The sequence below is a fragment of the Cricetulus griseus genome, chromosome 3, assembly GCF_003668045.3.
Source record: "Cricetulus griseus strain 17A/GY chromosome 3, alternate assembly CriGri-PICRH-1.0, whole genome shotgun sequence".
In the NCBI taxonomy this organism is placed as follows: Eukaryota; Metazoa; Chordata; class Mammalia; order Rodentia; family Cricetidae; genus Cricetulus; species Cricetulus griseus.
Window position 1 is genome coordinate 25,300,364 of NC_048596.1, and position 144,179 is coordinate 25,444,542.

The 144,179-nt window shown below is 41.8% G+C and overlaps 1 protein-coding gene and 2 non-coding genes across 8 annotated transcripts; 2 read left to right on the plus strand and 1 right to left on the minus strand.

Annotated features, from left to right (window-relative positions):
* Positions 1 to 4,461: 4,461 nt before the first annotated feature.
* Pcgf5 (polycomb group ring finger 5) lies at positions 4,462 to 119,102 on the minus strand. Of its 6 annotated transcripts, none has more exons than XM_027406347.2 (10): positions 53,748 to 53,925; positions 51,518 to 51,804; positions 32,571 to 32,667; positions 30,198 to 30,253; positions 30,032 to 30,088; positions 26,534 to 26,682; positions 23,355 to 23,453; positions 20,133 to 20,222; positions 14,245 to 14,304; positions 4,462 to 9,872 (listed from the first exon to the last, which is right to left on the minus strand). In XM_027406347.2, exons 2-10 carry the CDS (start codon positions 51,627 to 51,629, stop codon positions 9,825 to 9,827), a joined length of 768 nt encoding a protein of 255 aa, XP_027262148.1. In that variant the 5' UTR covers positions 51,630 to 51,804; positions 53,748 to 53,925; the 3' UTR covers positions 4,462 to 9,824. The 6 variants fall into 6 exon arrangements, with proteins under 6 accessions (XP_027262148.1, XP_027262144.1, XP_027262146.1 ...); XM_027406343.2 differs by having other exon boundaries at positions 30,032 to 30,091; positions 53,748 to 53,921; XM_027406345.2 differs by lacking the exon at positions 53,748 to 53,925 and adding an exon at positions 53,309 to 53,332 and having other exon boundaries at positions 30,032 to 30,091.
* LOC113834795 lies at positions 82,646 to 82,750 on the plus strand. The gene has a single exon (XR_003483598.1). It is a non-coding gene; the product is annotated as a U6 spliceosomal RNA (small nuclear RNA).
* LOC113834792 lies at positions 99,678 to 99,782 on the plus strand. Its single transcript, XR_003483597.1, has one exon. It is a non-coding gene; the product is annotated as a U6 spliceosomal RNA (small nuclear RNA).
* Positions 119,103 to 144,179: the final 25,077 nt, after the last annotated feature.

The following is a 144,179-nucleotide window of genomic DNA, read 5'->3' on the forward strand; positions in this document are numbered from 1 at the left end:
CTCCTCTAATTGACGCTCATGCAACTATTTGTGGTGTTCCTGTGTGTGTGTGTGTGTGTGTGTGTGTGTGTGTGTGTGTGTGTGTGTGTAACACAAAGGTTTAAAATATGTCTTCCTTGGTCACTTGGCATCTTATTTTTTTGAGACAGAGTCTTTCATTGAACCTGGAACTCACCTATTAGGCCAGATTGCCTCGTCAGAGAGCCCACCTGTCTCTGCCCCCTGTCCCTGAGTGCTGGGCTTATAGATGTACATCACCATGATGGAATTTATTTTACAAGGGTGCTGGGGATTTGAACTCAGGTCTTGATGCTTGTATGGTAAATACTTTATCAACTGAGCCATCTCTCCAGTCCTTACAAAAATGTCTTGGAAGAACAGGAGAAGACATGCCCTGTGTTGAGGTGCTTGCGAGGGCGGTGATAGGGGTTGGCGGGTGGTGGTAGTGTTGGCAGCGATCTGATGGTGGTAGTTTCGATGATTGTGGTTTTGGAAGTTATTGTGAGCTATCAAAGAATTCCCCTTCCTCCATCCATACTTCTTTTCATCTTAGATCTTACTGACATTTCCCTGGGGGCCCTTTTGCGTCTTCTAGTCTGGAGTTCTGCATTAGGGAGTGCGCACCATGGTATATTTGGTGCCGGTGGGGTCAGAAGAGAGCATTGGATCACCTGTAACTGGAGTTATGGGTGGTTGTGAGCCACCACGTGTGTACTGGAAATCAAACCTGGGTCTTCTGCAAGATCAACACATATTCTTCAGTGCTGAGCAATCTCTCCTACCCATTTCCTGCTTTTACATAACGCTGGTGGAACAATGGGAGCAGGAAGGTAGGTCCTGCCTCCACCACTCTCATTACAGGAGTCTTATCCCAAGTGGGCAATGCATTTATGAACTGAAGGGATGCTCACTGGCATCTCTCATTCTTACCACATAGATATTCTCAAGTAGAGATGGAGCCCATGTCAATCAATGGACAGTGCTGAAAGGCTCCTGCAGTCTCAGTCACTGTGAAATCAGCTTCATTCACTACTGTTTACTTCTGGTTGTGGTGCAAGTTAGATTTGTCACATGGACAATACCCTGCAGTGGTTTTGAGGAAAGTGCTATGGGAGTAAGACAAAGTGTGGCCAAATGTGCTTAACAGGACACAAGTTGTGCAGCAGGGGAAACAGGGTACTCTAAGTAGGTGCAGGGGTTTGTTTGAAAAGCAGGGACTTCTAGAGACAAGAGGGGCTTTTGTTGGGCACAGGTAATTTCAGGGTTTTTCTTTGAGGCAGGGTTTGTTCATGGTGTCTAGGCTCGTCTCAAACTACTGGGCTCAATCGTTCCTCCTGTCTCAATCTCCTAAGTGGCTGAGACTTCAGACACACATCACTTCTCCAGGCCAGGGCATTTCAACAGCATCAGGGGCTTGTAGAGAAAAGCAGGGCTTCGCAGGGAGGTGTTAAGACACCAGAGAGAGGCATGGCTTTGAAGGAGAAGTGGATCTCGTGAGAAGCAGCACTCCTGGAAAGCAGAACTTCTAGAAAGCACAGGAGTTTGGAGCAGGGGACAGCTTGCTAGGAGGAACCAAGGCTTCCTAAGGAGCAGGCAAGGTTTGGAGAAACGAGCAGAGCTTTAAGGATAGGCCTAGGCCGTGTTAGTGAACACGGCTTCCTTGGAGGATCCAGGCCAAGGGTGTGATTAGGGTTTCCTAGGAGGAACCAGGCCACACAGGAGGTCTGGGACTTTGTAGGCTATGTGCAAAGTCAGCTGGCGATTAGGAGAAAGAGATATACAAGAAGGATTGGAGCCATATGGAGCAAAGCTTTTCATATAAGCTTTGAAAAAGGAACAGCAGCTTCATTAAGGGAGTGGGGACCTGTGAGTAGATACAGTATAACCTTGCAATGGACAGTCTTATAAAATGCAATCTAAAACTCCAGGAAACCCCACAGGTGAGGCCAGCTTGCAGCCTGGGCACCTGTTGGACCCCCCCCCCCCCCGCCCCCAATAGACTTCTCACAATCCCGGTTGTATTTGCATACACGATTAAATAAGTGCACATGCACTTACTTTCTGGCTTTTATCTTTTCTCTAAGTTGCAACACGACTGCAGGAAACACAAATAAGAAAGCTTCTCTTCCCAGGTCTGGCCTCCAAATGATGAACAAGCTCACCTCCACTTACCATCGTCTCCTGGTTTTCTCCTGAAGAGGCAGCAGTGGACTTCAGATCCCAGTAAGTTAAGCTCCACCAGGAGCAGGGCTTCTCAGGAGGGGCAGTGTGAGGAGCAGGGCTCAGTGTTGAGGACTGTGCTTGCTATGGAGGAGCTACTTCCAGAGGAGGAGTAGGGCTTCATGAAAGCAAAGTCTGGGGGGTCGGGGATGGAGGCAGCAGGGACTCCACTTCTCCAGGAGCAGGGTTGCCAATGACAGGGTTTCCTGGGTGGCACAGAGCTTCCTGAGGAGGAACAGAGTTCAGAGAGAAAAGCAGGGCTTTGTAGGAGGGCTATGCGGTTTTGTGAGCAGACAGGGCATCAGAAAGAAGAGCCTATCTTGTAGGGCACAGGCTTGTAGCATCAGCAGTTTGTTCCACAGGGGTGCAGGCTAAGAGGGCTGGCATCTCCAAGGAGGGACTGGCTTTGGAGAAGCAGGGTACTGATGATTCAAGCTTTGAGGGAAGGTTGGGGCTTGTTAAGGAGGGTAGGGGGTTCACATAGTGAGCAGGTAAGGAGTGGGGTTGTGTTACATGGAACATGCCTCCACGGGAAGCTCTTGTGGCTTCAGAGGAGCAAGGCCAAACGGTTATCACCGGGCTTTGAGGGTAGACGGGAGCAGTGAGAGGGATGCTGTACTGGCTAGGGCTTGGAAGAGGCCTTGTTAAAGAGGTACAGGGAACTTACTGAAGACAGCTCTAGAAGGTGAGGACCTGGGAGCGGGTAGCTTAAATGAGTAGGGCTGTGTAGGAGCAACAGGTTCATAAGGAGATCTTGAGGTTGGAAGAAACAGGACTTTAAGAGGAGGAAGCCTGAGTTGCCTGTAAGAGCAGAGCCTTATAGAGAGAGTGGGTCTTCACAATGAGGGTAGTTTGAAAGGACAGGATAGTTTCTTTCATTGTGTCACAGCCTACTTAGCCTTGTTGGGCATGATTCCCCATCTGGTCTCTAGGATAGCTACTCTGGCACCAAACTCCACAGCAGGAGTTTGAATGCTAAGGATTCTTTGACTTGACTTCCAGAAAAATATCATCTGCAAATTCCCAGATACATAAGAAACGAACTCCCCAGGTTCAGCCCAATCACACGACCCTCCATATCCTTCTACACTACAGACAATAGCTAAGCCTGTGTTGACAAAACCACATAGATGTCCCAAGCAAACTGTGACCCCCTCTGTCAAATGCAAGTGCAGAAAGTAATCATTGGTTTATGTTAAATGTGTTTTCCTGCTTGGGGCATGGCTTTACCAGGTTCTCCCAGCAGGCTAACTTCTGGTCAATGACATGTAAGGAGGGTGAAGTGTGACATAGTCCATGTATTCCCTCCCTGTGCAGGGTCCTTCTTGTTCTTCTCCATCTTGAGCATCCCTGGTCAAAGTGGAGAGGTTGAATCCAATCACATTGCATCTTATTGAGGGCCTGGGCTTTATTGCTACCTTCATGATTCACTAACGTACCACTGGAGCATAGGGAAGAGCCTTCCCTCCTTTCTCTAAAGCAAGTGGCATGCAGGGTGCAATGAAACACAGCAAAAGGTTGACCTCAAAGCCTCTGGGGCCAAGATGGCATAGACCTAAATCTTCTTGCTTCTTGAACTCTGGCAAGTGAGCACAAATCCCATGTGCCCGAGTTTCTTTCCTTGGATAGTGAGGCTACTAACAGAACTTATCTTAGAGGGCTGCTATCAGAGCTAAATGATCTAATACACCTAAGAGACTTAAGAGTGTCTTAATGTCCATTGTCATTGCTGTCATCCTTATTGTACATTTTTGTAAACCTTGCTGTCTCCAGACATAGAAGGGTTGAAATTAGGTATAATCCCTAAATACAAGTCAAGCTTGTGTCAAAAGTTAAGACTTTGATCTATAATTACTTTTTCTCAAGACTCCCTGGGTTTGAATAATTTGGTTTGTGTGTGTGTAGACACCAGAAGTATTAGTTAAGGGACAGACACATCTTTGGAAAAGCTCCTTAACACTCTTATTTATAATCTCAAGTACTCAATAAATCTCAAAAAAATTGCTATGGAAGCCAGGTGTTGGTGGCGCACACCTTTAGTCCCAGCACTCAGGAGGCAGAGGCAGGTGGATCTCTGTGAGTTTGAGACCAGCCTGGTCTACAAGAGCTAGTTCCAGGACAGCCTCCAAAGCCACAGAGAAACCTTGTCTCAAAAAACCAAAAAAAAAAAATGTTATGGAACTACTTAAAGGAACATTTTTTAACAGTCTATACCAAGTAACACTAAACAGGCAAACAATAAATATGCAATCAAAAATTTAATAACAAAGATACTATTTTCAACATGGTCAAATATACATGGCTAAGCCCCGAATTAAAAAAGGAAACATATCCAGCTCAATAGTACAGTCATACAGTTTTATACAGAACATTCCATAGATCAACAGAAAATACATGAGCACAAAAATAAAAAATATTTAAAGACAATCTCTAAGCAGCATTTTCTTTCTGCAAAACATAGACCTTGTACTGATTAAATATCTACAAGTGCTTTTTCCTTTACAAAAATACATAGATTCTTAATAGATTAAGTCATTAACAATGACTTGGTCATTCTTTCACTTCAATTTGAATGATTCATAAGCTAAATCTTACAACCACAAAAAGGTTTTTATTTGTATTAAGATGTTACCACTTTTGACAAAAAAGCTTAAAATAGTTACTATTTCAAAATAAAATTAGCAACATAACTTTACAATATATTCTGTGCTAGATTTACTGTGAGGGCTAGTCTAAGAAATGATCGCTGTTGAGTTACCAGACACAGCAAAGTGAAGGTACACATACCCCTCCCGCCCCCTGACGCTCTTGTCCTGGACCACAGCTTCATAAGGACACTTAGGCCCCACACTCATTCTGAAAAAGACTGCAAAAGAAAACTGGCCGTCAACAGTGCCAGGGTGACCTCCAAACATGCACATGTGTAGAAAGAGCCACTCCTGGTCCCTTGTCAATACACTAGACTGTGTAGAGATGCTCCCAGAATGGTTAATCTTCATTTGTGCTGCAGTTGGTTTTCTATTAAGTGTTACAAGACCAAAGAAAACTAGGCCTAGTATTTAACATATGATACATCTGATTCTAGATTCAAAGACAATTAAGATGAAAACACATTTCTGTAAAGCTTCCATCTTGCATCATGGGAAAGTGGCCTGAGGATAAACACATCAGCATGAGAATTTAAAGCAAGTAGTTTGAAAAGTTTAATTCTTACCATTTTCTGAAGGCCCAAACATTTTAATTCTACTAGAAAATATGATGGTGTAAATTACTTGTGAAAATCATATTCCAGGAAGAGAAGCACTTTCAAATGACCCAAGAAATACTACAGCTTAACACAATGAAATCCCCCACTGTCTAAGGACTTCTGATGTATTTTATTTTAATCTCAAGATTTTGATCAGAACACACCGAGCCAAGTCTAACAAGTAAATCCAAACTAGTGGTGATTCCAAGAGCTTCTAAGTCTTTAGTGAATCTGACACTGTTCAGTTTCTCACGAAGCAGACCTAGCAGACACGCTGTGCCCCTTATTTCTCTCCAGAGGGTGTACCTACTGAAAACAATGAAGCAGACCTAGCAGACATGCTGTGTCCCTTACTGGTTACATACATTCAGGATTTACATAGTAAAAACAATGCTAACAGCATTTCAAATTTTTATGGTTATAATCCAAAAAGAAATTTTGGCAAATTCATATCGATATTTTGATATAAATTATCTATTTCTAGAGAATTCCTCATCCAATCAGAGGAATGGATGAGGGATCCGGCTCAGTTGCACAGTGCTTGTAGAGTAAACTACACGGGACTATGGGCCTTTTCATCCGCTCTGCGGATGGTTTACATCTGGCAGATTTTACCCTAGAGGTGGTACAGGGAAAGAGTGGCAGAGTAGGGCATTTTTCTGAGCTCCATTTTGTCAAAATTTGGCCACAATAAAGTGGCTGCTGAGAAAGGGTCACTTTTAAAGAAAAAAAGTCACAGGTTCTTGTGGAATTTTGCTTTTGAAAATAGCAAAAGCATTTCTGTAAATCCAGTAGAATGTGCTGTGTTGTACACAAGCAGGCCTGCCACACCTTTACTGAAGCCCATCTTCAATGAAACTTCCTATTTTACTAAGAACCCAGGAGCTAATATGGACAACTTCCTTCATACCACCTCCATGGAATGAAAGGTTTCTTAAAATGTAAGATCTCAACTTTCTTTTATAAGTTTGTATTTATCCAACTTTTTATGGGGAAGATATTTGTTTTACTTCTTTCTCATATTTGAGGATTTTCTAAGATCTACCAGATGGTGCTGGAAGAAAAAGTGAACATATTTGAAGGGAAATATGCTGACTGCAGCAATAAAGACTTCTGACTCACCCCATCAAGAAATCTCACTGTGGTGACTTCATTGGCAATGTTTTAGTAAGCAATCAAGGTTGCTACCTATTTACAGTCACATCACAGTGTAACAGTTTCCATCCTCTGAACTGCACAAACTGTCTCTAACATTGTTATTAACAATATATTGTCTTTGGTGATACCTCTATTCTTACAACTCCTTTAAAAGACTACTGTAGTTTGTTAATTGCCCATTTAGAAATGAATCCACTTATGAGACGGGTACAGATAACTGGAGACTTATGCAGGAAACCTAAAACAGAAATGCACTTTAGCAATGAGGCACTTTCTTTTAAATAGTCAGTAAAGCTTAACAGTTCACAATATTATATAACTCACTGGTTTTCTTAAGGACTCGTTCAAATGAACCTCAGTGGTCACTGTTTGTACAATGTGACAGATGAGTATGAGGCAGAAGCTTAGCAAGTAAAGAATATTTAAAAGTTTTCAAAGAACATTATTGTAGTTAATCAAACCTCAGACTTAATATAATCTCCCCAATGAGCCTTTTAGTTTATTTTTTAAGCTTGAGAAAAGGGCATTTTCATTTCTCTATTAGCTGATGTGATCACTGTAATTTCAAGTGACTCTTACAGACCACAGGCATTCTTTATTATCCAAGATTCCTTGGTCCCTTTATGTCTGATTTCTAAGGCAGGTAAAACAGGTAATAAAATCTTTTCTGTAGTAAAGTTCCTTAGTTTATTGCTTAAGGAACAACAGGTTGAAGAATAACGTTCATTTGTTCTTGATAGTATGGACTCAGAGAGTTATTCCTGAAGATTATTTAGACACAGGGGGGCTTTGTTAAGCAACCCTGTTCATGTAAAGCTGGCCACAAACAGTGTCTACTCACATTTCCTACATCGGGTTCCTCACAAGGGCAACTCAGTGGGAATTTGGAACATGTAACACCAGACAAGAAAGTGGTCCACCTGGCTGATATAGCAGAGGGGGCTGCTGAAAAGGCCTGCTTCCACTGGCAACATATCACTCGTGTTCCCAAAGGGCATCAGCCATCCTTAATGGTATGTTTTGGCACACAGAATATTGCATCGCAGTGAAAATGTCAATGCATAACATTAAGTAAAGGACTTTTTATAAAACTTCTTTCTGTTTCATAACCATTTCCTATGTATCCCTTGGAAAACAGTCATATGAACAGGCAACAAGCAAAATTTAAGGAGACCTTGTATATATAGAATTCACCTCTGGCCCTAAGTCTTGGTTGGGGAGCCAAATAGCCACGTCTCAGTGTGTGGCTTTCTGAACTCATTTTTTACTTGTTAATTAAAATTAACCTTCATATTTAAAATACACTTACCTAAATATGACATTGTAGTATCTTTAAAATTTTCTTAGGGATAACTAGGAACTAGGTTTTACAAAACATCAAAATAATTTCTGTAGTTAGTAAATTTAGTTTTTGGTCAAGTATAATGGTCTTCTTCTAAGCTTCCGAGTAAATCAACTGCCTTGTAAATCCTACTCATGAGTTCTTCCAGAAACAACCAATCTAATAAGGTAAGTTAAAGCATTGCTGTGGCCGTCTAATACAGCAAACTTTAATACACTTTTTACTTGAAAACTACCCATAAACTTTCAGCCATTTATATGATGAACTATACCGAGACTGAGCTGTACTTGGTCTATTTCTTAGAGCTGTATTTTTTTTTATCTCTATGAAGCACTCTGGACTTCAGGAAGCATTAGCCTGTGAAGCATTTTACTAGAAAACGTAGAGCACATGTGTTCAGAGTCTAAAAACCAAGTGTGGAACACACTCGGTACTCTTACCAGATTTCTTAAACAAGTAATTTTTCCTAATTTTCCCTACTTCTCAGAAGTTAGCTTGTTTGTTTCAAAGCAACCAATAGATGTACTCCACACTTTTCTTTTTCAACTATTTTACAAGACCCAAGATGTTTTTCATATGATAAGCTAACAGAGGACCCTGATTTACAGGCTAATTTCAAAATGAATGGAAGACTTAACCAAACTGTTAACATGAAGGACATCACCAATGTTTTGACTTCTGATACACTCACCTTTAACTCACAGTTAAAACAATAATCACACTTCCCTGTTTACTAAAGTATCTAAAATAAAATATCCCCAAACCACTAATTTGTTAGAATATTTATCTACTACTTGGCATTTCTTTCATTTTGTGCGTATGGTTTGGATATGTGATATGCAACTAACAATCTGGATCAGTAACTTGGGATTTTGGAAGTCCATGAACGAGTGAATGTTATCTAAGATCTTCTACTTAAAACCATCATACATAACCTCTGCATGCCACAACACATGACTAAGGCCTGTTCAAGAAACAGTGCTTTCATAAAATGGCATTAACAGTGCCATGATGCACACACAACATGGGCTAGACAATGGAGATTTGTAAAGCAACACCCACTTGCCCTAAGACAGTAACAAACGTTAACATACTCAAACATTAATTTTATTAGAAGTCAGTGTGATCAGCTGCCAACATTATGAACTTCAGTTGTTCAAGTCATGTATGTTTTCTAAGTGAAGGGCTAACACACCTTCCTGTGCAATGGTGGAGACGACCCAGACGTTCAGGATATCGCCAATTGTAATGTGCTCTGGTCAAAAGATAACTGGAATTCTTCACAAAAGGACTTGCACACTCAAGAATGAGCTGGCATATTGGGGTTTTTTTTGGCTGTTTATTCTTTTTTACATAAAAGTTTACCAAGAATAGAACAGTGGCTCAGAAACCACTTTTCTAAATATACTCTTATACAAAATAATTTCAAGATATAATTATACTAGGTTCTTGTACAGTACTCTATTTTAACAAGAATAAAAGTATTAAGTATGTGAAAACCGCAACACCACAAGGATTGAGCCATTTTACTAGTGTAATTAACATTAGAACAATCTTGCAACAGGCAAGCAAAATATTGAGAAAGCAGAGTCACGGCTGCACACCTAAGTGACTTCAGCCGTGCTTTGCACACTGTGAGACGAAACGAGTATCTTATGTAGATGGTCAGTAGCAGAAGGGCACTTGGATTGCTCCTAGTAGAAACAACATGGAGAAAACTGACAATTTAGAGACAGACGATGGCCTTATGTGCATGCTGAAAATCAGATTGTGTCTCTCCTGTCCACACACTGTGCAATCTGCCGAGGAGTAAACAAACAGTGCAGAGTTCGTTCAGTGCAGTCTGGGCCCCTTGTCCTACCCAAAATCAATTCTTGGTCGATACTGCAATACCATGGGGTACGACTATAAAAGAGAAAAGTATGAGTAAGACTGTTATTTACATAAAAGCAATCGTTTATACAGAAAAGCTTTGAAGAATTGGGGATTACAGTTTATATTTCCTGATAACAGTGATTACAAAAGTTAAAATTTCAGTTGTCATTTAAGATTCAAGTTACTATCAGTACCTCTCCCTCTCCTCCCCTCTCTATAGAGGGCTCGTGGAGGACCACAAGCTGCATCCCACCAGCAACTCTATGGGTTGAGCATTTCAGCCCTGGGTTCTCCCAGGGCTGCTGCTGGTGAAAACTCACCGAACCACACAAGAATAAGAGACCCTATTCTGTGAATGGGTGAAACTGGAATTTCCACAGTACTGTTCATACATTTGATATCCCTTTCTTTAGTATTTTTAAATTAATTTTTATTTAAATTAAAAATCTTATTTTACATACCAATCCCAGTTCCCTCTCCCACTTCCCATGCCCTCCACCATCTCCCATCCCACTCTCTATCCACTCCTCAGGGAGGGTGAGACCTACCATGGGGGATCATCAAAGTCTATCCCATCATTTGGGGCAGGACCTAGACCTGTATCTAGGCTGAGAGTATCCCTCCACAGGGAACAGGCTCCCAAAGCCCATTCGTGCACTAGGGAGTAATACTGGTTCCACTGCCAGTGGCCCCATAGACTGCCCAAGCCCCACAACTGACATCCAGGTTCAGGGGGCCTGGTTCGGTCTTGTGCTGGTTCTCCAGTTGTCAGTCTAGAGTCCATGAGTTCCCACTTGCTCAGGTCAGCTGTTTCTGTGGGTTTCCACAGCATGGTCTTGACCCTTTTGCTCATCACTCTGCCCTCTCTACACCTGGATTCCAGAAGTTTTGCTCAGTGCTTAGCTGTGAATCTCTGCTTCTGCTTCCATCAGCTACTGGGTGAAGGCTCCATGATGGCATTTAAGGCAGTCATCAATCTCATTATAGGGGAAGGGCATTTAAGGTAGCCTCTCCACTACTGCTTCGGTTCCTAGTTGGGATCATCCTTATGGATTCCTCAGTACCAGATTTCTCGTTAAGCCCATAATGGCTCCCTCTATTAAGGTATCTCTTTCCTTGCTCTCTTTCTCTGTCCTTCCCCCTTGCAGGCAAATGGATAGAACTAGAAGAAACCATGTTGAGTGAGGTAACCCAGTCACAGAAAAGTAAAACATGGTATGTACTCACTCATAAGTGGATATTAGACACAGAGTAAAGGATAACCAGCCTACAATCCATAAACCCAGAGAAGCCAGGAAACAAGGAGACCCTAAGAGAGACATACATGGATTCCCTGAGAAGGGGAAAGGGACAAGATCTCCTGAGTAAACCGGGAACATGGGGGACGGGAGAGGGGAAGGGGAAGGGAGGTAGGAGAAAAAAGAGGGGAGAAGGGGAGGGGGAGGAGGACATGAGCGATCAGGAAGGTTGAGTTGGGGGAAGAACAGAGGAGAGTAAGGAAAGAGGTACCTTTAGTATTTAAGATTTATTTTAAAATGGTCTTTAGAAGTATTGAAAAACATGTTCCTGTTACAAATAATGGTGAAAGTCTCCTTTCAATATGATTTAGTGTTCACAGCTACTGCACAGCATAAGTAAAGTAAAAGCTTTCACTGTCCTTGGTGTTGTTCTCTGTGGAAAGTCTCTGGCAGCCAGGTACCTTCCATACAGTTCTAGAGAGGAAGGGGCTTCCTGCAGATGGGGCAGAAGCCACACTCCCTTTCCATCTGCTTCACCTTCGCCCACCACAGAGAACCAAATCATAAGAAGCAGTCGGAGAGTCAATGATTTTCCTGTTCTAAATGCTGCAGGTTCCCACTTTAAGTGAGATTCAATGAGCTAACTACCAGAGAATCAAGGAAAGGCTGAGATGGTCACAACCAATGTTTTGCTATCTTAGGGTAGGTGGGTGCAAGGCCTTCAGTACAGAGAACTCTGTATTCTTTAATATAGCAAAGAGGCAGCTAGAGATTCCACAGTCCTGAGATGCCCTCTTAGCACTTACATGCTTGTCACAAACTTTGAGACTTGATGCTACTATGTCCTAACAACAGCCAGGAGAGGAGAGTGGGGAAGATACCAGAAGCCTGTTCTCAGCTGAAGGATAAAGTAGGTGCTACTTCTAATCTAATGGGCTAGCACAGAAGTCTCCGACTTGCAAGGTTCCAATGGTCTTAGCCTTATTCTTCTTTTTAATTTTGTTTACTTGTACTCTCTTTTAAGTTTCACTCTGGTCTTATAGAACCAGCTGACAACTAGGTTAGTTGAGCACAAAGTTCTCTATTTCCAAAGCCCCGTCAGATATTTGAGGCTACTGACACCGCCACTTTATCTGATTTTACTAAGCCTATACCCCAGGGCTGGAAGAATACCCCATGCATACTTACAATGCTCAACAGCTATTTGTTAAAGAGCCTTTCTGTCTCAGTCTGTGGAACCAATGCACTGGGTGACTCCTGTACTAGAGCTTATTCTGGAGCTCTATTCTCTCCTCATCCATGTGTAGGTCACTTGATTTGATGTCTAGCTTAATAATGCACTGTTGCATGCAGGCAGCAGTGATCATGATCATGTCACATTCATTACTTACCTGAAAATGTGACTGACCAGAAATACCCATTTCCTGATTCACATTAGTTTAACTTTGTTCAGTTAAATACAATCTTGTAAGGTATGCAGAGTTACATTTAACTTCATAATTTAACTTTGTGCAGAATCTGACATCTAAGATGCTATTTAAAGTCTTTGTGTGTGAAACAGAATTCTGGATATGTACTAGTAGGTCTTTGTTTTAAGGAAATATATAAAGATTGGAAAATTTTGTGATCATCTGTCCTTATATTTGGCTTATTTTTAACAGCTTTATTTTTTTTTAAACTAAGATGCATACAAGGAGACAAAGAGAAGACGGAAACTATGAAATATTAATTGATGCTCCCTTTAGGAAATGATTTTGGGAAAATTTAAATGTGAAATTTAATCTTTTTATAAGAGTGTTATCCACAATGAAGTGTTGAAGAAAAGGAGTGAGTGTGTGGGTACAGATTTGTCTTATTCCAATGTTCTTCAAGACTTAGCATCAGAGCTAAAGAGCAACTTTATCTCCCAGGAAACAGACATCAACATGAAGAGAGAAAAGCGGCAGTCTATGGATCACGGGTTATAGCTACAGGCAAGGTTATCGCTACGATTCATCACCCAACCATTTGGATTTTACAGGTTTCACTACATCAACTGAACTGCTCTGCTCACTCAGCCCTCTCCCCTTCTGCACAATGAGGACAGTTTCCTTCCTGGGTGGCTTTTGCCTTGCCTGTCTAGATGGTAAGTTAGGTTACTCCATTTCTAAAGAACTAGGACTTAAACAATATATATCAAAAAGATCATATTTCAGATTGCCATATCAGAGCACTAACAAAAGCCTGGGTCAAACTCTACATACCCTGCTCATGAAAACTTTTGATTAGTGATTTTACAAATATTCCTTTGAGACACAATGTAAACTAATTTGTCTTAACCCTGGAGCTGCAACACTGGAGTTTGGGAAAAGGGCAATGGGTTATTTTAAAGTAATACTATGACTCACCCATGAGATTAAGACTGAGCATGTTATCGCTGCACTTAATAATATAGTATTTATGCCTTATTATACTGCAAGACTCTTCTGTTTTCCATTTAAAAATATTTATTTTTAAACATAAATATCATATGTATGTGTGGGCATGTGCATATTAGTGAAGGTGTCTATGGAGCCTAGTGTGAGCCACCTGATGATCCAGGTGCATTCTGGAGCCACCTGATCCAGGTGGATTCTGGAGCCACCTATTCCAGGTAGGTTCTGGGAGCCACCTGATCCAGGTGGGTTCTGGAAGGCGGTTCCTGTTTTGAACCACTGATCCTCCGCAGCCCATCTCCAAATCTCTAAAATGTGTTTTTATTAGACGAGTCTTCCTTAGACACAAGTTTAGCTCCTTGTGTGTTATGAAGTGACCTCACACTCATTCCTCCCTGGTAGCCCAGAGCAGCAGTTAGGGCCCTGCAGCCAGGCCATAATTAGAGTTAGCCCTAGCTCCTATTTAGTCACTCAATAGGACAGATTAGAGATTTTTCAAGGGCTGAAATAAATATTATTAAAAATTCTTGATTCATAAGTATAGTTATCACACATAATTTCATTTTAAGTTCAGTAAAATGGTTAACTTGGGAGAACTAAAATAAATGGAAACTTGTTATTTAAGTTTGAAAAGACTTTAAAAATTGGTTTTACAAAGTGACATATGTGACTGAGAACTTGAGTTTGGGATGGGAGTGGTAAGCACAGGGCACTGGGATGGTCATATGTACCGTCATGAGTGCCTCTTACCTGATACAAAGTGCCATCCTGAGAGCAGACTTGCGAGGCTGAGCAGTTCAGACAGCGAAACTGCGGAGGAGATGAACTCATCAGATAAGAGGCATCCACAACGGGACACATTTAAAACGTGCTATTTAAAGTAGTTTACTGTCAAACATAAGTACCAACATGAGAAATTTAAATAAACACTGAGGGATGGTGTGGGGTTTTGGGAGAGGAAATATTTAATAACTTGGTGATTGGTAAATTTTAGTGTTAAGTAATTTTAGCATTTATCTATGAAGGGTTTTTGTTTGTTTGTTTTTAATACTCTAAACCTACCAAGATGGCATCCTATCCTTTTCATTTCATTTTCAAATGTTAGTTTCTGGGGAATCCTTATCTCCTAGCACAGAGAGTACCACCATCTTTCTCCTCTGAGTACACAGTGGGTACCATCTTTTTCCCACCTGCTCCTGAGATTAATCTCTCCTACGCCTCCTCTGCAGCTACTCTCATATCTCTGAGGGGACACAGAATTCCATTCAACCTCCGAGGGACCGATTCATTGACCTTTTCCTTTCATGCCACTCAGGTTAGATTCTTAACCCCCATGCCTGTTTTAACAGCATTGATGAGCTCCTCGAGTCCGATACTCATGTGTGCAGTCTTAATAGTTATGTAACTTATACTTTTAAGTTACGCACATATTTAACACTGTATACTCTTCCAAATGGAAAGAAATAAAATGTATAAATATCTGAAAAATTAAACAGAAAAATATATGTTTAAATTAATCAGGAAAAATTTAACTTCCCAATGTAGACTTCTAAAGGCTATACTTTAGAAGATTTTAAATGTCACCAAGATCTCTCTGGACGTTCGTCCTTTATTATGCACAGTGATCACCATCACGCTCTACACATAGCCTGAACTTCTGTCCTTTGATGACTTGGATGGGTCTGCAAGCTCTAACCTACCACATTTTGTCTGACTGTGCAAATTGCAAAAATCATTTAGTAAGAATACTAAGATACAAAGAAGTGATTTCATTATTTTTTCCCTATTAATCTCTTTAGTATCAGTTATGTTTTTTCCCCTAAACCTGCCAGAGATTGTAAGTCAAGCAATCAGAGACGGGCATGGCTGCTGGACTGACTGAGGCTGCAGAAGAGGTGGAAACTGCAAGAAGCATCTTGGAAAAAGCAGCTAGACTGAGGGAATGCAACCTACCCACAAGACAGTGAGCAAGAACATGGGTCTGATGGGGGATGTCCTTTTTTTTGTATGCTGTGAATATAGTTTCTCTTATTGGTTGATGAATATAAAAGCTGTTTTGGTCAATGTACAGTCAGCATGTAGCCAGGGAGGAAGTACAGGCAGGGCTACCAGACTAGGAGAATTCTGGGAAAAGGAACACAGAGTGAGTTGCTAGAGAGACGCCATGTAGAACACCTGGGAATTCTCTGGTAAGTCACGGCCACATGGAGATACAGATTATAGAAATGGGTTAACAATTAAGAGAGAGCTAGCCAATAAGTCATAGGTCAAACAGTTTATAGTTAGTATAAACCTCTGTGTTTTTATTTGGGACTAAATGGCTGCGGGACCAGGTGGGGCAGAAACTCTGTCAACACAGTCTGTGATGGAAGCTGGGGGTGAACAGACAGATGCTGACAGTAGCTCTCACGGAGTGGATGAGGATCATAATGCCGTTTGACAGAGACACTGGTAGTTTTCTACATTTGTTAGATTAGCCATTCTGCTAAATACTTTAGTGCATAATTCTTGCTAAGTTTTCCTCATGCAAGTACTGTCACAGGATCCCAAAAACTGAAGAAAAATTGGGATAAAAAGCTATTAGCATATATAGCAAAAAGTTGTGTTCAAAACATACAAGCAGTTCCTAGAAGTCAACAAGATGACAAACTACAAGGGCAATGAACTTGAATACCCACAAAGGTGTTACATTACTAACATGAGTGTCAATAAGTCAGAAAATGGGCCCTCTTGTATATTATGGGTATGACTATAACTTGTGAAAATTAGTCCATTGTAAACCTAGCAATATAGGCAATGGATATACTTGTTCATTTGCAAAAATACATGCCTTGGACTATATACAGCACTTTTTGCAATGTTAAAATGAAAATAAAACCCCAATGACCACCAAAATAGTTAATTAAATTATGCTAGTCACACAAACTGAATTGCACCAATATATTAAAAAGTAACTTGAAAATGTAATCACTTTCCTTAAGACATTTCAAATGAGAATAAAGTTGATAGCAATATATGTGATTCCATTTATGTCTCAGAAAACTGATAACCACTGGCATTGTGAAGAGAAATACTAGATCGATGGTAACATCAGGTTGCTGCATAACCCCCAACTGAGACATTAATCTCTAATTCCACACCCTCAATTTGTAGAAGCCACAGATGAAAAGAAACCTGGTCACAGATCATGACTCCCAAATGTTGCTCTAAAGATCAGAGATGTTCATACACTGAGTAGAGCTTTCTAGAAATGAGTCTCAGGCCTACCCCAAGCCTAGGGAGTAGAACTTTACTTTGTCATCATCCCTAGATAATTTGTATTTGCACTAAGTCTATTTATCCTACTAGTCAACAACACATCAAAACATCATTCGGCATAACAATCGTCAAGCAAAAATCCTGTTATGAATTATAAAATTTATAGCAGTTGTTTGACCACATCTTTGTTTAAATTTATAGGGAAAAGATATTTAAAAATAATCCATCATGATGGAGGCAAGGTCTAGAAGGGTCATCTTTTCTACAAGAGACTAAGCTTGAAGGGGACTTAAGCTGGGAAAAGGGGAGTCCTGCCACAGAAGCTGGTGCTCCGTTACTGCACAACTGGAAGGGAAACTCAGTCCCTGACACTTTTCCTGGAGGCACAGAAACAGGAGGGAGAGTGGTTGCAAATATGGAGTACCTTTGCCTGAGGCTAATGACTCAGATAGAGACTCAGTACTCCAGTGTGACAGGAATGGAAGCTACACACTGAGTCACTGACTGGGTGTAGAATCACAAGCAGACATACCACAACAATGACAAGAACGAAAAACTGAAAAGATGCCAAATACAGCTAAAGCAATCCAGAAACACAGCCCAGTGCCAATCACAAAACCATTCAAAAGCTCATCTGAGAGAATAGGTAAAACAATGCAACATGATTTTAAGGATTGAATTTTTGTCTCAACAGGTACAAATATATATCATAAAGCAATATTGAAAGCATAACTATTGGCCTTATATAAGACATGTTAGGGCTTTAAAGAAGATAGGCAACTGAAAGGTTTAGACAGGAGTTTTATAAAAGCTGCCTTAGACACAGTGCTGGTTCAGAATAATACTTTTCTTTTTTTTTTTTTTTAAAAAGAATGTCCAGAGCATACACAGATGTGTGTGTACGCATGTGCAGATAAAAGCAACATCTTCAAACAAGGATGGGCAGTTTGGATTGTTCAGTAAACTATATTTTTGGCTTAAAAATCTTCAGAATAAACTAGATTCTTAACCCTGTTGTGTGTAAATGAATCAATCTTAAGTGGACTAGAATGCTAATACAACGAAGTCCTAGAAGCAAGTAAGAAATGTAACAGAGCCGGGCATTGGTGGCATATGCCTTTAATCCCAGCACTCGGGAGGCAGAGGCAGGTGGATCTCTGTGAGTTCGAGGACAGCCTGGTCTACAAGAGCTAGTTCCAGGACAGCTCCAACCAAAGCCACAGAGAAAACCAGAGAAAACCTGTCTCAGAGAGAGAGAGAGAGAGAGAGAGAGAGAGAGAGAGAGAGAGAGAGAGAGAGAGAGAGAGAGGTAACAGTAACTATCAGAGCAGGAACAAGCTGATCTTGCCCAGGGCCATGCTAGTTAGCAATGTCAGTAGTAGTACTCAACTGGCAGACATCCTACTCTCCTGCTGTAAGGATGGGATGACCAATCTCAGAACTACAGACAAGGAATACTGGCAACAACCAGGGTCAGAAAAGAACAAGCCATCTCTCCAGGACCAATTTAAAAAACTTGAATAAAAATGTATCTAACTAAAAACCTGAAACCTCAGAAATGTGTGATGAGAAATGTAATTACACTGAGACTGATTTAGTTGGCAATGTTAGTAAAAAGCTTATACGAGTTAACCCTTTCATGCTCTGACATTAAAATAACTAACAATGCTGACTGAGCTTGACGGCCCAGGCTTCTAATGAGGTGGAGGCAGGAGAATATTAGTCTGAGGCCAGCCTGTGCTACGGTGAGCTCCAGGCCAGCTTGGACTAAATAGTAAAAATCTTCCTTCCTCCACCCCAGACACATACAAACGGACACCACAGGCAACTTTCAGGACAGCACTTGTGACAGACAGGTGAACTCTAGGAGAGGTGACCTTTGACCTGTAGGCTGGTCTGTTTACAATGATGAGTTCCAGCACTCACATGCTGAAATGCCCACTGAACTAGCAAAGAAAGACAAAATTACATTTACTGTAGTACTATTACTGTAGAATTAGAGTATCTGCTTCTAACAGTGCAGACTTACACTCTGCAGTGAACACCTCGAATCTGAAACACTTCAGGCTTAAAGATTACATGAAAGCAATGCGCTTGTAACCCTTAAAGCCCACACACAAGGCATATTTTATTTATGCAATACAAGTATTTTTTAAAAAAAATGAACCCTAAAGTAGTCTGATGAGTTCTTCAAGGACACACAACTAGCAAGTGACTGATACTAGAATGTAAGTTTTCCTTCCGGGTCTTGAGATATTTTTTGCCAGTAACTAGAGTACCGAGTCTCCAAGAGATTGTTATCCATGTGAAAGCCAGATAGAAAAACAGCAAAAATCCTGGTTTAAGAACTTAGGTGTTTCGGTATTATCGTATCACCCATTTTCTTCTGAAAAAGTAAACAAATATCTTAACCACCATATAGCACAAGGATTTTTTGAGGGGCTCTAACATCTCAACAGATGTCGCTTAAATGTGATGTCAGCATACCTGTGAAACACGGCAACCACCATTATTTGTAGATACTACATTTCCTGCTGTAGTTCGTAATTAACATTTTCATAAGGAAATGTAGTTAGGCCTGGTAGAGACACTATAATGCATGATATACTGTCCTATAGACTGTATCAGACTCTTGATGTCTTATGGGTATTAACTGCTGCAGCTTTCTAATCTATCTTAGGCACATCAGGAGAGTCTGGTAGCACTGCAATCATGCTCTGAATTCCCCCAGAAGGGCTTGGAACATAGTACAGAGTGGGTGCCTCACACTTCCCCAACATTCCTGGCTTAGGTACACTCACAGTTAACCTCAGCAAAAATACTTAAAACACAGAAAAAAAAATTTTTGGGGGGGTGGGGGGGGATTGATCTTAGGTTTTCTCCTGTGAACAATTTCTCCCTCATCACTGGGGCCCAGGGCACAATAATCTACTCCTGGCATCAGAACCCTGCACTAATTCACTTATCCATAAGCCTGACTTTATACTTCTAGTGACTATCTAATCCTATCTGTTCTCTCTATCACAGCCAACAATTCCCCTTTCTGACTGTTAGTGCTCTCAGGGCAGAACTGAGTCTATCTGACCCCACTTCACACACTCACATTTCTAGGAGACATCAAGATTTAAAAAGCATATGCTGCCTCTGCTCTCAGGCTAGCAAAATCCTGGATGCATTTATTACTGGACTTAAAAACTCACCTTCAAAAGATTTAACACAGACATTGATCTTGTGCTTGGGCCAATATTTAGGTGCTGGAGAATGAAGAGGAACTAGTTTCTTCTCTTTCCCAAACTAATTTCTTAAAGTTCCTAAATAATACTGTTGGATTTAAATTACATAACTACATATACACATAGGTAAATAGAAAAGCAATTTACATTTTCTCCTCTTAGTCGCCATCTTGTCATATAGATGAATTCCATAGTATGATCCTTCCCCATAATTTCACCATTGCACAGCACATCCAACTTTAAAAAGAATAATTAAAATATATCAGTCCAAAGAAAATGTGAATTTATACATTTTTATACATTTTCAAATTGTAAAAGATCTGACTAGTTATACCAACATAGAAGTACTAGTTTCAAAAGAACACTCAACTTTCATTCTCACAGAACGTCAATAGTTCAGATGTAACATGATTTATCATTTATCATATGATGTAAAACCGTATCTCAAGTTGATACACAGTTTATGAATGCAACACCAACCTCCTCCGGTTGTATTCTTTAACCCTGGGACCACTCTTACTCAATGAGAAAAGTGCAGCGTTTAATAAGAGAGCGGAAGATCGCACAAGTGTAGCAAGCTCATTCTAAATCCTCTGGAGTTGCCAGGAGGGGAAGCAGTTTTTTTTTTTTTTTTTTTTTTTTTTTTGGTTTTTCGAGACAGGGTTTCTCTGTATAGCTTTGGAGCCTATCCTGGCACTCGCTCTGGAGACCAGGCTGGCCTCGAACTCACAGAGATCCATCTGCCTCTGTCTCCTGAGTGCTGGGTTTAAAGGTGTGTGCTACCAATGCCCGGCGGGGAAGCAGTTTTATACCTTTCCTTAGTCTGGGGTTAGAGACAGGGCATTACAACGCTGGCACAATCTTCGTTCAGGGCTTTCGCCTCTGGTGTACTTGTGGGTCCTCTGCTCACCTTGTATGAAATGTCAAAGCGAACTGTACTTACAAGCTCCCCCACACCTTGTCTGAGGCTATAGGAAAACTCCCCTAAAAGCTTCGAAATGGCACAAGAACTTTGTGTGTGGTTCATTAATTCATCAAAGAATATATAATGAATGTTTATCAAAGATCCCTATAAATGTCTGTCCTCTAGTTTCCAGTAAAAGAAACAGGCTATAAGATTTTATTTCAGGTGTGGAGGGGGAAAATGAGTTTTAAATAAATGTCTATCTATCTATCTATACAAAGACTGAAATTTTGAGCTTGAAGCCTAACACAAAATATATTCCCAATGATACATGAACTAAGTAATTGATATTTTAATGATTTATGGTGATATATAAACTTTGGAATTTTTCACTTATGAACTCTTACAAGAACAAAGTAGAAACTCTTTATCTTGCCTGTAAAACAAATCCCTAAGCAAAGATATAAAGGTGCAATTACTAATCAGTACTAATCAGACAGGCTGCACCTAGTCATTAGCAACTTGAAGTACCCTGTCCCAATTAGCAATGCTGCCATGGAAAATTTAGACATTTCATTAAATCAAAGCCCTATATGCAGGGCAGCAAAATAATAGGAGACCAATCGATATCTTAAAAAAAGCCAAGGACAAGTTCTTTGATTAGGATAGATAAGGAATTGTTAAAAAAGAAAGATCATGGTCCATGGCAGAAGACAGAGAACAGTTTTCTTAACTCTAGTAACTTTCTGATGATAATTAACTCAGCAAACCAGACTTTAAAAAAATAAAACTATATACAATATTTTGCATGAAGAAAACAAAACAAACAATACAGTAAAAAATTCATTGTATATTTTTTCACTATAGATGCTATCTATAAAGTTGTTATCTTTTATGTTTACCAATGATTTATTCTTATTTTATGTGCATTGGTGTTTTACCTGCATGTATGTCTATTGAGTGTGTCAAATCACTTGGAGCTGGATTACAGACAGTTGTGAGCTGCCAAGTGGGTGCTGGGAATTGAACCTGGGTCCTCTGGAAGAGCAGCCAGTGCTCTTAACTGTTGGGTAATCTCTCCAGCCCCATATAGGGATTTTTTTTTTAAACCACACAATCAAACTAATAAAAAAATTAACCCAGAGCTACGAGAATGAGAAGGGAAGAAGAGGAAGGATGCAGAGGTCATGAGGGAGCAGAAAGGTTGAGTCAGGTGTAGATTAGAAGAAAGGACATGTGATAGGTAGGGTTTTAGTTGGGGGGGTGGTAGGGGAGGAAGGGAGGGAGAAGGGAACTGGGATTGTCATGTAAATCAATCTTGTTTTCAACATTTTTCAAAAATTTATTTTGTAACTTGAATGCCAATAAATATAATTTTCCTACTGTCAAAAAAACAAAAACAAAAACAAAAAACAGACTAGTCATCAGTCACGTGAAACATTGCCATCAGCTTCCATGTCAGAAGCTTCCTCAGATAAGACTCCTTCCTTTCAAGGACTGTGCTTAAATCCCTTGACACTTCAGTTCTCCTTTCAGAAAAGACTATCAGTCTCAGGAAATGCCACACATCTCAACAGTGTGCCTGTCCTTTGGCTGCTGTTCCGCTCACAACTGGACGATAGGGAACCTGCCCATACTTCACATCCATCTCCTGTTTGCTATGTGAGGTTTGTGCTTTGTTCTCCCTCTAGACTCAGGGGATATCACAGAAAAGGAGACAGGATGGAGAGATGGGGCATGACTTAGCCTCTGCACTAGCTATGGACTTCCTGCAGCTGTAGTGATCTACATAAGACCTGCACAGCTGGGCAGAGCATCACTTCATCAGAGATGGGAGAGGAGTCCATGAGGCCCATCCTACGCTGGGGAAAAACTGGCAATTAATGGCTGCCTGGGGAAGGGGTCATTTTCTTTGGTGGTGTGTCCAGTGTAAGTTGTCCTTGTTCCAGTAATAACCACTTACTCAGGCTCAGGCAAGAAACTCTTACTAACCTCAATGGACCACAAACAAAGAGAAGGCACAAAAGTAGGAGTAGAATGTACTGAAAAGGTTTCCAACCAGAGGAGGGGCTGAGGAGAGAGGGGAGTAGGTAAGGAAGCAAGTCAGAGTCACTATATAAATGCATAAAGCTGTTAAACAGTAAGACAAAAAAATTTAAAAAGTGACACATCTTAAAGCATGTTGACATTATAAAAAAGAAAACATTTAGCCAGGGAGTATCTGGAGTATCTTATGTAAGTTTTACAAATACCTTCTTTAGTCACAAATGCATTGATGTGATGTTCTTGGGATATATTGTTATAAAATATTACATAAATATTATAGTCTAAAAATTAATTTTTATATGGTATATATAATGAAAATAACCAGTTCCTACAAAAAATTTGGATATATTCTGATTTTACTTCTTTTCCTACAGATCAGAATCATCAAAACAGTCACAATTAGGTATTATTTTACTTACCTCATAAGAACTTGGAAGTTTTAGTTTTAAACTTAGAAACTTTTTAATAGTTCCTACAGTAACTCGTGTAGAACATCGAATGAATTTCTTCATGAGACCCTAAAGGAAACAAATGACAAATTAAACACTCTAATTTGTTTTTACTAAAACCTTAGGCATTCTCGGGCATATACTTAGGCATACATACACTTGTAATTCCAGCATTCAGAGGATTTTAAGGTGGGATTTGAGTTTGACTTCCACCTGGGCTGCAAGGGGAGAGTGTCTCATAAGACCACCCCACACCAAACTGTACCATACCAAAACCAAAGGCATGGTTTTCACTATATGCTTTAGTATTTTTAAAACGTAAAACAAAAAACCAAAAATTTTTAATTCTTTTAAGTAAAATGTTCCTAAACATTGCTTATTTACATGGCATTCTTTAACAATGTATCAGTGTGTGAATTAGCAAAATCTTGTCAAGTAGACAATCTGTTTTTCTCTAAGATTTTTTTAAATAAAGAAAATAGTTTAATAAAGAGGCTACAAAATGTCAACATTTTATTAAACGATGTTACTTAGTGACACTTGTTCAGCACAGTGCAGAATCTGGAAATAACTGCAGAGAGCAGACTTGGGAGGAGCTTCAAGAGTTAAGTCCACTGCATGCCTCAGCACCTGCCAGCTGTGCAGCGTGGGCTCTGGGTGGAGGAAGAGCATTCCCCAGGGAGGGGTTACTGCAGGTTACTATACATCACTAAGGTCTGTATGCCTTCATGCGTTTCTTGTTTTACATGGAGACAGCGGTTCTGACTCACTCTTTAAGCTTGAGCAGAGCCCCACCCTCCCACTGCTCCTAGTCATTAATAATTCAGAGATGTCAGAACAGTTAAAGGAACATTTTTAAGACAAGGCAAAAGAATGTTTCTATAATTCATAATTCAATAAAGCCCGACACAGATCTAATAAAATTCTAATCTGGAGTCTGTGAAAGTTGACTTGGAAATACTTAGAAAATAAGTAATAAGCACCTTCTCTAGAAATACTTTATAATGAAACCAAACTAAACGTGCTTTGTTCCCTGGTTTTCTACACCTGAGAACTACTGTATCTATGTCTAGAAAGTGCTGACACCGTAAGAGGCAATGACTGACAGGTGCTGGGCAGAAGTCAGGATGGTGCACAGGAGCTAGGAGTGGGGTTTCTTCTCACCATCTCCTTCCTGACATATGGAGAAGGGGAGCACTGTGCTACACCCCAGGGCTCACAGGAAACTGCAGGGGGTGGGGGAGGAGGTCCATGTCTAACCCTACCCTGCTCAGCTGTCTAGAAAGGATCAGTATCTTTGGAACATCTGCATATTTGAAGTAATACCACATGGAAGAACACTGTTTTGTTTCAAGAATATCATCTTCCCTCCCTATGGCACCAACACCCTTACTCTGTCCTGCTGTCCATCTCGAGTCATGAAGTGCAGAATTCAGAAATGTCCCTTCCGTCTAAGCTGTTTTCCCTGAGACCACAGTGTGAGTGTAGCGTCTGAAGTGCCCCAACTCAGCTCCTTCAGAAGCAGAAGTGGCTCAGCAGCTGTCAGAGGCTGATAAAATACAGATCCTGTCTTTCTTTGCTTTGGAAGAGTTAAAAGACTAAACACAAAATCTGCAGCAGTCCCTCCTGTGGGCTCCGAGGGGTCTGCAGTTCTACGACACAGCTTGACAATCCTTCAGTTTTGTGGAGCTTTACAAAAACAAAAGTTAGCTTTTTGTTTAAGCCCAAATTCTTTATCATGTTTTCTTCTTATTTTTTTTTAGTATTATGATTTACATCTCTACCAAGCAGAGTAATTAACAAGTGTGACTTTAACTTCTTAAATTGAAATGTAACACCATAAAGACATTATTTAAAATGAACAATTTAGTAGTTTTTATAGTTGTTCAACCATTACAATATCTAATTCAAATTTTTCCTTGTCCTCCAAAGAAATCCTTTACATATGCTCAGCTAGGAGTTACTTCCTAGTCCTGCTCCCACCCCACCTGACACCTAACTCAACTGTCTCAAGTGACAGGCCTTTCTTTTTAAACCACTTATATCATTATCACATCAGTGACTAAATAATCATTTGCTTACTATGCTTTGATATATCCTTTCCTGAAAGATGCTGATAGTTAAAAATGATTTTTTAAAATTTCCCAATACAAAGTACTGTTATTAGTAATACAACAGTAAATAAATTCAACTGAAAGATCTACTGATTTACAGAGATGAAGCAAAAGAAAATTATAAGCAGAAAACATGAACTTGTACATAAAACAAAATGCAGAAAAAAACCCTTAGTGACTGGTATGTGCTTGGACAAAGTGACAAAAATCTATGTAAGAACTAAAGTAGTGAACATTTATAATGAGAATGAAAGCTGCTCCCAATTAAAAAAAAAAAAAAAACAGGAAAAACTAAATAATGAAGACAGCGGTGAGTTTTAGTATCCCTTAGGAGGCGGTTGAATGGTCAGACACAGGGAAACATGATGAGAAATGAGGACCATGTAGTAGATAATAACTAAATTCTTCAAGAAGTTTATTAGTTCATAGGGGCCTTATAACACAACTTTACTTCAAAACCTATAATTGTATTAATAAAATATATTAGCCATGCATTGGAGGCTTACAGAATCTTAAATAAAAGTAGAAGATTGAGGAATATAATTTAGGGCTCAGCAGTAAGAGCACCAGCACTCTTCCAGAGGACCCAGGCTCAATTCCCAGCACCCACATGGCAGCTCACAACCACCTGTACTCCAGAGGACACCCTTTGATAGCTTTTGCTGGCACCAGGCATGCACAAGATGCAAGGCATACACAGAGGTAAAACATCTACAGATATAAAATACAACTAAATTTAAAAAAGAACATATAAAGATAATTAATAAAAAGGTCGGAGACACTGCTTGAATGAAATAACCACTCTTGAGTTGGCTGTTGCAATTTAAAAATTAGCCACTAGATGGTGGCATTGGCCCGGGATGGTTGGGGGTGGGATGCTAGGTGCCTGGAAAGCAATGTCTGGGTCATATTCCCAGTGTGGGACTGCAGAGAATGGCATTCAAGTGCATTACATTAACAAAAAACCTTGAAAGAAATCATTTTGAGGAGTTGGAAAAATCCATCAAAAATTAACAGAGAAATCTGTCCACTCACCTTTACTACATTGTCCCCTGACTGCCCATTATTTCGTAAACAATCTAGACAGATAGCAATTTGTGGGTCACTTCTATGGTAGTCCTTATCATCTTGGTTTTCATCACCTTCTTCATCTGCTTTACATTTGTCAACCTTTGAAATGTCATCTGTATAATTGAAGCAAAGCCCACGTAACCCAACGTTGAAAGTCAATCAACAATCCGGTACTCATGAAAGCAATAAACACCCTAAAATATTTCCTAACTGGTCTGAAGAAATGCTAATTGAAAATGTGAGTACTTTTTAAGATCTTCTAACATACTCAGCAATGGAATATTCCCCAAAGGCCATCAGAAACTTTACAGTGTAAGATTTCCAGGCATACTGGAAAAATCCAAATCAAAGATTTTGGATTCACTGTATTTTTGGTCATAAAAGACTGAAATTAGTGATTAGGCTACTTTAGAAGGCAAATAGGATAACAAATACTTCCAAATTCAGTAACAGATGTCCTCAAAATAAAAACCAAGTGATAACTTTCAAATTATATTCTAAATTCTTCAAATTACAAATTATTTATAAAATCAGCTATAGAAAAAATGAGATTTTTAAAATCATGCTTTGTAGCCACTTAACATGTTAAAATTCCACTAAGAAAATATGAATACTATACATAACATAAAGTATGCTTAAAATGTTACATGCATACAACTGCATTTATTGATGCATTATGGAATGCCTTGAACAGTGTTTCAGACACACATTGTGCTAGGCCTGAGGTACCAATAACACAATTAAAGGGCATGATGTCTGAACTGTCTCATGTGCTTGAGTGGTGGTGCTGTCTGAAAGGCTATGAACCCTTTAGGAGGGAGCCTTGCTGGAGAAGAGTGGGTCCTGAGGTCTAACCACTCAGCCGCACTTCCTAGTCTCTTCTTTATGAAAATGGGTTTAATGTGACTGGGAGCCTCCTGCTCTTGCTCCCACGCCTTGCTTGCCATGATGTACTTAACTCTCAGTCACAGACTAACCAACCTTTTCTTCTCTCCCCATCCCCTCCTGGTTGCTTCTTGTCAAGTATTTTGTCAAGGAAATGAGGAAGTAACAAATACCAGGAGTTACCATCTTCAGCATTATGGTGCCAGGGTACAGGAAAAGGCAAAAAACAAAACAAAACAAAAGGTGTGGGGGGGTGCCAAATATAAGATGGGGAAGTATGAAATATGAAATATGTGACCATGTAAGATTCAGGAAACCTTTTCAGATGAATTATATCTACCCAAGCTAAATATGAAAAATCAGCTAGCCCTACCAATGAGAGAATAGTCTTTGTTCAATATAGTAAAAGCCTTACACTGTACTTACGAAAGTGGGAAGATGGCTCTTTCTTTTTCCCATCCTTATTTACACAGAACCCATGTACAGACGCTGTGTTTCATGAACCAAACACCCAGCTCAATGAAAAGCCCCCCCCATTAAAGACCAAATCCAAAAGTATTTTGAAAAGGAGAAAATAGGAAAAGGGAGATGAAAATCATAAACCAGGATATAAAATAGGTCTATTTTGTGTATGACCCTCAAACACAAAAAAATCCTAGCTTAAACCTATTCTGTAATTCTGACAGCAATTCCATGTGCTTTTGTGTTAGTAGAAACTGGAATATTTAATTAATTTTGTATGATCTACTTTTTTAACATTAAGCTGTCTAAGTACATTGCACACAGGTAAAATAAGCTTTTGGTTAAGCCATTTCAGCATCTTCATTTTGTTGTTAGGTATAAAAACAGCCTCTTGCTGCCTTATTCTACTCATCAAAACTATTATCAAAGCTCCCCTGCTGAGGGATTAGTTCTACAGTTAACTATTAAAGCCATTATCCCCATTATAAATGAGAAAAAGAGAACATGCATTTCCTCGTCCATCTGAAATGGCACTGAATTTATGAAAGTTGATGAGAATTCAATGGCTTTATGAGGAAATCAAGGCCAGGACTACATTCACAAATGCACAGAGGCTACTGTGATGGTATTTAGGACATTCTGAATGAAGTCTTGTGTTGAAAAACACGAAGAATCATATTGCTCTGTAATTTAGATATCCCTTTGTATGGATACCATATACATACAAACAGCTCATTCTCAGTACAATAACATCTGTGTTGTGGAATATTATTTGAAGATGTGCTACATTTGGAACATTTGTTTAATGATGCAAAGATGTGTTGTATTCTTTTTTGTTGCATTTGTTTAACTCTGCAAAGCTGTGCTACTTTGCCTGTCTAAAACATCTGATTGGTCAATAGTGAGGCAGGAGAAAGGATAGGTGGGGCTGGCAGGCAGAGAGCAGAACAGAAGGAGAAAAAGAGCAAAGAGGAAGAAGGAACAAGAGAAGGGGAGGACATCAGGGGTCATCCACCCAGCTACACAGCAAGCCCAGCTTAGTAAGTACTGAAAGGTAGACAGAAATAGAGAAAGATAAAAGCCCAGAGGCAACAGGTAGACGGGGAATAATTTAAGAAAAGCTGGCTAGAAACAAGCCAAGCTAAGGGCAGGTAATAATTAAGTCTCCATGTGTGATTATTTGGGAGCTAGGTGGTGGGTCCCCAAAGAGTAAAGAGTTAAAAAGCTACAATTTGCCACTTTGTTGAAATTATTGCTGTTACTGTGTATAAATGTGTGTGTGAGTGTGTGTGTTCACAGAGGACAAGACTCAATCTTGGATGCTCTTCCTCAAGTGCTATCTACCTTGGTTTTTTGAGATGGGGTTGCTCACTGGCCTTGAACTCACTGACTAGGATGGACTGGCTGGCCTAAGAGACTGGCCTAACTCTGCCTTCCCTGTGATGACTTTTAAACACTGTGTGTACAGGTGCATGTGTGAATGTCAGAGGATAGAGCTCCAAGTCAGTTCTCTGTTGTCACCTTGAGGGACCAAGGGACTGAATTGAGTTATCATGTCTGTGTGTAGGTTTCTCCAGGCCCTGCTGAAACGGTTAGTTATCACCTGGGTCCCAGAGAAGAACCTGGACACTTGGTCTGGTGATGGGAACACCCTGATGAACACACAAAACACCTGCTGACAGATGCAAGCCCTAAGCCTGACCATGAGAGTCCCACCTGCATTCCTTTCAGAGCCGCAGAGCACAGCAAATCCCAACTTGGCTCTTAGCCACATTCATTTCCGTCTCCCATTAAAGTGCTTTTATAAGTGAAGTAAAATTAAAATACCCTCACGTTTGAGGTGCACACTAAGATTATTTCTTGTAACAGATTTTTCTGTCCTGAAACTAGGTATTACCACCTACTCAGTTTCCTCTTTCACTTCTTTTCTTTTTCCTCCCAAAGTCCAATTTCACTCTTCAACTACCTTCACCTGAAGTCATGCAGACCCTCACTGATTCAGATACTATCTCATGAAGGGCTGCATGAGTCTTGCACAGGAGAACTGTGAGTGTAGAAAGACAGTACTCCACCAACTTAACAACGAGAGGCACCAGAAACACAAATAAGAGTTACCTTGTCCATTTTCTTGAGGTTTATTTTTCTTCCAAAATTCCAATTCACGCTGAAGTTCTTCTAATTTGAAGGAAAAAAAATGAAAAGCATAGGAAGATGAAATCTTTAATAGAAATAGTGATCTCACAAAACACGAAAAGTCTGTAGAACCCAAAGGGCAACTTACGTTCTCGTAGTCCAGGTACCAGCTTAAATATAATCTCCTCCAGTGTATTATCCAACCTTCAGGGGTTGGGAGGATAAACAATGAAGATATCAAAATCCAATATGCAAACAGTTGAGATTTCTTACAAGTAAGTAGTAGTCCCAAAGCCCCCAGCCTTCTCTACATGTACACCCTCTGAACATGCCTTTGCTTGATCAAGAGGTAGAGCCCAGATGTCTGAAATTCACAATCCCAAGAATAGGGACTACACTGGAAAATTGCTTAGACCAAAAAGAATGTGGGACAAGTAACGCTGAGCTTGGACCTTGCCTAGGTCTTAAGAGGCCCTGCATTTCTTCTCCATGTTCAGCAAGTAGGGGAGTGCTCCACTGCCCTGCGGAGGCAGCCCTAGACCACCATGGTGGCAGATCCCAATACATGGCAGAACACAGTAGTTAACTGAATAAGCAGCAATGAGTAAAGCCAAGATTGCTCACTAACCCATTCCAATGGTAAAAAAGAAAGGAATGCTTGCCATCTGAAACATTAATTTAGAGGTGGTTTGTCATACAGCAATAGCTAACGTTCCCACTCTTCAAATCCCTACAGCACAGGTTCTTTTCTAAAAATGACTGTGCTCCATTTCATCTTCTGAAAAATGTGGACAGTTTGACTATTCTAGCTCCCTAGACACAAACTTATTTATCTCGGCATTTTTCTAGTTTTCTTTTCCTGATGATACATAACTGGCTCCATTTCTTCAGCCTATTCTGCTGCTTCTACAATACCTACTCCATTTTATTCTGCTTAACAGCGTTACTCTTCTCAGACATCAAACATCTAAAGAAGCAAAATCTTTTCCTTAACTTAAGCGTCTGTGAAAGCTATTTCTGGAGCAGCAGAGATGGCCCAGCAGTGTAGAGAACTTGATGCTCTTGCAGTGGACTGGAGGCCAGTTCCCAGCACCCACAATGGACGGCTCACAGCTGCCCCAACTCTAGCTCCAGATCTAATGCCTTCTTCTGGACTCTGCACATATCTGCTGTAGACACACCACAGACAGACAGACAGGCAGACAGACACACACACCTTTTTAAATCTTTCAACCTGAAAAACTTTGAAGCGTATAGCCTGTTATTTCTGTTACATACTCTTACTTGCTGCTTTTATCTTCCTGAACTCCCTGTCATTGATCCCTATGACCAGTATAGTGTCACAGCAATCTGGGTTCACACAAACTCCATGAAATTCCCTTTCCCTGTTTTAATTTGTTCCCCTGTCTGTTCTATGTGCCTAAATATTTTTCTTTATCCAACTAAAGTTATCCCCCAATGTTAAGGAGCAGGTTCCAGGACTCTTCAGACACCAAATCTGGATGGTCAAGTCCTTTATATAAAACACTTTAGGATGTCATATCTAATACACATCTTTCTATAGCTTCAAACCAGCTGGAGTCTGCATATAGTAATACAATGTGAATGCACTAGCTAATTTTTTCTTTGGGGATAATGACAATTGAATGCGCAGTACAGAAGCAATTTTTCTTGCAAATATATCTGATGGGAGCTTGGCCAAATCCACTGGAGACAGAACCCAGAGACACCGAGGGCTGAATATTCTGTGTTGCTCTCTGTATGTCATCTTCCTTCTTTCAGTTTTTTCCATGGGCCATGTTTCCAGGGTCCTCATCTATTTTTGTAGCTTGAAACTAACATGTGGGCAGTTGTTTGTCTCAAACCTTGGGTCTAGTCTGTATTTCCAACAGATGCTGAACAATTAATTCAGCCACCTCCTTTCACCCACGTATGTCAGGACTGTCTCATGAAACCTCTCCAGAGCAACACAGACTTCCCTTGGTTACCTCACTATTAAAGTCTGACATGATACTACAACACTCCCAAACAGGCTCAAAGTGAAAAGGACTGACTCTATTTTCTTCCACTTGATTGACACACTTTTCTCTGAGCCTTACTCTCAGCTACTTCTCGGTCTGTCTCCCACAAATTCTTTCTTAACCACCTTGCATCATCCTTCCATTCTTAGGGACCATCACCTGTCAGTTTCTTTTCTCCCAGAATGCATTTCTTTCCTACTATTGCCTTCCGATTATTTTATTACCAATACATTTATCCAATCTAGTTCACCTGCATCTGAAAATGACTCAATAGAAGTCAAGCTGAAAAGCCCAAGAGAATGTTATCATTTTAACTGAAGATATATTTCCTAACTATTACATAATCTTATTTCAAATTTTCATTAAAAGATGTAAAAATGAAGTAAAATGCATTAAAAAAACTGTAAAAGCCTGACTTATGTTCAAGTAGTGTAATAATTGATAAAGATTATAAATGTATACAGTTAAAATCAGACAAATTATGAAATATATATCTTTACCTCAACATTTCTAATGGATTTGTTTCATGAACTTGGTTGCCACACCTTGGACAATCATTGCTGTCTTCAAAGTGCTGGACAATACAGGTCTTACAGACTAAGAAGAGATAAGACAGTAGGTTAAAATTAAACTCTACAAACTGTGGGGATGTTTTATGATATAATAAATAAAGCTTGCCAGAAGATCAGACTGCAAAGCTAGCCACACTAGCTAGCCAAAGAGGCCAGGCAGTGGTGGTACACACCTTTAATCCGAGCACTTAGGAGACAGAGACAGACAGGTATCTGTGAGTTCAAGGCCACCATGAGCTACATAAAACTGATCAGTCTAAAAGATAAACAAAGCTCACACAATGATCTCAGCACTTGGGATCTCATACCTTTAATCCCAGCACTAGGGTGGAATATAAGGCAAGAGGAAATAGTAGCTCAAGGGGTCTGAGGAGTAGTATAGTCTGGAGATGCAATCTGAGGTTCACTGGATCACCCCTTTGGTCTAAAAATCATTGGTAGAGGTGAGAAACTTTAGTGGCTGGCTGCTTTACTTCTCTGATCTTTAGTTTTCACCCCAATATCTGTTTTTGGATTTTTATTATTCATGCTACAACAAACTTCTAAAATTATACCATCCAAATAAAGTATAACTAAAACCAAATCCCACTGTCACAATATCAAAAGAAAATTCCAATTTACTTATTGTTTCTATTAATATAAACTAAAGACACTCTACTCATAGCCCATTAAAAACTGGTCCATTTTAAATAAAAGTGTCTCATTTAAAGTATGACAGAGAAAGGTAAAAATTGCTGATTTTGCTTTTATTTCTTTTACTAAAAGTTTATCTGATTGCAATATAAACAGTTCTCAATAAAACTTGAAAGGCTGGACATGTAGCTCAGTGGTAAAGCATACCATGTCTGTGAGACCCTGGGTTTAATCCACAGTAATGGGAAATCAAAACTCTGGAGAGTTTTCAACATGTTTGGATTACTTATACCGCCAGGGTGGTTCCTGGGACAAAGCAGCGGTTATGACATAATTTCTGGGCCTTACAGAACATGATGAATTTGTGCACATAGGTGCCACAGTGTCACAAAGCATACTGCATAGGATATGGGTGTCATGGTGGCACAAAGGCACAAAAGGTGAAACTGGAAGAATGGCTGAGAAATGGACAAGGGAATTAGAAGATTCTAAATGAAGAATACAAGTTTGGAGCCATATGGCAACACAGCTCACATTTCCTCTGAACAGTACTGATCTCTGTGTCATGACTTCTTCCTATCTTTTACCTATGCTTATGTTATCCAGTAAGCAACTGCAAATTTTAGCAACTGAACTTTAAAACTGCAATCCAATTCCTACCCCAATAATTCCCTTTCTGATATAATTTCTCTATATCATCTCAAATTTTCTCTGGGTATAGACCTGCTACCCTTCCTTCATTTTACAACTGCTCCCATGCTACTCCTTTTCCTCTCCTTATATCCCACATGCTTTGACAGAAGTGAAGTTTATCTAAATGACTGGTCAGGAGCAAACATTAAGAGTCCTACCACTGAGATCAGGTCTGCAAACTCAGGCATATCACACACATTGCCTAGAGCAACAATAGGGAGAATTCTGCCAGTCATTTAATTTTAAAGTTACTTCGTATATATTGGAAATAAAATCACTTATTTAATTTCATTTTTCATTTATTTAAAGAACTGAATGCCAGGTATTATACTAGAAGCTGGCAATGCAGGAATGAACGACATAAACTCCCCTTCTTTAAAGAATGTATGTTATGCTTAGAACGGCATGTAAAATTTAATGGTAAGTGGTAGTCTTATCTTCCCTGCCCATAAGAAGGTAGAAGCAGAACCCTGGTGTCTGGCAGTTGTTCAGATGCAATGATCAGGGTGGGTCTCCTAAGAAGGTGCCATCTCAACACATCTGTGTGTGTGTGTGTGTGTTGCTTAATAAGGACACTTAAGTCCCATTCTATCTTTCTCTTTATTCTAACGGTCAAGGATAGTAATCTCTTCACTATAATTCTCCTGAAATCTAGATGAAAGACATCAGAAAACATGCTTAAAAACTAAGATGATAAAAGCAGTGCAATGTATAATATAGAAGTAAGTGTCTGTCTTGTTCTTCAAGATATCCTGATACCTAAAGAGTGCATACAATTTTTTGTTTATTTGGTACAGGGCCTCGTGTAGCCCAGGCTACAAATTTATTAATCTTGATCCTCCTGTTTCTAGCCCTCCAGTACTGGGATTACACATAAGCACTGCTGCACCTAGATTTCAAAAGTGTTCTCAAATGTTCGTTCAAAAGTCAAAATAATCTCTCACAGGGTCACCTTGTTAAAACAGAATTCCTTTAGAAAATTCCTGGTATGTATGTGCTCATTCCCCAGAGCCACTAGATAACTAAAATTTAAGGGGAAAAAAAGAGACAGATAAAAACAGGAATAAATGATTTTTGACAAAGCCTAATACGGCTAATACTGACCTGGAGCTCTGATTCTGGTGGTTCAAAAGTTTTATCACACTTAATGAATTCAGCAATCCATCGTTGTCTACCAACCTTGACCAAACACAGGTACATGCCATGCCCAGAGCAAATCCTCATTAGACTAGTCAAGACACTAAGTATAAGACCCTATCCTCCCAGGGACACCAATGTTAATCTAAATTATCTGATCAAAGAGACATAAGGCTGAAGCATCCAAAGGTACACAGAGTTCTAAAAATAAGGTGTGTGAGCTGCTTGTGGCCAAAGCAGCACCAGTACCAGAACACTGATGAGGAATACTTATCTAAATACTAGATCTGGATTATTCAATATGGTAGTCATTGGTCACATGCTGTTACAAGCACCTGAAATGTGGTTAATTTGAGATGTACTGCAATTATAAATACATTTAGATTTAAAATATTTAATATACAAATAATCTTAGTAATTTTTGTTATTACAAATGGGAATAACAATAACCTTGGATATATTGGGTTAAATATTAAAATTGTTTCTTTAAATGTGGCTATGAGATACTCTAATTTATACTATTTTGTGCAGATGGATGTTTTGTCTGCATGTATGTCTGTGTACATGTGTGCAGTGCTCTTGGAGGCCAGAGAAGGCCTTAGATCCCCTGGAACTGGAGTTATATATAGATGATTGTGAGCCAACATGTAGGTGCTGTCAACAAAACCTAGATCCCCTGGAAGAGCAGTCAGTGATCTTAAGCACTAAGCCGGCTCTTCAGCCCTGTATTAATACTAGATAATTTTAATTATATGTGTGAGCTACTTTTGGGGGGGGTGGTTAAGGACTAAATCCAGGGACTTGCTCATGGCAGGCAGGTGTTCCAATGTCCCCAACCTTGTTTAAAATTTGAGTTTGAGACCGAGTCTCAGTAGCTCAGAGAGGTCTTGAAGTTACTGTATGGTTGAGGCACATTATGAAACTCTCCTCACCTGCCTCAGCCACGGAGGAGCTGGGGCCACAGGCAGGAACCTCCAAGCCGATTGTGGATCACAGCTATTTCTACTGAGGACTATGGCTCTAAATGGGTAGAAACTCCCATAAGAAGTGGGTTTATTTTCCATAGGGACATTTGAGAATACTGTATTTTATTCATGTCGTCAAGTGAAAAACAAGAAGCTCCTGTGGGTCTTTTTCTATGAATGGCAGCACTAACACCTGAATGCAGGCTTCATGACATAGACTGACACATTTCTAGAGGTTAAGGCTCAAAACTAACCTTAAAAATAATTAAAATTTTAAAATAAGTTTAAAAAGAAAAATTTAAGATGTAGAACAACACACTGTTTTTATCCTAGTGTTCCTCAGTGTTCAAATTACTTGCTGGTGGCTGGATGGCTGTAATCATCAATTATGAAAGGAATTACATACTAGCCATCATCCTAAATATGTATGTATTTTCCAACTTCTATGTATAAATGTGAGTATCCAAATTGATAATCAATTCACTGGTTCTCAACCTTCCTAATGCTGCAAGCCTTTAATATGCAGTTCCTCGTGTTGTGGTGACACCCCCCCCCCCAGCATAAAACTATTTCATTGGTACTTTATAATTTTGGAGAGAAAGGTTTGCCAAAGGAGTTACAACCCACAGGTTGAGAATCACTAAATTAGATACATTAATACAATCTAATAATTTGTTTTTCACTGCAGCCCTATAAACTGGGTAGCAGTATCTGACCTCATACATGAAGAAAGTGAACAGAGGACAAACTGTCCAACATCATGACAGTAAATGGTGAAAGTGAGGATTTGAACTCAGAGTCTATTTCATAGCTAAGATATATCCGTACGATATATCTCTTGCTGCTAACTCTTTCCTACTGGTCTATAAAATATAGAATGAGACTACCTTATCCATTAATTTGGGGGTTGTATGTCAGCTGACTTGTAGAATTAGATCTCCTTTAGTATATTACATAAATAAAATGGTCTTTTCAAATAGTTTATTTATTCTTTTCTTTATAAAAACAAAACTCTAGGAAATATTCCTGCCTTCTTTTATAAGGTGCTAAATAATTACCATGTTTATATTACACAAATGAAAGCCTGAGGAAATCCAGGCCCAAACTTCAGTGACAATGGAAAACTGAAATGTCGAGATGGTTTCTAACGCTTAACAACTTCTCATCACTGGGAAACTGTCTGTGAGCTTCAGTCCAGGAACTGAAATCCAGACTAGCAACAGAGCACACCTAAAGGTACCTTATAGAGATGTTCAACTGCTCTTCTGGCTAACTTAACTGGCGTTTGGATGATGTTAAAAAGGCCCCAGTCTCTGGTAGGACTATGCATGGAGAGCACCAAGCCTTCCTCCTCACCAGCCACTTTAGAGATGTGGTTAAGCTGCATGAAACGGCTGGGGCAGAAGCAGTTCGGTTTCCCAGACACCCTAGGAGGAAAATCACCTCAATGACAAGACACCCTAGGAGGAAAATCACCTCAATGACAATGCTAAGCTTGCCGAGTCCTAGCAGATGCCAGGCTCTGGGCTCAGAGCTTTGTATGGACTACATTTCAGACTCTGGCCATGCTTCTCAACATACGAGCAATATACTAAAGATCCTGAGAAGACTGCCCACAGTGTCCTAGCCATGCAGCAGAACTGGCATCCAAATTTCCCCTTTTAACATCTAAAGCGCAATGCAATGTATCTCCGGATAGAGAGTACTTAGTCCCTGACCTCAAGAAGACATCTTATTGCTTCTGCAGAGTGATGGATAAACCCAGGGCCTGTAGCATGCCAGGCCAGGACTCTATACTACCCCTCCCCTACTTTGTATCTTTAATTTATCTAATTAGTTCATCATAAACATCATTAGGTGAAAAAAATTACTAACTGAATTCTTGACTTCTACCATTCTTTGGGTTTGAACAAGGTCAAGTACACAAAAATTCACAGGGAGAGAGCTATCATGCCGTCTGATACTGTTTTTCTAAATTGAGGTGGGCAGCACACACTGGACCACACACTGATATCTGAAGGTCCCCTTTTGAACTAATTCAACTTTCCTGAGACTCTAACTCTGCAAAGCTCTCTCATTGGGGAGGCCAAAGATAACTGGGAAACATTGGAAAATGATGCACAGTGGGCAGAAGCTGGTCACCAAAATCCTTCTTTACAGAACCTGTTAGATGGCCCCATTCTAGGATGTAGCTGTCTGCCACACTATAATCTGAAGCACTTTATCAACCTCCAGGATAAGTCACTGTCACAGGACAAGATAGAATCAAATAGTATGTGAGTTAGGTACAAGTAGGGAGGCCAAAGTAGCACAGCATGGTCATTCCGGATAATCCTGCCACAGACTGCCCACACTTGAATCTCACTCCTGCCATTAGGCAAATGTTTGTTCTGCCCCGAGCATAAGGAAGATTAAAAAGGTATACTGTACTCAGTTGTTATGGGGACCAAATGTAATTACTGGTTTATAATGTCTGGTAACTTGTAAACTCTTGGTAAACGTGAGCTCCTTCTGCCAATTAGATTATGGGGTAAGCATACAGACAGAACAAGGAGAATCAACATCAAGTATTGAATACCACCAGACCATAACTGACTTGGTATACCTATTTTAACAGATAGGCATCCCACTGAAATGGGAATGCCCATCACTTTGTGGTTAATATCCTGCAACCATTTCTACTCCAAGGACCCTTTGTAACTCTGATATGAAGTTTAAGACACTGATTGCTTCACCTGGAGAAAACTATCTTCTCATGCAGGACACTTCTTTTTCTGGGGCAAGGAGGGGTAGGGTAGGTTCTTGTCCAAGATCAACTAACACTTCTTCACTAGACATCTTCCCCTGAATTTCATGTTCAGACATTCCAGTATGTAGCTCACAGTCAATTCCCACTTGTTTTGAAGAAACCTGCTTTGATGTGCTATTAAAAACTGATTTCATAGCTGAAATATCCAAGAACCATCTTACTTCCTTATTTTGATGGTTTTGGGGGCATCTGCACAACAGGTACAAGGTCATTTGTTGGCCTATCTTAGATATACAGCTCACCCACATTTCTTATTTATCACAGAGCCCAAGTCTCCCAGCTTTGATAGCACACGGTAATTCAGATTTCTCTTGCTGAGCACTAATTCTGACATTACTGACCATAAAATCCATTAATTAAAATTAATCAACTTTTCTCTCATATCTTTAGCATTGCCATCCATTAGTAACACTTTATTTAATAAATTGACCAAGGGCTGACTCATGCTAAAAACATATAGTTGTATTGGTCTTATCTTCCAACTTAAAACATTTTTCCCTCCTTCTTTGAGTGTACCACCTTAAAAAGAACAAAAATAAACCAAAACCAAAGAAACCAAAGAGTCTCCCTATGCAGTTCTGGCTGGCTGGGAGCTGGTCTCTAGCTCAGAGGTCTGCCTGCCTCTGTCTCTTGAGTGCTGGGATAAAAGGCATATACAACCATGTCCAGTTGTGCCATTCTTTTTTATTTTTTGAGTGCTGGAGGTCAAGCCTTCTACCAGTGAACTAGAATCTTAACCCTACAATTCACTATGGGTAACATTTTTCATACTGTTTTTGTATTGAGGACTTTATCTGCTGACAAGTTGTAAGGCTACGACTATATGCAGAAGAGTTATGTTTCCTGCTTTTTATAACATATTCTACATGTGTAACTAACACTGTAGACACACCTGTAGCCAGCCCCTAGAAGCCATGGCTACAGCATCCCTACAAAACGGGGCCTAGGTTTATAATATCCCACTTCTGACAACCAGATAATGTGGGAAATTACCATTAAGGAGTCAGGAGGTAAAAATACAAGGGAATTTAATAGGGAAAAGCCTTACTTACAGAGAGACCTAGCCAGCCGGCGCGGCAGCAGTAAGTACAGCAAGCTGAAGAAGAAAGCGAAAGCAGGGCCACCGCGTGAGCGTCCGTCACTCTTAACCCTTCCCCCTACGTCACCCTGACCATTCCCTTGCAGGCGTGGTCAGGCACACCTGTAGCCAGCCCCTAGAAGGCATGGCTACAGCATTCCTACATAACACTGATTTTAAAATTCCCCAACAGCTTCAATTTACTTCCATGAGCTTCTTGGCTTTACAAATGTAAGGAACTAGTAAATATCTTTATTTCTCCTAGGCTGTTACATATAGCTTGCCTCAAAACTCTATAGTGAAAACAACTGCATGGTGTATACCAGAATAGCATTTTGCTTTTTCTCCACACTTCCTAGAATGCTGTGTCCCTTTCCCAATGGGACAAAGAAACAGGCAGCAAGGGAAAGGCTTTGAACAGACTCAGGACAGAAACCATGCTTCCTTTATGCATGACGTTGGAGGGACACCTGAGTAGGAAGGGGACGCTCCTAAGCTTGGGAAGGCGGAAGGAGAGGCGTGCTGAGCGGCAAGTCAGGTAGAGTTCCATGGACGCAACACTGTCACTACTCTTCCTACCAATCAAAATTGTGTCCCCACGCATGCACGCACGGGCCCACACTTTGACTCCTCTGCCTCTCTGCTATGGTTTGGATGAGATCTGCTCCTGTGTGCTGGAGGATTGGCCCCTAATTTTATGATGCAGGAGGTGATGCACCTTTTAAAGGAGGGGTGAGCAAGGTCTCTGAGTCTCCTGAGGCACTGCTTTTCAAAGGGAAGGTAGCTCTAGCTATTAGGAGCTTCTACACCAGAGTTGATAAAACAGGAGCCAGCTTGGTCTCTCCTTCCTCACTCTGCTTCCTGATTTGAGATCTGACTCTTTGCTCCTGCAAATGCTTAGGCCACCATGTGGTTCCATCTGCAGCAATCACCAGAGGCCACATTAAAGAGGCTCCTGATTTAAACTCTGACTCTCTAAAACCTCTTTTCTTTCAAAGTTGCCTGCCTTAGGTGTTTCATTATATTAAAACACAGACTAAAAATGCCCTTTCTTCTTTGGTTACACTAGCTCAATTAAACCAGAATCTTGATTATATTCAAATCCTACATATTCTGGTTTTACATTATAGCTGGGCACTGTGGAAGAAAAACATGAAACCATGCTGATGGATCTCTCATCTTTAACTTATGACCATCAAACCTCATGAAGTGGGGTTTTCATCTGCCAGGAAGCGATACTCAATGTTCCCAAGTCCACTATGCTCTTGAGCGGACATCTCCCCAAACTCCATCAAAACCTTCTCCCTTCTCACTAGTCATCAAATACCTTGCTTCCCATTTTACTTAAAACATAAAAGCAGTAACAGAATCAAAGGGGACTTGTGCCTGCCAACATATACGTCTCCACATATACGACCACTACTGTGTCCTAACCTGTTTCCAGAACATTCATGGACCTACCTCTGTAATTTCAGTCCTGTGCACTGGATATCTTATCCGTCACCTGGCATATATAAATCCTTCTTAACGATTCTTATGAGTATGCAGGCAAGCCATTTCCTTAGTGTAAAAGACACTTTTGTTGACTCTATTCCTTGCCAACTATCTGTCCATTGCTTTGTTCCCCTTTGTAATAAAACTGGAAATTGATACCTATATACTCCCCCCCTCTCAAAACTTACATTTTCATTTTGTCTGTATCTTTATTAAGGTTAAGCACAAGGCTTGGATTTATTTCAGTGGTAGATTTTGGGCCTAGCATTTGTGAGGCCTCAGGTTCAATTTCCAGGATCAGTAAAGAATAAAAGTTAAATATATCACTCACAGTACAATGGTCAACTAGGGAATTAAATGCTTTCTGTCTTCCCAAATGTACTCTTATTTTTTTCTCCTTCCATCTACTGGAACTGCTCATAACAGGATACGTACAGCCAAACCTGTCCTACTAACTTAACTACACACATGTAAGTCAGCTAATTTCCCCTGCTCTTAACACTCAGAGTCTTCCTACCTCTTGGCTTCTCTTTACTGTCTCCAGGGTTAAGGCCTCGTTTGGTATTCTGTTCTTTAAGCCACAGTCATTTACTTCATGGTTTCACTGTTTATGTATGTTCTATATGCTGACAGTCTTCATTAACAAACATGGTCTACCTTCAAAGTATATTCGGAATCCGTCATTTTACCAGCATGACTACCCTGGTGCAAGCCATCACCATCCCTTTCCTGAGATACTGCCGTAGGATCTTGGAATTTCTACTTTCAATAGAATAATTTAGGTGATTCTTTTTAACTACAATCCAGTTTGTCTTATTCCTTTACTCAAAACCATTCATGAAATAGATCTTCATTTCCCTCAGAAGAAACAAAACAAAAGCCACCCAAATCCTTAGATGTGCAGAACCTGTGGCCCACACCATCCCCACCTCACTCTCAATTTCCATTCACTCGCTGATGTCTAACTGTCCTGGCCCCCTTGCCACTTTTCAACATGCCACACTCACACCTTCCAGTCTTTGATCTTAGTATTCGCTCTGCCTGGAACTTCTCTATGATATCTGACAGGCTAGCTTCTCTACAATAAGTTCAAATGTCATCGACTTAATGAAGTTTTTCCTAGATCCAGACTTTCACAAATTATAGCACCTTCTTGACTATCCAATTCCCCCTGACTAGTGTGATCTTCCCTTTATCTATAGCATATAGTGGTAACTTTCTAATATACACTGTGATTTACCTATTGCAAACTCTACTGCCGACTCTGTCCCAAGCACCTGAACCAGAATCTAAACAAGAACAAGTTCAAGAAATCTGTAGAGACAAAAGGAAGCCATAGGGGTTAGGATAGTAAAGGGAGCCCAGAATCCAGGGCTACAACTGTATCACTGTATTCAAGTCAGAAAGAAGCCTGACGTTGTCAACTGAAGGAATTCTGAGTTTCCAACAACTATCAAAAGGTACTCCTTCCAATTTTAACTAATATCTACAAAGAGCATTTTCTCTATCAACTGGCATTAGCAGATTCTAAGGAAATTTTGTTTACTCACTTAACTTTTTTTATACAATAATCTGTTGAAAATCAGTATGTATAAAACAAAGTAATTGTGAAGATTCTTGAAAGTATCCAAAAGAAATCATTTTCTACAATGTTAGACTGTAGCTCTTCAGTTCGCATCCAGCCTTCAAGCTGGGTTCTTAATTAGTACTGTTTCTTTACCGTTATCTCTGGCACTGAGGCCTTTCTGTTACACACTTGGACCTCAGTCCAACACTGGTATGGGTTCTAATTCATTCTGGCCCATACTTACTACCAGACATCAATATACAAGATAATTTCATGTTTTAAATTTTGTTATCCCTTCATTTATCCATCTGTGTCTCCTATGATGATGCTTTGACCAGCGGTTTATTCCTCACTAGCTCATAGCTTCAAAATAAAAAAGATCCGGGCTGGAGAGATGGCTCAGTGGTTAAGAGCACTGCCTGCTCTTCCAAAGGTCCTGAGTTCAATTCCCAGCAACCACATGGTGTCTCATGACCATCTGTAATGAGATTTGGTGACTTCTTCTGGCCTGCAGGCATACACATAATAAATAAATCTTTAAAAAAATAAATAAAAAGATCCATAAGTGTAACATAATTCATCTTTAACATAATTAACATCTAGTACCTAACCTGTTTAAAATCAGTAACTATTCCTATTTCTAAAAGTCATCAAAATGAGCAATGTAATTACTTTTATTAATGAGTACCAAAACGCTGCCTGAAGCTTTAACACCAGTATGATGATGTCTTCATTTCTACTGCAACCTATCTATCACACCGTGTGTGTGCCTACTGGTAATGTAATGTCAATTTGGACATTTTATTTTTCTAAATAAAAACAGACTTTCACTCCCAAACTTTCTAAAAACCTTATTAAGAAAACATCAGAAATTTCATCAAAAATAATGTCTTTTTTCATTAGGATAGTTATTCAATTCAGAATAGGAGATTCATCTCCGTATTGAGTACCTAGTAATACCTCACGAAATCAGAGTTTTCTCTCATATGTGATTAATATTACTTAATAAAATACTAAAAATAAAGATAAGTAGACAAAGGAAGAAGAAACCTAGGGAAAGGTCTTAATGCATTTGCAGCTGTGCCTGAGTCCAACAGCAGAACTGAGGACCCAGCTCTGGTATTTACTGGTTGTTTCTTATTTCTCAGTCCTCCCGAAGCCTTTCTGTAGCCTGTGTCTTCCTATTCTTTGGTCTCTGATGGATAGCAACAACCAAGAAAGGCTTTTCTCGGCTTCATTTCCCCCACAGCATTTGTTATATAAAGAACCTGAAATTCCATTTTTTTTTTTTGGTCTGTTGTCTGTCTGTCCTATCAGAGCATAGATTCTTAGAGGTCATGGGCTTGGTCTGTCATGTTTGTTTCTCTGTTTCCTGTGGCAAGAATAATGCCTGGCATATGTAAGTGCCAATAAACACTTGCTGAGTGACCAAATAATACTGCCCAGTTATAAGGGGTTTTGGTTAGATTAAGTAAGACAATGAAAAGAAAGCTTGAACTCCCATGACAAACATTCAATAAGCAATAGCTACGACTTCAATCTTTTAGTAGCATTTATTTTAATTGTGGTATGATTAAACCATAAACTGTCTAATTTAAGAATTGCTAGAATGACAACGTCTGGTCCAGAGCGGTACCTGACAGACTCTCATATAACACAGAACCACCTAGAGAGCTTGTTAATACAGATTTCTGCTTATCCCCAGAGGCTCTGATTCCACAGGTCTAGAGTGAAGCCCAAGAATTTGCACTGCTAATGAGTTCCCAGGTGACCCTGTTGCTCATGGCTGCTGATAGCTTGGAGACTGCACTTTAAAAAGCAAGAGTATGGGACGAAAGATTTAGGAATGAAATATTAGCCCTGACACCTAAACTGAGTAATCAAATGGTTATGATATTCAAAAAAAATAAATAGGAGCTGGAGAGATGGCTCATCACTTATGAGTGTGTACCACTCTTACACAGTTACAGAGGACCTGAGTTTGGTTCCTGACTCCCATGCTGGGCAGCCCAATCTGCATCTCCAGCTCCATGGGATCTGACATCCTCTTATGGCTTCTGTGGGTACCTACACTCATGTGCAAAACCCCATACAGACACATACATGATACTTAAAAAAATACATCTTCAAAACAAAACCAATGAATAATTAATTAAAAAGTGCCACCATAATTAAGCTACTTCTGCATTCTCTTACATTTACTTTATCTCTGTGTGTATGTGTGTGAGGAATCCAACTCAGGCTTGATGGCAGGCACCTGAAACCTGATGAGTCAACTCCTCCATTCTTAATTTTGTGATACAAAATCACCAAGTGCTTCGTAGTAACATCAAGTGTATCTTTCAGTGAACCTGCCTTCTTTGTATAAGTTAAAAATTAATACAACAGTGTTTTGTTCCAAGGGGTTACTGCAATAATTTCTGAAAGGGCAGAAAGAAGAAATTATGTAACACAAGGGTTTTTGTTTTTATACCACAGAATTTCATGTCTATGAACACATTTTCTCCCCCTGAAGGAAGAACTATAAAATTCCCACAAGAACCTTGATCTAGAAAGGGGTAAGAACCAATGCACTGCAGTGATGACATCGGCACCTCACTGATGACATCGGTACCTCACGGCTCAAAACCGCGCTGCATACATTGATCACATCTGAGCTTTAGGAATGAAGCTCTTTCATTCTTAAGTAATAAGTTTTATTTTAAGTTAACAATATACACCATCACTAGTATATATACCCCAGGCAACTTTCATACACTTCTTAGGGCCTGTTAAAGACAGAGGACAGCCTCTGGACCATCACACACTGGTTCCTACTCTAGAGTCTATCCTTTCTCTAATACTCACAGATCCCTGCCTCAGTTGGTTCTAGGATAGTTTTCCTAGCTCCTATCCAACATTGTGTCCATGTCCTTCAAGTTAGGTAGCACTGCATTTGAGTCGCTGAAAGGAAAAACACAGTAATCAATCATTAACTGTGCATTTCAGCTTGTATTACATACTCACCAGTTAGGAAGGAGACACTTAACCTACATCTGGCCCTCTCCTTCTACATCTGTGTAGGAGAGGGGCATGGGTGAGATGGAACTTAGTTACAGGATGGATACCTGCTGGCAGACAACAGAGCAAAGGAAGTCCTGTGTGTGCTGTAGTGGAGGAGAAGCAGGGCAAACAAATCACAGGTGAACAGCTTTAATTCATCCTGGAGACGGCAGCATACCACTGAGACAGGTTTTTGGTCAAGATGAAAAGTAACAGCGACAGACATTATGTCTTTAGAAACAGGTACACTGGTTAAGAATATGCTCCAGTGGGTCTGGTGAGAAGGGAGGTGGACTTGAACGAGAACAGTAGCAGGGGGTGGGACTACATGAACTGGGATTCTGTGACAGTTTTGTTGTTAAGGGTAAAGAGACCAACCGACAGCTGTCTAACTGGACCAAAGGTCCACTCAATGGGGGAAGGGCGAACCATGCCTGGTTCTGAACACCTACCTACCCTGCTTCCTGGAAATCGTGAGCTCAGGGTCACCTGAAAAGAATCTACTGCAGATATTTTGCTAGACCAGTGTAATTCTTTACTACATTCTAAGTCTTAGCCACAGGTAAGTGTAGCTATCAGCCCTCATCAAAGAAGCCCATCTATACTAAATGGAGATCATCACAGAAATCAGTGGATCATGGGCAGAGATCAGTGGATCATGGGAGATACACAGCTATCAGAGCCACTGTTTCTGTGGCTTGGGGAACATTGCAGAAGAGAGGCAAACAGCTAGAATACCAGGAATTCTGCTGTGAAACAGTCTCTCCTAGAAATGGCTGTGTAAACAAGCCTGGAAAAATGATGATATCAATGTACATATCAAAGTGTACATTCCCAATACTAGATGAAGAACTACAGCAACTGATGACTGCTGGGAGAATTAGCCTCTCCTAGAGATGAGCCCTCTTACAGGTTGTCCAATGCATAATGGTCATCCCTGAAACCACACACACACAAACAACAAAAACACATGTGTATACCCGTGTGCATACATATGTAGCAATAATCAAAGAAAAGAGGCGCTATCAATCTGATAGTGAAAAGGACATGGAAGGGGCTGAAGGGACGGCATCTGGCAAGGGCTGGAGAAAGGAAAGGAGACCTAGGAGTCCCTACAGGTGTGCCTGGCCACGTCCATGAGAGCGTGGGCAGGGGATGTCAAAGATGATGGGGGGGGGAGAGGAGGAGGCCCGGGGGGTGGGAGGGAATTCTTAAGGGGCCACAGACACGTGGAGAGCCCCTTGGCTCTAGCCTCGCTAGCTTGCTGCCTCTGGGCACGCTCTGGCTTGCGTTTGGCTGGTGTTTATCTGAATAAAGATATCCTAACCTTACGGACTATAGATCGTCTTCACGCATGCAATACAATTCTATTTCAATTAAAAACATAATTTTTTAAGAAATGAGAATGAAGTCGTATGTGGTGGCACAAGACTTTAATCCCAGCACTCAGGAGGCAGAGGCAAGTGGATCTCTGTGAGTTTGAGGTCAGCCTGGTCTACAGAGCTAGTTTAGGATAGCCAAGGGTACAGAGAAACCTTGTCTTAAAAAACCAAAAATATCAAAATAAAACCCACCACCATCACCACCAAGAAAGAGAGAATGAGGAGGGAGTACAGTAATTTGAGAGGAGGCTGACGTATTTGCTCACACCAAAGCACTGCAATGAAGAACCCCTGCTCCTCTAATGCAGCAGGCCCAAGGGCATGTGGTCCCACCTGGAAAGGCCTAAGGCCCCAAGGATCTCAGAAATTCTCTAATTCCACTCTGCTCCAATATCCTGACCCACACTTGTGATTCTATCATGTCCATTATCTTCACTGTGCTTCTTTTACACATTTTTTAAAACTTGTTCACTCTTCTCCAACTTGACTAGCTAGGCCAGGGGGCAGATCCCGTGACTGGTTTTGCTCACTAGCTTAACTTCACTTACGTATTTCTCACTTGACTGACTAATGGGACAGAAGTCTTCTAAGTTCCCACAGCAAGAATAAGTGTCTACTCATTTTTTACTAATGTATTATTCCACTGTAGTTTTGTGCAGACATTTTAATAAGACACATCAAAAATTACAACAAAGTGTCAGTGTCACTTAATCTTTCAATTCCCACCTTTCCCACTTGGCTGCTTTCCTCAATTTTATAGCCACTCCAAATCATTGTACTACTGTATCATTACAGTAGTACAGGTGAAAAACCTGGGCAGAAGATACCAACCCAGAACATGACCATCCATCAAAAGACCTCAGGAAAGTCTAGTGATGCTGCTTTATGGTACTATTTATGCTATCAACACAAATAAGGGAATGCTTTGCAAATGAGATTATTTCCCTTAAAGGTTCAATATAAAAATATAGAGGACACAGAAATCCAAAAGTCCAAGTATTAATAAGCCCCATGTTATGTGCTATAGAATCCTCAGATTTCAGGCACCAGGCTGAATTCCCAACTCTACTGTTTTATGTTCAGTGTTCTCTGTGGATGACAAAGTCCACATTTGGAGTAACATTATATTCTAATCAAAATTCTACCACTTCAACTCTCAGTAAAGGGGCCAGGCCATTGCCAAAGGACTGTTTACACTAGAATGATTTGTATAGTTTGTTATTTACCTCTTTAAACTTTCAACAAGCTATTGCCAAGGCTATTGGCTGCTCTCCACAAACTGATAGTAAGGGCCTATTGCTGAAGACAACACTTAGCTATCTCAGTGAACACAGAGAAGCTGAGCCTAGGGGAAAACCAAATAATCTTGTTCTGCTAAGGAAGATAGCAATGAAATGACTCCAAATGACATTCTGTTATATCAATAGATCAGTGCCTCAATCAGCCATCAACAGAAAAGCTTCTTGCGGTAGATGGGAACTAACAGAGACCCACAACTAGACAATATGCATAGGGTAAGGGACTTTGGAATACTCACTCCTAAAAGGGATGTCTTTATCGATCTCTCCCCTCAGGGTTCAGGGACCTAAGCAAAAAGATTGTAAAAACTGTCCCCAGACACAACAGGACTGATATATATATATGAACTCACAGAGACTAAAGAAGCAAGCACATGGCCTGAATAGGTGCAAGCCAGGTGGGTCCTCTCTGAAATGGGGAAGTGGGCACAAGCTCCCACCCCTAACCAAGAAGCTATCTGCAATAGGTACCCAACAGCAAAGGAAACACCGGTCTTCTCCAATGGAGTCTCACTGAGTATATTACCCACACTTCAGAGTAGGTTCCATGCCCAAGAGTAACAGCAGATGGTCAACACAAAACAAACTCAATGGTAATTTTGCAGGCTTTTTGTCTCATAGTGCTTTGTTTGGGCACTTCTTGTCTTATTGGTCTCTTACTTCTATATTTTGTTTTCTGATTTTATGTTTTTGTGGGTAATCGTGCTCACACACACCCACATAGGTGAGTTTCTTGGGGTTTTGTTATTTATTCTTTAAAAAGAGAACTAAAGGGCATGGTGTTGGGTGGGTAGGCAGGTGAGAAGAGGAGTCTGAGGAGGGGAAAGTGTAATCAGACTACAGTGTATAAAAAAATTTAAACAAAAAAGGCAAAAAAAAAAATCTCAGTTACTCTTTCTATGGAAAATAATCCTTCTCTATAGAGTGTTCTAACAATGTTAAATAAATGGTAAAGTGCTATTTCAAGTGACTAAATAAAATTTCAGGGTTCATCAGAAACTAGTTATGTATTCTTCCACAATCTTTTGGTTTTCTTCAAAACAGAGATACTAATTTGGGATTTTATTTCAAAATTTGTTTCAGGACATAAAATTTGTAGTAGATAGAAACTGGGAGATTTGTGCTTTTATCTTATCTCTCGTTGTTGGCCATTTTTGCTGGGGAGATCCAAATATAAAAACAATGCACAAACGTTAGGGTCGGCAAAACAAAACAGACTGTGAACCATTTATAGGTATGTGCAGGTACAATAGCAAACAAAATATGCTTGATTGTCCACTCTAGTGTGTGGCTCTTCTTCATGGCTTCATGGCTCTTCTCCCAAAGCATCCGAAGTCCAATCACTCTTCACTACCTCTATCCCAAATCTTTCTTTCTTTCTTTGAAGCCTATGTCTTATAGGTGGTGTGTGCGTGCGTGTGCGTGTGCACAGCCCTAACTGATCCAATGTTTCTTGAACCTGCCAAGTACATTCTCTGGAAAGTTCTTTCCATATCCCTACAGAGCTCAATCCCCTAAAGTTTCTGTTAAGATGGCATAGAGAAGCTGACATGATGTCATATAAAATAACCCCATCCTTATCTACAATGGTTCCTTTTCATGCCAATCATCACCAATATGGAACACATTTATTATATGCTCCCTTTCCTAGAATGTAAACTCCTTGATCAGAGATTTTATTATTATTTTGAGAACTCTTGTATCATCTATATTTAGCACTGTACCTGACACAGAGTAGATAATAAATGTTTTCAATGACAATTTATTATTAACTGTTCAAGTTAAATATAAGGCAACGACAAATTAACTATAAAAGACATTTCATAGTTAACTGCTAATTGAACAGCATGAGCCAATTACTATCTCAGAGGGGTACCCATCAGCACCACTAGACTTATTTTCCACAGTATATGTGACCACAGTTGACCACAAGAACCAGTAGGTATCAGTTTGTTCAAACAGCTTTCAATAAAATTCCGTTTTTAAAATTATGATTAAATTATATGTAACATAAAAGTTGTCATTTTAATTTCCATGTGACTTTATTTGGCTCATTTCTTTGAAACAATGAGTATGAATCCTATGTTCATCAGGGGGAGATGAGCTCAAAGGAAGCTTTGAAAAAAGGCATTGCTGCTATATGAGAAACTGAACTGGCTTTGGAACTGAATTCAGGTCCACCACTCCCGTAGCTGTGAGGCAGAGTTAGTGAAACTTCCTTTACACATATATAAAACGAGGACAATCTGAATACTCTCTCCCTTACACCCACTCCAAACTGCTTCAAGATATTGACAGGAGACAATAAAATCTTAGAAGTTCTTCAGCTTCGGCAGTATTACAACAGTCTCTAAGTTACCAAGGCAACTACCTGAAAGACAGGTGGTGGTCTATGGACAACCTACATTCCCACTAGGTTCTCAGGAAATGCTGAGAGTGGTGTGACTGGTGAAGGAATCACTCATAGGCATCCTCTAACTCCTTCAGGGTCATTAAAAAAAACTGAAAATAGTTCACGTTTTGCAAATTCATAACTAATTAAAGCCTTTAAAGAACATTTTACAATCTGGTTTTAAAAGTCAACATATATTAAGACTCAACTTGTAGGAAAACCTCATGCTTACGACATCCCAGTGATAAATATTCCGAAAATTAACTTGTAAATAATTCCGAGACTGCTTTTTAAAACTTAAAATCCAGGTAAAACCAGGGTGCAGCAGTTTTAAAAGAACAAACACAGATAAATTTTGACGAGCAGATGACATAAAGATACGTACATGTATGGAGGCATTCTGTCACTGTTGTTGGCTTGATCAGGTATCCTTTACAGATATAGCAGGTGATGTAAGGGTTGAAGTCTTTCACCAAGTGTTTCCTTTGGGTAGCCATTCGTGGTTAGCCGGCTTTAGCAGTTCAGGCAAAGAGGGGAACTAAGTGGATGCAAAGCTGGTCCCAGTGGCTGGCACAATGTTCTCGGTAGAGGTCCTGAGGCATGAGCATGAACATCCAGCCTGAGTACAGACCACTGGTCATCACTCCCTTTGACAGTCCTGCTTTTTCATATCTGTTTCCAAAACCATAGAGAGAAGGGTGAGCAGAACATAACCTTTACTGTCCAATTAACCTATAAGTCTATTACAACTTAACTGAGTAACAAATTCACCCAGTTCCAAAGCCTCAATTATCACTGCCGCTCATGGCACGCAAAGCTACGGAGTCTACCTGGAGTAGATGATAGGTGCATTCTGCCAATGCAAGGTGCAAAGACTCAAAAGTTAAGTCATTAACCCACCTAGCAAAATGATCTCTATTTCTTTCGGCACTCTCCTTCTAGTTAATAGTCATATCAAGCTGACACCCATTTCCTCTCCTCAAAGAGATGCCTGCCGCCCTCCAGTCAGGCCAGCTTATATCTTGCTACCAGGTTTATTCTACCCATTACATTTAGTGCTTTCTCAAAAAATGTCAGGACCTCTCTTCACTAACACACACCAAAAAAAAAAAAAAAAAATGTGTTTTTTAGCCTGTCCCATGAGATAGATGTAAACCACACTCCTGGTTGATTTTGATCTTCCCTTCAAAACTTCAGGTAGGCTGACAGGATCACTCCTCTCTATCATGGATTCTGCTGGCTCGTATCTTACACGCCCTTCCTCTTAAGAGCTGTATCATGCTTGTCCCTGAGACTCCCTCTCCAATGCTGTCCTCAATGTAATCTCTACTAATGCTCACGACTCCCTTGTTACATTTTTCTTCCATTTTGATAATTCATTCATTCTTGTTTTTCCGAGGTTGAGTTTCTTATAGCCCAGGCTGGCCTAGAACCCTGATGAGATAACCTTTAATTGATCCTCCTGCCTCATTATTCACAGTGCTGGGATTACAGGTATTCGGCATTGCCAGTTGACACCATGACAGGGAACAAACTTTTGGCACTGTGCATGCTAGGTAAGCACTCTACCAACATTTATTCTTTATCTCTATTAGACAGAAAGTTTCAATAGAAACCGGTCACACATAGTAGATATATACCCTGGGAAATATACTTTCTTTAAGTCTCAAGTGGCTATTTATTTTGTTGCTTTTAACTGTAAAGTAACAGTAAGAGCTCCAAGTACCTAGAGAGGAGTTATGCAATGAGACAGTACACAGCGAAAAACTGAAGAAATGCCATTTATTTTCTTGCAACTTTATGACTAGATAGCTCATTAGGTTATTCTAAAAGTTTTGCAAGTTCCTTACAAGACAGATGTCCTTAGAAAACAATGCCAATGAAGATGCTTATTTCACTAAGTTCATTCTACACCAAGCTCATTCTTCAGACGGGAACTTTTCTCCTACCTTGGCTGTTAGTGCATAGGCGAGTATAAAATAACTGGAAAGGTCTAGAAGGCATCGTTCTGCCGGCACACACCCACCGTGAATGTTCACGGCAATAGGCTCCGAGCGTCTATCCCTTCGGGGAAATGGTGTTAAGGATGTGACAGGAGGTGTAATTTAATTAATTGCAATCTCAAGATTCCGGCCTTAGCCCTTCGTGACCTTCAGCAAAGCATTGATATCCTAACCTGGGTCTCCGCTCTTTCCTCAGCTTTTCTTTTCTCCCAGGACTCACTGGTGCGCTCGCGGCAAACCTGTGGGAAACGCAGCCCCGATCCCTGTCACCCGGACTCCGAAAGGAAGCGAGTGCTTGCGGTGTCGCGCGGGCGGCCGGGGGCAACTTTTCCGCGTCGGGAGGCGCGGGTCCCGGGGGTTCAAACCCTCCCGCCGCTTAGCAGGTGCTCGGCCCGGGAGCCGGGGCCACCACCCGCGCGGGGACCGCGGGACAGGACAAGTTGCCGCGGGCCGGCTGGGCCGCCCCCGAGCGAGCGCAGAGCCGGAGCCCCGCACGCCCGCCCCGCCCCCGAGCGGCTCGGGCTCCAGCGCCCGGCGCGGCAGGTGTCTGGGACGCCGCGGCCGCCGGCGCAAACTTGGCGCGCGGCCGGGCCGCCCCCGCGCGGTACCTACCCGGCGGCCGCCGCCGCTCCTCAGTCCGCCGGCGCGCCCGCCTCCGAGCCCGGGAAAGCGAAAGAGAAACAGCGCCTGCCGCGGCCTGTCTGGTCCCCGCGCCCTGTCCGCCCTCCCCCAGCAGGCGGGAGCGCGCGGGCTCCACGGGGCCACTCGGCTCTGGCGCGATAGGGCGCGGCGGGCCTCGGGGCCAAGCCGGTGCCGCCTCCAGGGCAGCTCCACCCACCTCCAACCGCCAGAGCCCCGCCCGCCGCCACGCCCCACCCCACCCCTCCTCGTGGGCCCCCCCCCCCGCCGGCCACGCCCTCAGCCCTGGCTCGCTGGCTCGCTCGCTCGCCGGTGCTCCTCCTAGGCGCCTGGGCCACCCTGCCTTCCCTGCCCCCCACCCCTGTCGCTCCCGTGTGACACGTAGCTGTGGCCAAATTTTATCTCTGTTCTTCTTATCCTCGTCACCCATCTCTCGGCTGTTTTCTTTATAACAATGACCAGTGTGTTGTTTTTTTTTTTTTTTTTTTTTTGTGTGTGTGTGTGTGTGTGTGTGTGTTTTTATCCTGGCGGGATCAAAAGCAAGGGTCAGTGTTGATACTGAGTCCTACCTCACTAAATTTTCTCCTTGGGTTCAGCGAGATGGCTCAGCCGGTAAAAGCCCTTGCTGCCATGCCCGAGCAGCACTTGAGTTCAAGCCCCAGTACTCAATGGAGGAAGATGGGAACGGACAGAACGACTCCTGCAAGTTGTCCTCTCACCTCCACAAGGGCAATGTGGCACAAGCGCACCCCCACACATCCATACAAATAAATATGATTTTAAAAAGTATATGTAAAAGCCGTGTCCTGTCAGGCATTGTTCCTCACACAGAATCCACGGGGTTGTAGTGGAGATGAAGACGTATCTTGATACGAAGCTTATTTAGAAATCACTATTGAACTCATTGCAATAAAGGTGAGTCCAGCAGTCACGATCACTGACAAACGCAGGTAAACTGGAAATTTGTGTAGGGAGTGATGACGGTAAGTGGTAAAAATTTATTACTGTTTGCAAGGTTCTAAACAAACAAAAACCCCCAGTGCTCTTTCTAATGGACTTTGAGATTTCTAAGACACCATTCATTGAAGGAAAAGAAAGATGCCTTGAAAGGCTTCCTGTACTCTTCATTCAAAACTTTTCTAACACTTTTCCTAAACTCAAATTCCTAATAATACAACTGTGTTAAGCATTAGCTAGACCCGGTCCTTCCCTTCTTAAAAGATTATGCTCAAGGACTCCTAGGATCCTAGGCAAATCAAGGTAGCCTTCACTTACTGACCAAACATAAAAGGAGCATTTTCTGAAGGGCAAACTGCAAAGGCAACCTTGGATCTCACACACCAGAAAGAAAAAGAGGGTTGCAATCCCACCATCTCTTTTGTAAAAACCAGAGCAAAGGTTGCTAAAGAATTCACAGAGAATGCGGAGCATTTGTGTTATCCCCTACAGACAAGTAGCACCTCTGGCTAGTGACAGAGTGCAGAGATGGCTGGAGGAACAAACCAACAAATCCAGGCACACAGGTGTTCAGGGATACATCTCAAATTAAAAACTCACCAAGTAGAACAAGAAGCTTTAAAAGCTACCCACATTATAATTAAACTTTGAAGGTAAAACAAACTCATTTGAATTTTGCCACAGCAAGAATACATCTTTAAGTGATTTCTCTATAACCTTCTTAAAGACCCCTTTGCAAAACTATGATTCCAGGATGGGATGACTTCCACAAGAAACAGCAATCACAGTAAGCAAAAGAAAACAAGTCAGGTCAGGACTATTGGCTTCATGTCTTTCTCTCTCTCTCTCTCTCTCTCTCTCTCTCTCTCTCTCTCTCTCTCTCTCTCTCTCTCTCTTCCTTCCTTTTTTTTTCGAGACAGGGTTTCTCTGTGTAGCTTTGGAGCCTATCCTGGCACTCGCTCTGGAGACCAGGCTGGCCTTGAACTCACAGAGATCCGCCTGCCTCTGCCTCCCAAGTGCTGGGATTAAAGGCGTGCACCACCAACACCCGGCTTGGCTTCATGTCTTTCAATCTGAATATATCCAAACAGGAAAAGCCAACCTATGTCCAGTCTACTTAAAATATGCAATAAAAGGTTCTACTAAAATATTAAACAGGGGATATCTTGCTGTATACATTGCAGCATATACAAAATGCCTTAAAACCGTTCCAGTTTTTGTCTGAAATTATTTTAAATGTCTTTTTCAGGAGTAAGAGTTTGTGAAACTCTAAGAAGAATGCAACTGGAGATCAATAAAGGAGCTACTCAATATTTTCAGAAATGATCTTGACCATGGATTCAAGGAGGTTGTACACTAGAGGGAAGGAGGGCTCAAACTAATGTTGCTGGCAGCCCCTGAAGATGGATGTGGAGATGGAGATGCTGAGGTGCTGGAGCGTGATGGTGGCGCTGAGAGACGGGATGGGGGGTCCCATCCTCTGGGAGGAAACCTGTGTTTTGTGTCCCTACACACAACTATAGCCTAACAGTGTCTTAGTTGTTGTTCTATTGCTGTGAAGAGAAACCACGGCCTGGCAACTTGTCCAAAGTGGAAAGCATTTTACTAGGGACCGACTTAAAGCCTCAGAGACTTAGCCCATTATCATCATGACAGGGAGCATGGTGGCAGGCAGGTGTGGTGCTGGAGAAGTGGCTAAAAGCTCCATCCTGACCCCTGTAGGCCAAGAGGGAGAGACTGGGCCTGGCCAGTGTTTTTGAAACCTTAAAGCCCACTCCCAGTGAGATACTTCCTGCAACAAGGCTATGCCTCTTAATCTTTCAAATCCTTCTCAAATAGTACCACTCCTTGACGACTAAGCATTCAAATATATAACTTTATGGGGTCATTCTTAGTCAAACCGCCACAGTTTGTGATTTATTCTCTTTAGCAATCACCTTGATTCACTCACCCTCAAAAAGAAAAACAGCATGCCCCCCCCCCAAAAAAAATAACCAAACACTAGAGCAGTGCTAGGGAAGGGCAGTATTCCTGCTGAGTGTACATTCTAACCTCCGACTTCACTTTTGTAGCACTAATTCTAGTTGGTACTACTAATAAAAACCCAGAGGAAGACATTGGGGTTAAAGCTGAAGATCAGAGAAGCAGAAGGGCCAGCCACTGGAGTTCTCAACTCTACCAATGCTCAGACCGAAGTGATCCTGTCCTCAGACTGCATCCTCAGACTGCTTAGACTGCACTGCTCCTCAGACTCCACTGTTCTCCACCAAACCTCAGACTGCACTGAGCTCCTGTCTGCTCGTGTCTTATATTCTCTAGTGCTGGGATTAAAGGCATGGGATCCCAAGTGCTGGGATCATCTTTGTGTGAGCTGTATCTCTTTTAGCCTGGATCGAATTAACAGAGATTTGTCTGCCTCTGTCTCCCAAGTGCTGAGATTAAAGGTGTGTGCCACCACTGCCTGGCTTCTGTGGCTAACTAGTGTGGCTAGCTCTGCACTCTGATCTTCAGGCAAAATTATTAAATCATACACAAAATATCACCACACATTTTAGAGATACAAGACCAGCACCCTGAAAAAGAGCAAACCTATAATCACAGCTGATTTGGGTTGCGCCAAGTCTAAAACAAAAATGTCAGTTCAGTTTTGTTTACACGTCTAAGAACTTCTCAAGCACAAGAAGTTCTGGGATATATATTAAACAAAGTAACTTAGAAACGACCCAAAAATGTATGGAGAAAGGGGAGGGGAAAGCAAGTAACAGCAGCTATTTTCACTACGAATTAATTAGTAAGTTAGTACCAACTGGTTTTAATGGTATAACTTTCTTGAAAATTAGGGTGATATATTCCCCTGAGAATTTATATGATTGTACTGTGAAACTCCAAGACTGTGTTAATAAAATTAACCTTAGATCAAGGGTCTGAGCCTGGGACTAGTTGATAGGAATTAGCTATAAAGAATAGAGAGGAGCCAGGGATATAGACAGAGAGACACACAGAAAGAGCAAGGAGGGACTTAAGGGACTCAAGGGCCCTTTTGATTTGGGATGGAAAGAGAGAAACTCTTTTTCTGGGTCTCCAGCCAAATGGAAGGCCAGCTGGTTGCTTCTCAGCCTCTCTGAGCTAACAGGTTTTCACCCCAGTTTCTGACTTCTGAGTCTTCACTGGCAAATAAGGAAACATAGATAAAAACAATGTTGGCTGCTGGGCGGTGATGGCACACAACTTTGATCCCAGCACTTGGGAGGCAAAGGCAGATGGACTCTGTGAGTTTGAGGCCAGCCTGGTCTACAAAGCAACACAGAGAAACCCTGTCTTGGAAAGCAAAACAAACAAACAAACAAACACAACACTGGCCTTTTCATTATTTTAAATTATTTTATGTACCCCAATATAATCTTTTTAACAGAGTATCTTTAACATATAAGCTACCTTCTGTAATCCAAGATTGCAGAAAATACTAAAATTTAATGTAAGTATTTTATTGGGCCTAAGTGCCTTTATGACATAAATATTACAGCTCAAAATTAATGATGGCCTAGAATTGATGATGAAGAGCTGGGGGGGGGTGCTGAGAAGTGAATGAAGGCACAGTCAGGCATCCTTGACTATGTCTCCTTTTCTCACTATGCCCGTTTCCATAATCCAATAACTGCCAAGGACTCTCTGCCCCGCCTCTCAAACCCCCAGCCCTGCTTGCTCAGGTCACTAGCATCTGTTCCGTTCATATACACCAGATTCTGAATCAGTATCCTTCAGAGCTGTTACCTTGTGGTCCTCAGTAGAGTCACAGGACTCCTAACTACAGTGTGCTACATCCTGCCTCCACCTTTTAAAAAGCCCTGTGTTATTAAGAGAACTCTAAAACACCTGATAAGGCCACCCCAGATGCCTGTCACCTCCAAAGCCCCCACTCGCTTCCATGATTCAAGTCTCAGTGGATCTCTTTGACTTCTTACTAGCTAAATGGTCTTCTTACAGTTTGGTAGCCCAATCTAATCCCTTCAGTCTTTCCTGCCCCTGTTAAATCTGAGCAGTCCTTACGCATTTTCTAGGTATCCACTTATTCTGAAGGATATAGCTCGTGGAGATATCCAAAGCTCTGAGGAGCCTTCTCTGTGACACAGACCATACATGCATGCATATGGCAACACATTTTCTTACATGTGTCTGTGTGCATTGTGTGTGTTTTCACCTGTGTAGGTACATGTGTACATGTATGTACATGCATGTGGAGGCCCAAGGCCGATACTGAGTATGTTCCTTGATCACTTTCCACCATATTCATTGAGCCGTATTTTTGGTTGTGAGCCCAGCCTTTAACAGCTGAGCCATCTCTCCAGCCCTTGAGCCACATTTTAAAAGGAATCTAGAGATTGCCGATACAATCAGTGGGGCATCTGTCTTTGTCTCCTGAGCACTGGACTTGCAGGTGAGCTGACAGAACTACCCTGAGTTTATGTGGACACAGGATCTGAACTCTGATCCTCATGCTTTGCCTGCTGAGTCACCTCCTCAGTACCCAGCACCACTTTCAACTCTGACTTGGAAGGTCCAATTTATTTAGTGGTCTGAACTAGAAGATGAGCCCAGTGCATTTGTGTTTGCACCGAACTATGCACCCCCAGTGCTGGTGACAGCAAACAGCAAACACTCAAAGAAATGCTTATTTAAAAACAACAACAACAACAACAACAAAAACAGGAATAGTTCCATCCCATTTGAGGACGGAGACTCTATTTTTTCTTTGATTTCCTCTAGGGTGAATCTTATCAGGGTATGATAAAGGTATAATCCCTGCCTTCTAGGATGGTTAATTAAAATCACAACAGGGAGTGGAGACGTAGCCACAAGAAAGAATTATATAGAAATATAACAAATTTGTTAGTGGCATTAAACAAATCATGACCAATGGCAAGAATGCCAGGTGAAAAGGGGCAGCACTATGCCGGGGTCAAGAGCTCAGTCCCATGAGCCCACCCTGTCTGTTAGAAAGGTCATAAGGCACAATCCCAAAGGCTACGGGTCTGAGGAACAAATGGAAAAGCCATCAAGGAGGAGAAACCCAGTACAGTAGAAACAAGCAGAGAAAGGCCAGAGACAGGAACAAGACCAAGAGTCTGGAACAGTAAATATGTTTTCTTTTTTGTTGTGTATGCTTGTGTTATGTATGTGAGTGAGCTTATAGGTCGGAATCATGTGTCTCAATCCCTCCTCACCTTACCTTTTTGAGACAGCGACTCTCACTGAACCTGAGTCGTACCAATTGGCTACACTAGCTAGCTAGTGAGCTCTGGGATCCACCTGTCTCTGTCCTCACTGCCCTAACAAAATCCAGTTTTTACATGGGTGCTGGTGACCCAACTCGGGTTTTCATGCTTGTATGGCAGTTGCTTTAACTACTGAGCCATCTCCCTGGAAAATATTTTAAAGCACTAGAAATGTACTATGCTAAGATGAAAAGTCAGCATTTTTTTTCCTTCTTTGAAAAGTGTGGTGGTGGCGACAGGGGTGGAGGGGTGTTAACCTATTTTTCTTTACTGTCTTGTTAATGGCTGGATGGAGCAAGTTCCAGTAATTCTCAAAGAACCGAGGAGCTGGAGAGATGGCTCATCTGGGAAGAGCACTGGCTGCTCTTCCAGAGGACCTCGGTTCAGTTCCCTGTTTGAATTTCAACTAGTGGCTCACAACTATCTGTAACTTTAGTCCTAGGGGATCCTATTCCTCTTCTAGCATCCATGGGTACTGCACACATGTGGTGTACAGGTGTACATGCAGGAAACACACTGCCTCACAAACACACAAAGGACAGAACTGAAATGGTTTCAAACTGTAAGGGACACTGGATTTCTCCAATCATCAGGCCTGTAACATTTCAAGTCATCTTCATGAAACTGCAGGAGGTTAAAGTCCTGGGATAGTAAATGTACAGGAGACTTAAAGGCAGAAACTAAGAACAACCCCCAAATCTCCAGGCAGAGTATTCTAAGTGAGGAGACACTGTGAAACTCCAGTGATGTCAACAACCAAATACCAAAAGGACAAGTTCCGGGAAAAGTTTTGATTTTTACTGATAGCTGGGGATTAGAATTAAAGGGCAGATTAGTGGCAAGAGATGAGTTTTGTTTTCATTTATTTTAAAAATTTATACTTATTTAGCACACACACTGGCCTGTGTGAGCCCCTGTGCTGTGGCGTGTCTATGCTCACCTCTACAGGAAGTGACCTTCACAGCAGGGACAAACTTTAGAAGTTGGTTCTCTCCTTTTACTATAGGTTCTGGGATGGAACTCAGGCCATCAGACTTGCATGTCAAGCACTTTTTCCTGATGAGCCAGCTTACTGTCTCAAGAACCTGTATTGTGGTAGGGTAAGTCAGCTCTGTGGGCTTGGCATCCTTCATATGAAAATGGGGATTATTTCTTCCTTTGGCGAAGGGAAGTATTTGGGATCAAATCTAGGGCCTCATGCTGGGCAAGCGCTCTGACCAATGAGCTACATCCCCAGTAGAACACTGATGCTATATATACTTAGCTATTATGTATGTGCAGGGAAGATCTTCATTATATATCTTATTATAACAAATATGATTGGGATGATAGATGAAGAAAGAAAGCAATGGCCAGAAGGTACTCCTTCCTCTATCCCTGAATCACACTCAAGTGTCCTGTAGCCGCCCCCCCCCCCCCCCGGCCCGCCCCAGACAGGATTTCTCTGTGTAGCCCTGCCTGTCCTGGAACTCGCTCTGTAGACCAGGCTGCCCTCAAACTCACAGAGATCTGCCTGCCTCTGTCTCCTGAGTGCTGGGATTAAAGGTGTGTGCCACTACCGCCCAAAAAGTTTTTTTGCACACTCAAGTTTTAAAACTAAGATGGGAAATTGTAAACATTTCACTAGGAAACTTGTGTCCTTAAAGGTTTTAATAACTAGGTCAACGTTAAGAATTCACTTACTTCCCTCTAAACGGGGTAGTAACACAGAATTCTCCCCCCAGTAAGATACAGATTCTCCATACAGGGGTGGGTGTCAGAGTTAATGAGTCCTCACTTGAGCTCTATCTATTGTTCCCAGATCTGCCAGGATTAGCAGACTCCGAAGTCCAAAGTAAGAAAGGCCCTAGGAGAAGACAAGGCCTCAGCGAGGAGTCCACAGTTAGCAGTTGACTGGGCAGGAATGCAGTGCTGATGGCAGGCAGGCGCCAGCAGGAGGAAGAGGTAAACAGGAGAAGGCAAAGCACCAAGCTCTTCTTCCTCCCATTCACAATTCCATCTTGGACCTTGAAGCTCAGAAGGCGGGGAAGAGGAAGAGGAAAAAAAATCACTTTTGTTTTGTTTTGTTTTTTCGAGACAGGGTTTCTCTGTGTAGCTTTGGAGCCTATCTTGGCACTCGCTCTGGAGAACAGGCTGGCCTTGAACTCACAGAGATCCACCTGCCTCTGCCTCCCGAGTGCTGGGATTAAAGGCGTGCGCCACCAATGCCCTGCTAAAAAAAAAATCACGCTTAAAAAACAAGAGTTAAAATTAGTTTATCTGTTGTTTTCAGGTATTCAGGTAGTTAATAATTGACTACAGTACAGGTTGTTTTTGTTTTTCTGTTTGTTTTTCTCCCTTTCTTTAGATTTGTGGAAAGCAGGATGGGGTCTAATTTAAAGCATGGGCTAAAATATCGGATGGAAGCCTGTAGCTCTTGAATTTCTGAATCATGAACCTCTGAAGCCACCGTAACTAGTTCAAGGAGAAAAAAGGCATCTGTCTTGAACAGTTATTTCTGCTGGGAGGAACTATCTTAGTAAACTAGAGAAAGTCTTTCCTGGTACAAAATCTGTAAGGTCTTCTTAACAAAAAGCCAGGAAGAACGCACCAGCTTCAACACACCTTAAGTAAACTGGCTCCATGGGCATACAGAGAGCCGGGCACAAGCTCTGCAAGGGCGGGGCATCTGCCACCATTGCAGATCCCTAAAACACAACAGATTCTTGTTAAACGTTTGCTGAATGGATCCATGGACAAACAAACAAGGAAAGAAATGGTGTCCACCTTTGCACGCAAGACTGCTTATGTTCAAATCATGATACAAACAACCATCCATACCTGTTTTCCCATCACTTAAATGGCCCTAGTAGAAAGAAGTACACATCACATAGGAGTTATGTGACACACGTAGATCATGCCATGGATGCACTGACTACAGAGTCAATGGACAGACACGTTCTGAATTAACTTAAAATTCCTATATCTGTACTGTTCCCTACTACGGAGATACACCAATAATGGAACATTTGGACATCATTTAAGTCTCTGGTTCCAAACAAATCCATAGGACAATTTCTTCATATCCTTTGCTTGCTTTTAGTATACAACAGGAGGAAAAGATATTTGACCAAATGTATCTGCAATGTGTCTGCTTTCCACACTCCAGGAATTTAAAGCTAAGGTCACTATTTATGAGGCAAATGAGTACAGTAAGTCTTGGTTAACTGGTTATCACACGGTGAAACTGAGAGCCATTTCTCAATTTATATAGTCTAGTTTCACACATATTCAAAAGTCTACTTCCCTGCCTGGAAACGTCTTAGGAAGGCAGAACTGGCTGAAACATGAAATATTTAGAAAACCTAACTGTATCAGTTATATTCTTCCCTGGACAATGTTTATACAAACAGAGAAAGAATGGTCAACAAGGAGCAAAGAAAAGGAGAAACACTAAGATTTTGAGTATCATCCATACTAGTTGTGGCTAGGAGATGCTGAGCCTGGGCAAGCACTGAGCTAGTCACCAGGGCAGTATGTTTTAACACTTCCCGGGAGCAGTCCATCACACCTAAGTGGCCACCATTCCTCTCCAGCTCTGATTCCAGCCCTCTGAGCAGTCCTTTATTGTCCCTTCTAGAGATAGTAAACTTGCGCTACATAGTATTCGTCTTCCTATGTTTGATGTTTTGTCTGCTTGAAAATTTTAAATTAGAGAATTCTCAATAGAGGAAACTCAGATGGCTGAGAAACACTTAAAGAAATGTTTGACATCCTTAGCCACCAGGAAATGCAAATCATATTCATCTTACACCTGTCAGAATGGCTAAGGTCAATAACACAATTAACAGCTCATGTTGGCAAGGACACAGAACAAGTGGAACACTCCCCCATTGATGGCAAGAGTGCAGACTTTTACAGACACTATGGAAATCCGTATGGCAGTTCCTAAGAAAGATGAGAATCTACCTCAAGATCCAGCTATACCATTTGGACATATACCCAAAGGATTCTTCATCATACCACAGAGACACCTGCTCAACCATATTCATGGCTGCTCTCTTCATAAGAGCCAGAATATGCAAGCAACCTAGAGGTCCCTCAACAGAAGAATAGATAAAGAAAATGTGATACACAATGGAGCATTACTCAGCCATTAACAATGACATCATGAAATTCACATGTAAATGAATGGAACTAGGAAAAAAAAATCATCCTGAGTGAGGTAACGCAGACCAAGAAAGACAAATGTGGTATATACTCACTTATATATGGATATTGCCTATCAAATCAGTAATAACCAGGTTACAATATGCAGAACCACAGAGGTTATGTATAGAGCAAGGGACTGGGGGGGGGACAACAACAACAGATAGGTCTCATTAAGAAAGGGAATGGAATAGTTATGGATGGATCAGGGGGCTGGAATGTGATGATCAAGTGGGGAGTGGGTGGGCGAGGGAAAGAAGGGAGAAATATAGGTAGAGATAGCTAAAATTAAGGGCCTCAATTCCATTTGAGGGGTAGTATGGAAACCTAATATAGCAGAAGTTTCCTAAAACATACACATTTGTGAAAGTGATCTAAATGAAATCACCAAATAATGGGGGAGGCAGATACCCAACTGGTCCATCTCTTGCCAGCAAATCAAGCTTCCAGTACTAGGACCGGGTACATCTAATAGAGTTGTTGGCCAAAGGGGTCCCACAGGAATATTCAACCCAGGCAAAGACTATATAGGTTGCTCTCCACAAACTTCAACAAAGCCCAACTGCTGAGGACAACACTTACACAACTCACTGACCATGAATAAGTTGAGCAGGTGCCTACCTAGAGCCTTCAGCCATTTGTGCTAGTGTCTTTGGTATAGGAAGGTACTGCGTATGCTACCAAATAAGTAAGTAAGTAAGTAAGTAAGTAAAAGTAAACTCCAAGCCAGCCACAGATCTTTTGATCTACACAATGGTATCCTGGCTGCAAGATATGCTAAGGGATTTGTGGTGGCACAAAACTTGTGGGAGTAAACAACCAATACCTGATTTAAGGCCCACTCCAAGAGATGAAACCCACACCTGACAAGTGCAACCAAGAACCAGAGATTAGGTAGCTTAGGGACTTAGGCTAAAACCAAATATTACTGGTGTTAAAAAAAAACAAACAACCAAACAAAAACAAACAAAAAACCAGCAATAAAATGACTCCTAATGACATTCTGCTATATTTATAGATCAGTGCCTTGCTCAGCCACCATCAGAGAAGCTTCCTCCCGCAGCAGATGGGAACAAATATAGAGACCCACAGCCAGACATTGTGTAGAATGAAACACCTTGTAACAATCAGCCCTAAATGAAACATCCCTTCTCTCAGGGCTCAGGGAACCCCAAGGAATGTAAGAATGTAAGAGACAGAAAGAATGGAGGACAACAAGAAATCCAGGCCCTATAAAACACCATGCTCAAAGCTCATGTGAGCTCATACGGAGTGAGGCAGCATGCACAGGGCCTACATGAGTCTGTACCAGGTCCTCTGTGTACGGATATGGCTTCCAGTTTAGTGTTTTGGTGGGACTCCTGAGTGTGTGAGTGAACGGGTCTGACTCTTGTGTCCTCTCTTGGGCTCTTTTCCTTCTATTTGTCTTACCCAACTCTGATGCACTACTTTTCATTTTATCTTGTATTTTTCTATTATCCCTTAGAAGCCTGTTTGTTTTCTAATGAGAGACAGAAAGGGAGTGGATCTGGATGGGAGGGCAGGTGGGGAGGAACTGGGAGGACTAGAGGAAGGGAAAACTGTAATCAGGATATATTATGTGAGAAAAAAAATCTATTTTCAATATAAGGAAAACATAAACAAAAAGAAAAAGGCAAAATTGCCAACCAATTGTAAGTTCCCCAGCAAGTCTTTTTCAGACTCTGGATTTAGAAAATTCTTTTAGAATTGTGATAATCACTAAGAATCCTTCCAGATCTTCAAATTACGTGCTTGGGCAATTTGAAAATATTACCTCGAGGAGGGACACATTAAACATCGTGTTGTGTTGTGTCTATGCTTATATGTCCGTGTGTACATGCAGGTGTGTATGCCTGTGGAGACCAGAGATCAACGTCAGGACCCCTCCTCAGTGACCTCATTTCACCTTATTTTTGACACGAGGTCTCTCACTGAACCTGGAGCTCATCATTCTGTCTAGTGTTCTAGTTTACTTCTAACACTGTAACACTCTGATCAAAAGCAACATGGGAAGGAAATGGTTTATTGGGCTAACCCTTCCCTGTCACAATCCAGCACTGGGAGGCAATCAGGGCAGGAACTGAAGCAGAGCCATGGAGGAACACTGCTTACTGGCTTGCTCCTCCTGGCATGTTTGATTTGCTTGTTTAACCACCTCAGCACTGCCTGCCCAGGGATGGCCTCTTATAGTGGGCTTGATGCTTCCGCATCAATGAATCAATCAGTCAGTCAGTCAATCAATCAACTGCTCTAAAGGCTTAGCTATAGGCCAATCAGATGGGGACATTTTCTCAGTTGAGATTTCCTCTTCTCAAATGACTCTAGATTGTGTCACATTATAAACAAAACAAACATAGCAAAGCTGGACGGGAAATGTGCTCAGGGGTTCCATCTTTCTCTGCTTCCCCAGTGCTGGGATCAGGTGCATACTAGTGTCCAGCTTTTTGTGTGCCTTCTGGGGATCCAAGCTTAGATTTTCATGCCTACAAGACAAGAACTTTACTGACTGAGTCATCTTCCCAGCCCCACAGTGCTCATTTTAGGTTTTGAGGACCACAGTAGTTTCTAAGACAACTACTGAACTTTGCCAAGGTAAGGGAAAGGCTGCCAAGTCAACACGTAAATATAGGTGTGCTCCCAGGCGTTGGTGGCACACGCCTTTAATCCAAGCACTCGGGAGGCAGAGGCAGGTGGATCTCTGTGAGTTTGAGACCAGCCTGGTCTACAAGAACTAGTTCCAGAATAGCCTCCAAAGCCACAAAGAAACCCTGTCTCGAAAAAACAACAACAAAAAATATAGGTGTGTTCAAATAAAACTTTATTAAAAAAAAAAAAACAGGCAGTGAACTAGATGCAACCCTTGAGCAGCAGCTTGTTCATGCTTGATCTGAAGAACATTTTCTGTGGACTTTAACTGTTGGCAATTAAAGTTTCTGACAACTCTAAAAAATTATTCCAACTTATAACATGGTGGTACAATGTCTATCATTATATGATTTCTTATTTCCAGGCAATAGATAAAGTACAGTGTTTTCAAATGATCTCATCATCATCTTCACCACCAAATAGCCCAGGGTGTTAGAAGCTATTGTTTTATTCTACTCTGCTATGGTTTGCAATTTGAACTTTCTCCTGTGATATAATGAAGGAAATCTTTCAAGAAAGTAATGAAAAATGTTAAACAAAAACATTCTGTCCTATTTGCCAAAGATCTTGACATCACACCTCTCATTTCAAAATATTCAGAAACCCTAGTAATGTTTAAAGGTTTCATTCTTCCATTCTGTCCAGCATTCTGACCTAAGAGAAAGCAGGAAACTGACGTGATCTTAGCAAGTCATGCTGGCATGCCTTTTTTTTTTTTCAAAAGCCAAATGCTTTTATTGTTCAGAAGTTATTTTTTCCCTTCTTTTTTTTATTTTTTAAGACCTTACATATTTAATACGTGTGTACAAATGGAAAAAAATTAAGTTCAACATTTCTAGACCAATGTGGCTGTTAATTTTTGTACAATGCCAACTCAACACAGTAAACTGGGATACTTTTTTCCAAAGTTGACAGCACATCTAAAGTTTCCAAAAATTCAATATATATATATATATATATATATTATATATATATATATATCAATAATGGCAGTATGTTATGCATCAATAGCATCAACAGCTTTTCCAGGTTCTGCAGTCATTTGAACAAATTGTAAAGACATCCAGCACACTCCATTTAAAAACAAACAAAGAAACAAACAAAAAAACAAAAAAAAGTAAAAAACAAAATCCCAGATGCTGTTATCTGGCATGCCTTTTGTGGTAGCTTCAGCTCACCATGGCTGAGAAGAGACCCTGAGGGCCAAGGTGGGGAGAACCCACCATCTCTTCACTTTTGAAAATCATCAGCTGCAACCAGGTAGGGGACATCTGAAAATAAGGACACTGCAGTTGTGGAACTAGATCTGCCTTGATTAGCTGGAGCGAAGGAGGTATGCTCTCACTTGTGTGATTCTCAACAAGGAGACTTCAGCTGAAGACAGATACAACACTCTCTACTCCTAGCTTTTCACGATGAGTATAATATGCAATTTCAAGGCACTCTGTACCTGAATCACCAAGATGAAGACCCATTTATTACCTGTATTATTGGTGAGTTATAAGAGGCTTTGATATCAAATAATTTCAATACTGCCATTTTAATTTACTAAATTAAGGAAGATGCTCCCAAAGCATTCAAAGAGAAGTAAATCCACATACTCTATCCACTTAGCTTTCAAAAAGCAAGTGTTAAGAGCTACTGGTCCTGATTTGCATTTACAATGATATGTCACTTCCTCAAATGCTAAGCAGATGTTGAATGCTACAAGCTGCCAGGGAAGTTCACTGGGACTTGGAAACTGCAAGTTGGTAAATCATCATTTCCCTCAGTGTCTCCTTAATTCTTTAATCCATTTGACAGAGGAAGTCTCAAGTTTTAAGTGAGGCATTCACTTCTACTAGAAGGAAAACTTTCTGTAATTGGAAAGGAAATGTAGAAGTGCAGACAGACACAAGGTCTGTAAATACTGATATTTACAGGTCTTGATGTCACTTAAGACAGTTGGCATTAGAAGCATCCAACAACAAATTGGTCATTAACAGGCCAAGTAAGTAGAATTTAGCTTTTTAAGAGGTGACTTTTGTAATACACACACACACACACACACACACACACACACACACACACACACACACACGCGTGTGTGTCACAGTTATGTAAGTTTCATGTCTTTCTTCTTGGTTTACTAACCTCATAACTTTAATATGCCACATCAAGTGTTAAATGTTATATGTCAAGTATTAACATAGATTTATTTCAAATGCCAGTTGTGGGTAACTGTGCGCTCTCCAAAAGAACTTTCAAAACCTTTGAGTCTAGTGAACTTAACTTTCTTTAGACATAAGTTCTTTAAAATCGATAACCAAGTGACAGTGAGCTCGGCAGTCAGCCTCTTACACAAGACCAGTACCTTCTAAGAAAGGGGAGAATGTTAAGTGACAACCCCAGGGATGTGCCCACCAACAGGAGGGGCTACGTCTAACTGCCTTTTGGAGTTAGAAAAAGCTGAAGGAAACTGATTAAATTTAGAAGCAGGGTTGTATGAACTGGGAGAGATCTGCCCAGCCACATAAAACACACAGCCCCAAGTACCCTGTAGGATGAGTTAGCATTGCGGCTGGTGTGATTTACAGACGACCTCAGTAAGACTAGAGGGGCACAGGGGATGAATTGACTGTCCGGAGGGCTAAAGGGCTGCAGATTCATATAGCTTACATCTGGAGAAGGAAAAGGAGGACATTGATCCAGAGGGGTTTAACTGAAGTAAGTGAAAATGAAGTCCTAGTGGCTCTCTGTTCCTATTAGTGACTATAAACCAAAAGGATTGCTGCAAAATCTAACTACATTAGAGTTACTTTCAGATATCCTTTCGGATTAGTTCATATTAATCAGATATTTCTATTTGCCATGGAACTGATTTGCACTACAGATAGCCAAACAGTTACTGTAATTGCTTCAAGCACATTTATACAAATTTCTTCATACATGCATAGTATAGTTTAAAGACAATACCTGAAAGGTAGATGAACTTTCTTAAGCATTACAGAGACCTTTTTTTTTTTTTTTTGAGACATGATTTTACTATGCTGCCCAAGCTAAGAGCAAGCTCACTACACAGCCCAGGCTGGCCTCAAATTGGCACCCCTCTTGCCTTAGCCTCCTAGATCAGACATTATAGCTACTCACCATCAATGACCACATTTTTAACTGGTTCATGATCAAGCACAGCAATATCAAGACGAGCAGCTTCCTGATATCAGAAAATGAGAGGTATGCTTGGAAGTTACTTAAATTTGTAAGTCTTGACACTTGAAAACACTTAAGTTGTATGTAAGAAAATCCCTTTGCCAGATATGGAATCTAATATTCAAAATAATTTACTATTTCCATGCTTGCTCAAAAGATATTTTTTAAAAATTTTATTATGTGTATGGGTGTTTTGCCTGCGTGTATGTGCACCATGTGTGTGCCTGGTACCCATTGTGGCCAGAAGGTGTTAGATCCCTTGGAACAGGAGTTACAGACATGAAAGCTGCCATGTGGGTGCTGGGAATGAAAAATGGGGTTCTCTGGAAGAGCAGTCAATGCTCTTAACCACTGAGCCATCTCTCCAGTCCCCTCTAAATCATTTTCCACTTCCCAGTATGAGTAATTTTGCCACTTTCTGTTTCTATGGTCATTGGTGAAGAAATTTAAGTGTATTTCTTTGTGGCTGTTTGTGTGTTTATGTGTGCCTGTGTTTGGAGGCCAGAGGTCAACACTGAGTATTTTGGCTCACTCTCTCTCCACCTCTCTCTCCACCTTATCTTTAGAGATAGGGTCTCACAGAGCCAGGTGCTTATCTACTGAGCAGACTGGCTGGCTGGAGCTCAGGACACCTTCCTGTCGCCATTCCCCCACCCCCCAAATCACCAGGGCTATAGGTAGCCTGGAGCACTCCCATGTTTTTCCTTGCTGGGAATCTGCCCTCAGGTCCCCATACTTGTGAGGCAGGTGCTCTACTGACTGAGCCCTTCCCCCAACACCAGCAAGTATATTTCCAAATCTTGTATAGTTTGGTATTGTTGCTGCCAAAGCACTTTGTTTTCTCCCCTCTGAATGGGATGGGAGAATAAGCCTTAGAGTGTAGGATGCTCGAGAAGACCCTAGAATAAACCAGAGATGTGATCCAAACTAACAGATGCAAGGAACGCAAAAACATGGGAAAGCAAGACAGGGTGACTTCTCCAGAGCATGGTAACTCCCCAACCACTAACTTCAACTTAAGTAGAGTGCTGGGTAAAGAATCCTCAGTTTACTGTAAAAATAACTGGCAATGTGAAAAAGGACACAGATGGATGGATTTGATCTAGGAAAGGCAACAACACACAGGAAAAGCCAGCGAAATATATGAAAAAGTCCCAAACAGGGAGGACAAACACAGCAAGGAAAGTGAGATTTAGAAACAAATTTGAAATGTTAGAAATAAAAACTCAAAGAATCAAACAGAAAACACAGTGAAAAAAATTACCAATAGACTGGACCAAGCACAAGGAAGAATAACAGGGATGGTTATACTATATTCAAGCATCAATAATGACAAAAATAAGTGAGCATGATTATACTGCGTAAGAACTCTGGGATATGATCAAAAGACCAGACTTAAAAAAAAAAAAAAGTTTAGGTTAGAGCTATAATAAAGCCTAAAGACTTGGAGAATCTATTCCATAAAATTATAGCATAATATTTCCAAAATCTAGAGAAAGAAATGTATGCCCAAGCAGAAGAGGCATTTAAAATCCCAAAGACATGATCAAAACAGAACCTTGCCATGACATATTCAAGATGCCTAGAGCACACAGCAGCCAGGTGTGGTGGCACACACCTTTAATCCCAGCACCCAGGGAAGGTAGAAACAGGCTAATTTCTTTGAGTTCAAGGTCACCTTGGTCAAATAGTGAGCTTTAGGTCAGTCAGGGCTTCTAGTGTGACCCTGTCTCAATTAAAAAAAAAAAAAGACACACACACACACACACACACACACACACACACACACACACACACACACTCAAACCAAACCCAACTCATTTATAAAAGCAAATACATAGGAGTAACATCAGATCTTACAACAACAGAAACCCTAGAGACCAGAAACAAAGAGCAATATATTTCAAGTTATGAAAACAAATACCTGCCAACCAACTCTATTATATCCTGCAAAGCTTTCTTTTAAAATTGATGAAGAAATAGTAACGTTCCAAGATAAACACAAACGAAGGCACAGTCATATAAAACAGAAAGAAAAACGTTCTACTAACCAAATTCATTCCATAAAGCCAACATTACCCTGATCTCAAAACTGGATAAGGATACAACAACAACAAAAAAAAGAAAATTACATGCCAACGTCTCTGATGGACATAGATACAAAAGAAAAGAAAAATCTCAATACAATTCTCAAAACCCAAACTCAAGAAATACATTAAGAAAATCATGCATCATAACTAAGGTGGGTTTATTTCAGGAATGAAGACTGTTCAATAGATGAAAATTAATAAATATAACACAGAACATAAGTACATTTAGGGACAGAAATCACACAATCATTTAAATTGATGCAAAAGAGCCTTAGTCAAAGTTGAATATCACTCCATCATAAAAACCCTAAAAAAAAAAAAAAACAGGATAACAAGGAACATATTCCAACACAATAAAGACATGTGCATTAATCACAGTTCTCTAAAGTAGCAGAACTTAGAGAATGAATCTTTCTATATATATACATTGAAAGGGAATTTGTTAGAATGACTTACAGGGTCTAATCAGTCCAACTATCATTGCCATTGAACAGAAACTTTGAGAACCTGGCAGTCGTTCAGTCCACGGGGCTGGATGTCTCATCTAGTCTTCAGTTTATGCTAGAATCCTGGAGAAATGGGCTCCTGCCAGCATAGGAAATGGACTTGCCAGTGAGGCAAGAGCAAGCAGGTAAAGAGCAAAGACTTCCTTCTCCATGTCCCTAGATAGGCTTCTGGCAGACGCCGTGGCCCAGATGAGAGGTGGGTCTTCTCACCTGAAAAGATCTGGATTAGAAGTGGATTTCCCACTTAAAATTAAGCAAAACCCCCTCATGGGTGTGCCCCCTCCATTTTTGGATTTAGTTAACTACAGATGTAGTCAAGGTGACAACCAAGAATAACCATCACACCGCGGTATGGCAAACAATAACCAACGATATACTAAATGGAAAAAAAAAAAAGGGCATTTCCTCTAAGATCTAGATTTAGACAAGTGCTTCCTCTCTTAGCCAGTGCACGGCTTGGCTTAAAAATCTTAGAGATAAAAGGGATTCAATATAAGAAAGACAGATGACATGATCCTATGTTTAAAAGACACCAGCAAACTCTGACATTGCTAAATATGTTCAGCGCATTAGTAGAACAGAACATCAACAAGCAAAATTCAGTAGCTTTTTAAAATATATATACTTATAATGGATTTGCTGGGAAAGAAATCAGTGGGGAAGGCCAGTAAGGCAGTAGAATCTTTGTGAGTTCGAGGTCAGCCTGTCTACAAAGAGAGTTCCAGAACAGGTTCTGAAGCTACACAGATCAACCAGGAAAATTCCCTACTCACAACAGGGTGTGGGGCATGTAAACAGAACAAGGGGAGTAAACAGAAGCCATATGCAAGTATGCTGTCTTAGAACCCAAAAGAGGGACTGAAGACAGTCATCCCGCATGGCTGGATGGCGATGCTTTCAGAAGCAGTGGCTTACTGAACATAGTTCCCACCGAGAAGTTGGTGAGGGAAGCCTGGGCCCCAATCAATATTGGCTCTTCTCATCCCTCTTCATCGCTATGCTGCTTGTTGTTTTTGTCAACTCAACACAATTTAGAAATATCTAGGAGGAGGAACCTCAACTAAGGCACTGCCTCCATCAGACTGTCCTAAAGGCAAGTCTGTGAAGCATTTTCTTTATTAATGATTGAATGGGAGGACCCAGTTCATTGGGGCATACTACCCCTCGGCAGGGAGTCCTGGGTGATACAAAAAAGCAAACTGAGCCCGGTGGTGGTGCTGCATACTTTTAATCTCAGCCCTCAGGAGGCAGAGGCAGAAGGACCACTGTGAACTTGAGACCACAGCTAGTTCCAGGACAGTCTCCAAAGCCACAGAGAAACCCTGTCTCTAAAAACCAAAAAAAAAAAACCAAAAAAAAAAAAAAAAAAAAACCAAAAAAAAAAAAAAAAGAAAGAAAGAAAGGAAAAATCAAACAAACCGAGCAAGTCATGAAGAAAAACAAACAAACAAAAAAACAAAAAACAGAAAAAACAGTAAGGGGTGTTCCTGCCTCTGCTTTAGTTCCTGCCTTGAGTTGAGTTCCTGTCATGATGGACTGTGAGCAGAATGTGTAAGCCAAACTAAACCCCTCCTGTCTTAGGGTTTCTACTGCTGTGAAGAGACACCATGACCATGGCAACTCTTATAAAATAAAAAAAAATTAAATGGGTGGCTTACATTTTCTTGGGTTCAGTCCATTATCATGGTGGGACATGGGGGCATGCAGGCAGATACGATGCCGGGGAGTTAGCTGAGGGGTCTACCTCTTGCCATGCGACAGGAAGGAAATCCGTCTCACTGGACATGGCTTGAGCACATACTTCCACAGTGACACACTTCCTCCAACAAGGCCATACCTCCTGATATTGCCACTCCCTTTGGGAGCCATTTTCTTTCAAACCACAACACCCCCAAAAGTTGTTTTGTTCATAGCGTTTTTTTTTTTTTTTTAATCACAGCAACAGAAAGCAAACCAAGGCAGTTTCCCACCAGAGCTAGAGGATAAGATCATATTGTAGAAGATATCACACACCTAAGATGTAAACCATAGAGAAAAACAGGCGAGGCATGAGCTCCAAACTTCTTCCCTGCCGGCTAGCATTCAAACCACCAATCTGAGAGGGCTACTGCACAAGAAATTGCAGCATCCGTCTCCCAGTGCTGTGAACTCTGTGAACCAGAGCTGACCTGTTAGGCAAGATATGCCCACATAGGTAACAGCTTTCCTGCTGTGGGGAGAACCAACTGCCCTCTCATTGGTTGAGGCTTGCTCTGAGGATGGGGAATCCATGCCCAATACTATAAGCTGGGCTAACAACCCAGGTCTGGGGAAGTCAATGGCCCAAATGAGTAATTTATTAATGGCAAAATTAAACTCCCTTCTAAATATCTATGCTATGTCCCCAGACAAAAGCTGATTCCAGCCTTTACCACAGAAGCCTCTCCTTACAATGAACACTTGTGAATATGGAGACTTCATAGTAGCCTAAGTGATGGCTGTGGGCTCAGCCCTAAAGAGGGCATTTGCAACACCCCCTTTAAGACTCGGAGAACACTGTGGAAGAGGGGTTGGGAAGTCTGTAAAAAGTTGGAAAATTGGTTGAAGGGCTGGTAAAACACCATCCTCTAGGCTTTATGCAACCATCGCAATCATTAACTCATAACATCTGTGATCATCGGCAGTGGTCAGCACAAGATTGGTCCTGTCAACTATCAGTCATGGAAAGGATAGAGGCTTCACAGGGATCCTACCCTTTCCTGATGAACCCCTGGCTAGATAGATTCTGGGAGGGGGTACGCAATTAAGTACCATTCTGCTGAGGCTCTCCGCCAGGCTCCAGTGAATAGCTTCACATCCGTGGTCTCACAGACAGCCCTGGTTAAACTCAGTAGGCCGTAAAACAAAACAGAGAGAGACATGAATGAGAAAGAGATTTGTGGGGAAAGTGGGGTGGGCATCAGGGTAGGAAGGTGGGTGAGGGGTCAGAGTGGTCACTACTATATAGTGTGTGCTTTGTAGAATTGTCTAAAAACAAACTTAATTAGCTGTAATACTTTAAAAATACCTGGAAAATAAAACTATCTAATGGAGAGAAAAAAAAAGACCTACAATGGAAATTTGAAAACAGTTATGACAAACACTAAAGACAGTACTAGAAAGTAGAAAGATCACCCATGCTCATGGATTAGGAGAATTAATATTGTTATAATGAGTACATTACGGAAAGTAATCTACAGATTTAATACAATTCCCATCAAGATCCCATAGCCATTCTTCATAGAACTAGGGAAAAACTATCCTAAAGTACTTATGGAGGAAAAAAAAAGCCCACAAAGCAATCCTTAGTAAAGGAGAAATGCTGAAAGTATCACAATACTGATCTCAAATTACATTACAGAACCACAGTAACCAAAGAGGCACTAAATACTAAATACTAAATAATAAGGCACTAAAAGGATACTTAGACTAATAGAAAAAGGACTTGGGAATAAACCCATGCAGTTACAGTCACCTAACTTTTGACAAAGTGTCAAAAATACACACCAAAGACAGCCTTTTTTTTTTTTTTTAGCAAATAATGGGGGCAAAACTAGATTCCCACCCCACATGTGAAAGACTAAAACTACACCTATGTCCCCCAGCCTGTACACAAATCAATTTAAAACAGACCAAAAACCCTAATGCAATGACTCACACAGAAACCTCTAGGGAAAATGCAGGTAAAACACTCAAAACATGGGAAATAATTCCAAGAACTGAAAAACGGGATTGCATGGAATCAGAAGGTTTCTACACAGCAAAGGAAACCACCACCAGAGTGAAGACGCAGGCCACAGCATGGGAAAAAAAGAGCCCAGTTAAATGCCTTCTTTTGTAAGAGTTTCTGTGGTCATGGTGTCCCTTCAAAGCAATAGAACACTAAGACATACATATTCAAGGAAATGGATTAAACGGTACATTATGTTAAATGAAATAAGTCCAATTCAGGAAGAAAAAAATATCTTTTTTTCATCTGTAGAACCTAAATTTAAATTTAAATATGTACACGTGTATATCCGTATGTTTATACTGTGTGCATATAAACACTATGAAATCAGAAGCGGCACCATCAGAAAACAGGAAGAGACAGACCCTAAGGGAGAATAATGGTACACACGGACAGTGTGGAAACAAAATCGGAGACCTATGCACAGAAGGGAACCAGTGGATAGTTAGGGAACCCAGAGTCACTGGGGGAGGGGTTAGGGTATGAATTAGAACACAGTATCACATGTATGTATGAAAATGCCATGACAAAACTCATTACATTGCATGGTAACTTTAAAAATTAATTTAAAAAACAGGAGAGAGAGAACTGTTTTCATAGAGGGAGCAACGTTCCATTCTATTTACTTCCCAACCAGAATTAGCATGCATTAGTCATTAAAATTAGGTTCTGCTATTCTTCTAGGGATACTCATAGTTATTTTCTATTTATATTTATTCAGATTAATTCTCTATCTCATCCCCCTCAGTGCAGGAGCTTCTGGGTATACAAAATGTGATACGGGATAATGCTCTTGTATACTGCAAAAATTTGTCACTCCTACTGGTTTAATAAAACACTGATTGGCCAGTAGCCAGGCAGGAAGTATAGGTGGGGTTATTAGACTAGGAGAATTCTGTGAAGAGGAAAGGCAGATGGAGTTGACAGCCAGACACAGAGGAAGCAAGATGAGAATTCCTCACTGAGAAAAGGTACCAAGACATGCGGCTAAACATAGAAAAGAATTATGGGTTAATTTAAATTGTAAGAGCTAGTTAGTAATGCTGGGAGGTGGAGGTGATGGCACACGCCTTTAATCCCAGCACTCAGGAGGCAGAGGCAGACAATCTCTGTGAGTTCGAGACCAGCCTAGTCTACAAGAGCTAGTTCCAGGACAACCTCCAAAGCCACAGAGAAACCCAGTCTCGAAAAACCAAAAAGAGCTAGTTAGTAGTAAGACTGAGCAATAGGACAAACAGTTTATAATTAATACAAGACTCTGTATGTTTATTTGGGGCCAAACAGATGCAGGATGGGGCAGGGCAAAAAACCCTCTCGTCTACAAAAATGAGATGTTAAAAAAAAGTAAATACAACAAACTTCTGGTTCTGCCATGTCATTCACTTCCTCTACCTGACCAGAATTAATAAGGTTCTTGCCAAACAACCACAGTCAAAAAAATTTACATGTGATTGTTGCTCAAATCTGTGACCTGCAGGTGTAGTGGAAACAGAACGGTCTTGCTCAACAGGACACTCCTGCACATCCCTGTACCCGTGTCTAGAATCCGGCAATCAGGAGGCCATTTCTCAAACCCTGTCTTTAATTCCACACAGGTCAATGGCAACCCCATGAAGCTTCAATCAACCGACGCCTGTCACAGCCAACTTTCCAAGGTGGCTTCTGTTCCCCTTCCTTGCCCAACAGCTAAGCATGAATTTGTTCAACATTTCGCCTGCCTGTTATTTCTTTTATTACTTATGAAACTCCATGAGGTAAATACAGTTATTCTGTTCATTATTTGCATGACAGCAAGGATCACAGGCCTGCAATGGATGAAGGTGAAGTGGAGCTTGGTACCGAGGCGCCAACCCAGTGTTTCTTAGCTCTATTCTAGAGCATTCTGCCGTAGAGCGGAGCTCTCAGACTCTGCACTTCCCAACATAAAACCTTGCTTTTTCGTACCCCACATCCCACTCTCCCTCCATCCCTCTTTTCGTCAGCCATTTACACCAGTTGGAAATCTGAATCATCCAAAACAGCTCATTTGTCCTCTCCACCTCGCAGGACTCAACCTTCTGAGGACTGCTGTCGACCCATGCGCTCCATACTTTAAGGAGTTTTGAATCAGTATCGATGTTCTTGTTCTTTAGGATCAGGGAAGGTGGTCAATAACTTAAGTCAAGAAGAGGTCAGTGCATAAATCTTGAAGGTGTTTGATAAACGCTGGATGAATTTAAAATCGCCTCTATGACAAATACAACGAGTGAAATTAATACGGTGTGCATTGTCAGGAGGCAACCCTCTAAGTAACGACCTCAAGACTGAAGGTACCACTTAGCTTTCTGGGGCAGCCTTCAATCTAGAATCAATCCTCTGGCTAACTATGTACTAAGGACACATTTGTGTATTTGGACCTAGCAGGTCACAGTGCAGACAAGTGTACATAGTTAGGAAGGGACTTATGTGCTCAGACAATACCGGGACATATGGAGGTTTTAGGTCTGCTGGATTCAAAGTTACAACTGGAAAAGTCTCATGAGATGGGGAGTGAAAAGAAAATGTACTCAGTTGCTAATCTTCCTGGTTCTGAGTTTGTGTTCAGCAAACACTCTGCAGACTCAAATGAACATTAAACACTGTTTTGGGTACCATGAATGATGCTCTCATGCTCTCTCTCTCTCTCTCTCTCTTTCTCTCTCTCTCTCTCTCTCTCTCTCTCTGTGTGTGTGTGTGTGTGTGTGTGTGTGTGAAGCACCTGAGAAGTTTCCAGTGTCAGAAAGAATTTTACATTTGTCTATATTTAAATAGAGAGGATGGGCCAAACTTGATCTCTTATTTATTATCCAGAGAATTCATCAACATTTCTTCAGAGCTTATAAAGATACATGGAGATCTAGGTTAGAATCTGAAACATTTCTGATTGTCAGTGTTTTGTTTTAAAGGCTAGCCCATGGGAGAGAGGATGGGAGCCACAGGACGGCACAAGGCAGGTGTGAACTAATTGGTAGCAGGTGTCAAGCATTAGAGGCACTAGTGTAGCTTTTCTGCTCACCACAGGGCCTGGCATCCAGCCACAGGCAAGCTTTGAATACCTAGATCGTGGCTTGCACAGATCACAGGTTCCATGGCCCTGTACTTTTCTAGAGGGAACACTGGAGCTGTGTGCGACAATGACCTCTCATCAGATGGAGCTACTTACACAGCTTGATTCCTGAAATCTTTAGGTGTCACCTCCAACCAAGAAGTCTTAGCAGATGATTACTAGCCTAAACACTGTAGCAGACAATGTCCAGGTTAAACACTACCCAGGCAAACACAGGAAAAACCACATTGTTCAGTGAGTTTTGTAGGTGAGTGGTGAGACCAGGGAACAAATCACCAGGACATCACCTGGTACAGACGGGGACCCCAGCAGTAGGTAGACTCTGCAATGACAAGAATGGCGTCTAACACCCAATCAGGAGAGCTGAGAAAGCAGTGGGCCACATGGAGTTGTAGAACATTAATGTCAGACACTGACTGAGCTTTTAAAAATAGAGATGTCTAGTCTATCATCCCCTATCTATCCTAATGTCAGAAGCAGCAGAGGACCATACAGTCCAAAATGAAAAAACAAAAACAAAAACCAAAAGCAAAAGCAAACACACAAGAAGGTGTAGCACCCACTTGGAAATCTTCTGACCCTGTTAACACTGAGCTTATATACCCTGTTGCCCATTTGTGGCTGACGTATTCAAAGGATCAGAGTTTAAATAGCAAGTGTCCTCTCACCCGTCTTATACATCGCTGTGGCTTCCACAGAGGGAAAGAAGGAAGTGTGCCTCATCCTATGCCCATGAGAGTGAAAGTGTTCTTGAAATTTCTCTTGTAAGAAAAAAAATCTCTGTTCTTAGTAGGATGAAGTGGAAATAAAGTAAGACAACAGAAAGACAAATGGAATTACCTTACAGAAAAAAGGATTACTGATTAAATGCAAATAAATTGAACAAGGTTACTAAGCAACACAAATACCATGTACATGTGTAATTTTTATGATTTTTAAAAAGTCACGAACTACAAATAAGCAAAGTGCTAACAATAATTTGTCTAGAAATGACTTCTAGGGGGACTCAGGAAATCATTTGACCAAAATCCACTCCTGCGGGTCAACAAAAACATTTATTTTTGGTTCGGAAAGCTCAACCTGTCTAACTTTTGTTTGGGTATCAATAAAGTGCCATTTGACCAAGGAGAAAGATGAACATGCCAGCTGAAACTACTGCTACTTCTCCAAGATTCCAGAAACCAGGCACTGGAAGCCCCTCTTTGAAGGGTGAGGATTTGCAAACCAAAGTGTGAATGTGGGGACACAGCATTCATGATCTGCATGGGTGAGGTGTGCCTTTTCTCTCCCTATGTCTCCCAGAGTGCACAAGTCCCTAGAAGAGCATTCCCTTCCATGCTAAGAAGAGAATTTTTATATATTTATGTGTTCCATGTGTCTTTTTGAGTCACCTAGACATGTAGGAACTGTAGAAACAGAAGACAGTGTCAGAACCTCTAGTTCAGTAGTTACAGGTGGCTCTAAGTTGCTGTGTGGGTGCTGGGAACCAAACCAAGGTCCTCTGCAAGAGTAGCGAGTGCTCTTTACCACTGAGCCATCTCTCCAGACCCAGCAGGTAAATTTTTATGGACTATATGCGTTTTAACTCTTTAAGGCCATAGTCATACAGCCTTGCTACTTCAATACAGTCCACTGACCATCATCATTACCAGGATAGGAACGATCAATCTGGGGCCCAATCTGGGTGTTTCTTGTGTATTCACATGCTAAGTGGACTAAAAATACCCATTACTTCTTGAATTAGTGCTTCTTTCCCTAGAAGCTAGAAGTTAGGCTAATGCTAAGATAATCTGAACATTAAAATAAATGACATTAGGGCATAACACACTAAACATAATTCATGAATTCATATTTATATCAAGCAAACAAGATGGGACAGAAGAGGTTCTTATTTATGAAAACTTCTCTGAGGAGTGAAGGATCACAAAAGTCGCCATTTTGCACCAACGTTACTGCTTCAGGCAACAATTTCCTGGGATCATAAACAAACAGGTAAAAGACGTTGGGACATGGGGTATTCACATAGTTTTACAATATTTGTCCATGCAAATGCTACGGTTCTACAAAACAAAATCTTACAGTGTAAAATTGTGAGTTACAAAGTACTTACTAGTATTGTGTACTAATGAGGAAATGTGGAAAACATTACTTAAAACCAAGGGCTCAAAGTTACCACCACTAGTGAGGCTACACTCTGATATCACACATCTCACAGCTGCTAAGCTGATGATGCGTTTACAAGGACACATGGATGTCTATGTAACATTTCTGCCCAAAGTGCATCTTAATTCCAATAATGGGGCAAGGTAAAGCAAGCCCCCAGAAGGGCCACTTAATGAAAAAAAAATAGCACAGTCTTTAGAAAAATATACATTATAAAGATTAAAGAAACATGATAACTAAATGTAATGTGTGATTCTGGGTGGGCTCACAGACTAGGACTCCAACTGTTGGTGCTCTGATTACAAAGGATGGGCATAACTTAGAAGGATGTACACATCAGGCTGTACTGTATCCATGTTACGGTCCCTGAACTTAGCAATAAATCTCCTTCTTGGGTGATAAAATTGAAGAATTTAGAAGAACTGTACTTGTAAAGAACTGTGAGGATTATATTAAGATATCCAGAACAGAGAGGCAGAGTGGAGTGGTGGCCTGAGAACACGTAGCAAATTCAGTGGGAAGCATGGGTCGTTCCTTATTTGTGACTTTTCCATGGACTCTGAATTTGTCAAAATAAAACTTGGAAGAAAAGTGAGATATTAAACACCAACAGGGTGACAAATGGCCTCTGTCCCCAGAACCTTCTAGTAGAAGAATCTGACCACTAACTGGATCTCGCTCTGCACTGAAGCGATCTTGTGGCTGGTTTATTAGAGATAAACGGCAGGCTGGAATGATCCCTCCTGCAGAGACTGTTCGTAAGGGGAAAGCTCTTTCCAGTCAAAAGCCCTCCTTAGTCAATACGCCTCCTAATCTGGTGTTCAGTGTGCTAGGCCGTGCCCTCAGCACAGGAAACACGGCGGAGAATCAGATTCCTTGATGGGCAGAATTTACAGTCTGATGGAAGAAGACAGAAAATAAGGAATGCAAGTCAGGCAGCAATAGTGCTACAAAGGAGGATAAAGTTGAGGGAGGGGAAGTTTGGGGAAGTGGTATTTTAAAAGGGCTCCCTTCAGCAGCATACATGCTAACACTAGAACGACACAGAGAAGAAGACATGGCCCCTGTGCAAGAATGGCCCAAAAATCTGCAGTGTTCCCCTACATTTTTTTTTAAAGGGGAGGGGTTAGAGGACTCTAGTCAGATCACACTTAGACAAGACATGAGCATGTTCAGGCTCTCACTGAGCAGATGGATAGTGGTGGGAAGTACAACAGCAGAGAAAATCCTGAGCCAAGGGCTGAAGGTGAAGGCTTCCAGATGAAACAGTCAGGGGTAAGGTCACACAGCCACTCCTAGGTCACTGCTGAGACACTGTCATTTATTCTGACAACTATATTGCTTCCTCCCACCTTCCCCGGCTACTCAGCGGCCTATTGCTCTGGACAGCTGGCACAGTACTGTCCTAAGGAAGGGCCTGGCCTTCTTTGCTCCCCTCAGTTAGTGAGACTCTATGGAGGGTTTCCCTCCCCACCTATCAGTCACCTCAGGAGACGCCTTCCTCCTGGTACATTCTCTGACACTTTTGAAATCCTCAACCCCGAAAGTTTCTCTTGGGAGTTCTGTTTGCTCTGAAAGTGTCTAGTCAAGGGTGGTTTGTTTGCGTGTATTTACAACCTCCAGGGTTTCTTTCCACAGAAGCCACTCTCCTTCCGGGGTGCTCCGTATCATTCTCCTTCAATCCAGCTTACTTTTCTTCTCCATCTGAACTCGGCTCTGCAGGCAAACAGTGTCCTGTTCAGTCTGCGGTGATGATCACTCAAGGAGCCAGACCCTAGCAATTCTTTGGTATCAGTGGGGCTGTTGTTTACATCAGGGATTAAGAAGTCAACCTTTTAATAATCTGACAGGAGTTGCTGAAGTGCTGGCTCAGCATGCCTTCCAGTTGCTGTTAGCCTTAAGCACACCACTAGGGTTCGGGTACAACCCAGGGCATGGTGCGGGCCAGGGAGCACAGCGCGCCTCAAGCCTTGGATACCGATCATGATACAGGAAACCATACATCAGATAGGTGTGTGCACAGCCAGAGAAAGTCCACCAACAGCAGTTTACAGCATTATTTCTATAGGAAGAACAAATTCTGAGCTTGGCTCAAGTAATTAACTTACTGATGAATTTCGGCATACAGCCTTGTCACTTGTAATACTAGCATCTGTGACTGGGGCTATATTTTGTGCACAGATTATTTGTGACACATTGAGACTTGCAGGGCTGATGTGGGGAGGGGTGGTGTAGATTTGCTTTGTTTTTGTTGGACTAAATGTACTTCAGATTTAAACTGTCAGGTAGTGAGACAATCATCAGCATTTCCCTTGCATAATATGTGCGCTCACCAAGGGATGGTCTGGAGAACCAAAGAAGGGTTCTGCGGACAGATCAGTGAGTCTAGTGAGGGCAGAAGGGGGATTTGACACTTTAAAAGCAACAGCTTGTGTATCTCTGATCTCACTGGACATCGAGGGCTCTGATCACCAGCCTGCACTGCACAGAATTTAGCTTACCCACAAAAATTGTTGTTTGTGCAACAGTTACATATTTACTAGATAGTTCACAGCTCTTCTAACATTTTGTGGAAAAGTTCGAACCTGAACATCAAGGAAAACTATCAACACTGTATATAGATAACAGTAATCATTACATTCCCTGAACTTGCTGACGTATACACTATCCGCTCCAGGGAGGACACCGAGGCAGTTAAAGCAGTAAGGAATTTGAGGGAGCAAGAAGCAGTGAACCAGTAATGGGGGATTCAATTCTGTATCACTCATTTCAATTCTCTGGGCTATCCCCGTTCGCATGTCTAGGTTCTCATGCCTGTCATCTAGACTGCAGAGAACCAACAGCACCCGGGTAAATACCTCCACCATTTACTTCACATATAATTGCTCCCTGTTTGGATAATTTTCAAGCAGGGCAATTTTTTTCAAAAGCACCGTAAAGAATGGAAGTGTTTGCTACAGTTGACCAATGGGAGACTTATATACTCTGTCTTTAGGATGCTGAAAGTGTGGCAAAGCCCTGGACCAACCAGTGTGGCCAAACCCTGGACCAATCAGTGTGGCCAAACCCTGGACCAATCAGGTTCAGCATTTGCAGCATTCAAAAATCATCTATTACGAAGTTCTAAAACCATTCCTTGTTTTGTGACCCCTGTAAGTGGTGAGTTATTCCACAACTCCTCAGAGGACTACCTACCATCTACCAGGAACTCTATGAGATGCCTGGAGCACAGCACTGAATATATAAACAGGCCCCTGTACTCAAGGAGCTTTTGTCTAAGAAGAATTAAGTACTTAAATTTAGTATCTGCTAAATAAATACTAAGAGAATGTAAATTAGTCACTGGAACACAAAGTTCCATTTTCTTGTTTTAAAAGAAAGTTGTCGTTGTTATTATTATTATTATTATTATTATTATTGCGTATGCATGCAGGTATGCAGACCATGACACATGTATGGGAGTTAAAGGACAACTTTCACTAGGCAGTAGTGGCACACTCCTTTAGTCCCAGAATTTGGGAGGATCTCTATGAGTTTGAGGTCAGCCTGGTCTACAAAGTGAGTTCCAAAACAGTCAGAGCTGCTACACAGAAAAACCCTGTCTTAAAGAACAAAAACAAAATCAAAACAGAACAAAAGGGCAATCTTCAGTTGATTTTCTCCTTCTATCATGGCTCCTGGGGGCCAAACTCAGATTGTAGGGCCCACATAGCAAGTGTCTGTCTTCACCTCTATTCTGCCAGTCCTGGAGTCCAAGCTTCTAACAAAAGATGAGACACCAAGTTTTCTTTTTAAAACAAAAGCCTTAAGCCTGAATAGTCTGAGCTACCTTAAAGTGGGCAAATTCAATGTCACCCAGTGTCAGAACCAATTTGTGGTAATCTTACAGCCTACCCTCCTACTGCAAGTCTTGTTGGGATAGACAGAGTAGAGTGGGCAGCTAGCTTGATGGCTGTGTACCCATAATTCCTTCAGTCCAGAGAGAAAGGCAGGGGAATCTCAAGTTCAAGGCCTGTCTGGACTACATGGTTAGTCTATATTGCCAAAAAAAAAAAAAAAAAAAAAAGGAGAGAAGATTTGCAAATTAAACATTTCACTTATGAGTGTAAAATTATCTTTTTTAAAGCAAGTAACTATTCAAAACCATGTACTCTAAAGTTTTATCATGTAATGCCTCATGTATTATAATTGTGGTTACTCAAACTCAAGTATTTTTTATAATTTGGTGGTACGGTGTTCCACAAGCTCAACAGCAAATGACAACTGTTTGGTTCAACCCTATGAAAGCTCCCTGACAGTGTTACATTGGCTTACACTGACGGAACACTAAATCCAATGTTGTGCACCTTACTGAAGTCATTAGCTTCACAACTACAACCCAGAGCTATCAGGTTAAAACTTTAACTCATGTACATATTTCTTTTGTGCACAGAGTACCTACAGTCTGAGAATGTGAGACCCACCAGGTCTATATTCAAAATTAAACGAAGCAAACGGAACTGTTTGAGGATACAGAAGACAGAAAGATAATTTATATTAACAAGTAGTCAATATGCCAGTATGTATTTTTCAGGAGATCTAAAATACGATTTTTATACAAATATATATTGACTACATGCTAAAAATTTACTTAATTCACTAATAAGGAAAACATCACATGATGCACTTGTGTCAGTGAAGTGCAGGAGAGGCTGAATAGCCACCAAAAGCCATAATAATGAAATAAGATTTCTAGTGTACGGACCTGGAGGGATGGCTCAGAGGTTAAGTGCACTTCTTGCTGTTCTTGCAGACGATCGGAGTTCAGTTCCCAGCACTCATGTCTGGCAGCCTGTAACTCCAGCTCCAGTAGCTCTGATGCCTTCTTCTGGATACCATATATGTGCATGTATATACAACACACACACACACACACACACACACACACACACACACACACACACACACACACACCACACACCACACACGTCTTTTTTTTTTTAATGTGGCTTAATGTTGATGTCCCACTGGACAATTGAGACTATAACTTTATCAGGGTGTGTTAGCCTTTCCTCTGAACTGAAACATTCTCTCCAGAAAGTGGGAGGGCTGAGCTCATGAGAGCCAAGAACAAACTAACTTCTTCATTTCCAAAGTTCACAGGGGACCTTCCCAGAGCTATAGAAGCAGAAACCAACAGTTGGGGGAGAAGGCTGTTCCCTGCTGGTTGTGCACAGAGCTCGGGGATGTGGCTTTTGTCAGTAGCCACCCTTTGGGTGGGTAGATTATTTTCTTCGGTAATGCAGCTGTTCTGGGTCGTCCCTGCTTTATAAGTAACCCCACTAAAACTCACTGTCCACTAAGTTGGACTCTGGTGCAGCTTGTACTTTGTTCTGTTACAGGTTCCTTTATGGGGTAGCTAGTCATCTGTGTGTCCTCTCTCCCCAGGAAAAGTCTCTCCCACAAAAGAACATCACCTCTGTCACACAGAAGTCCTTTGTAGCTCACCAATTACACATAAAAACAGGGTTCTACTTAATAGTCAATAGTAACTTAGACAAAAGTATACTTAATTTAGGAATATGTCCAAGCCCATGTAACTGTTCCAGGGTAACACAGAAAGGACAGGTATTTATTTCATGCTCCCATCTCACTCCCACTGCACACCCGCCCCCTCAAGGTTTGGATTGTTTTCTCAAAGATTTTAAATGTTCAGTGCAATCCTGGCTGCTTCAAACTCTCCCATAAGGGACTAATCTAGACAGCAGCGTGCTCTAGAGCAGTTCATCTCAACCTTCCTAATGCTGAAACCCTTTAACACAGTTCCTCATGTTGTGGTGATCTGACCATAAAATTATTTTCATTGCTACTGCTATGAATTGTAACGTAATTATCTGTGTTTTCCAACGGTTTTAGTTGATGCCTGTGAAGGGTTTGCAATCAACAGGCTGAGGACTGCTGCTCTGGCGACTTCAATTACCCTGTAAAACCATCCAGAGGTGAACATTCACCTGCCCCCAAGAAGGCTGTAAAAGTCCTTAAATTTTTTTTTGTTTTCTTTCTTGCTTTTTGCCACATATGTGGCTTCTAGTTGGCTACAACAGAAAACCCGCTGCTTGCCCTGCTTCTAGTCATTTCTACCAATGCATGTCCTTGCTGCTTCCCTTCTCTTGGTAAAATCCCCCTGTATGAACACTACGCAGGTAAATCTTTCCAGCAAAGCATGATCCTTCAACATAAAAACATATGCAAATTCACACCACAGTATTATAACAAGCATTGTGTTATTAACACATACATGTTAATACTTCTATCCATCTACTCTTGTACCAGAATCAAGCACCTTACTCCTTAAGATCAGTAGGTTAACAACCTCCATTCACCAAATCCAATTACAGAACAAAACAAAAAATCGTCTCAACCGCTTTTAGGAGCAAAAAATGATCAACTCCGGACTCTGTACTATACATTAAATCAAGACTCTTAATTAGCAAGAAAGATGGATGCCAGACAAGGACCACTCACTGTTTGCCAAATCGGTGCCAACCTGGGTTTTACAAAAACTGTATCCTTTTTAATCTTCACAGAAATCCTATGAACTAGTTAGTATTTTAGCCCCTCTTTTCTGGATGAAATAAACTCAAGTATCACAGAACTCACTCTCCCAAGGTCACAACATTGGTGGGACTCATACTCAGATTACTGACAGCCTCAGAGCTTATATGCTTAAGCACTACGCTATGTGACTGGAGATGATGGAAAAATCATATAAAATGGATCCATCTCTCCCGCCTCCTACCCCTCCACCACATCATCACCACCACCACCACCATCACCCTCACATTTACTTAGCATTCTTACACAAACCATTGTTCTGAACATAGGAAGATTTTAAATTTTTACTACAACCTGTTGAGTAAGTATGACTACTATTCAGTTTGTAGGAAAAAAAAAAAAAACTGAGACAGAGGTCAAGTGCCTGCTGAGGTCAGAGTACTAACGAGATGCGGGTGGGTTGGGATGTAGTCTAGATAGCCTGGTCCCCATGGGCCAGACCCCCTCCACACACATACACCCCTACCCCGCCCCCCAATCCAATGTTCACAGTGATCCTGAGAGCACAGGGCAGTGGGGCATGTCTACTCTTCAGGGCCTCTGAGGCTGGAAAGCGCCACACTGAAGTACAGAACTCTAATAGAATGTCATTTAGTATAACCAAAAATCATCAGGTTACAAGGTTTTCATTCAGCCTCGTTAAGAAGGCAAAAAAGGTAACACACTTAAGCAGTTTCATCCAAGGTAACTCTTAAGGTCGTTGTTGCCCCCACTCCCCCGGAAAACTTACTCAATTCAGAACAAACGAGCTGTTATAGTGGCTTCTTACAAATCCTTCTATAGAAATTGGTTTTGTTCGTGCAACATTGGGGTTTCTCAGAATTCCCTCGGGGGCTGTGGGTAGCTGGAGGAGGAGGTTCCCGACTCCATGTTCAAATAAGTGGCTCCGTTAATGTGTTTTACATACTGGGCTTCCCCTGGCGGTTTTGCTATGAGAGTTCTGTTCTAAGTGGGCAAGCCTTCTTAGCTGCAATGTCTTCTCCGGCCTTAGCATTTCTCCTTTTGATTCCTGCATGCCATGTTTACCAAGCTCTGGCCATTCTCTCACCTGACCGTCCCTTTCCATTCCCTCCTGTCAATCATAATCAGCATCACTGCTAATGCTTATTACATGGCAAGCTCTAGTTACACGTTTTTATATCAGTTGTATTGTAGAGTGCTCTAAATACCCCATGAATTGAATCCTATCATATTGATACCATTTTTTCAGAGCAGGAAACCGAGGCTTGATTTGCCTACTGCCCAATGTTCACTAGGTAGGATGAAAATACAGTCATCCCTCTCCAAAAGCTGCCAGTTGCTTACCTGCGGCCAATTCCACCCTTTACCCACTTCAATACTGCTCCAGTTTCCAGTGGGACTTTGTTCAAGACTCAGTCTGTTCAAAACAGAAGGCACACAGGAAGTACCTTTCTTTCTGGAACAGCTTTTCCAGCAAGACCTGGACACCAGTGAGTGCTGTGGTGGCTGGTCACAGCGCAGTAGCATCGGCCCTGTGGCTGTTGGTCAGTCTTGCAGTGTTAGATTGCTTCTCAGAAAGAGGCTATGCTCCCTGATCTAGGCACAGGGCAGGCTGGTTTAGTCTTGGCAGATAGTCAGTGTATCTAGTTTTGGGCAATCCCCCTGAAACAGGTACAGTCACTGCCCCCTCCTCAGTTTCCTCACGGCTCACCTGGAAGTAGCTCTCTGGCTCTGGGAGCAGGCTAGGCTACCCTGAGAAAGTAACCTTGAACAAAGATTGTGCGAGCACCACTCTGGTAAACACAGCACTGCAGCTGTATTGACTGGACTCCTCTGCAGATTGACAGACAATGCAGGGAGTTAATGGCCCCAGGACACAGTCTCAGGCAGGGGCAGGTGGGCAGTTGATCAGCAATGTCCCAGTTTCCTTTCCATGTGAGTGAGGTAACTTTGGAGAGTGGACACTGCTCTCTTGAGTTGCCTGCAGGGCCTGGGTTCCCAAGGTCCACAGTAGAGTCCTTCTAGAGCTCATCCTTCTTAGGTGACTTTTCTCTCGTGATCCCACTTCTACATTTGCCTGGTAATATTTTGGGGGTTGCTTCTCAAGTACTTGTGAGTGGAGGGGATCTGCGCTGTGGAAAGCCACACTAAGGTTTCCTTTCCCTTCTTATTGTCTCATTTCTCCATTTGCCAGACAGGAGGGCTCCATAAACATCTCTAAGGCTTCATCAGTGACATCTACAAAGGTTCAGTAGTAAACTAAAACTGACTACAAAGTTTATTTATTTTTCTAAAAAAACCCATTTTTTACTTTTATTTTTTATGTATGAGTGTTTTGTCTGATGGGTACCCAGTGGCCTAGGAAGCCAGAATAGGGTATAGAATTCCCTGGACCTGGAGTTAAAGATCACTGTAAGCCACCATATGGGTACTGGGAACTAAACCTGGATCCCATGGAAGGGCAGTAAGAGGTTCTAACCACTGAACCATCTCCCCAGCCCTAGGGGTCACTACTTAGTGAAAATCCTGCATTAAATCTTAGAGACTAGGCCAAGTCTCACCTACAGTAACATGGAAGGTTCTTGGGCATCATTGGGGACCGACAGGGGGGCTTTCATGGTAACTCTCCTGAGTGCTTCATGGCTCTGCAGGGATGGACTTTGTCTGGGTTACTTTCTCAAGGTGACCAACATGCAAAGACTGAGGGGGCTGGTATAAAGGCCTGGCTACCACAGCCAAATCAAGAGAGTTCTGAAGAGCTATTCCAGCCCCACACTTCCACTGAGGCTGGAATAGCAGCTTAATTTGCTTAATTTCTTCTTTGCACCCCCCACTCTCTATGAGTGAATGAGAGCGTGTGTGTGTGTGTGTGTGTGTGTGTGTGTGTGTGTATGGGGGGAGGGAGGGAGGGAGGAAGAGAGAGGGAGGGAGGCAGGAAGATGGGAGGGAGACAGACAGAGAGAGGGGGGTGGTTATATGTAGCATAAGTACATGTCTATACATATACAGAGGCCAGAGGAGGGCATTGGATATCCCTTTCTATTGGTTTCTGCCTTACTCAAAGATATCCTCTGAGACAGGCCGAATCACTGAATTTGGAGCTAGGCCAGCAGCCATCAAGCCTCAGTGATCCTGTTGTCTCTACCCCCCCTCCACAGGAATGGGGTTACAGACACACACACACACACACACACACACACACACACACACACACACACACACTTACTTTTTTCACGGGTCCTGAGACCCGAACTCAGCTCTTCATGCTAATACAACAAGTAGCCTCCACTCACTGAGATATTTTCCGGCCCCTCCTTCCCATCTCTTATACAAAGAACACCACCTTGAGTCTTCGAGAATCAAACCTGTGACAAGCAAACTTTAAATTTTGCTTATTAATGTCTCCCAAACTGGACCATGTGGAACTTTACTGGTGGAGGCAGAGCTGTCCTTTCTTGATGTTCTGGAAGCATGAATTGAGTGACAGAAGGGGAGAGGGGCAGTGCTTTTAACAGAATGGAATGAGGTAGATACAAACCTGTTAGGTATGAGATGCAGTTTCAGTTTCTGAACAAAACAAGAAAGACACAAAAGGTCAGAACAGCCAGTGAAACTGAAAGCTGAGCACACAGCTGAGGCAGCCAGAGCTGATGATGTAAGAGAAGCATCTGAGGAGGGCTAGAATGGGCTCCCTGGCAGGGGGACAGACTGGATATACACGGCCAAGACTCTTGGAGTAGAATCACCGTGATCTGAAGCAGGGCCCCTGACTTCAAGAAACTCCATCCAATCCACAGAGTGTGGGCCACATGGGGAGAGGCCAAATGTCAGGTGGAAATTCCCAGTTAAGTGCAGGGTTGAATTGGTTCCACTGGAGAGTCCAGGGGGATCCCCAGGGTGCTGTCACTAGGCAGGACTTTACAGAGAACCTGCCCAACAGCTGAAGGCACAGAGGGGCCTGGGTCCCCAGCAATGGTCAGATTTGCTTTGTGGAGGGAAAGCTGGTGACACAGCTATGCTCATGGCTGGGTCTAACTGCTGGGATCCACCACCTCCTCTGCTGCACTGCGGCCAAGAGATTCAAGGTGTGGAGGGTGGTAGCAAAGTGATTGACAGTTAAGATGATTAATCCAGGCAGAGTCCAAAAGGAGGTGAGGGGGTTAGTTTTATGTGAAGGAGGGTGGCTACACAAAGACTAAAGGAAGTACCAAGAACAAGGACAATGCGGGCGCCCGAGGTCTTTGAAGTAAGAAGACCAGAGGGGCTGACTCATATAGGGCCTTCTGGCTCCTACTTGAAGACGAATGAACCGTGAGGACATAATTGGGTAGAATGACATAACCTGACACTCCAATTTCCCTCAGTTACTGTTGAAGTATAAAATGCACCCCCCCCACACACACACCAGGCTCACACATTTGAACACTTGCTCCACGGCTGGTAGTGCTGTGTTGGAAAGTGGTGGAACCATCTGAAGCCTAGCTGGAGGAAAGGGGTCACATGGGGTGGGACCTGAGGTTACAGCACCCCCCTTTGGAGCTGTCTCTTCCTGACTGCTGCCACCATGTAACCTGTCACTGTGTACTCCTCTGCCACAGCTGAGTCGCCCCCGTCACCATGCCGTCCCCGCCAGGATGTACTGTGTCCCTGAACCGTGAGCCACAACACGCTCCCCCCCCCCACCAGTGATTCTATCACAGCGACGAGAAAAGCGAGTAACAAGCCCTCTACAGGGTCTATTTTTCACATAATATTCCTCACAACCTGACCAGTTCAACACGCTATGAGTTCACTCTCTCAACCTCTAAGGATGCAGGCTTTGTGAGAGGAGGGAGGCGCTGTCTGTCCGCTGGGCCCTGCTGGTGGAGTAATTCTCCCAGTTTCACTTACAGTGTATAATTAACACAGTGAATCAACACACCATCTTGGAAAAAACCTGGGTTCCCTTCATGAATGGCAGCGTGAACCCAGACAAAGGCACACAGGTGTGTGTGTCTAACCTACTACCGAGAGGAAAAAACAACAGATATATGTCTTTGGGGGAAATTAGGCGAGGTCTCCCAAAACAAATTATGTTTCTCTTTTGTAAAGACTGATGGCAAGTTTCAGGGGGAAAAACACAGACCCAGCGGCCATTTGGGAGGGTTCAAATGTATGAAATTCATTCACTAATCACATGCTCAATAAGACTATCCAAGAAAGGCTGTGACAATGAGACCGAAGCAGGACAGTACTTTTTTTGGAGGGGGGTGGTATCCTGCTCAAGGCAGAAAGGGGGCTGTGGGAAGGACCAAAGGTACACTTCCTCTCCCATCAGCACTAGGGTTTCCACTGACCCAGGCAAGTCTCACGTACTGCCTCTGCTTGTAAACAATGTTTCAAATTTACAACTAAAACCAAATGAGAGATCTGCCTGCCTTTGCCTTCCGAGTGCTGGGATTAAAGGTGTGTGCTACAATGGTTGATGCCTGGTTTAAAAAAATAATCAGTTTGGGTGTCTTTTCATATTTAAGTTTCTAGATCAATTCTTTGGCTCAAATTAGAACAAAAGTGATTTATATTTTCAATGGAAAAATAGGAGCAGGAAAATATTATTGAAATGTAATTGAATAAAATGAAGTGTTTTTGTTTTTGATCCTGTAAGGAAGGGAAGGGGGGGTGAGCTTTACTGGGGGTCGGTGGCTGCCCAGAACGAGCTGGCAGAGGTACCAGTGAAGCTGCGGTTCTTTCTTGCTGGAAGCAAGGCTCCCACTGACTCTCCACCATTGGTCCTTTTATCCCAAAATTCAGAAGTCCATTGTGGGCTTAAAACCATCATTTATCCTCACTGACTCTCTATCCCCTCATTGTAAAAAGCAGGCTACCTTATAAATCACACCTGCTAGGGGTTAAATAATGTAACACAGATGTAACAATGCTTGGACAGTGGCATGCTTGTTGTGACGCTGACACTGCCTGTGGAGATCTCACTTTCTGCAGCTAGACCTCGCTCGGTGCAGACAACCCTGGAAAGTAACGTGCCATAGAGAGGTCACGCAGACAGGCAGGAACATGCCTGAAGAACCCGGGTATCTTAGATCAGGCACCAGAACCATCAACAAGCTGGTAGATGACTCCGGCCCTGAGCTGTTGAGCCCACCCTGTGAATACCGTGTGGAACAGGGCCAGGCCACACAGTCAAATTCCAGACTCAAGAAATGTGGGAGATAACAAATGATTACCATTTTTTGAAGTCATTAAGCTCTGGGCTGATTTGATACACAGCATCAGATAACCAGAACACTGTGGTCAATCCAGTCCCTTATCCAGTCCTTACCTAGAAATTCCTTCATGCTATTAGCCTATCTGACGAAAAGATAGGTGTGCCGCCTCATCTTGCACAGGGAACCAAGAACCTGGAGGCTCCAGGGAGGAGCCATAGCTTGTCTTGCAACAGGGTCCCATTGCCTCGCCTCAGTGGTCCTTAGCCTTTAAGTGACTTCATGTGCTGGCACAAAACCAGACCATTTGGGCACCAGGCACACATGTGGTGAACAGACAAATATCAAGGTAAGACATTCAAAACACCTTAAAAAATAAATCTTTCAAAATTTAATGCAGAACTGGTTATGGTTTGTTCAAATTCTAGCAGAACTTTTGCTGTTTTTGTTTTGTCAATTAGTGCATTCTATACTGGGCACTATTTACTCCCTCAAATCTCTTGGCACACTTTTTCAGTCCAGTCTTTGTCAGTATTTCATTTTAGCTTTATGCTCTTCTTACACTGTCCACTCTGGCCTTACCCAACCATGACCACATGGAATAACCACCATATGGAATACTAGAAGAAGCCCACTGAGTCATTCTGACACATGCACAGTCTCGAAATAGACTTAAGACACCATATGCAGCACCTGGCCAGCAGCGAATTGTTGCAGAGCAAAAGATGTGGAGAGCCTCTCCGTCCTGTCTCTACACATGGTCCTGGAGATCTCCTTCAGCCAAGACTTCCAATGCTACCTCTGTGCCTTCAAACTCCTGCCTCTCTCTTTTTACAGATTCTTATATCCAGCTGTTTGCTCTGTGGATTTTCTTTGCCTACTGTCATAAATTACCCAAGTTAAAGTTTATTATTTTATAGTTTTATGGTCAGGTAGGTGTTGGCAGTCTTGAGGATATAGAGGAGACCAGGCTTCGGTGCCATGTCTATTTGTTAGAGGCCACACACACTCTCCCAGGCCCATGTCTTCCTCCATCTTCAGTCAGCAACGGTGCTTCTGGTCATTTATCCACAGTTGCACAGCTTCTGACCACCGTGCAAAAGTTCTCAGCTTTTAGGGACTAGTGTAAATAGGTGAGTCCACCTAGACAACTTGCCATCTCAAGGTTAACCCCTTCTGACCTCATTTCTCACTCAAGCCCTTGTTTTCTGCATTCTAGCTAGTCACAGTGGCCACCCTGCAGCCCCTCAGGTATACTACCTGGGAACTTGGTTCTTGTTTTCTCTCTTGCCTGGGGCTCTCCTGGCCAACTCCCTAACCCTGTGGGTGTTCAATTACGTCAAATCTCTACAGAAAGAGGAGCCTCAAAGAATACCACTTATTATGTCAGTTCTGTAGGTCACAAACCTGGTTGTTGCATCGGCTAAGTCTTTCACTTAGATTCTCAAGTGGAACCTTTCTGAAGTCCCACTGAGCATCTTTGGGTTGCTTCTGGTTTGGGGCTGGATTCAGTCTCTGTTGGGTCTCTGGGGCCAGTGAGTGGAAAACTGATCTATTTCTTCAAGGCTCTTCTCTGTCCTTCTTATGCTTCCCCATGGGCCCCTTTATGCTGATTTGCAATCAAACCATGCCAAGTTCTGGACACTTCCATAAACTAACCAATGCGATTTTTCTATTTTAAGGGACATCTCCTATTTTAAGATATTTAACTTTGAGTGCACCTAGAAAATCTGTTTAGCCTGGGAATTTAGCCTATTCATAGGTGCTTAAGACTACAACCAAGCTCTCTGTTGCCCATTTCCCCTGGGTTCTTCCTTTTCTGCTCCAGTTTTCATATTCCATAGCTCTTACTCCCTTGTGAAAAACATGATAATACTCATGCTTACTGAAAATCCTGATTCCTAATAGTAGAGAAATCAACTCTGTAAGGTTAAGAATGTCTGTTGTACATGACAACATGCCATAGGCAACCTAGCAGACAACTCAATACACATTTCTTCAAGGAGTAAGTGGCCCTATTGCAGACTATTTTCTAGTCCATTTCTACAGGGTTTGGGGGCTGTCAATCTTCTTTTTGGTTTAACAGCTTGGAAGCACTCAGTAGGATATTCTGCACTGATGGCAGGAAGGTAGGTAAATGGCAAACTTTTTCTTTAGTTTCTGCTGTCAATAGCATCCAATTGGCTTGATTCTCTTTGATAAAGATGTTCAAAAATGCCTGCAAGGGGGAATGTGTTTAATTATAATTTCCATAAAAATAAGAACGGTTTCCTTTTTAGACCATTTTCCAAGTATAAAAGCAAAACAAACTGAGTTGGTGAGTTAACTCATCTCAACGTGGCTAGAAAATAAATGGACTAATTAGTAATAAATGCTTTCTAAAAATCTCCACAAACAAACAAACAAAAAACAAACAAACAAAAAATTGAACCATACCGATTTAAAGAAAAGTCATGAGAAGCAAGGGGAAGCTGATTAAATGTAAAGCACAGATTGTCCCCAGTAAGCTTAGATGAAGCTAGGAGGAATGGAAGAACAGAGGAGAGAACAGGGGGAGACAGACATGAGATGAACATAAGTAGGCTTAGAACCAAATGCATTTTAGAAATAAGACCCAAACTTTACAGAACAGGGAACTAAAACTCAGAGAGGGTGAGCAACCCTCTCATCTCCCACAGCTGGTCAGTATACAACACTTCCAATAAACGTGCTACTGTAGAATAAAACAGTGAAAAAAAAATAAAATCTCCCCTCCTTGTTTTGTTGTTGCCATTAGTTTTGTGTTGTTTTGTTTTGTCACAGGGTCTCATGCAGCCCAGGCTGCCTCTAAGGCTGGCCTACAACTCTGGACCCTCCCGTCTCCACCCCCCCAAGTGATAGGAGGGGCACTGCCACAGCTGGCTTTCCTGCTATCTCCTTGAGCAACGTTCATCTAATGATCTAAGTCTCTATGTTAGAGGCCTTGATCGTCTGGAATGTACGTCAGCACACAGTGAGACACTCCTGTCTCGTGCTTGTCCCGACTAGGTAAGGATGCTCATGTGAGGAGCAGTGTTCTTGACAGGGCACAGTCCCTAAGGAGCATGGCCACAAGTCTTGCAGCACCACAGTGGCTATTGGAGGGCACAAGGACAAAATGGATGAGACCACACTTCAGGAAACCAGGAGGGTCAAATGTGGTACTGTCTAAGTAGATTACCTAGACGCTGATGGAGAAAAATGACCACCAATGAAAGGATCTTGACAAAAATCTGTATTTATAGACACAAACCTGCTGCCTGTAGAAAGGCAAAAATGAAGGAAATCATATTTTAGGAGAATAAATCATATATATTTTTAATGAGATTCTCACATAAACACAAAGGCAGCAGGAACGGATGTGAAATAGTTTCTAAATTTATGAAATCATCACCCATTGCTTTCTGAATACCTGCAACAGGGAAGAAAAACAGCGCAATAATGCAGATCTCTATTTAATACAGAGGTGAGACTCATTTGTTTGGTATTTCTCAATGCTCTTCCATTCACTATTGAGCAGCTGGCATTTTCTTTTTTTAAAAAAAATCAAGAGGTTGGTTTATTAAGGGGATATACACAGAGTGACTTAGTCAATGGAAAGCATTGCTGCTAGAGAGAAGGAGAAAATTATGTATTTTCAGATTCACCGGTCATCTAGCCTCACCATGGTTACAGGCTGTGCTTCCTAACTTTCCCAAATCACACTTGAGTCAAAATGACCTTGGTGGTAATTTGAACCAAATCCCCTATCTCGTACACAGAGAAACTAAAGCTTAAAAAGGACGAGCACCCTAAGTCTCCTCACTCCCCTGGACTGATGTGGAATCATTACACTTTATGACTTCAATGTCTGCAACCTACAAACCCATACGATGAAACCCTAACCTCCAAGGTGACCCTATTAAGGTGAGGCCTTCTGAAGGCATTACATCATGAGAGTACAGCTGGAACTCATGCCTTTACCAAACAGTCCTAGACCAACTCCATTCTGCCATGCAAGGGCACAGCCAAGAAAGTACAAGTGGAAAAACCAGACGCTCCTCCCCCCTCCCCACCACACATCAATCTGCTCATGTCTTGACCTTGGGCTTCCCCACCACTGGAACTGTGAAGAATAAACTTTCCTTGTTTGTTAAGCCACCTAGCTTTTGGCATTTTGTTACAACAGCCTGAATAAGATAGGGCATCACTGCAGAAAAAAAATGGCAGACGTTAATTTCTGTTTGGCTTTTATTTGTAAACTATATAAAACTGTTTCAGAGGTTAAAATTTCCATGGCTTTTCACATGATTGAAAAAAATAAACTCTCAAACTATTTTTTATAGTTAAAGTTTTAGTGTAACTTGAGTATATGTGTGTTCCATATTGACCCATGTGATTCTGGGGCTTCAACCTGTTTGCTTTTAACCAAGCAGGCTTCATGAAACAGAGCAGACAAACCATGCATATTATGCAGGCTTCTATGAAGATTTTTTTAAAAGATTATTTATTTATCATGTATACAGTGCAGGCCAGAAGAGGGCACCAGATCCCACTACAGATGGTTGTGAGCTACTATGTGGTTGCTGGCAATTGAACTCAGGACCTCTGGAAGAACAGTCAGTGCTCTTAACCCCTGAGCCATCTCTCCAGCCCCCATGAAGATTTTTTTTGTTTTCTTTGTTCGATTTTTGTTTTTTTTTCTGAGACACAGTTTCTCTGTGTAGCCCTGACTGTCCTGAAACTCACTCTGTAGACCAGACTGGCTTTGAACTCAGAGATCTGCCTGCCTCTACCTCCTGAGTGTTGGGATTAAATGTGTGTGCCACCATCACCTGAATTTTTCTAGCTTATTTTAAGATAATATTTTTATCTCGTATATTTAATATTTATGAATAGTCTTCGACAGTTTTTACTTTTCCCATTTTTAATATAGATAGGTATATCTACATCTATGCATACGTAGGTATCTTTTACTATTTGGAAAGAGCACGTTATGAATTTATATTTGGTAGGAAAGACATAATAAAAATTAAAGCATGTAACTTTTAGCTATATATTTCTCAGTTATAAACCGAGATTAAAAGTTCACAACTTAACCACTGCTGAATGCACAACATGGTAGAGAAAAGCGTAATGGCCGAGTTGTTGCACAAATGTACCCATAGTGGGAAAGAATGGAGGGAGATGACCAAGTATCAGGAGGATGAAGGGAAATAAGGAGAAAATTGTCAGTAGCAGTCTCCACAAAAGAAAGGTTTTTTTGTTTTGTTTTCTTCTTGTGTGTGCTTACTTCGGCAGCACATGTACTAACACTGGAACGATACAGAAAAGATTGGCATGGCCTCTGGGCAAGCAACACACAAATCTGTGAAGCATTTCATAATTTTTTTCCAGTTCCCTTAAGGAACTTATGGCCGTATGTTTTGTCTGATCAAAGAATAACTCTGCTGTTTTAATCTTTGGAAGTATGAAGCCACAAACTTGTTAAATGTTTCCTAAGCGCCATCTTCTGTATGCTGACTGCTGGTGCTCGTGGGTCACTCTTGGTTGACTAGCGCTGGTTATTGTGCTTATTGATCCTTTTTTTCTTAAAGATTACAAGAATTAAAACTGACCAAAATTTAGGAGAAAAGATTTTTTTTATTAATTTACTTTTTACATTCCAATCCCAGTTCCCCCTCTCTCCTCTCTGTTGGCTCCTCCCACCCCCTCCACCTTCCACCTACCCCTCAGAGAGGGTAAGGCCTCCTCTAGGAAGTCTATTAAGTCTATCTTTTCATCTTTTTGAGGCAGGACCAAGGCACCTCTCCACCCCCTACACCCCTGTGTCTAGCCTGAGCAAGGTATCTCTCCATATGGAATGGGCTCCATTAAGTCAGTTTGTGCATTAGTTTTAGATCTTGGACCCACTGCCAGTGGCCTCATATATTGTGCTAGTCACACCATTGTCACCTATATTAAGAGAGTCTAGTTGGGTCTTACGCAGGTTCCCTATTTGTCAGACCTGAGTCAGTGATCTCTCACGCTCAGGTCAGCTGATTCTGTGGGTTTCCCCTTCATGGTCTTGACTCCTTTGTCCATATTATTGCTCTGCCCTCACTTCAATTGTACTCCAGGAGCTTGGCCATTGGTTAGTTGTGGATTTCCGCATCTGCTTCCATCTGTTTCTGGAAGAGGGTTCTAGCTTCTCTGGGGATTGTAGACTGGGTATCTTTTGCTTTATGTCTGGTATCCACTTATGAGTGAGTACATACTATATTTGTCTTTCTGGTTTTGAGTTACCTCACTCAGGATGGTTTTTCCTAGTTCTGTCCATTTGCCTGGGAATTTTAGGATGTCATTGTTTCTTACTGCTGAGTAGTACTCCATTGTGTAAATGTACCACATTTTCTTTATCCATTCTTCAGTTGAGGGGCATCTAGGTTGTTAGAAGAATTTTCTTTTACCTACTTATGGGACCCTTTTCCTGTGGCTGGGTTCCCTTATCCAGCCTTGACATGACAGTATGTGCCTGGTCTTATAGTAGCATATTATGTCATGTTTGGTTGATGTCCCTGAGAGGCCTGTTCTTTTTGAGGGGTGACAGAGGGAGGGTGAATCTGAGGAGAGTTGAGGTGGGGGTGGAGAGACTGGGGGGAGGAGAAGAAGGTGAAACTGCTGTTTCAGGATGTGATATATGAGGGAAGAATAATTAAAACAAGAAAATGATAATAGTAATGATAATAATAATAATTTTGGCAGGAAAAGATAATGTGTTTCACAGGGTGGTCCCAGCATGCACAAAAGCAGTGACCAGAAAGGGAATGGCTTTGTCAGGTTCTGGCAGAATGCAAGGAATGTGAGGATTCCTTGCCCTGTACCCATACCACAGAGGCCATATGCTCCCTGGTTTCACTTTAAATCCAGTTACGAGGTCAGTGGGCCGGTAATGCTGCCCAGTGACCACGCATGTCCCTTGTGTCACCTACCATCCTTCTGTCCAATTCACCCTTTCACCTATCTGTTCTCGGCTGAGCCTCCAATATTTCCTCCCCGATTCTCAATCTCAGACAAGGACCCATCTGGGCAAGTAACAAGCCATGAGGGCGGAGAAAATATAGACCCTAGTCAGAAGGCTCAAAATGACACTCAGGGACTTGGGCTTTATTCTCTGACAAGAGGTGGGTATAGATAGGTCTCCACATAGATGGACCTTTTTCTAAGAGGCAGAAGTGAGGGTGGGTGAGGAAGTTAATTTGGATTTCAAATGAGTGACTGACTGAAGGAAGTGGCCTCGACAGAGACCAAGTTATAGCTTATGACTGTATAGTGAGAAGGCAGAGAATTCCAACTTTTTAAAAACATTTATGTGTGCACGAGAGAGAGAGAACAAGAGAGTGTGTGCTTATGTACACCTGTGAATGCACACACAAGCTTGTGTGTGCATGTACCATGGCACACATGTGCTGAAGTCAGAAGACAGCACGAGGGAGTTGGTTCTATCCTATCATGGGGGTTCTGGGAATCCAACTTAGGTCATCATGCTTACAGTAAGTACCTTCACATGTGGAGCCACATTGCTGGCCCCAAGAATTCCAACTTATTAACAGCACAATTATATTCAATTTTAATCCATGAACTCTGAAGTGTATTCTAAGAAGTTGTCATTAGCATAATGTTAATATGGTCGTTTCCTGTTTTGCTGAGACTGTTCTGTGATAATAATGAAACAGTTAACTTTTGAACCCAGGTCTACGGTTTTGAGCAAGCTGAATCATCACTGTCAGAAGCACTGGAAGCTTCTGAGAATGGCAACAGTTCTTCCACCAGGTTCCTAAGTCATTAAGTTCGGGTAGAAGAGCAAGTAAATGAACAGAAAATAGTCTAAAACTTACTAAAAATTGGCAAAGGGAACATGTAAATGCTAGAATTCTAGCAGTGTGGAAATTTCACCAGTGCATGCATTTATACACAAACACATAGAGATACAGTAAGAAGTAAACATATAGATGTTTCTAAAGAAACTCAAAGCATCCGAATTGTGCTCATAATGCACTGTCTGCTAGATCTCTCCTGGTGCAGGGACACAAAGGATGAAGGGTCTTCTGAGCTGAGAGATAACCACATTCACATTCACCTCCTTCCTGTATCCCAGGACATCTCTAGGAGAGGACCATTTTTCTTTCTGGGTGTGTCCCTTGACAGCAACACTCAGCTCATCTCCAGGGACCTGCTAACTAAGAACAATCTCTTCTTCACAGATACATCCACAAAGTTGACTGTACTCACATCTTAGAAGGTCACCTAAGGTACCTCCTGGGTTGCTACAGTGTCCACACAGGAAGATTTTTAGCCGTGAGTCACAGCAAAAGCGTGCCGATCTCGTGGCAGTGGCTCTTAACACTACTTGCACACGGGCATCAAATCAGAGGCATCTGTAGGTGACTCATATCTATCAGTACAGAGGCATCTGTAGGTGACTCATATCTATCAGTACGAACTTCAGGGCCTGGCCCTCCCCCATTCAATCACAGTCACTACAAATAGGTCCCAGGTGCCAGCCTTTTTAAAACCCTCAGATGGTTCTGATGTGAAGCAGACCCTAACCAGACCTTGCTTCTAGTGTAGTCTGCCCCCCAAAAATGTAGGCAGGCGCTGGGGCAGACTCTCAACGCCCCCTAGGATGTTATGCCATCCCAGCAACTGGGGTACACAATCAACTGTGAAAAGCACTGTCCCAGACGTGTCTTGTATCAAGTGGGCCAACTGTGAGCCTTGTATGAGAGGACCAGTCTCTCACCTAAAGGCAGTGTTTCTCAACCGGTGGGTTGAAAGACCCTTTCACAGGGGTCATCTAAGACCATCGAAAAACACAGGTATTTACAGTATGATTCATAACAGTAGCAAAATTAGTTATGAAGTAGCAATGAAAATAATTTTATGGTTGGGGGTCACCACAACATGAGGAATGAATAAAAGGGTTGCAGCATTAGGAAGGTTGAGAAGCACTGCCTGAAGCCTAAGCTGGCCTACTCATATTAAACACACACACACACACACACACACACACACACACACACACACACACACACACACACACACACCCAGCAAGCAGCCTGGACTTTCCCTGAACATAGAGTATCAGAAGCAAGACCTAGTCCTGCTGGGTCCCATACACACCTGACTCATGAGGTGACTCTTTGCCATAATGGAACGGTGGAAACATGGAGAAAAGTTTTGTTTGAATTTTTCACTAAAATTTTCTCTGATGTACAGAATATTTATCTCATCTATACAATAACATTTTTCCACATTTTTTTTTTTTTTTTGGTTTTTCGAGACAGGGTTTCTCTGTGTAGCTTTGGAACCTATCCTGGCACTTGCTCTGGAGACCAGGCTGGCCTCGAACTCACAGAGATCCGCCTGCCTCTGCCTCCCAAGTGCTGGGATTGAAGGCGTGCGCCACCAATGCCCGGCCCTTTTCCACACTTTTAAAAAATCTTTTGAGATAAATATTCTCTGTGTAGCCCTGGCTGTCCTGGAACTCACTCTGTGCACCAGTCTGGCTGCCTCTGCCTCCTATGGACTGGGATAAAAGGCATGCACCACCACTGCCTGACTTTTTCCACAATTTCTTTAGTCAACAGTCCAATGCAGCAAGCTATCTAATCTTGAAAAACCATAGTTCTTAGGACCCTTTCTTGAATATTTTTCATCTTTCTTAGAATTCCTTTGGTGAAACTAATTAGCTATGCAAACTTCGGGTGATGCCAACCACAGTTAGGATTGCTGTTCTTGGTGAGTTCCTGGCAGACCTTAGCTGGGAGAAGTCAGACACAAACCACAGAGACAAAGCTGAAGGGCAACTTGAGGGTGCAGCTGAGGGAGCCCAAAGAGGCAGCACCAAAGGTGAAGACCTGAAAAAAAACACAGTAAGGGCAGATTTACTTGAATTTGAGCCCTAAAATTTCTCCACAGAGAATCTGAGAAAGTTAAGCAGCAGCTTTTGAAAAAAAAAATGACCACCAGCTTCTGACAGCATACTCAAAGTGAGAACAGTATGAGAGAGTTCTGGAAAGCAAGGATGTTTAAACGCCACTTGGATAGAGGAGTTAGCCCTTACTGCAAAGGAGAAGTTGGAAGCTTTTTTAAAACAACTGGTTCTCGGGGTCTGCCCAAAGCCAAACACATCAGAGTTTGGTGCTGGGGAAGTCATTTGAAATTTGTAAAAGCTCACCCCAACAGTTCTTAGACGGAATGAGCAGTGCTGGAATCAGGGCTGTGGCAGAGAGAGTTCTAACTTCAAAGCAAATGTGTGCCTCATCTTTTAATATACACATTTCTAGAGCTTTGGACCCAGGTCAATCTACAATCCCTTTTCACCGCTGCATTACCTTTTCCTTACTGGCTTTAGTTTTTACTATACTACTCCACAGAAATGAAGAAATTCAAAGTGTGCTATCAGGTTTAAAATGAAAGACAGCAGCATCCTGCCCCCCCCCCCCAATTCTCACCCAATCCCAAACTTCAACTCTTTTTATAATATACCTAAACAATATGTATTCTCTAAAATTTATTGACATACTAATTCTAGACCTTTATTAATATATTTTCAGATGCCCCATTATATGCTAGCTTGTCCCCTCCTGGTCATCTATAATATTCAATCCTTTCTGGAGTCAAGTATGGCCAGGGACAGTATGTGGTTCATGTATTTTAACATAGTTGCACCAATTGTTACTACAATACTTCCATAACTGCTGATGGTAGCTGGTGTTTTGACCTCCAACCCACCATTCCCCACAATTCAGCAAAGAAAGGGTTAACATCTGCTACAGTAGGGACAGCCTTCAAAACCTGCCTTTACTCTACAGCAGGTCCCTGTTCCAACTTGTCGATGGCCTGGCTACCAGTTGGTTGTTAAAAATTCTGAATATTGCCTGTAGGTATGACCACGTAATCATTCTTGCTATTTGAATATAAGTGAAAGTGATGCACTGCACTTTCAAACATGTTCTTGCTCTTATAATCTAGAACACAAACACTGACTGAGCAGCTTTCAACTCTACAGATGAGGGCAAGCCTTCACAGACAGTAGGGGAATGGGGCGGGGAGCAGGGATGAGTGACTATGCAAAAGGCTTGCTCACCCTAAACTGGAACACGGAATAAAAAGTCACTAACTTCTACTAATTACTCCTACTAACTTCTACATTACAACTTAGGGAGTTTTTATTATATTACAGCTATGGAGACTTTTTGTAAGTTTTCTAAAATTAAACTTCTTTTAGTTTTTTTTTTTTTTTTTTTGAGATAAGGTCTCACTATGTAGCCTTGGCTATCCTGGAACTCCCTATGTAGACCAGGCTAGCCTTGAATTCAGAGATCCAAGTTCCTCCTACCTCTTCCTGAGTGCTGCGATTAAAGGCATGCACCACTTCTCCCAGGCACCACAAGTCTTACTTTTAACTAGCTCAGCAGTGATTTGCACCATTTGTGAATACCACGTGCTGAGCGTTTTCACTTTTCTTGTAAGGCAACTTATAATTGCCTTCCACTCATCTCATTTAACAGTTTTTCTTAATTGACAAGCTATTGGAAATAGCAAGCCAATTTGAAGGGCATTTTATACTGGGTCAAAAGTGTCAGGTTGCCCAACAGTTTTGTTTTTACTTGGAAATTCACGTTTCTTCCCCAAAGCCAGCTTGCTGCCTCTCTAACCTGGCAGCTTCCCTCTAGGGCTGCTAGACTGTTTTCTTAATTGTCATTCTAGAGTTTTCTTTGGTCTTTTGCCCTGTTTAGTTACATGTTTCTGGAGTACTGTATATTATTCTTCCTTGGTTTATTCCCACATTTTTTTTTATTTAAAAATACCACCCAATAGCTTTTAGTGAAAAGATGCAGAGAATAATTTATTTAGACCTTTAATATGAAGTAGTAAAAAAAGTCTTATTTTTTTCTCCACTTGATACTTTTCATCTTTTATTTTTGGTTGAAAATAATTTCCATCTGAATTTTTAAGGCAGCAATCCAGGGTTCATTACTTTATTTATTGAGACAAAGTTTCTCTATTATGTAGCTCTGGCTGTCCTAAAACCCACTACGTAGACCAGGCTCACAGCCTGCTCCTGACTGTTCGGATTAAAGTGTGCAAGAATCCAGTGCTGGTGTTAAATTACCTAATGTCATTCTGTTTTTAATCTTCTGCATAGGACCTACTTCCACTAAATGATTTAATACATATTCACCCTTTTAGTAAAGGCTAATTTTACAGTGATATGATTTGTACATCAGGGGTGTGTGTGTGTGTGTGTGTGTGTGTGTGTGTGTGTGTGTGTGTGACTGTGTTCTCATTGACTCTTGAGATAATCCTGAAATGAATGTCTTCCAGTTCTGGAAAGTATTCTCACATTATTTCTTATGTAATTTCCTCCCCTTTATCTCTCTCTACAGTCTCTCTAGATGTATTATGTTCATTGCATAATACTTTAATTCTAATTTTTCTGCCCTGTTTTTCTTTGTTTTTATTTTTTTTCTGGTTCAAGCCAATGAATTTTTTGGTCAGATTAATGATTTTTTTTTGTTGCTATTTTATGGTCAACTTCTATGATTAACTTCTTATTCTCTCATTGTTACTTTTTCAGTCTCCATTCTTAGGGGAGAAAGTTTCTTATCTCTCCACAGCTTTATATAGGTTGATGAGCTTTGCTGTTTATTTCCCTATTTTTCCTGTACTTCTGCCTCTCTGTGATTATTTTTCTTAATTTTTGTATCCTGTTTAATTACCTGTCTATTCGAGACCCAAAATGTGGGAACTATATAGGGCCTCGCTGCTTAGTATGTAGAATTTCACTAAATTTCTGTTTTTATTACTCATTTTACCCTTTTCTAGATTTTTCCCAGTGATTACAAAGCCAGAACCTTTAATTTATTTCCATTCTGCAGAGAAAAACAAGTCTAGTCTTAGGATGTCGTCTGGGATAGCAGCAGGTTTGTAAGTCCCTCAGGCTTTCAACAGTCCTGCACCTGGACGCCTCTGTCTGCCCCATGGCCTCTGCTTCCCGAGCCTCTCCAGATTTTAGTGATAAACTGGATGCTTCTTCCCAATATTCATCCCAACCCTCAGGACACGTAGGCGCCAGTTTTCTCCTGGACACTGAGTCAGAAGTCTGGACTTTTGTTCCTTATCTCCCAACTGTTTGCAGGTGTCTCCCTACCATTGCCTCCTTTCACGTTCACCATCATTGCATGATATGTGTTAATACTGGATCTGAGTGCCTCCCGAATTCCCATGCATGGAGGGCTTGGCGTTATTCAGTGGAGTGGGACTATTCAGAAGCCGTGGGAGCTTGGGGCATCGTGAAAAAAGCTGGGCAACTGGTGTGTGCTTTTGGGGGTATATTGGAACAAGAGCCCTGGTTCTTTCACTCTGTGCTTCCTGCCCACCAATCGAAGGGCTTCATACCAGGCTGTGTTCCCCCCGGCTCTTCCGACCCAGGCCCAGAGGCAGCACGACTGATTAAAGATACTGAAACCTCTGAGATGATGAGCCAAAACGAACCTTTCTTTATTGAAGTTTAAAAATCTCAGGTATTTTCCCATGGGGACATCACATTAACACAGCATCTCAGGAAGGGCTGCCAGGAAACATGATCAGTGCACCAAATTCCCATATGAAGGCTTACTAACTCAATTTCATAGGCAGGGGAACTGCCACTGAAGATGGGCCTTTCTTACTCTTTTGACACTCTAGGTTTTGCTGAGGCCATCTGAGTAGCTGCCCATTTATCTTACTATTTTTCAAGATGTGGGGAAAGTCTTGTCTTTATTAATCACAAAGACAAAATTATTCAAGTCAATCATAATTCAGGCGCAGTGGCTCACACCGGTAATTCCAGCTCCTGGGAAGGCAAATATAAGGGTGGCGGGGCTGCAGCTTCAGCAAATAAGACTTATTTCATAAGTTAACTTAAACAAGTAAGTTAAAAGGAGAATTCTTTTCTAGATGGCAGGAAAGACCTTTAGTCTGTTAATTCATCAATTTACTCTCAAAATATGACTTATGGTACTAGATTATTTTTCCTTTATTGAAAAACAGATTTTTTTCATACAACATGTTCTGATTATGGTTCCCCTCCCCCAACTCCTCCAAGATCCTCCCTACACCCCCTTAATCTGAATCCAAAACCTTTCTGTCTATCCTTAGAAAACTAAGAGGCATCTCAAGAATAATAATGAAATAAAATAAGATAAAGCAAAAGCAAACAAATTAGACTAGGACAAAACAAACAGAAGAGTTAAAGAAAAAGCACAAGAAACACGTATAGACACAGAGACACGCGTGTATATACACAGGCATCCCGCAAAAACACAAAGCTAGAAGCTGTAATATATACGCAAAGGACCTGCAAGTTTACACACACACAAACATACACACACACACACACACACACACACACACACACACACACACACACACACGCACGCCCCTAGCTGGGGGTATGCTGGGACATGCCTTTAATCCCAGCACTCAGGAGGCAGATGGCAGGCCAATTTCTGATTTTTAGTATAGCCTAGTTTATAGAATGAGTTGCAGTACAGCCAGTGCTACACAAAAAGATCCTGTCTTGAGAAAACAATACATAAATAGATTTTTAAAAAATTAAAAAAATATGTCCTGACAGAGTACATGTGGCCCCAGATCATAATTAAAGGTAATAGTGGCTTTTTTGCAATAAAGCTTTTTCATGGAACCCTTCTTGCCACTTCTTGTCTACTTTATGATGACCTGAACTGAAAGGTACCTGCCAAGTGTTTTCCAAGAAGCTGTCAATCTGAAATCTTGGCTGGTTTGCTTCTAAAGACAGGAAAGGAAGGAGGATGAGAACTTAAAAAAAAAATAAAGATAAGCACAAGGGCTGCTCTCACATCCAGGGGATTATAGCCTTTTTATGTTCATCTAATGAACACAAAATTGCAGACACTAAGCCTGAAGATTTCAACCTTTAAGGCTAAAATCCAAGCACTCGTCCTAAACACTAAATTCACAGCTATATGGACAAATAAAGTTCAAGAATAACTGGAGAGTAAAGCACTAATGTTACACCTTTGGTCTGACACAACTCAAAAGGAACATTCTCCGACCTGTCAAAACTTAATACCTGCCTTCCGTTCTTACTCACAACTCCCCCAAAGAACAAGTAAACAGACCAAGCATCTAACAGGATAGACATTTCCCCATGTGGAAGAAATTAAATGGGTCTAGTTCTTGAGGTGGTAATTATATGGATGCTTGGCTTTTCACAGTTTGTTAATATGTACATTTACACTTCAAACGGTTTCTGTACATGTATTACATTTTACAATAAAAAAAGTCTCAGAAAGCCAAAAGAAGAATACATAAGGCAGAAATCACACTTGTCAGGAAATACCCGGCTTCAATCTCACGTAGCCAGTCTGGCATGGATAAAGAAGGAAAGTTGCCATGACTAACTTAAAAGGCTAAACCAATGTCTTGCCAAATTTCAACAGTTGTCTTTGTTCAAAATAGCTACTTGAAGAGGATGATCTGAGACCAGGTTGGTATTGTATTTCCTATGGTAACACTGATACCTTGACATTTGCGTAACACTACTTATTTGCAGAGTTTTAACATCATATCCGGAGAAGATACAGCCAATGAGACTTTCTCCCATGCAACGAGTGAGGAAACTAGAACACTTAATAGCCAGTTAGCAGAGTGGGCTGTGAGTGTACTTGGGTTTGAGCCCCAGGAATGGGGCAAAAGGAGACAGCAGCAGAGATTACAAATAGTGGAAGAATCAGGAGAGAGAGGATGAGAGGATGTGAGTTGGGGCGGGGTGGTATCATGAACACATGCATGCATAAGCCCGATAGGGGCTTCTTAAATGTTTCTCAGAGAGAGATTTCCACATTCCCAAAGTTCTGAGTCCAAACACAAGGGTTTCAAAGCTGGTCTTGACATCTGTGAGTTTCCTGAGATTCCCACAGAGGAGGAGAGTTCCATTAAGTGTGGCTGTGGAAATGATTACAAAGGACCCAGCCAGCTGATGTAGTAATACTGCATTAGAGGCTAAACTCTGCATGTAAGGTTCGGACAGTCACTAACCTCATACAAAGAAACTGGTACCTTTTTGGCCCAAGAGATTTCCAAATAAGGGGTGCCCTCAATATACTCCTGCAATCTCTGTCTTCCACATTGCATTTCTCCTCATAGAGCAATTTATTTGGTGTGTGACTTCCATGGGTCTGGTTCATGGGTCCCAGATCTCAAACAGTGTAGTTTGGGGGGATTTTTCTTTTAAAACAAAGATATTAAGCGTGGTACTTAGTGCATTTTTCTTTCTACCTGGGAAGTAAAGACACTTGGGTAAGATTCTTGCTGTGAAGCCTCAAGCTTTCCATCTAAAATTAAGAGTAGTTGAGGTAGAGCATGGCAAAGTCACTCTGAGCTCTGCACCAGGCTATCTATTCAAATCTGGCCTTCACTAGGAGAGATTTGTATTTTGTTTCTTCACATTTTTTACATGCTAACTTGCTGCTGGTGCCCTCATCCAGCCTGCAGCCCAGGGACTCTCTTCCACAGCACTGGTGGAGCTGTGTGCTGAGGAAGTTTTCTAAGATTCAGTCAGCAGACACTTTAATTACTTTGCCAGCAATTCTAGCTAGAATTCAGAAATCCCAAGATTTATCAGCTCCAGCTCAGCCCTGCATGTCTGGGATCCTCTCACATTTGTGCAAATCGTTTAAAAGTATTTAGAACTTCCTCATCTCTTAAATGACAGAATAACTTTGTCATCTCTTCCCTACCTTTTCTCTTTTAATCCTGTGGACTAAATACTAAAATAGACTTTAATGCATATATTCTCTGCTTGCTGGAACAGATACTCTGATACATAATCACTGTGATACTCTGGCCTCTCAGTTCTCAAAGACTACCTAATGGCTTTCTACTTCCAATGGCTTGGTCCCCTCTCCATCCTTTAGCTTAGCTTCACTTTGAGTTCTTATAGTAACTCACAATGGATCGCAGCATAATTAGAAGAACTTGGAAATTCCTCATGCCGTTCCCTCTCTACCCCTCCAGATCCTCCCCTTCTCCTCATTCTCGCTGCCATTACACCACAAGTACTCCTGTCTCCTCTCCCAGCCATCCCCACTCCATTTTCATTGTCCTTCACCGAGGGCCCATATGGTGCTGGCAGAGACATACAAGCCATCTCTACCCCGTGTCCTGAGCACTGCTGGAGGAAGCCATGAACACAGGAGTGATGTTTCCTCCACAAGTACAGCAACTTCTCTAGCTCTCCGTGCCTTTGGATCTTCAGATGATGTAGGCAAACAGCTTTCTAAACATTTCCCACTCTACCTCAGTTTCACACCTCACTATTAATTTTTCAACCCATTGGCAAAAGATGACCAATCCATTTCAAATGAAGCCCATCAACAAACTACTCTAAAATTCAGAATTCTTCTATGCCTTTCTCTAACTTTTTAATTGCACAGGCTATGGCTTTAGAGAAATGTAATGATGTGTATCCATCATTATGGCATGACAGCCTACTTCCCTCAAACCCTTTATGGTCTTCCTATTCACCCCTCCCTGCACACCAACCCTGGTAAGTGGATATTATCTCCACAGTGGTTCCTTCCTTTTGCAAAATGACATTTAATTGGAGCTACATAGGCAAGGAAGGAAGGAAGGAAGGAAGGAAGGAAGGAAGGAAGGAAGGAAGGAAGGAAGGAATATATATATATATATATATATATATATATATATATATATATATATATTTGGTTTTTCAAAACAGGGTTTCTCTGTGGCTTTGGAGACTGTCCTGGATCTAGCTTTTTTAGACCAGGCTGGTCTCGAACTCAAGAGATCGGGGAATATTTTAATAGGTACAACTTCTAATATTTTTCTTCCATGAATTATGCCTTTGCCATCGTATTAAAAAAAAAAAACAGCCAAAACTAAAGCTATCTGCATATTCTCCTCTGCTATTCTCTAACAGTTTTATATGATTAAATTCATGTTTATGGCCTGTTCTGAGTTGTCTTTTGTTAGTTTTCACATAGAGCCCAGTTGTCCCAGCACTTGCTGAAAAGCCAATTCCCCATCATGTTGCCCTTGTTCCTTGACAGCGATCAGCTGATTAACCGTGTGGGACCTCAGGAGCCCTCTTCTTGGTTCTGCTCCACTGATCTGTGTGCTTAACCTCTTGCCAATGCCACACTGCCTTGATCACTACATCTTTCTATAAGTCTTAACGTCAAGTAACGCCAACCATCTAGCTCCATTCTTCAATAGTGTGCTTGCTTTCCTGTATAAACTCTACAATTAATTTATCAATGTTCATAAAACAACTAATGGAATTTCGATGGAGATCACATTGAATTTACAAATCAAGTTCAGAAATCCTGATGATATTGAGTCTCCCTATTCATAAATGTGAATTTCTACTTACATTTTCCTTGATTTCTTTCAATACTATCCTCTCATCACACAGACCTTACACCTATTTTGTAGACTCAGAACTCAACATTTCATTTCTTTTGGTGTGCTAATGGAAAGAAACTGTAATGTGTTTGTGCTGATTAGTACTTTATCACTGAGTAAGGATTAACCAGGGAGACAGAACTTCAGTTAAGAAAATCCTTCCATCAGAGCGACCTGTCTGCATATCGGTGGGGCAGGTTCTTGATGGATGATTGATTTGGGAGGGCTTAACCAACTGTAGGAGGTACAACCCCTGGGCAGGGGGTCCTGGGTTTTGTAAGAAAGGTAGCTGAGCAAACCATGGAGAGCAAGCCAGTAATCAGTATTCCTCCTTGGCCTCTGCATTGATTCCTGCCTCCAGATTCCTGCTCAAGTTCCTGCACAGACTCCTTCAGTGATGGAGTGTGACCACCAAGTGTAAGATGAATTAAACCCTTCTTTCCCCAAGGAGTTTTTGGTCATGATGTTGATCACAGCAACAGAAACCTAAGGACAATATCCTTAATTGCAAATTTCACTGCTAGTATATAGGGAAATACCATGTGTTCGTTGGCCTTGCATGAACTCTGCTGTTATTGTTTATTAGTTGCAGGAAGTTTTCTTTTGATTCTCATTTCTCATACAGATAACTCTAAATTTCAACAACAGCTTTATTTCCTCCTTTAAAACCAAATATATCTTTGAATTTACTCTTTTTTGCCTTATTGTCATGATTATCCAGAAATAGCTTCATCATAATCAAGATGGTCAAATAATTTAATACTGAAATAATAATTTACTGAATAATTTATTCCTTTAGAATGAAAATGGACACTTGCAACATTCAAACAAATAAAAAGGTAACTTAAAAATTTTTAAGAGGGGTGCGCTAGCCATACAGCCAAGCCTGGTAACTGTAAGTTTGATCCCCCAGACCCCAGTGGTAGAAGAAGAGAACTGACTCCTGTAGGCTGTCCTTTGACCCCAATCACAGGCCATGGCACACGCTACCTCACCCCCCAAAACACACACAAATAAAATTATATTTAAAAAAATTCAGCCTGGTCTACAGAGCGAGTTCCAGGACAGGCTCCAAAACAATACAGAGAAACCCTTTCTCCAAAAACAAACAAAAAATATTTTTTAAAGAATGGGCATTATTTGTCCAAATAGCATCCCATAATTGAATCAGTATAACAAGTATGGGTAGACTGTCAATCCAGATAGGAGGTTACCTTTATCTGCTCCTGTACTTTCAGCCTGAGCGATGTCTGGAGCTTCATTATATGAAGGATTAATTACCTTCATACTCCCCCCTCCCCATGAGAAGCCACTCCACCCACAAACACTTGATCATCGTCCTTACAGTCTTTGTTTTGTCTGGGACAGTGTTAGGGATTGGATTCAGGGCCTTACACATTACAAGCAAACATTCTAACGAGGCACTAATCCCAAAGCCATGGTTTGTTTTCAGGGAATCTTCATCCACTGTCTCTCCAATATTCTCAAGAATTTATTCCCAGTTTTACCATCCTCTCCTTAACGACACCCTTCATATCTTTATCTAATTTTAACAACATTGTGCACTGGGGATTCCATAAAAATTAGCATATTTAAGTCCTGACTTATAATCGCCTCCATTCATTTGACCTATAGTGATGGACTGCACACCGCCTGGAGACGCTTTGCCACGACTCTTCCTGTGTGTTTTAATACCTGCCAACACCACCCCAGGCTGTCATTCTGCTTGTCTTCTCGTCCCCTTCATCCAACTGGCCAACAAGTGGTGTTGCATTCCCTTGTATGGCAGCTCACTCACCCACCCACCCCTTGAGTCCAGTTTGCATTGCTGCTTTTATGGAAGTTACTGTAACAGTTCCCCATCTGAAGCCACATTGCTCCTCATGGGGACTAGCCTTAAAATGTAACTTGTGAGGACACTGTCCTGCACTTAGCATGTCCTCTATTACAAACCCAACAGACTTCTTAGCCCCACACATCAGATGCTTTATAATATGGCCCTCATGTTTCCATGTATCCCCCTTTCCCATTAAACTCGTCTAGCTCCTCAACCTTCAACTCAACCACATTTCTTCCATTTCTGGATATGGTCACATATTCTTTCCTTCAAATCTCAACACAGGTCAGTCCCCGGATCTCTGCCAGTTCTACTCCTACTCCTATGTAATTTTTAAGGTCTTGTGCCAAATCCCCCAATTCTTCCTGGAATTTTCTGTCTAGTAATAGATTTGGTTTTGTTCCTAAAATCGCCATGCGTTTTCTTTACAATTCTCTGACAGTTCCGTGTGTCACAGTCTTTGGTTATCTTTCATACCCTCTCTATGTAACTTGAAAGGCTCTCATAGCCTCTGATTAACCCATATACTTCTTACATTGTCTTTCCTATAGCAAACTAAGAGAATGTTCAAGTTAATCTACATAGTGAATAGATTAGAAATGGAGTTAATTTATCAATGTTAAATTCTTATGAGGCCTAGAAACTAAGCATTTCTTTTGCAGTTCATAACATTATATTGGGATATTGGAATCACTTTAGTTAAAAATGCCCAAATTTAATTGGTTCCACAAACCAGAGTTGGGCTAGACCTTAGGGGTCACTTAAAACCTCTGTGTCAGCCCCACAGATGCATAAATGTGCAGTTGGCAGCAGTAACCATTTATTTTATATATCTTATTTATTTATTATGTACTTTTGAGACCAGGATTCATCTAGTACAGGCTGGCCTTGAACTCACTATGTAGTCAAAGATGACCTTGAGTTCCTAATCCTCCTGCCTCAACTTTCCAAGTCCTGGCATTATAGGTGTGTATGCCACCACACCAGCTTTCAGTTATCACTTATTAAGAGCCTTGTATTCACCAGGTCCTTACACATTACTCCAGGCTCACCAATCCTTCCGTGTATGTGGGCGTCAGCCCCACCACACACACAGTAGAGATGAGAGAGGCGGGGCTGAGGTTCAGGCTTTTCTACTGACCACTGCTACAGACATTAGACCTACTACATGGCCCAATTTCTGTCTCCTGCTGTGTCTCCAGATACTAATTATGCCAACTCAGTGGAAACACATACTAAAAATTTCAAGACATTTTCATTATAACCAGAAACATTAAAATTACACTGTAGCTTTATCACTGTAAAACGGTGGAGCTATATCTTATTTGCCGGAAAACTTCTTTCCCAGTTTTTACTCCGTAAATATATTTTCAATGGGAAAGCCATTTGTCCAACTGCATTCAGCAAGTAGTTGTTGAATTTCCTTAGAGGTGATACATGGGAAGGTACAAATGTAGGCATGATTTTACTCTCCGAGGGTTCGCAAGCACGAGGCAGACAATGGGTTAGTGGTAGGAACAATTCCTCCCCACCGGTTGGACTAACCCAGGGGTGTCCAACAACATAAACTCCAGATTTCTGGTTCTAACCCCAGCTCTGAATCTTGAACAAATCATTTCACTGTCTTAGTCTCTTCAGAGAGGGACCTTGGAAAAAGGAAGAGTGTAGCCCAGCAACTTAAGCTCTCTAGTAGCGCTAAACTGCCATGTTCTCTGAGTTCAGTCTTGAAGTTACACTTTAATGGAAGGGTGACCACTCCTATTTAGCAGTGGACTGTGGAAAAACTGAGTGCCTACAGTTCTTAGGTCAAGGCTGGTTGAGGCTGAGTACTAGGACTCAAAGTTTATTCTTTATAATAATATACTTTACCAAGTAGTGTCCTGGGGAGTGTTAAATACTGCATTCCATCCTTCCTTCCATAATATAGATGACTTATAGCTTTAGCCCTTTTATTATCCAATCCAGAATATTAAAGGATGAATTTAAGCAATACCTTTTACCTACTATTCTGTGGCATTACCAAAATGAATAAATTAGAGTTAGGCCTCTGACAAGAGAAAGAAAACTTAGGGTTTGTTTAAATCAACACTATACTATATTACTATGGACAGTCTTCACTACTACTAAGTGTGGGTTTGGTCTACAGGTAAGTAGGAAAGAGGAATGGGGAAATATGGGCCAGTGATGATTTAACTTTGCTGATTTCACTTCTCTACTGTTTGCACTTTCCTTTTCAACTAGTATCCATATGTTTAATGGTTTGCTCATTTGGTGATGCACTGTAGTTCCAAAGCCTCACATGCTTCTTCATGCTAAGCATCTTAAGACAGGCCGTGTAAGGGTTTGTTATACTGTGCTTGCTGTTAACAGCCCGAGGAGAAAAACAACCGATCACGAGAAAATGACAACAGAGGAAATCTGCACCGTATTGGTAGCTTGCCCACCAAAGGCAATGAATTGCAACTGTCACCATGGTCCTGCCAAGAATCAGGAAAACAATTTATGCATTCGGTATGCCAACAAACATAGGGTGCTGCCCCGAATATATATATATGAGGCTTTAAAAAATTATAGTATAAACATTAATAAGCAGGTAAAGTTCTCCGTTCTCTCCCTAGGGAAGTTACATTCTTGTAGGGCGAGAGAAGACTTACAGAATGCTTCAACAAAATATATTAGCTACTAGCAACTATGAAGAAAAAACAACCATCGAGTAGTTGTGGGAGGGGATGGGGCACAGAGAACTAAGTAAAGTCATCTAGGGTATTGGTGGGGCCCTGCCACTGGAGATGAGCCCCAAATGATGAGAAAACTTTGCTCTGTAGTCCTCCAAATGCGGGGTGGGGTGGGGATGAGTCAAGTTAGCTTTTAAGAATGATGACAGTAGGAAACATTCTGTATTCATGAATGAAAAAATAGATGGCCTTTTAAAACTTAAAAAAAAACCCAAGCTAATTATCATCTACTTAAGAGACCAATTGTTTAAGATCAACTTTTTAAGATTCTGCTAATTACTCGAAAACTACTTAAGTTGACTCAATTACTAGAAGTCTTTCCAAGCTAGAGACCTCCTTCACTTGACACCATTCAAATTCTGAATGAGACTGGACCCGGCCCTGCAGCGAATCAGCGCCTCCTCTGCCTCATTAACGCAGCCAGGTGGAATCTAGTTACCCTCCCACAAAACACGAAGCCGGGCTAAGGAAGGTGGGGGAGCCCGACACCCACAAACTTACTGTGGTAGGTTCAAAACACAAAACCCCGCCGCCCTCTCGCACGAGCTCCCCCCGCCCCTTCAGGCGTCATCACTCGCAGAAGGGCCGCTCTCCAGGGTCGGAGGCCCACGGCGAGTACGCGCGCGCGTGGAGCCCGCGTGAATCATCGGAGCACGGTCCGCCGGGGCGATGATTCATTCACCGCTCCGGAGCTCGCGGCCACACGTCCCCGGCGTACTATGACGGCCGCACACGCAGCTTCCTTAATATTAAACAAATGTTTCAAAGTACACACGCCTGCAGCGAGAAACGCCTAGAGCCGGGCGAGGTGGCGAGGAGCGAGCGTCCCGGGGCGGCAGGGGCGCGGTGGGCAGGGCGGGTCCCCGGAGCTGACCCCCGAGGCGCGCGGTGGCGCACAGGTGGGTCCCCGCCGCCCTCGCCACCGCGTTCCCGCTCGCCCCTCTGCTCTCCGTGGCATCTTATATAATAGCCCGAGCCGATCCAAACGGAAGCGGGGCGCGCGCTGCCGGGGCCGCCGGGCAGAGGTGCTCAAGCCCCGAGCCCCAGGGGCTCCCCACGCGGCTCCCACGACAGGGGGGGCAAGGCCCGAGCACCCGCCCCACGCGTCCCCTCGCGAAGGCGCTCGGTCGCGCTCGGTCCCCTTCAGGAAGCTGCGAGCGTCACCAACTGCGTCAGCTTCTTCAAACACTGTGCCCTGTCTCTCTCCAGCCCGGGAGCCGCCGCCACGGGGCCAGGGCCGCGGGCCGTGCGGGCAGGCGCGTCTCGGGGGAGGACAAAGTTCCCGGGGACCCTCCCGTCGCCCGCTCGGCCCAGCCGCGCCGCCCGCACCCGTGCCCTGGCGTGGGCAACTTGGGACCCCCGACTGCGCGCGGCCCCTGCAACCCGCTGATCTCGCAAGGCTCCCGCGGCGGGGAATCTAGCCCAGGGCCCAGCGGAAGAACAGCCGCTCTAGAAAGTTCCCCAAACCGGGAAGCCACCAGCGGGGTCCCCGAGCATCGCTCTTACCTTGCTCTCGGGAGGCCACGTTCCGAGCGGGCCGCACGGGGCGCGTGGTGCACGAGCGCGCGCGCGTGGGGCGGTAGGTGAGCAGCCCGCGCGGGCGGGGGCGGAGCAGGGCCGGGTGGCAGGGTGCGAGCCGCGCGGGCGGGGGTCCGGGTGGCCCCGCGGCAGGAGGGCGGGCTGGCGGGGCCGCGGGGGGGGGGGTGGGGAACGGAGGACGACAGCAGTCTAACCCGCGGTGACGGTGACGGTGGCGGCGGAGGCGGCGGCGATGGGCGCGGGGCGAGCGCGCCAAGGGGGCGGAGGAGTTGCCAGAGGGTTTGTTTACGCATTGCTGCCCGGCTCGGGGCACAGCCCGCACTCCCTGATTGGACACAAACTGGGGCACAGCCTCTCGCCGCCGCCCGCCAGGCCTTCTGGAGCAGCCGCCGCCGCCGCTGCCGCTTGCTTAGCTCCCGGAGCTCCTGCCGGGCACAGCCCACCGCAGCGCCCCGGCCTGGAGGGGCACGGTCCGGGCGGCGGGCAGGGTGGGCGTGGAGCGAAGCGGCCGCCGGGCGCTTGGAGTAGCCCACCTGTAGTGGTGCGACCTTGGCAAGGAGAAACTTGAAACTTCTCTGGCTTGGAGGCTGCGTCTGCTCCAGCGACTGATTAGATGCCCCCCAACTCCATCTCCTCCACCGGGGCCCTCCCCACTCCCACAGGAAGCTTGCCCTTGAGGAGATAGAAAAGCAGCTCAAATATCAGCGTGTCTTTGGTCAAGTCGAGGCTTCTTATAGAAGGTGACGGTGGACTCCCGCAGTTCTCTTCTGCCTCCGGCTCCCCTGCTTTTAATTTCACATCTTGCATATGACATTCAAAAGTTGTCCTCCCAGAAGTGACCTCCTCACCCTGGTGCTGAGCATCCTCTGAGGACTTCACGTGGTCTCAGCTTCCTCCACGGCCGGATCTCCACAGCTTCAGCATCCTAGCTACTGTCCAACTGTCATCTCAGAACCTATGCCTAAATACTATGCCTAGAATGCTTTGGTAGATTTGCATCCCCCGGATCCTGTACTGTTCTTTGCCAGGGAGCATCAGGGTTCCTGCTACCTGTGCAGGTGCTCCCAGACTCGGCTCCCTTCTTCTATCCTTTTGTATTTAGTCTTCTGGACTCTTTGGCGACTGACATCAATCTGACCTAGGGATCAGTCGTGTACCTATGCTGTGCACCCCTTCCCTCCCATTCTGTAGATTTCTTAAGGGCCGTGGCCAAGTTTCAGCAGGGTTCCAGCAACTGGGAGAAATGAAACTGGAAAGAACCCCTGTTGTCTTAGTGTCTGCCATTCTGCTGGGTCCAGAGCACTTCGAATCTCTGAAGACCTGAGAGCACAAACCTCATCGTGTCAAAAGCAAGCTCTTCAAACCCCAAGCGTGTCCTCCACGTTTCCTGTCACTGTGGTCACTTTCCACATCTAACTGTGTGCCTCTATACTCACAGCAGGCCTGAGTGGAATGTGACTGAGTGCTGCAGAAGTGTCCCTAAGGCAAGGCCCATAGTGGCCAAGGTAAACAAAGTACACAAATCATGAAGCAACAGACGCACATTCAGTCATTTTACAGATGATTAGGGACACTAAGCCCTCCAGTCATGAGGAAATCCATGGATTCATCTGTGACTGATGAAACACTGCTTCTAATATGTCATGGGATGGACCCTGGTCCTTGGCTCCTGAGATGGCTGGATTTCTTATTCTAGATATGCTGTATATGGTCCCATTGGGAAAACGTCTGCACTCTGGAGGAGCATCAGATGAGCGTTTTCTCTCTCAGATAATTCAAATTAGTTACAAACACATTGCGAGAAATACAAATGCAACCAGGGGAGGGTGAGGCTACCCTGAGATTGGTAGCACCTAGAAGCAACTTCTCCCCTAGGGTCCGAGCAGTGGAGCAGAAATCACAGAGTAGAGCTAGCTTCTCCTGGATATGCCTTCAGAGCAAGGGGTTCTTTCCTCGACCCTTTCTTCTCAACCTCCACAGTCAGCATGTGGAGAAAGCAGAAGCTAGTGTAGGTGTGACGAAGGCTCACACATGACAATCGTCAGGGAAAGCAGAATGAAACTGAGAGCATAGTGACAGGTGTCCCAGGCTGGGGTACAGCACCGGGTTGCCTCTGGGACTCATCCGACAGGTCACTTTCTGCAATGTAGCCAAACACCCACCCAACCCCCGCCCCCAGCCCTGGCGCTTTGTTGTCCTCCATGTATCTTAGCTTTCTTTCTCCTTCTAGCCCTCTCTTTTCCATTGTGACTTCCTTGGGCTTTCCTGTCCTCACCCTCTCTCACTTTTCTCTTTGTGTTTCCTTCCTGACTCCTCCTAATTCTCCCTCTCTGAGTTCTTATCATAACATCCCTGTGCCTGCTGTGATATGAAAGACTTGTCCTGCTTCCCATTAAGGCATTTAGAGTAGGCACTACCATGTTGTCAACATTCCCCACACAGTGCTAGACAGTTTGTATACGTCATCTTGCTTAGTCTTCACCATGCACTCATTGGTCGAGCACCACAATAGTGTGTTCAGAAACACAGATTAAATCCTAAATATATGTACAGTCCATGTTATCCAAACTATCGTGTTTTAAGGCCACAAAAAGTACTGTCTAGCCCAAAGTTTTTTAAAGTAAGAGATCTACAGCCTGCAAGATTCCAGTACCTGAATATCAAGGTGATTAAACAGGGCCATTAAAGTCTACCCATATTCAAAATCTCTTCTTTGGTAAATGTTGAGTTGTATGACCTTGAACTTACTTATGGTTAAGTTTCTTCCTCAACGTAGTAGGGGAAATGATGCAATGTTCTTCTGAGGCTTTTGTGAAAATTAAACATATATAAAACACTATGGTCAGTTTGGACAACAATAACAAAAACAACAAAAACTTAAACAACAAACGTTTATTTTTTAGATTTGTAGAGGCAGAAGTTTGACACCAGGGTGCTATTGCAGCCAGAATTCTGTAAGAACATGCCTCTTTTCAGGACTGTACATTGTCAACTCCTTGCATCTTGGCAGTAGAAAGAGAGAGACACCTACATTGAGATCCTTTTCTTTTTGGTTTTGGGGTTTACTTTGCTTGTTTGTTTGTTTGTTCATTTGGTTGGTTGGTTGGTTGGTTGGTTGGTTGCTTGGTTGGTTTCTCCAAGACAGGGTTTCTACATGTAGTTAGCCCTGGCTGTCCTGAAACTCGATCTGTAGACCAGACTAATCTCAAACTCACGGAGATATGCCACCCTTGCCTTCCAAGTGATGGGATTAAAGGTGTGTGCCACTACCTCTCAGCATACTAGAATCCTTCTCATGAGGGCACCCATCTCATTCTCACAAACCCCACCATTACCACCTAAGCTCCTCCCAAAAGCCTCACCTTCAACACCATCACACAAGATGAGGATTTCAACAGATGAAATTGTAGGATTCACAGATACTCTGCATTATGAGCATGGAGCACAGTGACTGAGAGGTAGAACTCAAAAAATATAGATGCATTTTATGATGCTTCCCATGCCATCAAGCTAGAAGATGCCAAAACCAGAACGAGCCTCAACCTTTTAGAGCCCTGATTGAGCATTTCTGATGCTGGGAGTTTTAGTGTATACTACCTGTTTGATGCCATCTGTGAAAAAACACAGCACTCTGTTAGTTTGCTATTTGAAAAGGGTCTCAGCCAGGCATGGTGGCACACATCTTTAATCCCAACACTTGGAAGGTAGATGCAGGTGAATTTACCAGGCCAGCCTGGTCTACATGATGAGTTCCAGGACAGCCAGATCTATGTAGTAAGAGCTTATCTCAAAAAAACAAAATGACAACAAAAAGGGTCTCAGTTGTATTTCTAGCTCCAATTTCTCAGTATTTCCTCATCATCCCTGGCTGCACTGGTATACTGAAAAATCCCAGGAGGAGGTAGGGAGCATAAAAATGAGTTATGGATATTTCATCACCAACAATAGTTTCCAAATTCTGATATAACAAAACTTAAGTAATTTACATGTCAGAAAACTCAAAGTCATCTAGCCCAGAAGCTTAAAATAGAAGGTCCATAGGAGATTCACTGGGACCATGAAAAAGCCTTCAGACTGCCTAGTCTATTACAGAGTACCCTCTTCCTCTCAGTCCTGGTCCTACTGTTCAAAACTCCCTTAGCCCCACAAGTATTATGTAGCCCACTGTCAGAGCATAAACATCTTGAGACAATGAACCATTTGACCTTTTAGTGTAGCAACCTAGTCAGTATTGGGAGCAAGACAGATGCCACATGTTCTGGAGCTGCCTGGTATAAGCAGTGGCACACACTCTGAAGGAATCTCTTCCTCCCCACCCTTCAGACCATGTCTCCTTGGGTGACTGTCATGGCTAGATTCTACCCTACACCACTAATTTATATAAAAATTCAGCTTCTAAGTGTGGGATAAATGTGCAATCTACAATATAAAGAACATTTGAAGAAATTAATTTTAATGATGTAAATCGAAGCAATAATTTAAGAGGGTTTGGAAGGCATTTTTTTTTTTTTTTAGCCACAGACTTTTTCTAACACCTTCAAACCACACAATACAAAGTAAACCTTATCCAAAAGTAAAGGCTACTTAACTACCACCATTATACACATAGATTGCTATCATTAATATAGAGGTTGCTCAATTCTACATATGGCTATATTATCCTGTCAAAGTCAGTTCTTAAAAGACACAGTTTTCCTTCATTTTAAAGTCAGTAATTGGTCTACTTTTCTGTATTACTTCAAAACCAAGTTTATAATTCAATACTCAGTCTCTAAAAGCTACATTGTATTTTCCCAACTTCACTTACACGCCTTTTCTAGGAAGTTGGGAGGAAGCAAAAAGCTTAGTTCTAGATCAACTACTCATTTCATTGAAAAGAAACAGAGACACAAGAAAATAAGAGTGGCATGATAGTTCAGCGGGTTTAAGTGCCACCAAGTATAATGACTCCAGTTGAATTCTTGGGATCCATATGATGGAAGGAGAGAACCAACGCCCACAAATTGTCCTCTAACTTCCAAGTGCAAGTTGTGGTATGTCTCTCTCTCTGTGTCGACATCTACACACACACACACACACACACACACAGAGAGAGAGAGAGAGAGAGAGAGAGAGAGAGAGAGAGAGAGAGAGAATAAAAGTGTAAAACAAACAGTGGCAATAGTCTTGCATTGTCAGAGCACACACTCATGCTCTGTGTACTTATCAGGTGTCTTTGAAACATACCTGGAGATGAACCACATTGCCAAAACACTTCTCCAATTGTCTATTTCTATCCCACCCACTGGGGCACTTTTGAATGGAGGTGGGTGACCTTTGACTCCTTCTTTTTATGCTTCCACGCCCTCTTCAGTTTGTCTCCCATAATTGTCCTTTTGGTCTGAACTAGGCCATAATTCAGGACACCTTCACTTTACAATTGTATTAGAACAATGGTAATGGCTTTTCTTTCTCCCACCGCTGTCTCTTACACAGTAACCCTAGAAGAACCATTTTAATGTAACCCAACTTTATATATTAATGATAAGATAGTACTATTTGCCACGTACAATAAAATTTAGCATGCATTTACACCTTCAATAAAATATGCATTTGTGATTGTTAAACCATTTCAGTTCTGAAATATATTAGTGACTAGCTGTGTCCTTGGACAGACTTAACTTCTTCAGTGTCTTTAGATGGTAGCTGGTGATATTAGCATGTGTGCCTAACTCCTAGGAAGATTTGGGAACTAAACAAAGGGATAACAAATATAAAATGTTTGAAACAATAGTTGTGATAGTCTATGGTATCTATTGAGGTCTTTGCAAGAATTTGAGATCTTCAAATGAATAATCTAATATCAACCTTTCAACATAGATGTCATTACTATTCTTGGGTAAGAAAACTCAGGCCTGGAGGAATTATAAAACAAGGTCACCTAGCTAAGAGGTGGCTGAGCCAGGCTTCAAAATTGGGCAAGCCTGTATCCTACAGTCTGCTTCTTGAGAAGAACTTTCAGATTTTGGGTTACCTTATATCCCTTATTTATTATCATTAATAATGCCTTACAGTGAAGCAGAAACTCCTGCCCTACTCTCCTTTAGGTTTGTTTCTGAAATCGGGTCTCAGCACCACTCTTGGGAGAGAGGAATATGTCAAGGTTAAAGGCAGTGGGTATGACTGTTTCTGCTTTTTAGAGGGGCAAGAAGGATGGTTTCCTGTGCTGTCTGGACCTCCTCATTTCTCTGCTCCCCCATTTCCATTCTGCCTTCCACAGTAGTTTCTGTTCTGTGGTTATTCCTTGCACTTGCTTTAAGACGTAATACTCCACTTACTTAACTCTGTTCTACTCCAGAAGATGATTTAGGAAAGGCAATCCACCCAGGCACTTCCCAGCAAATATTTCTTTTGTCTCTGAAATTTTTTCATTTCTTTCCTTTGATGTATATTGTGCAGTATGGTTATGAAATGGTTCCACTTGACTGTCTTTAATGATGCTAAAAAACAAAAAGTATCCTATGTCTGGTATTCCATGAATTCTTCTTTGGGCTTGTATTCCTGCATTGTATATGGCTTTCTGTGCTTTCCCTACTCTCTTGCTTCGTGTGTGTGTGTGTGTGTGTGTGTGTGTGTGTGTGTGTGTGTGTGTGTGGTGTATTTCCCTCTGAGCATCTGGCTGTTTATATTTGAACATCTGGCCTTTTTGATTAATAGCAAAAATTGACCTTAGCCTTCTAATAATGAGATTTTTATAGATCCTAGAATCATAAAATGTTAAAGCCGGAAGGACTTTTGTAGATAACAGGGGCTCACACATTCCTTTTTATAGTGAGAACCAAGCCACATATTAGAGGAATGCTACATGGCCTATAGCAAGAAGAAGCCTCAGGCAATCCCAAGACATAGCCTTCATTTCTTCCTTATGAGTTGGGTTAGGACACCTGAAAGTACTAATATGTAAAATTTATAAGTATCTTCTCCCAAAATGGTTAAGTACACATATTAGTGATTTTAAAAAACTTTTTTTCCAGGGGGAAAGGAATTTTAAGAATGAAAAAAATCATACACAGGCAGATAAGATTTATTAAGAACTGGGTCATGATCATGTTTCTTTCCCAGTGGTACCTGCTACAGTGTTGCTGCACAGTACAATCTCAACAATGTTGATGACTATGATGGTGAGTTATGACAAGGTCTCATATTCCTGTGTTCTCAGTCATTTGCCACTGTTTTGTTCTTATAATGAGACAAGGGGTGGGAATTTAGTAGCTGCCATCTACGGTCATAATGGTGATGACTTAAAGTGACTTCAGATGGAAATCTCTACATGCCACCACAGGCACAGGCACAGACAGGTAGATGCTATGAAGCCTTTCTAGATCTGAGGAAGTGTGTCCCTAAATTTTACCAGTTATTGGAAAGAAGCAGTCTCTGGCCAAATAGTTTGGAAAATATCAAATAAAACAAAATCATGATTTAGGCTTGATTTGCCTTGCTTCTGGAGGATTTCTCAGTGTCTTTTAAATACTGATATGAATCCTGTAGATTTGTAAGTGGGATGGACATTACTATATAGAATTATGTGAACAATTTGACCTTAAATCAATATCTATTTGACGTGTTTCCAAAGGGTTGGTGTCATATAGAACTAACTTTGGAAGTGTTGTTCTTTGGGCTTCAATTAGACAAATCACATATACTCAGTTTGCTCTAAGACTAGCTATTCCACATGATAAGATCATTGGCCCAAGGATTATTTCTTTCTTCTTCTTCTTCTTCTCCTCCTCCTCCTCTTCCTCCTCCTCCTTCTTCTCAATAATTGATACTGTGTCTCCTCTCCTCAGTTACCATTTCAGAACTTAGATGCTGTTATTTATTTCTTGGTTTGGAATTTCTCCATCAGGGAAGTCAGGCTATTTAAGACTGGCCTCACATATGAGCTGCACAGTTCCCATAATCACTTCAGCTAACCTGTTCTAGTCACACAGTTTTTAGTGCAGTTGTGTGTGTGCATGCGAAACGTGCATGTGTGTGTTGTGTGTGTGTGTGTGTTTTACCTTAACTACAACAATGACAACTAGCTTTTATTGAATGTGCATTGCAGACCACATATTGTGCTAATAGCTTTACATGTAAAGTCCCACCTAATTATTACCACAGTCTTATAAGGAAGTATTAAAAGTATTTCTGCTTTACATATGGCGAACTTAGAAAATAACTTAAGTAACTTTGCCCAAGAAGTTCCCACATTTATGGGAAGGGGATAAGCAAGATTGGGGTCAGGACTGGGGCTTTTGTTTAACTCCCATCTGTCCTGCCTTTCCGCTGTTAGTTTGTTTTTAAAGAAATGTCAAAAAGCAGTGGCCTCCTGGTCCAGCCTTCAGAGCTTGGCATGACACCTGGCATTTGGAGAGAGAGTTAAGAAACTTGGCCAAACCATTCAGGCAGGAAATGATGGAGCTACATTTTGAAACTATATCCATCGTGCATTGTTTTTTAACATCTAAAAACTTTTAGTTTTTACTTTATTAAACCAGCATAAACTCCAACTACATTCTAAATAATTGTCCTTATGCCCATAAATAAGTGTTGTCTCACCTCTCCTCAAGGGAACATCTCCTTGCAGCAGACAGAGCTCATTACAAAAACACCATCATCGATCACATTGCAGAGTTGTGCAGCCCAGTCCCAAAGAATGAAATCTACAAAACAACTCCTACACCTAAGGATTGGGGAACCATTAAATTTAGGTGTGGTTTTGGTGTTCCAGAAGGTGGATTGGAAGCACCAGGAACTCATAAGTCTAGCCCTCATGGGGCTTTCTCTCTCTCTCTCTCTCTCTCTCTCTCTCTCTCTCTCTCTCTCTCTCTCGACAGGATTTCTTTTTTTTCCAACTTTTTAAATTTGAATTAGAAACAGGATTGTTTTACATGACAATCTCAGTTCCCATCTCCCACCTGCCCCCCCCATGAAAACCCTATCACATATCCTTTCTGCTCCCCCTGGATGGTGAGGCCTTCCATAGGGTGTCATCAGTGTCTATTGTATCCTTTGGGATAGGGCCTAGGACCATTCCCGTGTGTCTTGGCTCAGGGAGTAACCCTCTGTGTGGAATGGGCTCCCAAAGTCCACACCTATGCTATGGATAAGAACTGAACTTCTACAGGAGGTCCCGTAGATTTCTGAGGTTTCCTCACAGAAACCCATGTTCCTGGGGTCTGGATCAGTCCCATGCTGGTATTCCAGCTATCAGTTTGTCAAGACAGGATTTCTCTGTATTGTTTTGGAGCCTGTCCTGGAACTCACTCTGTAGACCAGGCTGGCCTCAAACTCACAGAGATCTGCCTACCTCTGCCTCCCCAGTGTTGGGATTAAAGGCGTACGACACCGATGCCTGGCTCATGGGGCTTTTGTAGGAGAACTTGGCAACCATCCATGAGGGCCCTCAGAGCTGTAGTTGCTATTGCACTCCAAGAGACAACAACCCAAATTCTCACAGGTCATGGGGTTGTGGGTAGCTGAATGCTTCCTGGCCAACTTTGATCCCTTTTTCTCTCTTTGGTCTTGGTCTCCATAGTTGTCATCTTCAGCAGTTGCCCACCATTCATCATGTGGGTTTTTTTCCCCCCGAAACTTTATTACATTGGGTTCAACTGTCCTTGCTTAGATTCTCCTCCACACACAAGAAATCTGGGACATCTCAATACCCTGGCTCTAAAGTAGGGCAAAGCTGGGTCTCTAACAAGTGAGCTGTCTGGTTGAGTGAAGGCAATGTGGTTGTAACCCTGTAGAGGACTCTGCCTGCTCTGTCTTGGACAGGACTCCAGGGATATGAAAGGAAATATCTGTCTTATATTTAATAAATATGGTGGGCACATGGAAAGAAGAAGTCAGAATAGCTTTATGAGGTTGAAAATGATGGACTCTGAAATACCGTAGGACTCACAGGGTATGCTTTTTTAAGCCTTGGGGTCCCAATCTTAAAACTAATACCAACCTAACCGAGCAGAAAAGGAATAGCCAGGGAAATGAGGTGAACTACCCTGTTTCCAGGGCAAATACTTTGCAGCTCAGAATCATCAAAAAGACAGACAGTGGAGAATGAGTAATTCTAGGGGGGATGGAGAAGATGGGTTCAGGAGTGCTTGGTACAGCATACAACAAAGAGGAAATTTGGTAATAAAGCTATGAACTCTTTACAGAAGTAGGAGCTAAGGAAACAACTGCACAGATCATTCTGCATGAACATTTTGTGGCCTATAAAGACGAGATAGATGATCCTAAGAACATGAATTGTGTGTGGATGGAGGCAGAAGCTATGAACTTCTATAGTGAAATAGGTAAAATAATGGACCACTTTCCCCTAAAGCTGACAATGATGTTAAGGAGGCTAAATGTGTTAGGGAGGTAAAACAGGCAGACATTATTGATATACTCAAACTTTACATCATCCACTTCCAACCTATTCACCTTGTCATGAAATGAGGTGCCTTCTGGAGAAGGGATCTGTGCCCCGACTGTCATGGATAGAATCTTGGAGTCTCAAGGGCTTCAAATGAGCAAGGATTTTCACTAGACAGGCTGCTACTTGGGCAATTATTTCCCAAATTATGCACAGCACAAAAATATTAGACAAATATAAGAGAATGGGGTCATAAATGTGAGGGTCCTGAATCAGAAGAACGCGACGTGAATATGTTTTATATGTTATTTAAGCCAAAGTGCACAATTAATTTTCTTTGAGAAATTAGATCAAAACACATTTGTCTCCTCTACCATAGCCTCTACTTCTCAGCCATTTTGCCTTTGTTAGTTCTCCCTCCAACCATGTTGGGATGGGACTACATCTGATATGTAATCTGACTGTCAGGAGTGATACTTGTTTTCCAAATTTAGGCATGAGGTCTTGCATCGGTCACTGTGAGCAGTAGCCTTCTGGTGATTTTTGTTTTAGAGACCGGTTTTATGGGGAAAATTCAATCTCCATTTTAGTCTATAAATATCAAATATTTACGAGCCAGACCAAAAAAATATGCAACAACAAGGAGAGTTTAAGATCCAGCCCTCTGGTTACCATAACTGTTTGCATCTACTCAGAGCAAAATAAGCTCAGGACATTGGCTTCCTCTTATCTTAGAAAAGGACCCCACAAATTCAGATCCTGTCATAACTATCAAATTTATGCAATCCAAGCCTGGTGAAAACAAAATTTACTTCTCTTTCTCTCAGTAACACCTCCTAAGAGATCACTATACAATAGAAAATGGTGTATGTAGCCATGTGGTAAATGGTAGCTGGCCCCAGATAGCAAGAATATGTGAATTCCAAATAGCAACGGTAGGTTCAAAACAACTTCCTTTCCCATCTTGTCACCTAAAACACGGCAGTTAATTTTATTTACTTCACAGCACAACATTGAGCTTGCTTGACTGGGACAGTAGAGATTACTGCAGAAGTTGGAATCCTCCTAAGGAGGCTACTTCAATAATAGCCACTGTCCCTTACGTTCTCCTGCTGGTGTGCAAGGTTTCTTCCAGCGCTTCATGCGTGGTGGCTTATTTATTCCCACGACTGCCCTAAGAAGAGAGTACAATCATATTGCATGTTGTACTCCGTTGGAAGCAGCCTTCAAGACTGAGATAAGCATGTTTACTAGGGAGTGGTGTGAGCATCCACAGTTGGGGAGGAGAGAGAAAATATTATGCCTGTTTTATGGAACAGAAGCATGTCTATCTGAAGCATATGTGTAACTGAAGCATAGCGACGTTACAGAGCTTGAACAAAGTTACACAAGGAAGGGGTGGAACTAAAATTAGAGAGCACCAGCTATTAAGCATCACCATTACACTGTTATACCATAGTCCACTTAATAACCACCCTCGCATAGACACTGGGTTCCCTATTCACTGATACTTTAGAGAAAGTGAAGTTATAGCTCTCTCTCTCTCTCTCTCTCTCTCTCTCTCTCTCTCTCTCTCTCTCTCGTACACATGGCCATGGCCAGCATCTCTTCCTTATACTTGAAGGACAGCTGCACAAGTCCATTGATTTTTCTCTTGCAAACTGGTTTTGTTGCTGTGGAATGATGACAGTTGTGTGTGTAAAGGTTCACTCATGGAGGCACAGCATTGGCCATCCTTGGGAACACATTTCACACATCACTTTTACTTGTGGTATTGTACAACTGCTTCGTTTTTTGGGTGGAGTCATTTGTCTTGTATATTAGCTTTCCTTAGTGACTTTTTCAGGAGAGACATGCCAAGCCTTTATTTGAATAGATGATGTATCTCCTGGCTTGGTATGAATATTCTACAACTTCATTAGTTTTTCAAAATGCAAGCTCCAGAATATAATATATATATATATATATATATATATATAATTATCACAAAATATGAAATATTGGAAGCCTTAAAGTAACTCAAATTTATTTTTTGTAGACGAGAATGCTGTCATCATCTCCCACCACCCCATCAGAAAACTGTTCCTCCATCCATCTCTGCTAAATGGCACCAAAACCCACCCAAGTTGAACAAAAAAAAATTATTGCAGAATATTTCCACCCATACACATGTAACTAATCAGTGACTTGTTCAACTTTCCCTCCAACAAGCTATATCCAGAACTACTCACTATTTCCCACCACAGGGTTCCCCTCTGTCACTCTTGTCTTCCGGTTAGAAATTTTTCACCGAGAATGAAATGATATTTAAAAACAAAGTCTGTTACCTCATATTCCACTCCCCATAAAAGCACCCAATCTCTTTCATTTGTACATAAACTCAAACACAAACTCCTCCCTGTGAGTGGCCTTCCTGTACACCGCAGTACCGGACTAACCTGGAAACGTTCACTCTGGCGGGATGAGCATTTTCTCCCTAGCACACTCCGTGCCTGCCCATATCTTCACAGTTTGGTTTCATATAAAGGATGCACCCTCTGAGATGGGTCCTTGGCCACCATAGCTCATCCAATCTCCTACCTCACCCTGCTCTGTTCCTGCACAGTATTTAGCACCCACTGAAATTATCTTGTACATTTCCTGTCGATCTTGTGAAAAAGAGTGTCCTGAGAGCAAGGATTTTCTGTAGTGGTGACTACTGTAGCCCCCTCATGTCAGCCAATTATTTAGGGAAAATAACTGCTCTTGACAGTTTTCTATGTGCCCTTCTTTGAAAACTATAAATCAATCACAATGCATTTGGCCTGCCTTTTAGAAAACTTTTCATTTTTAAATAATTACAGTTATAAAAATAGTGCACAGCATGCTCACACAACCTTTCACCCAGCTTCCCAGAATGTTGAAAACTGGTGAAGAGTTTTTAAAAAAAACGGAACATCGTTATCAATCCAACACTATTTATTACTAAGCAGTCTATAGCTCTTATTCAAATTTTTTTTTATTTTAGATTGTAGAGTACAATTTTTTTTAGATTGTAGACTACAAAGATTCTGTATTTAACTTAATTATCATTTTTTTATTTCTTTGAATCTGGGAAAGTTCCTTAACTTTTGTTCTTTCATGATCTTGAATTTTCTATTAAAATTCCCCACAATCTGGATTACTCTGACATTTTCTTATGAAAAAAAAAAACAAGATTAAAAATTTGTGGTAAGAATAGCATTGATGTGTTACTGCTTGGCCAGACTGTCACATTGAAACCTTTCATTGTAGTCTGTTGTAGATACTAAGTAGAATATGCTGTATTTTTAAAATGTCATTTTAACATACATGTACATTTTACTCACACAGCTGAATACCTGTCTGTCTTCATCTCCCACTTTTCTTCAGGGACTTGGTAGCCAGACAGCTCTGGATTTTACAGAGCATTTTCTCTGTCCTTTCACCTCAAATTCTTGAGATGATATTTGAATCCTATGTTATCCTGGTGTATTGCTTGTCTACACACACACACACACACACACACACACACACATCAATGATGAAACTATTCCACAAACGCACTGACTTAAGGCAACAAACACCCAATTACTTTGACAGTTAGCAGAAGTGGGTTGAATGGTAGTTTTGCGGGTTACAACTGGCCTCATTCACTCGTCTTAGAACTGACATGCTGTTGGCTGGTTCAGGGTGACCTCAGATGGAATTAAGAGCCCCTTGGTGCCATATGCTTCTCTTTCTCTGGTGATAATCTAGGTAGGTTCTTAAGGTGAAGTCAGGTGGAAGGCACCAAGTCACTTCTCTGCCTCCCATTGGACAAGGTAAATGACACGGTCAGCCCAGGTTCAACAGGTAAGGAAATTACTCCATTTCTTTGGTGAAAGGAAATGGCAAGTCATGTCAAAGGGTGAGGATACAGGCAGGGGTGAAGATTCAGGGCCATTTATACATGCAGTCATCCTAAACCATTGTTCTTTTTCTCCCTAACAGTTTTAGTAAGGTATAATTCAAAAACTATACAATTCACTTATTTAAAATGTATAGTTCATTGGTTCTGACTATATTCACAAGGTTGTACCAGAGTCACTTTTAGAATATTATTATCATAATATTCTGTTCTCATTAATCACTTCTATTTCAATCCAAAACCTAACATCTCTTTGGGTCTAAGTTCCAATATATGGATTTTGGAGGAATACATACATTCACACCATAGCATGTATTTACTTATTTAATCATATGTCACCATTACCCTCCTCTACACTTTGACTGTAATGAATATTATTTTGAAGTAACACTCTCTGGGTGCTATTGAGGGTATCTTAGAAGAATTATTTTTCAAGTATTGAATGTAATGCAAATTAATCATTTCTATTCTTCATCTTACATAGTTATTTCATCAGAGGAGTATTCTTTTGAAACTATTTCCAGAGCAATGAGGGTCTTCTGTCTGCGTGGGTTATTTTTGGTAGAAAAGATATTACAGTTGCTTGCAATTTCATAAAGAAAATTTCTTTATGGTTTCTCACTTTGAGATTCCGTTAAGGAGAATGTGGGAAGAATAGTTTTGGTGGTTTGAATGTTATCTTATGTTCCCAAATGCCCTTGGATTTTTACTATAGTTTTATTATATATAGTGAGACACTATTTCACATCCCAACTCTCAATTTAAGTTTGATTTGGTTAATTATTTGCCAAAATAACCACAGTAAAAATCCACTCACTTTCTTGTTTTGTTTTGCTTTTTGAGTCAGAATCTCATTGTGTAGAGCAGGCTGACTTGAAATCTTCCTGCGTCAGCTTCCTAAGTTCTGAGTCTCCATGTGTACACCACCATTTCAGGCTCATTTTCTTTTATAAGCAGCAACTTACTTCTTTGCCAGCTATGGAGACTCAGATTTCCAATTCCATTTGGATTTTATTGACAGGAACAATAATCAATTCCCTAGTCTGATTAGGACTCTCATGGATGTAGCACTGAATTTTCTCTATGCTGGAAAGTCCCTTAGTCTCAAGTAAACCTGGGCAACTGGTCCTTAGGGGTGTTTTAGAAAACAGTAGTACTCGCTGTGCTCCAGACACTGGAATTACAGTGGTGAGCAGTACAGACACAGACACAGCCTTCTTGTCACTTCGTACCTAGACCATCTCTACAGCCTGGGGAAGTGAGCAACCAGGAATAGGCTGGGATTTGACTATGGAGATTAATTTTAAATGTGTTATTTTCTAAGTGGCTACCAGTATTCTTCAGAAAGACAGGATGATTTCCACTGGTTTTGTATTGTACCCACATTCAAGTCTTAAACTTGTAGTGAGTTTTTGATACTCTTGAATGTTTCTGTATTACACAATCACTTTGCCTGTGAATAAAATTATTTTCTTTCTTTCATATTCTTTTGTGTCTTTACTTTTTGTGACTTGCTGCACGAAGACTTGGAGAGTGGAAATAGTGGTGGTTGGGATTGGAGAGATGGCTCAGCCGTGTTTTCTGCTCTTGCAGAGGACTGTAGTTTGACTCATCACACTGTCAGGTAACTCACAGCTATCTCTGACTCCAGGGGATCTCATGCTTCCTCCTGTCCTCGGTGTGCACCTGATTCGCACCCACACACAGACACATGAGGAAAATAAAAGTAACCATTAAAAATGAAAAAGGAATAGTGATAGTGTATTGCATAACCTCAGTCTTCTTTAAAGGAAAAAATTTTAATTTCCTCACTGAACAGGCTATCTGATGTGACTTTGGGGGAGGAGAACCATTACAAGACTAAAATTTCCCTCCATTACCAACTTGCTAAAAGTTTTTATAATAATTTGCTTTTGCTGCTGTCTGATCCTGAGGAAGTTCCTCCAATGTCCTCTCCAAAAGGGGACAGGTAGACATATAGGTCATTCTAACAGCTGACAAAAAACATCAGCTGGCTTCCAAGACCTCAAAGACTGGATAAAATATTGCCCCAGCATCTAGAATGTCAGTGGTAGCAGCAAAAGCAGTAGGGCCCAGCTCTAAAAGCCAGGGAAGGGATGGCCCCAATGTGTAGTAGAATTCCAGGCACACACTAGAAGGATCAGCACAGAACAAGGCCAATGAAGGACCTGCCAGAGGCAGCATGCTGGGAAGTAGAGGTGCCCAGTGGGACTTCAGGAGGTGAAATGTAAGTACTGTCTTTGTGCTTGTTACCTGGGTGGGCTACATAGCAGGCCGACTGGTAGAGTCAGAGAAAAAGGAGCTAAACAAAGAGGATTATTGAAAACCCTAAATGCAGCTGCCACCAAGAATGCAATTCTGTAACTTCTGGCCTCCTCTGTGATTCCAGTCTTGTGTTTGTGCCAATTCCTGTTACTCCTGTCAGCCTATCTCCTCTGTTGACTGAACTGGGTGGAGATCAGAGGGCCTAGTGTGTTCAGACTTTTATATTGTTTCGTATAATGCTGCCCCTCACAGCATTTATTCCAGCGTTGCTTGACTCATAGTTGTTGAATTCAGTGAAGAGCCTGACTGCAGTAAGGAAAGAAGGAACAAAATCAGACCAAGCGATAAGAACTAGGGAGTAGCCAGGCGTTGGTGGCGCACACCTTTAATCCCAGCACTTGGGAGGCAGAGGCAGGCGGATTTCTGTGAGTTCAAGGCCAGCCTGGTCTACAAGACGACAGCTTCCAAAGCTACACAGGGAAACCCTGCTTCGAAAAAACAAACCCAAGCCAAACCAAAACAACCCCCCCACACACACACACAAAAGGGGGTGAGTAGCCCTAAGGAAGAGTTTGCTCATGTTGTAGTTACTATTCTTGGATCAGGACCACCTACTGGAGGGTGGAATTTGGGGTGATGCAAATTATTTTTAGAAAAGCCAGTCTTTAATCCCACAAGAAAATAAAGACAACGCATTTCATCCTGAGTAGTGATCAGGAATAGCTACAGAAGGCTATCTGTGGGTGACCTATTACATAACAGTGACCACATGCTCGAATCTAGAACTAGAGGGAGAGGAAAATAAGAAAAAAACACCATTAATACACCAATTTTAAAAAAGAAACAACTCATCTATACCCATACCTCCCTGAAGCTAAAAAAGAAAAAACCCTAAACTGCTAGGTTGAAATGAATTCTTGTAGTTACTTAAGAAAAACAATACAAAAGGGAATCTAAAGACATTGAAAATACTTTTGTGAGCAACAATGTCACCAATTTTGCAAATTAGATGTTGGAAAAAAAAAACATAATGTTCACGAGCACAGTGGAAGAAATTGCTGAAGGCTGGAGGACTCCTGAGGGTGAAGAAAGGGCTCTACAGACGTCAGACACAGAGCGCATGCACGTAACTTCTAGACTGGCTTCACATCAGGGTTAGACCAGAGATAAGCTAGGACTTCAAATGGAATGCTAGCCTAATACAAGCATCTCTGACTAAGACTTTCAATAAGTCACTTGAGCGGCAAGAACAAGGATACTGAATTAATCATAAACTATTTGGGAACTGTCCTCTAAGGAGACCCAGGGGGATTTGTAAGAGAAACTGTGACCACAGTGGACTCTAACTGACATCAGCCTTTGATGACACCGCACTAGGCAGACAATCCCAGGCTAAGACTTTGTGAAACCAGGGGCAGAGTTTACTCAAGGGCAGGCGATTGTCTTTGAAACAGAAAGTTTCTATAGCTAAAAGGATGCTTTTATCAATAATAAGTGCAGAGGGCAATCTGACTCAACACTTTAATGGAGGGTCTAGGAAGGCAGATTCTCTGTGTTTTCTCTTAACACCAAGCTCCTCTGTACAGAGAAACACAGCTGTTGCTCAGTCAAGCTGCGTGAGCCCACCAAAGCATGCCAGCACAGACAACGGTTAGAGAGCGCACACGGGCAAGATGATCTGGTTTGCAATTTAAAGAGAGTGCATCTTACACTGGGCCAGCAAATCTGACCAAATAAGCAGCTCTACAAGTTGAGCTGGCCTAACAAGTGGGTTTTGGTCCCCACTATAGAAATTAAAATGTTTTGAAGAGTCCAACAAGAGTCTATCATTAATGTGAAATTTATAAATAAATCCATTACATATTAATACAAATGAACGATTTTAGTAACCATATTTTTAAAAGCTAAAATGCTATTGTTTTATATTTTTTCAATCTCTTTTCACAATTGGACTATATAAAGTATTTCAGTCTTCTTTATACAACTCTCACAGAGTGTCCAAGTTCAATTCCGAGCACCTACACTGGATAGTTCACAACTGTAATTCCAACTGTGAAGGATCTGACACCCTCTTCAGGCCTCCAGAGGTGGCTGTCCTTATGTGCACTTATCCACACAAGCACACACACATACACAGAATTTAAACAAATAAATAAACAAATAAACAATGTAGGTGTTCTTCTTTGATGATATACTAAAACACAATCATTATTAAATTGAAGATATTTCTTTAATGTGTGTGTATGTGTGTGTATATATGTGTGCGTGTATGCACATTCTGTCACATGTGTGCACAAATATCATTGCGTCCATGGGGATGATTTATGGGAGTTGCTCCTTTCCTTCTTTCATGTGTGTCCTGGGGACTGAACACAGGCTGTCAGACTTAGCAGCAATCACCCTTACCTGCTGAGCCATCTCAGCAGCTCAGTATTAATTAGCTTTTTAAAAGTTAGTTACAATAGGAGTCTGAACCCTTGTTAAATTGTCATGTGCTGTAAAAGCAAATGATTTGTCTTGCGCCTTATGTCCCTAGTCCCTGTTGTTAGGTGATGTTTGAGTGTAGTTGTGAAAGTGATTTCAGTTTTGACATTCTGTTCAGTAATGTGTGATTTTGTTTTGTTTTGTTTCTGAGAAAGTTATGCAGCTCAGGCTGTCCTCAAGCTTATGGCCCCACTTAGCTCAGTCTGCCTAGTATAGGGGTTACTGGGGTATGCTGCCATCTCTGGCTTTTCAACTTCATTTCTCTGAAATGACAGGTTTACTTCATTACTTTTGGAGAAAATGTTTGCCAAGTCCTACACCCACCTTTTGCCTGTCATTCCTTCAAGTTCAAACTGGTACTCTACGGACAAGTCAACAATGGAGCCCACAGTTCAACATCATGGTTGCATTTCCCAAGAAACCCTTAGATTCAAAATGAGACAGTGGTGATTTGTGTGTAGTTCTCACTCATCACTTAGGCATTAAAAATGTGTTATCAATGGCCAACACTCAATCAGATTATAATCTTACTAATTCATCAAGGACACTCAGGTAAAATTGGCTTTAAAACAATGGCAAGTGCACAGTGTGAACGATACAATGACAGCCGATGATGGGCCCCATTGGTTCTGCCCATCTTTGATTTGGAATGTAAGCACTAATGCTATGGTGACCAAAGCAAGTGGATTTGTATTGTAATAAAGATTATTTTATTTAGCATGCTGCCCCTCCAAGAGTGTCTCAAGCACCCCAAAGATTATGGGTCACTCTTTAATAGCTACATACATTGCTTAGACTGAGTCCTGCACATACTGTTTCATCCAAGACAACCTAGGAAATGCAGTCTCATCCGCCTAGCATAGAAATTAAATATGAAAATCTCCTGAAACTTAAATATCTGCTTCTTTAAAAACATGGCTCTTCTGTAGCTAAAGTACATTTTTTTTGCAAGTAAGAAAGATTAATTCAAGGAGAGTATCTAAAATTATTCAGGATTGAAGGAGCTACCTATAAGAGAAGAAGGAATAATTAGAATCTTTCTTTGGAAAGCTGGAGAGTTGTTTAAAAGTCGTGATTTCACTGGATTGGTATTTATTGAGCATCTGTAGAGTGTGATGTGTTATGTAAGGAGGTATAGATCTGTGTCCCTGCTCTGACAAGGACTGGTGTGCAACTAGCAAGCTAGAATATGAAACTGTAATAAGAGATATGAGAATTCCAAGAACTAAATATAGATAAGGAAAACAATATTAGAATTTGCCACAAGGCAATGAGATGCAAAGTGGTGCAGACATTTAGGGCTCTGCTGTTTTCAGTGAATCTCACTAGTCAGAGCTTCACCCAAGACCTGTGACCCTGATTCTGAGAACTTACCCCTGCCTTGGACTCTACCAGCTACTAGTGAGACCCATACCACCAGCTCCACAGGAGTTTCTTACTGGCTGCTATCGCAGGATAGCCGTGTTGGCTAGTTTATGTTATCACAAACTGGAGTCACCTGAGAAGAGAAACGCTCAATTGAGAAATTGTCTACATTATGTTACGTTGGCTGTGTTCATGTCTGTGGGGGCATTTTCTGGGTTAATGATTGATATGGGAGGGCCAAGCCCATAATGGAGTGTGTCACCCTGGGGCAGATAGTCCTGAGTTGTATAAGAAAGGTAGCTGAGCAGCTATAGAAGCAATCCAGTAAGCAGGTCTCTGCTTCAGTTCTTGCTTTAAATTCCTGCCTTATCTTTCCTTGATGATATACTGTAACTCATCAGTCAGACAAACCCATTCTTCCCCAGAGTTGCTCTTGGTTGGTGTTTTATCATAGCAATAGAAATGGGAAAAGATCTTCACCAACCCCACATCTGACAGAGGACAGATTTCCAAAATATACAAAGAACTCAAGAAGCTAGTCACCAAAACACCAAATAATCCAAGTAAAAAGTAGGGTACAGAACTAGAGAATTCACAGTAGAGGAAGCTAAAATGGCTCAAAGACACTAAAGAAATTGCCCAACATTCTTAGCCATCAGGGAACTGCAAATCAAAACAACTCTGAGATACCAACTTACTCCTGTCAGAATGGCTAAAATCAAAAACACCAATGACAGTTTATGCTGGAGAGGATGTGGAGAAAGGGGAACACTCCTCCACTGCTGGTGGGAGTGCCAACTTGTCCAGCCACTTTGGAAATCAGTATGCTGGTTTCTCAGGAAAATGGGAATCAGTCTACCTTAAGATCCAGAAATTCCACTCTTGGGCATATACCGAAAGGATGCACATTTATACAACAAGGACATATATTCAACTATATTCAGAGCAGCATTCTTTGTAATAGCCAGAAACTGGAAGCAACCTGAATGCCCCTCAACTGAAGAATGGATAAAGAAAATGTGGTACATTTACACAATGGAGTACTACTCAGCATAAAAAAAAAAAAAAAACAACAAAATCTTGAAATTTGCAGGCGAATGGATGGAACTGGAAGAAACCATCCTGAGTGAGGTAAACCAGTCACAGAAAGACAAACATGGTATGTACTCACTCATATATAGATATTAGACATAGAGCAAAGGATTACCAGCCTACAATCCATACCTCCAGAGAAGCTAGGAAACAAGGAGGACTCTAAGAGAGACAGACATGGTCCCCCGGAAAAGGGGAAAGGGACAAGATCTCCTGAGGAAATTGGGAGCACAGTGGGGGGAGGGAGGAGAAAAAGGAGGGGAGAAGAGGAGTGGGGAAGATAACATGCAGATCAGGAAGACTGAGTCCGGGGAAGAATAGAGGAGAAAGAAAAAGAGAGATACCTTAATAGAGGGAGCCAGTATAGGTTTAAAAAGAAATCTGGCACTAGGGAAATGTCCAGAGAGCCACAAGGATGACCCTCAACTAAGAATCTAAGCAATAGTGGAGCGGCTACCTTAAATGCCCTTCCCCTATAATGAGATTGATGACCACCTTAAATGCAATTCTAGAGCCTTCTTCCAGTAGCTGATGAAAGCAAAAGCAGAAACCCACAGCTAAGCACTGAGAGGAACTCCTGGAATCCAGTTGCAGAGAGGGAGGAGTGATGAACAAAGGGGTCAAGACTATGCTGTGGAAATCCATAGAAACAGCTGACCTGAACAAGTGGGAGCTCACCAGACCCTAGTCAGACAGCTGGGGAACCAGCATAAGACTGAACCAAGGCCCCTGAACATGGGTGTCAGTTAGGAGGCCTGGGCAGTCTATGGGGCCTCTGGCAGTGGAATCAGTATTTATCCCTAGAGCACAAATGGACTTTTGGAGGCCATTTCTCTATGGAGGGATACTCTGACAGCCTAGATACTTGGGGGAGGGCCTAGGCCCTGCCCCAAGTGATGAGACAGACTTTGATGAGGCCTAATGGAAGGCCTCATTCTCCCTGGGGAGTGGATAGGGGAGGGATTGGGGGAGGTCAGTGGTGAGCATGGGAGGATGGGAGGGAGAGGGAACTGGAATTGATATGCAAAATAAGATTGTTTCTAATTTAAATAAAAAGAAGAAAAAAATGAAAAAAAAAGAAAGTCAAGGACTTGGGGCATTCTTTGCTTGCATTTGTTCCCACTAAGCTTTCCTTGATGTCCAACCTTTAGGGAGTTTGTAGGATTGTGTTTCAAAAGCCTAAATATTTATCTTGAGATATTTATGTCATGTGACAGGTATGGGAAAGGAAAAATGGGAGGAGTGGAGATGGGCATGGAATGGAGGTGGGGGTGGGGAAGGACGGATGAAAGAGCAGGAGAGACTTAGGGAGGTGATGGGAGCCCCAAGGGGCTGGCTATGAGGCATGGAGGGAGGAAAACTGTGCCTTAGACGAAACTAGCATATGTGGCATGAACACCAGCTACCAGGCATCCTGTGAAGAGAGCCCCGATGAGGAATTTCTAGATGGTGCCCAGAGGATCTTGGACTGTTTGAGAAGAAAACCAGTTAAGTTACTGACTATAAATTCCTTTGCATTTTGATTAGCTAGAAAGCTCTACTCTCATACTCTCTATATGTCATGATGCCTAGACCCTGTCTTCAATCTCTTAGGTTCGTGGAAACTTGGTGAGCATTTGCTAGAGGGGAAGTACCTGCAATCGCCCCTGGGAAACCCTGAAACTCTTTGGGAGGGAGGTTCAGAAGGCTATGGAGCCTAATGTTTTTCATGTCAAAAACAAAAGAGGAAAAGAATATCCCGGTTGATAGGCAAGCACTTTTTTGTGTGGCGAGCTTTGCAAAGGTCTAAATCAGGGCAGAATTCACAGTTCCTAGCAAGGTTTGAGCTACACATTTGACTTATTTGTCAACATGATGGTCATATACACACTGCCCGGGTTTGCCATGGCTTGGAAACAGGAGAGAAGAAAGGTGATGAGGAGAGAGACTAAAATGCCAACTGAGACCAGAAAGCACAACAGAGGTGGATTCCCAGTGTATGTGACTCCTTCTGTACTCTCTTCTCCTTCTGGTGTGGTGGATTATGATAATGTCCATCTCTCCAGCTGTGGAAAGTGAGGTCCTCTCTCTCTGTTTGCTCCAGTTGTAGATCGGCCAATTCATGGCACAACTTGGGGAACAAAGGGATTCTTCCAAGAAAGTAGGATTTGTTAACTTTCTGAGATGTTGGGCAATGACTAGGCATTCCAAAGCCTATTTGCACAAGTGTCTCTAGCTTAGCTGCTCTCAACCTGTGGGCTGTGGCCCCTTTGGGAGTTGAACAACCCTTTCATGGCAGTCCCATATCAGATTTTACAATCCAATTTGTACAGCAAAATTACAGTTCCGAAGTAGCAATGAAAATAACTTTATATTTGGGGTCACCATGACATGAGGAACTGCATAAAAGGACCACAGCACTAGGAAGGTTGAGAACCAGTGCACCAGCTGGATAGAAAAGGCATTTTCCCCAGGAGGAGTTGAGATTCAAGGACAAGGGTTGTAGTAAGATAACTGAGGTGTTTTCAAATAAAATTAGCGGTATCAGAAAGAAATATAATTTGGTAACTGTAAAAAAACGTGACCCATGAGCTGGAAAGAAGATATTTAATAGAAGTGACAGGTAGTGTCTTGAGAGTATAAAGATTCCTTAAAAATTGATGAAAGACAATAGAAACAGGCAGGATATGTCTACAGTTTTTTTTTCCGGTTTTTGTTTTTTTGGGGGGGACAGGGTTTCTCTGTGTAGCTTTGGAGCCTGCCCTGGAATTTTCTCTGTAGACCAGGCTGGCCTCAAACTCACAGAGATCCTCCTGCCTTTGCCTCCCAAGGGCTTGGATTAAAGGCCTGAGACAGCACTGTCTGGCTAGTCTACAGATGTTTTATAGAATAATAAAGAGAAATGATCAATAAGTCAATGAAAATATTCTCAACCCCATTATTGAGTAAAATGCCTACTGAAAACAGAGTGACACACTAATCCATATCACTGAATTGGAAAAAATAGCTTTAAAAGGTTGTATGTTGTCATAGAGCATAGGGAGTTTTCACAGGATGTTAGAAGAAAAGTAAGTTGTAAAGTAGTTTGCTATTGCCTAGTAAAGTCAACACTATTGAAAAGATTGTGCCATCTCTGGAAACAGTCTAAAGAACAGAAGGGGGAATAAAACATTTCTCTTAATTTTCAAGATAAACCCTTAGTTAAAAAAATCATTTTTATCAATCATGTGATTTTTGACAAACTATAATTTCATTATACCTGTATTATAATGTTATATTTTCTAAAGTACCTCCCACAATAATTTCCCAAAGTTCATTTTAGGACTAGGTTATGTACTCTAAATGAATTATTGCAAATACATTTCAGCAAGATGTAAAAGAAAAAAAACCCAAAGTCCAATAAGAGTAAAACGTATAAATAAGTTGATGTGTATCTGCACAAGAAAAAACTCTATAGAAGTACACATTGAAAAGCTACAGCATTGCACACCAAAATGGATGACCCACAAAAGTAACATGGAGTGTTGGAAGCAAGTCAAAGAATGGTGTATTTCATGTGGTGTTCATCAAAGAAAGTAAGAAATGTATTGTTTAAGCAGACCAACTCCTGTGACAAAATTATAAATAGTACAATGGAATAATTAGCAAGACATGCAGACCATGGTTAGAGGAATGGAG

What these genes read in the sequence shown, in the direction of transcription:
- Pcgf5 (XM_027406343.2), bottom strand. Translation starts at nt 51,629, where the DNA reads ATGGCTACCCAAAGGAAACACTTGGTGAAAGACTTCAACCCTTACATC. An exon ending in AATCCATTAGAAATGTTGAG is followed by an intron (nt 30,254 to 32,570) that starts GTAAAGATATAT and finishes CAACCCCTGAAG; the next exon opens with GTTGGATAATACACTGGAGG. An exon ending in AGGATGGCACTTTGTATCAG is followed by an intron (nt 9,873 to 14,244) that starts GTAAGAGGCACT and finishes TCTCTTTTATAG; the next exon opens with TCGTACCCCATGGTATTGCA.